Source organism: Bos indicus, chromosome 11 (assembly GCF_029378745.1).
Source record: "Bos indicus isolate NIAB-ARS_2022 breed Sahiwal x Tharparkar chromosome 11, NIAB-ARS_B.indTharparkar_mat_pri_1.0, whole genome shotgun sequence".
Taxonomy (NCBI): Eukaryota; Metazoa; Chordata; class Mammalia; order Artiodactyla; family Bovidae; genus Bos; species Bos indicus.
In genome coordinates this window covers 20,261,533-20,374,263 of record NC_091770.1, presented here as the reverse complement: position 1 = coordinate 20,374,263, position 112,731 = coordinate 20,261,533, and the positions used below count along the sequence as shown (strand labels likewise).

General features: G+C 39.9%; 2 protein-coding genes and 1 long non-coding RNA gene across 10 annotated transcripts; all 3 read right to left on the bottom strand.

Moving 5' to 3' along the window:
* Positions 1–13,897: 13,897 nt before the first annotated feature.
* RMDN2 (regulator of microtubule dynamics 2) lies at positions 13,898–90,559 on the bottom strand. Of its 8 annotated transcripts, none has more exons than XM_070798515.1 (12): positions 90,421–90,559; positions 83,461–83,928; positions 65,341–65,515; positions 63,582–63,684; positions 61,014–61,074; positions 54,667–54,742; positions 52,336–52,413; positions 44,006–44,104; positions 36,289–36,342; positions 36,124–36,204; positions 23,275–23,324; positions 13,898–21,291 (listed from the first exon to the last, which is right to left on the bottom strand). In XM_070798515.1, exons 2-12 carry the CDS (start codon positions 83,910–83,912, stop codon positions 21,273–21,275), a joined length of 1,248 nt encoding a protein of 415 aa, XP_070654616.1. In that variant the 5' UTR covers positions 83,913–83,928; positions 90,421–90,559; the 3' UTR covers positions 13,898–21,272. The 8 variants fall into 8 exon arrangements, with proteins under 8 accessions (XP_070654616.1, XP_070654615.1, XP_070654614.1 ...); XM_070798514.1 differs by lacking the exon at positions 13,898–21,291 and adding an exon at positions 22,160–22,515; XM_070798513.1 differs by lacking the exon at positions 13,898–21,291 and adding an exon at positions 22,945–23,163.
* Positions 68,862–83,454, bottom strand: LOC139185746 (large ribosomal subunit protein eL27-like). The gene is made up of 2 exons (XM_070798517.1): positions 79,444–83,454; positions 68,862–78,541 (listed from the first exon to the last, which is right to left on the bottom strand). Exon 1 carries the CDS (start codon positions 82,109–82,111, stop codon positions 81,779–81,781), a length of 333 nt encoding a protein of 110 aa, XP_070654618.1. The 5' UTR covers positions 82,112–83,454; the 3' UTR covers positions 68,862–78,541; positions 79,444–81,778.
* Positions 90,560–92,262: 1,703 nt separating the features above from the next.
* Positions 92,263–97,490, bottom strand: LOC139185745 (uncharacterized). The gene is made up of 2 exons (XR_011569219.1): positions 97,403–97,490; positions 92,263–92,337 (listed from the first exon to the last, which is right to left on the bottom strand). It is a non-coding gene; the product is annotated as an uncharacterized lncRNA (long non-coding RNA).
* Between the last annotated feature and the right edge of the window lie 15,241 nt (positions 97,491–112,731).

Sequence of the window (112,731 nt, the reverse complement as noted above, 5' to 3'; positions counted from 1 at the left end):
CACCTGTCCATAGTGTACCTACTGGTCCCAACCCTGTGGGCTTATGAGAATTCCAAGTGTAATGAACTGCCCCTCCGTTCCGATTCCAGAGGACTTGAGGTGCCTGCTACATGGCAGGTTTAATTCTAGAGGCTGTGGGTACAAAGACGTGTGGCTTCTGCTTGGCAGCACCACAGCTCAGGAAGATGAAAGGTGGACACAGACCCTGCTCCCAAATGCTGAGGCTCTGACACTAAAGGCACAGGAGGCCCTGCAGCACAGACAGTGGTGACAGCCCTGAACCCGAATTTTCCAGAAAACAGTGTATACCGTGCGGGTATCAGTTTTCTTCTTGGCTCTTTACCCTAGGTACCGAGACCACTGAACCAGCAACACAGAACTGGGCTTACTTGATTGTTGGGAGAAACCAAAAACATCCTGAAGGAGAGAGGGGCAGAGAGCCTCGTGCAAAGAAAGACGCGAATTAGCAGCTGCCCTGCCTTGCCTGATGATCCTGGGGCTGCTGAAGGGCACCCACCCACCACTAAGGCAGACCCGGCTGAGGCAAGTCCCTGAGGTCCTCCCCTGGGCTTGGGGGAAGGGGTTGAGGGAGAGCACAAATGGGAAGAGGGCAGGGAGGCAAAGAGAGTCCTGGGCTATACTTTACTCGGACATGCAAGTAAAGGCACCAACTGCCAGGTTTCAGAGTCTTCTGAAGCTTACAAACGACTGAAGGCAAGTCCATTTTTAACTTTTCTTAAAATTCTCCTTCTCTCATCATCTCCTGAAAGTGCCGGATGTGACTCAGCTTGGGAGAGTCATCTCCCTATAGCCCTGTCAGACTGCCTGGGTTATTGACCCTCAGGGCACTCGTGTCTCATCATCTATAAAATGGGCATAGTGACCCCGTGAGAGGATGATACAAGCCAAGGGCTGTAAAGCATCTCACCCAGCATCTTCTACCAACAGTTTGTAGGATTCCTTCCTTGAGTTTCTGCCAAGCTCTCCAGACCCAACAGGAAATGGAAAACACCATCAGATAAAACAATGTGGATTCAGAAACATCTCACTTGGGTTTGGAACTATCTTTTAAGATCCAGTGAAACCAAGACAACTGGCATGGGTTCACCATCCGGTGTGTGTGCAGCACAGTCCTGGGGCAATAGAACATGTGAAGGAGTGGAAAAACTGCTCTTCTCCCAGGACTCACCAAAAGTCCCCTGTGTGCTGCCATGCACTTATTTGGGGATTATGGGCAGTGTGCTCAGGGCTGGGCCTGTTTCTGGAGACAGTCATTAAACAACCAGAATCCTCAGCCAGCACTTAACCAAATTCTTATCTGTGGGCAGTATCAGTGGTGCCACAGGGATGCAGGGATAAAAAGCAATGTGGAAACATCTAGGGAAGATATAGAGAGCTGGAAGATTCCCTCCAGGAGGGAAGCTGAGAAATATTCTCCATTTCTACACGCTTGTTATTTTATGCACGTTTATTTAAACTTCCTAACAAAATCCTGCATAGTAGGAATTTTTATCACCATTTTACAACAAAGAAACTAAGGCTCAATGAGCCTAAGTTGCTTGCCAAAGTCTGGATTTGAATCTGAGTCTGAACACAGGACTCATTTCTCTCTCCTGCTGCCTTTCCCAAGAAGCCTGTATTTCTGGGAAATAAATGAACTCCAGGGATAAGGCAGCACTTTCCCCATGTTTTGTTTTCTTTTTTGTGCATGACCTCTTCCTACTTTTTCTCTAGAAATAGATAACAAGGCCACCAGGATCCTAGGGGCAGCCCTGGTCATCCTTTCACTTGGGTCAGCACAGTGGATTTTTGGCTGAGTTGCTTTCCCATCAGGCTTTTCCCAGAAAGAGCCCTGCATCTGACAGTTCAGTACAACACATCTCTCAGGCTCTGTTTTCTCCCCACAGGAACCTGAGATTCTATCTCTGTGTGTGTTATCAGACCGCTAAAGAGTTACATATGTCAGCAGAGAAGAAGAGCGTGTGATGTGAGCTTGGCTTCCAGGAAAGCCCTCTCTGCTGCCCTGTTCTGGCTTGAGCTTTGTGTCTTTCATCAAGTTCTGCAGGACACCTCGCTGCCTGCCAAGATCAAGGCAAATGAAGCAGAAGGCTCTCTGGGTAAATGCTCCTTTCCAGGATCTGAATTTGGACAGCAGCAAAAGATGCTGCTTATTCCATGGCTCTGACCCTTCACTTCCTTTGGGAGAGGGTATCTGAATTCTTGCTGGGTCTGATAGTCTGTGGCTCCTTTGGAAATAAAATGTGGACAACAGCAAAGTGATGCAGGTCACAAGTACCAAAGTGAACGATTACCTCCCATCAAAGTTTGCAAACTGTACCCACACTTGTCATTTTACCTCCTTCTTATGTGAACCCTATGAGCTGGGGACAGCAGGCACAAGTGTTCCCTGCAACAGATACTTGGCTTAATCAAGATCAGGTGGGAGTCACACTGGGCTCCTGGCACGGAGGTCCTAAAGGAGATGAATGTCGCCGGATGATAGCAGATCTGTCCGTGATGAAATCTCCATGGTTCTCTAGCATCAGTTCAGTTCAGTCACTCAGTCGTGTCCAACTCTTTGTGACCCCATGAATCGCAGCACACCAGGCCTCCCTGTCTATCACCAACTCCCAGAGTTCACTCAAACTCATGTCCACCAAGTCAGTGATGCCACCCAGCCATCTCATCCTCTGTCGTCCCCTTCTCCTCCTGCCCACAATCCCTCCCAGCATCAGAGTCTTTTCCAGTGAGTCAACTCTTCGCATGAGGTGGCCAAAGTATTGGAGTTTCAGCTTCAGCATCATTCCCTCCAAAGAAATCCCAGGGCTGATCTCCTTCAGAATGGACTGGTTGGATCTCCTTGCAGTCCAAGGGACTCTCAAGAATCTTCTCCAACACCACAGTTCAAAAGCATCAATTCTTCGGCGCTCAGCTTTCTTCTAGCATAGGCACCTCTTTATCTTCAAGTTGGGTGTCTATCAACAAGGGTCCCCTGGGTGTGTGCCCTGCTAGGCTATTCTTTCCCTCCCTTTTCCTCCCATTTTCCATCTATCCTTTTCAATTCAGAGCCTTGGTTTCCTTCCTGGTTGGTATATCTTTCCTGGCTGTGGTATTCAGAGCTAAAGAGCATGTGGACTTTTCACGAAGAGTCACAGTATGTAGCTGCAGATGCAGCTGTGCACACCTGGAAGGTAAGCCTCTGTATAACACAGCTGGTACCCTGAAGAGGCTCTGAGTATCACGCTGCTGTGCGAGGGCAGATCTCAAGATGCTGCTGCCTCCTGCTGGTTAAACCAGTTCTAAACCAGCCGCTTCATTTTACAGTCTATCTTCACATCCTCCCTTTTCTTCCAGGGACTCTTTTTTTTTTTTTTAATTGAGGTAACATGGATTAATAACATAATACCTCTATTTCTGTATACCCTACCATGTGCTTGCCACCCAATGTTTATTTTCCATCCATCACCATGCAGTTGACCCTTTGTACTCAATTTGCTCTCCCTTCCCCTGTCCCTTCCCCTCTGGTCACCGTTGCTCTGTTCTCTGGGTCTACATGTTTTTGTTCGGCTTGTTCATTTATTTTATTTGTTTATTAGTTTTTAAATATTCAACATATTAGTGAGATCAGGTGGTCTTTCTCCATCTGACTGGTTTCACTTAGCATAATATCTTCAAGGTCCATCTGTGCTGTCATGAATGCAAGACTGCATCATTTTTACGGCTGAGTCGTATTCCAGCTTCTTTATCCATTCATCTGTTGATGGCCTGGTGGTCATTTTTGAATGACCCATTTTACACACCACTTTTAGCACATATTAAATTTGAATGTGTATGTGGATGTATTTATGACCTTTCACTTCTGTTTCACTGATCTGTTTACCTATTCATTCACAATACTGCATTAATTATCATTGGTTTATAGTACATTTTTCACATCTGCACGGTATGGTTGCCTTTCCTTGACTGTTTCAGAATTTGCACAAAGATGCTTCTGTTTGTTTTTCCATTTGAATCTTAGAACACAAAAAAGAGTCTTGTTGGTGCTTTAATTGGAATTACACTAAATTCGTAGATTTACTGAGGAACCTTTTTTGACTCTTAGGATGCTGTCTCCTTAGACAAAATACACTATATCTTTCTATTTATTCAAACCCTTGGAATGCTTAGACTTTCGCTTATGTGAAAGTGAAAGTCACTCAGTCATGTCTGACTCTTTGTGACCCCATGACCTCTACAGTCCATAGAATTCTCCAGGACAGTATACTGGAGTGGGTAGATAGCTGGTCCCTTCTCCAGGAGATCTTCTCAACCCAGGGATCGAATCTAGGGCTTCCACACTGCAGGAGGATTCTTTGCTTATGTATCAGGTATGAAACTTATTTATTCCTAGATATTTGATTTACTGTGGTACTGGTAAATGAAATATTACCTTTTATTACATCTTCTATCTGCTTGTTATTTGTATTGGTAATGGCTATTGCCTTCTACACATTAATGTTTTACTGCACTAGCTCAGTAAATTCTATTACCGAAAATAGTTTTGAACTTCATTTTCTCACATTTCTCATGCATAGAAGTTTATTTACCTACATAAAGAATGCTATTTATTATTCCTTGTTAATATATTAAGTTCAAACGTTGTATTGTAATTAAAGTATCTTTTCTAATTAGAGATAGTACTTCCAAAACAATATTAAATAACAGTAGTGGTAATGTCACCCTTATTTTGGTTGTGGCTTCTGTACAAATGCTCCTAAATTCTGTGTTCATAAGCACGATGTGCTGAGATAAATATCTTTCATCCTGTTAAGAAAGTATCCCTTTATTTATGCTTTGCTAAGAATTTCTCTTGTAATCAAGAAAGGGGGTAATCTTACCCTTTAAAATGTCCTGTATGCTATGTGCTTAATCATGAACATTTCAGTAGAGTATATATTACATAATTAGTTAATTACATAATTCAGTTCAGTTCAGTTCAGTCATTTAGTCATGTCCGACTCTTTGTGACCCCATGGACTGCAGCACACCATGCTTCCCTGTCCATCACCAACTCCCAGAGCTTGCTCAAACTCATGTCCACTGAGTCGGTGATGCCATTCAGCCATCTCATTCTCTGTCGTCCCCTTCTCCTCCCGCCTTCAATCTTTCCCAGCATCAGGGTCTTTTCCAAGGAGTCAGTTCTTCACATCAGATGGTGAAAGTATATGAGTTTCAGCTTCAGCATCAGTCCTTCCAATGCATATTCAGGACTGATTTCCTTTAGGATGGACTGGTTGGATCTCTTTGCAGTCCAAGAGACTCTCAAGAGTCTTCTCCAACACCACAGTTCAAAAGCATCAATTCTTCGGTGCTCAGCTTTCTTTAGAGTCCAACTTTCACATCCATACATGACTACTGGCAAAACCATAGCTTTGATTAGCCAGGCCTTTGTTGGCAAAGTAATGTCTCTGCTTTTTAATATGCTGTGTAGGTTGGTCATAGCTTTTCTTCCAAGGAGCAGGCATCTTTTAATTTCATGGCTACAATCACCATCTGCAGTGATTTTAGAGCCCCCAAAAATAAAGTCTGTCACTGTTTCCATTGTTTCCCCATCTATTTGCCATGAAGGGATGGGACCAGATGCCATGATCATAGTTTTCTGAATGTCGAGTTTTAAGCCAAATTTTTCACTCTCCTCTTTCACTTTCATCAAGAGACTCTTTAGTTCTTCACTTTCTGCCATAAGGGTGGTGTCATTTGCATATCTGAGGTTATTGATATTTCTCCCAGAAATCTTGATTTCAGCTTGTGCTTCATCCAGCCCGGTATTTCACATGATGTACTCTGCATAGAAGTTAAATAAGCGGGGTGACAATATGCAGCCTTGACATACTCCTTTCCCAATTTGGAACCATGTCCAGCTCTAACTGTTACTTCTTGACCTGCATACCGATTTCTGAGGAGGCAAGTCAGGTGGTCTGGTATTCCTATCTCTTTAAGAATTTTCCACAGTTTGTTGTGATCTACACAGTCAAAGGCTTTGGCATAGTCAATAAATCAGAAATAGATGTTTTTCTGGAATTCTCTTGCTTTTTCGATGATCCAGTGGATGTTGGCAATTTGATCTCTGGTCCCTCTGCCTTTTCTAAATACAGTTTGAACATCTGGAAGTTCACGGTTCATGTACTGTTGAAGCCTGGCTTGGAAAAGTAGTGTAATTCTTGGAGAATTAATGTAAGTATATTGGGAGATGTCAATTTTTAAAAGTTTCAAACATGATTTTCATTATTCAAGCATTTATATTAAAATATTAACATTTAACACATATGATTTACTCTTTTATTTACTCTTCCCTTTTTTTTTTGGTCTTACCACACAATTTGTGGGATCATAGTTCCCTGACCAGGGATTGAACTTGGACCTTCAGCAGTGAAAGCTCAGAGTTCTAATCACTGGAATGCCATGGAATAAAATATTAACATTTAGCGTATATAATTTACTCTTTTATTTACTTTTTTTTTTTTTTGGCCTCAACACACAAATTGTGGGATCTTATTTCCCTGATCAGGGGTTGAACTTGGGCCCTCAGCAGTGAAACCTCAGAGTCCAAATCACTGGACTGCCAGGGAATTCCCTACTTTTTCCTTTTTAATGCAGAAGGTACTTCAAGATCGTGAAGTCTTTATGGATCATTATGGATACTGATTATCTTATTGGTTGATGGAAAATCAGTTAACTGAGGCTCAGTGTTTGAAAAGCCTTCGTTCTCCTGTGGAAAAGTCTGATTTTTGTGGCCCTCTCAATGTCCTCCTCTATGTCAGACAGTAACACTATGCTCAAAATCCTTCAAGCTAGGCTTCAGTGGTATGTGAACCAAGAAATTCCAGATGTACAAGCTGGGTTTAGAAAAGGCAGAGTAACCAGAGATCAAATTCCAGCATTTGTTGGATCATAGAGAAAGCAAGGAAATTTCAGAAAAATATCTACTTCTGTTTCATTGACTATGCTAAAGCTTTTGACTGTGTGGATCACAACAAACTGTGGAAAATTCTTAAAGAGATGGGAATATCAGACCACCTTACCTGTCTCCTGAGAAATCTATATGTGGGTCAAGAAGTAACAGTTAGAACCGGACATATAACAACAGATTGGTTCAAAATTGGGAAAGGAGTACAAAAAAGCTGTATATTTTCATTCCGTTTATTTAACTTCTATGCAGAGTACATCATGCAAAACGCTGAGCTAGATGAATCATGAGCTGGAATCAATATCGCCAGGGGAAATAGCAACAATCTTCGATATGTAGATGATACCACTCTAATGGTAGAAAGTGAAGAAGAACTAAAGAGCTTCTTGATGAAGGTGAAAGAGGAGAGTGAAAAAGTTGGCTTAAGATTCAACATTCAACAAACGAAGATCATGGCATCCAGTCCCATCACTTCATGGCAAATAGAAGGGGAAAAAGTGGAAACAGTGACAGATTTGCTTTTCTTGGGCTTTGAAATCACTGCAGACCATGACTGCAGCCATGAAATTGAGACACTTGCTCCTTGGAAGGAAAGCTGACAAACCTAGACAGTGTATTAAAAAGCAGAGACATCACTCTGCTGACAAAGGTCCGTATAGTCAAAGCTATGGTTTTTCCAGTGGTCACATATGGTTGTTGAAAGTTGGACCATGAAGAAGGCTGAGGGCCAACGAATTGAGGTTTTTGAACTGTAGTGCTGGAGAAGACTCTTGAGAGTCCCCTGGACAGCAAGGAGATCAATCCAGTCAATCCTAAAAGAAATCAGTCCTGAATATTCTTTGGAAGGACTGATGCTGAAGCTGAAACTCCAATACTTTGGCTACCTGATGCGAAGAGCCAGCTCATTGGAAAAGACCCTGATGTTGGGAAAGATTGAGGGCAAGAGGAGAAGGAGGCGACAGAGGACGAGATGGTTAAATGGCATCACCGACTCAATGGACATGAATTTGAGCAAACTCCAGGAGAGAGTGGAGGACAGAGGAGCCTGGGGTGCTGCAGTCCATGGGGTCACAAAAAGTCAGACATGACTTAGTGACCAAACAACGACAACAAAATGTCAGATGGTGGTAGTGAAGCAGCAGTACACTGGGCCCCCGGACCCACAGCTCCCCATCATGTAGGCACCAGAGAATGACAAAGGCCAGTTTAGAGGGTGAGCTGTGTGTCTAGGCCCGGCCTCTCTGGCTCACGTGTGACACAAGTAATGTTCCAACTGAAAGATGCTCTTTCTGGCAGTGTCTTGGTGGGAGCTGATACACCTATGTGCACACTGAAGAGTGGGAAGGAATCAGGTCTCATAATGACCCGCAGCTTTAGCACAGCGGGACTTCCTGTCGAGTCACTGCCAGAAGTCTTCCTGAGCAGATGATTCTGAAAAGTGAAGAAACACTAGTATTCTCTGTGGTCATAAAAAGGAAAAAGATAGCTGGAGGGATAAACATCTCAACAAACAAATTCTTTTTTATGGGATGTCTGGCTTTCTGCAAATTGTTACTGAACCAAGACATATGTTCTTTTTGAATTAATACATGTGGGGCAAAAACTCAAAACAATATGCTGATTTATTTCATAAAGATAATTTCCAGGCTAACTGGTTTGTTTTACACTGTCAACAAGAGAAGGGAGTGGGTGGGGAGGAATCTCATAAAGTGCTGTAGATAAAAAGCTTGGGTTCACATGAAACCTAGAGTAAGTTCTCGGTCTCACTCTCTCTAACGAAAATCTCTAGGGGATCTTCCTGACCCAGGGATTGAACCTGAGTCTCTCACACTGTAGGTAGATTCTTTACCATCTAAGCCACCAGGGAAGCCCCATGAAAATTTAGTTTACTTTTGAAAGTATTTATTGAGCACCATGGAAACACAAGGGGTTCCCTTGTAGCTCAGTCGGTAAAGAATCTGCCTGCGATGCAGGAGACCTGGGCTTGATTCCAGGGTTGGGAAGATTCCTGGGAGAAGGAAATGGCAACCCACTCCAGTATTCTTGCCTGAAGAATCCCATGGACAGAGGAACCTGGCAGGCTACAGTCCATGGGGTTGCAAGAGTTGGACATGACTTACCAACTAAACCACTACCATGGAAACACAGAAGCAAGATAAGATGTTCATTTCAGTTCAGTCATTAGTTGTGTCTGAATATTTACGACCCCATGGACTGCAGCAAGCCAAGCTTCCTTGTCCATCACCAACTCCCAGAGTTTGCTCAAACCCATGTCCATTCAGTCAGTGATGTCATCCAACCGTCTCATCCTCTGTTGTCCCATTCTCCTTCTGCTTTCAATCTTTCCCAGCATCATGGTCTTTTCCAAGGAGTCAGTTCTTCGTATTAGGTGGCCAAAGTATTGGAGTTTCAGCTTCAACATTAGTCCTTCCAATGAATATTCAGGACTGATTTCCTTTAGGATTGAATGGTTGGATCTCCTTGCAGTCCAAGGGACTCTCAAGAGTCTTCTCCAACACCCAAGTTCAAAAGCATCAATTCTTTGGTGCTCAGCTTTCTTTATAGTCCAACTTTCACATCCGTACATGACTACTGGAAAAACTATAGCTTTGACAATACAGACCTTTGTTGGCAAAGTAATGCCTCTGCTTTTTAGTATGCTGTCTAGGTTGATCATAGCTTTTCTTCCAAGAAGGAAGCATCTTTTAATTTCATGGCTGCAGTCACCATCTGTAGTGATTTTGGAGCTCAAGAAAATAAAGTTTCTCATTGTTTCCATTGTTTCCCCATCTATTTGCCATGAAGTGATGGGACCGAATGCCATGATCTCAGTTTTTTGAATGTTGAGTTTTAAGCCAACTTTTTCACTTTCATCAAGAGGCTCTTTAGTTCTTCTTCACTTTCTGCCATAAAGGTGGTGTCATCTGCATATCTGAGGATATTGATATTTCTCCCAGCAATCTTGATCCCAGCTTGTGCTTCATCCAGCCCAGCATTTTGCATGATGTACTCTGCATATAAGTTAAATAAGCAGGGCAACACTATACAGCCTTGACATACTCCTTTCCCAATTTGGAACCAGTCTGTTGTTCCATGTCCAGTTCTAACTGTTGGTTCTTGACCTGCATACAGATTTTTGAGGAGGCAAGTCAGATGGTCTGGTATTCCCATCTCTTGGAGAATTTTCCACAGTTTGTTGTGATCCACACAGTCAAAGGCTTTGGCATAGTCAGTAAACAGAAATAGATATTTTTCTGGAACTCTCGGTTTTTTAATGACCCCACAGATGTTGGAAATTTGATCTCTGGTTCCCCTGCCTTTTCTAAATCCAGCTTGAACATCTGAAAGTTCATGGTTCAAGTACTGTTGAAGCCTGGCTTGGAAAATTTTGAGCATTACTCTGCTAGCATGTGAGATGACTGCAATTGTGCGGTAGTTTGAGCATTGTTTAGCATTGCCTTTCTTTGGGATTGGAATGAAAACTGACCTTTTCCAGTCCTGTGGCCACTGCTGAGTTTTCCAAATTTGCTGGCATATGGAGTGCAGCACTTTCACAGCATCATCTTTTAGGATTTGAAATAGCTCAACAGGAATTCCATTACCTCCACTAGCTTTGTTTGTAGTGATGCTTCCTAAGGCCCACTTGACTTCACATTCCAGGATGTCTGTCCAAACTCCTTATTGCTAAATTCAGACTTAAATTTAAGAAAGTAGGGAAAACCACTAGACCATTCAGGTATGACTAAATCAAGTCCCTTATGATTATACAAAGTGGAAGTGACAGATTCAACAGATTAGATCTGATAGAGAGAGTGCCTGAGGAACTATGGATGGAGGTTCGTAACATTGTACAAGAGGCAGTGATCAAGACCATCACCAAGAAAAAGAAATGCAAAAAAGGCAAAATGGTTCTCTGAGGAGGCCTTACAAATAGCTGAGAAAAGAAGAGAAGCTAAAGGCAAAGAAGAAAAGGAAAGATATACCCATTTGAATGCAGAGTTTGAAAGAATATCAAGGAGAGATAAGAAAGCCTTTCTCAGTGACCAATGCAAAGAAATAGAGAAAATAATAGAATGGGAAAGACTAGAGATCTCTTCAAGGAAATTAGAGATACCAAGGGGACATTTCATACAAAGATGGGCTCAATAACGGACAGAAACGGTATGGACCTAACAGAAGCAGAAGATATTAAGAAGAGGTGGCAAGAACACACAAAAGATAAGATGAGGTATATTTTAATTTATTTAGGGAATGAATACATGTGCATATGGAGTAGGTAACAATTCAAAAGAATTTTAAATTGAATAACACTATACGCGGCATAGACTGTATTGTGAGAGGTCACAGAAATCAGGAGTAGTCCTGAGTTTGTATCAACAGTGGTTCCTATAAGCAGAGAAGAGCAATGGAGTTAGAGGGACGGACCCATGGTTTATATTTCCCTTTTCCCAGCAATGTTTCAATGCCATAGGCTCAATCTACCTGCTCAGTGTTCAATGCAGGGCATTTCTGAAAGTCTGCTTGGATGGTCTCACCCTGGGAGACAGCTTCTGTCAGATTTATTATGTATTGTCAGCATTAAGGCAAGAAAGAAAAAGTAATAACCTGCCAGCAACTTACAAGGATGCTTTGGCTATGGTATTATTGAATTTAGTATCATGGAGCTAGTCAGAGTGATTGAGTCACAGAAGGAGATACCCAATGAGCACAGAATTTCTGATCAAATCACTAGTCATAATTAAAACCACAATGAGATGTTGCCACACATCTACTAGAACGGCTAAAATGCCAAGTATTGGTGAGGATGTAGATAACTGGAACTTTCAGACATTTTAGTGGAAATGCAGAATGGTGCAAGTGTCTGAAAAACAGCACGGCAGTTTCCTTTAAAGCTAACAGACACTTACCAAATGACACAACGATTCCTATTCTAGGTTTTTACCCCCACCCTCCAATAAAACTTCTCTGGTGGCTCAGACAGTAAAACGTCTGCCTACAATGCGGGAGGCCCAGGTTCGATCCCTGGGTTGGGAAGATCCCCTGGAGAAGGCAATGGCACCCCACTCCAGTACTCTTGCCTGGAGAATCCCATGGATGGAGGAGCCTGGTAGGCTACAGTCCATGGGGTCACAAAGAGTCAGACATGACTGAGCAACTTCACTTTCCAAATAAAAACACATCCTTAGAAGGACTTCTACATGAATATTCAGGTCAGGTTCATTCATACTAACCCCAAATTACAAACAACCCCAGACAGGCTCCCCACTCCAGTACTCTTGGGTTTCCCTTGTGGTTCAGCTGGTAAAGAATCTGCTTGCAATGCAGGAGACCTGGGTTCCATCCCTGGGTTGGGAAGATCCCCTGGAGAAGGGAAAGGCTACCCATTCCAGTATTCAGGCCTGGAGAATTCCATGGACTGTATAGACCATGGGGTCACAAAGAGTTGGACACAATAGAGCGACTTTCACTTTCAGACAGGTGAATTGATAAACAATTTGCTACATATTCAAGCTATGCAATATTACAGCAACAAAATGGAATGAACTGTTGATATACCCACCCAATAAAAATATTATAGATGAATCTCAAAAATGTGCTTGATGGAAGAATGAGCTCATTTATTCATTCATTGTTGAGAATAAGTAACCTATAGTGACAGGAAGAAGATTTGAGGTTCCCTAGTTCTGGGGCAGGTGAGATTGAGTGGGATGGGACACAAGGGAACTTTCCAGAGGGATGCACATATTTTATACCCTGCTTGTGGTAGGAATGACCCTGGCATAAACATCTGTCTAAACGCAGCAAACTGTGCAACTGGAAACGATTGCATCTGGTTGTATGTAACTTATACCTCAATAAAGGACCGCGGCGGAGTCAGAGGCTGGCAGCAGTAGGTCACTGTGTGCTTGGGTAGATGATTCTTCTGAGACCTGACTCCATCCACTGGCTCTTCCCTTGATCTAGAAACTTCAGGTGGGGTCTAGCTAATTACATTCAGCAGAGCATTCTCTCCCAGGGCCTGTACATCCCCAAGAGGGTCCCTGCTCTGAGAGCTCACCTAGCCTGAGGAGGAGGAGGAAGGTCAGGAGGGGATGTGCCACTGTCTCTTCTACATCCCAGCGAGCTGGTCTTTTCATAAAGGAACCCAGTGTTAGTGGTATCTAGCTGAGTTTGGGAAAAATCCAAATAAGCTTACTCCTCATATTGAGATTTCTTGGTCAACTCAGTGAGCCAGATAAAGCAGTCCATGTTTAGGGGGGTTTTGCAACTGTGAGATAGGTCATAATCTCCACTAAGTAAGCTATGAAATGTAAATTATAGTTATGGAACAGTGAAAAATCACATATTGACATCAAAATTAAAAGGGAAACAAATTATGACTATGAGCATCATCTTTTGGAGAAATGACCACAACCAGATGTAAGTAAATTATACTCTAAGGAGAAGAAGGCATCTTTCCTGGCCACTGCCATGAATTTATCTTAGACATATCCTAAACTCCCTATCCAAAGCCCATCTTAAATAACTGTTTTCCCATCCAATGAACCATCTCCTTCACTGTGGGAAATTCGTGTACATTTCTGGCAAGTTAGCAATTATACAAATTTTAAGAAGTCTTATCTTTGTAGACATCTATCTTTTTAGCTGCTTTAATCACTTGGTTGGTAATGAAAACAAAAGGAAATAGAGTTAGTTCCTGAAGGATGTTAAATCTTACGTGGTTTAAGATGGATTGTATGGCTCCAATTATGATGTCTTTCATCACTGCACAGGCCCAGGCTCAGAGTCAGGACACAGGGGTCTGACCACTGCTCACTCTTGAACTCGGTATGTGACCTCCAGCAAATCTAACCTTTGTTCCAGTTTCTTCCATGGTCAGAGGAGGATGGCAGCATTTTCTCAACCCATCTCAGCAAGTAAAAAGCTTTCATTGAAATATTACACATGAGAACACTTATAAAAATTAAAAGTTTAATATGACTATGAAGCATGGCTTGTTTTGCATTTAAAAGAAAACTTTTAAAATGTTATAAACATGATACGTGTGCTATCACTATACATATATGTTGTAAGACCAGGTCTCTCAAGCAATAAAAATAATAGGTCATCTTTTTATTTTTCCAATCCATTAGCAATGAGTCCAGGGGCCAAAGAGTCTCCAAAACAACAGGTACTCCTGCCATGCTGTCGGGGATGGTCCTCTAAATCATTTTAAGCTTCACACTGGGGTACTGCAGGAGTTACTTTATTGCTAAAACAATAGATCAGAAACTAAAGTCTAGAAATAAAATTAAAAAAAAAATAATTGGGTCATAGAAATGCCACAATGCCTAATCCTAGTATGGGGTCTGTATTTCAATGAATGAAGGTTATGGCAACAACAACAACAAAAAAAACCCACTAAAATTTAAAAAAATTCTGTATTGTCTTTAGGGAAGTAAGAGAGCACTTTAAATTTGCAGTAGAAAGGCTGGTCTTGGCGTTGCCTCAGGCTTGCTGCCTCTTCTGTGGTCCTTGACCTGCCTCCTCTCTTTGCTGGCTTCTTCTCTCTTTCTCTGCTCTCTCTCTGTCACTTCATATCTGAAAGCAGACATTTTTTCTCTTTTGGGAGCACTTTCTCAACCCATCTCAGCAAGTGAAAAGCTTTCATTGAAATATCAGGCATGAGAACACTGAGATGGATGTGGTGGGCGGGAGGGTCAATGGGCGACTTCCAGCCTGCACGTCTGTGGCCCCAGGGACAGCTCGCTCCTGGGACCTGCACTGAGCTTTAGACCCTGACTTGGACTCCAAGGAGAAGGACGTGGACAAGGCGCTGCTTGGTCTCCTGCTTAGGGCCCACCATGATCTAGGTTTCAAGGTTTCCTGGGACCCCCTCATGGCTGGGGTGTGATGGGACTGGGAACTGGAGGCACAGAGGCTGGGCGGAGATGGACCAACCATTGCCACAGGGCGCCCCAGGCCAGCTCACAGTGCTCCAGGGGTGGGAGTCCTCCCAAGGCTCACTCACCCTGGGGAAGCTGTGCCGCGGAGGAAGTCATTGCGTGCCATTTGTGATAAGAAAGGAGGCTGAGAGGGGCACTTCTAAACCATCCGAAATGAAAAATATTAATACATGTCAATCAATCATGCTAGGCGAGAGACCAGTGTAACTATCCTATATCCTTTTTATATACAATGACATTAAAAATTAACATCTTATGACAAAAAGAACAAAGTATGTGACAAAGTACAGGAAACAATATCCCAGAGATGTCCCTCAGAGTTAATAAATAATAATGACATGTTATTTTTCTCAATTTTTTTATATTTGTGGCATTTATCAGCTTTTAAAACTTCATATTTGTTGTGATGTCTCTTTCATTCTAAATAAAGTTACTTTCATACCTAATTTTGTATTTTTTTATTCTTTTTCTTGGGCTTCCCAGGTAGCGTTAGAGGTAGACTCCACACTGTGTAAACTTGCACACAAACTTCAATCAGCCCTTGGATAATTCCATGTTAGCTCAATATACATGTGATTAATTATGATTATTGGGTAACTTGAGCTCCTAGGGCTGAAAAACGTTAAGGAAATAAATGCATTTCAGAGAGACAAAATAAACAACTAAATGGTAGGTTGGCTGGAAAATCACTATCTTCATGACTGGTACCTTTTAAAAATGAGAACAGACTGTGTTAGGCACCAGATGATTTCCACACTACACCATGGTCTGCTAGATTGGAAGGGGCTGGTTGTCCAATGAGGGCTCTGCCAGAGGCAGATTTATGTGCCATTAATAATTTCTGATGCCGTTTCTACCTGCCGTTTCAGCAGACTATTTTCCCAATCATGTTTACCAATTTAAATTAGGAAATGTAAATAGAGTATTTAAGAAGGAGGAAAGATACAATTTAATTCTTCATATGCAAACTTTATGACCAAAATGTAACAATGTTATATAAAAACAAAAAAATCTCAGAGTTCTAACCAAAGTCCAATTAATTAATTTCATAGTGCAATTGCTCAATTTGCTTTATTTTATAGAATAGACATATTTGAATGTTATAGAAACTTCTTTAAAAAAATAAAGTCAATATGTTAGAGTCTGGAAAGCACCACAGTTACAACTTGCAAATTAACAATTTCTGTCTTTCAAAACCCAAAACATGGACAATGGATATGAATCAGTTGTTTTCAAGATATTGGTCAGCAGGAAAAAAAGGACAGTGGTTCTCGAGACAGGTAATAAACAAAGTTAAGCCCTACAATTGCCCCAGGTCACTGTCTGGAGAGAGTTTCCAGGCAATGGTGCATAGTGGGTGCATCTCCTTGAGTTGAGGAGACAAATTAATCGACACAATGCCAATCAAAATCCCAGGTAGATTTTTTTTGTGGAAACTAAAAAAAAAAGAATTCCAAAATTCATATGTAAATGTAAAGAACTTAGAGTAGTCAAAAAGAGTTAGCAAAGGAAAAAGCTTGGAGGAATATCTGATTTCAAGACAAGAGAAAACTAAAGTAACTAACCAAGGGAGCTATTGGCATTATTACTGATAATAGATCAGTGGAAAAAACTGGAAAGTACATAAATAGACCCACATATATATGAAAAACTGACTTTTGACAGAGGAGCAAAAGCAATTCAGAGGAGAAACAATAACCTTCTTAGCAGATGGTGATGGAACAATTGCAAATCCATTCACACAACAAATGAACTTCAATCCATAACTCAGATCATATACAAAAATTAACCTAGAACAGGTCACAGATTTAAATGTAAAACCAAATATTAAAAAACTTTTAGAAGAAAATATAGGAGAAAATCTTTATGACCTTGGATTAGGCAAAATATTTAGATATAGCACCAAGAACAAGATACATGAACATATAAATTGTCTTATCAAAATGAAACACTTTTGTTTTGTGAAGGACACTATTAGGGAAGACAAGCCACAGGGAGATAAAACATTGGCAAAATCTGTATCTAATAAAAGACTTCTATCCAGAATACCTAAAGAACTCTCAGAATTCAACAAAAAAGAAAACCAGCAACTCAGTTAAAATAATGGGCAAAAAAATTGAAAGACACTTCACCAAAGAAGATATATAAATGGCAAATAAGCACATGGAAAAAAGCTCAGTATAATTTGTCCTTAGGGAAATGGAAATTAAAATCCCAAGTAGAGGTTACTATGTACCCAAAGTAGCAGCTAAAATGCAAAAGACTGACTCTATTGTACAACACAGGGAACTGTATTCAATATCCTGTAATAATCTATAATGGAAAATATGTAACTGAATTACTGTTGAATACCTGAAACTAATATAATATTGTAAGTCAACTATACTTCAGTAAAAAAAAAAAAAAAAAAGACTGACCATACCAAGTGTCAAGAAGCTAGAAAAAGTGGAACTCTCATACACTGCTGGTGAGACTGTAAAATGATACTTTGGAAAACAGTTTGACAGTTTTTAAAAATGCTAGATATAAATCTACCATATAAATTCAGCCACTCTCTGCCTAAATATTTATCCAAGAGAAACAAAAGCATATGTCCATTTTAATAATTTATATGAAGATTCATAGATGTATTTCTAATAATCAAATACTGGCAACTACCCAAATGTTCATTAACAGGTGATTGGAGAAAAACAACAATACTGTGGCATATGTAACAAAATACCAGTCAGGAATAAAAAGGAATAACTATTATTACACACACCTAGACAGCATATTAAAAAGAAGAGACATTACTTTGCCAACAAAAGTCCATCTAATCAGTTCAGTTCAGTTCAGTTGCTCAGTCGTGTCTGACTCTTTGTGACCCCGTGAACTGCAGCATGCCAGACCTCCCTGTCCATCACCAACTCCCAGAGTCCACCCAAACCCATGTCCATTGTGTTGGTGATGCCATCCAACCATCCTCATCCTCATCTCATCCAACTCTCCGCATCAGGTGGCCAAAGTGTTGGAGTTTCAGCTTCAACATCTAGTCAAGGCTGTGGTTTTTCCAGTGGGCATGTATAGATGTGAGAGTTGGACAATAAAGAAAGCTGAGCACTGAAGAATTGATGCTTTTGAACTGTGGTGTTGGAGAAGACTCTTGAGTTCCTTGGACTGAAAGGAGATCCAACCAGTCCATCCTAAAGGAGATCAGTCCTGAGTGTTCATTGGAAGGACTGATGCTGAGGCTGAAACTCCAATACTTTGGCCACATGATGCAAAGAGCTGATTCATTTGAAAAGACCCTGGTGCTGGGAAAGATTGAGGGCAGGAGGAGAAGGGGATGACAGAGGATGAGATGGTTGGATGGCATCACCGACTCAATTGACATGAGTTTGGGTAAACTCTGGGAGTTTGTGATGGACAGGGATGTGCTGGTGATGGACAGGTGATGGCCTGGTATGCTGCGGTCCATGGGGTTGCAAAGAGTCGGACATGACTGAGTAACTGAACTGAACTGAATGACACAAATGAATCTCAAAATAATTATGTTGAGTAAAAGAAACCAGACAAAAATGAGAGTACATAATATACAATCCAGTTATATAAAAGCCTAGAAAATGCAATTGCTAGTGACAGAAAACAGATATGTGGTTGGGGATTGGGGGGGGTGGTTAGGGAGAGTCGGGAGAGAAGGGTTGCATTGTCTTGCAGTGATGGTTTCATAGTGGTATATATATATATCTCAAAACATATCAAATTACACACTTTGTGCATTTTTTGTATATCAATTATACTTCAACAAAGCTATTTTTAAAACACGATTTGACTTTAGACGTGTAGAGCAAAATATAGGTTTGGGAGCTCTAAAAAAATCATAGAACATCAAGATAGTAACCATATTTGGTTATACAAATGTGACCTTATCTTTAACTGTGAAGTGAAATATTCTTGTTAACTGCCCATTCAGTAGTTCATGCAGTCCATAAGGAGGCTCTCCCCTACACCCAGAGCAAGTGGAATGAGTCATTTAAAATAAGTTTCACCATTCCCCTCCTCTTTCTCTTTCCTTATCTTGTGGGGAGAAGGTGGAAATACAAAAAACAGTTTTAATATAAGTCAGGATGCACAGTGGGCTTCCCAGGTAGCTCAGTGGTAAGGAATCAGCCTGTCCATGCAGAAGATGTGGGTTCAATACTTTGGTCGGGAAGATCCCCTGGAGAAGGGAAATGGCAACCCACTTCAGTATTCTTGCCTGGGAAATCCCACGGACAGAGGAGCCTGGCGGGCTACAGTCCATGTGGTTGCAAAAGAGTCAGACAGGACTGAGCAATTAAACAACCATATGCCCAATAGATTGTTGGGTACTTAACAATGATACCAGAAGGTGGGTATCAATACCCAAAGAGTAAGTACAAGGAAAGATTTTTCCTTGCTCTTTTCTTTTCCTTCTTTTTTTCACTTTTACCATCCCTCTCTACCATCCTTTTTTAAATACCCCCCCCTTTTTTTTTTCTGTTCTCCTTCTACCTTCTTTTATTCCCACATCCCCACGTTTGTCGGCAGGATTCTATGGTGGTTCGGACCACTGCTCAGACTCTGGAGCTGGCTGCCCAGTTCAGATCTAGTACTGTGTCAGGCATGGTGTCTAGAAAAATGGCACGGATGAACCTATCTGTAGGGCAGGAATAGAGACACAGACTTGTGGACACAGTGGGGGAAGGAGAGGGTGGGATGAACTGAGAGAGTAGCATTAGCATATATTCACAACCATGTGTAAAATAGATAGCTAACAGGAAGCAACTATATAGCACAGGGAGCTCAGCTCAGGGCTCTGTGCTGACCTAGAGAGTGGGAGAGAAGTCCAAGAGGGAGGCTATGTCTAGTGGATTCACGCTGTTGTATAGCAGAAACCAACACAACACTGTAAAGCAATTATCCTCCAATAAAAATAAAAATAATACCCCATGCTTCAGATCCCCCATCTGTAAGTGGGCTGTTTTAAAAACTGTTTTTAGTAGGGCTGCTGTGAGGATGAAATGAACTAATACAGGGAAAACACTCAGAATAGGTGAAACCATGCACGTGTTACCATTTTCAGAACTCTTTCCCTCCCTCCCACTTCCCTCTTCCTCGCCATCAACACTAAACACACTGGACTCCACTCAGTTCAGTGGAAAAGGCCCTGACCTCAGAGAAGTGTGCAGAAGGCATGAGATTCCAAGACCTGGAACCTGGTCCTGACTCAGCCACTCACTAATTTTCTGACCCTGTCTGTGTTGCTTATGCATCAGAGCTAAAATTGTTTACTGGTAAAATGAAAAGGCAGGTCTAGAAGATCTATGGTCCCATCCACCTAACACAGCTTTTTATATTTTAAAAGTATGCAAAGATTAAGTGAAAACCTTTTTGACAATTTTCAGGCACAACAGAGATTTTCATTTACCATGAAGGATATCCAATACTTAGTAAGAAAGATAACATGGCAGATTACCCAGACATGACAATTGTTAAAATTTTAGCAGAACACTGAGTTACATGAATGTTTTACGAGAAATGATAACATGCCCCTTACTATATGCAGAAATTGAACACATTCAAACGTTCTGGACTGGAACTCCCCCTTTCCAAAGCTGTATATGAAGTCTCTTGAAAGTATAGGAGTTCGTGTACTTTGTGGTGGGGGGTATACCATGGCCTTGGCCTCAGGGACCTACCAGGAGAATTCATTTCAAAAACTCTCTGCCGCTAGTCTGTCTACTCCAAGGTCAGTAGAATGAGTGGTGAGTGAGCAACTACAGAGAGGAAAGAGTTCATAATGGTTCACTTTGTATGAAAGTGACTGGAGTTTAAGTGTAATAATCTACATATAATGCCGCCATCCAAAAATACCACTCAGCTTTTAAAAGTGGGGGGAGGGTGGATTTAATGTGGAAAGTGTCCTTAGCTGGCTTCACACATACATGCTTTGATTATAAACCTGATGAAGACTAGCTATGATCAGGCAGCAGGGCTCTGATGTTAATTGGAAGAGGATATGGTATTACCACAATGAGGAGAGAGATTTCCTCTATCAACATCTTACTGAGAAATCTGTCAAATGTGGCAGAAATTCACAATATTTTCAAGATTCAAATAACTTTCAGAAAAGTTACACTCCTGTTGGGTCAAGTCCTTATTCAGAAACTTATCACTCAATCGAGACATCAATTTGTCCAATGAAGGCATTATGGACTACAGGGACCAAATAGGACTTTTGTTAAAACAAGTGAGATTGATTAGGCCTTATGTTTCAATTACGATCCCAAGTCCCGCCGTTACCAAAGAGTGTTCTTGTAGTTTCTCATAATTCTTAGCCGAAGCCTCTGTACCACTTTCTGCTGGCTTCCCAGGTGGCGCTAGTGGTAAAGATCCCACCTGCCAATGCAGGAGACATAAGAGACACGAGTTCAATCCCTGGGTCAGGAAGAGCCCCTGGAGGAGGGTATGACAACCCACTCCAGTATTCTTGCCTGGGAAATCCCATGGACAGTGGAGCCTGGAAGGCTACAGTCTGTAGGGTCGCAGAGTCGGACATGACTAAAGCAACTTAGCACGCACACACTGCTTGAATGAGCTGCTCCAGAAAAGCTTACAATGTGACTGATTCTACATTATTTTCTGCTGCTAGAATCAATCACCTGTCTCAACTTGTGCATTCTCCTAGCAGTATAGGGATAGCCAGAGGTAGGCTTTGTGAACACAAGTGTACCTGCAAAACTCTTGTCTCTTCAGCTAGTACTTTCAGTGTTAAACTAGTTGTCAGAGTTTGGGCACGAATCAGTTGGACTGATTTAGGTATCTTGATGGGCTGTTATAAAAGATGAAAGGGAGAAACTGGCTGAGTTTGATGAACTGGTATCACTAGAACAAGGCTTGAAATTTAGGTAACAAGTGTGCATGTGTGTCCATGCATTTGGGATAGCAAACCAGCAATTTTTGACCTGATTTCCAGGATAAAGATGGTTAAAGGGTAGTGGGAAATCTATTGATCACTGCTAGTTAAGTTCAACTGAAAAATCCTTTTAACTATTAAAAATTGGGGAATATTAGAAATAAAACACAACTCTACAGAAATATGAACATTTTTAATAGATGAACTTCTATGCACATTTTCATAGAGTTGAGATCATGTGCATATATTATTTTGTCTTGTACCTGAACTTAAGATGCTCTGTGCATTTCCCTATGTCATTTTTGAAATTATTTTTAATGTCAAAAATATTCTATTGTAGTTGTATTCTAATATGGTTAACTGCTTTATTACTGTTCTGTTCAGTTCAGTTGCTCAGTTGTGTCCGACTCTTTGTGACTCCATGGACTCCAGCACACCAGGCTTCCCTGTCCATCACCAACCCTTGGAGCTTGCTCAAACTCAGGTTCATCAAGTCGGTGATGCCATCCAACCACCTCATCCTCTGTCATCCCCTTCTCTTCCTGCCTTCAATCCTTCCCTGCATCAGTCTTTTCCAGTGAGTCAGTTCTTCGCATCAAGTGGCCAAAGTATTGGAGTTTCAGCTTCAGCATCAGTCCTTCAGTGAATATTCAGGACTGATTTCCTTTAGGATTGACTGGATTATTACTGTTTCACATAGGGTTTTACTGTAAAAAATAATGCTATTGTGAACATTTGTGCATAAGTGTACTTTTTCACTTTAAGATTTTTTCTATAAAATAAAATTATGAGATAAAGAGTTTACATATTTTTAAGGCTCTGGTTAAATTTTACCAAATGTTTGGTCAAAATGCTCTCCCAGCAGCAGTGCATGAGAATGGTCCACCTCAAGGCATCACTGTCAGTACTGAATGTTTCTTTAAGGAAAAAAAGTCCTTGCTATTTTGATGGTAAAACAGTATTCTATTATAATTTTCTTCACGTTTTTAAAATTACTAGTTATAGTTTCCCTTTTGTTTTCTCTTATCAACAACTTATGTCCTTTGCCTTTTCCCCCTTTTTCTACCACATTAGTAAAATTATTTTGTTTTATAAAGTCGCCATTGAAGCAGCAATAAAACACTCACTAGAGTTCATTTTGTTGAATTGATTTAAATATTTTATTTAAGGAAATATTCTGAAGACTATAGTTCATTATTTATAGGAAAAATATAAAGCATACATGTTTAAAGATCATTTTGTAGTGACATTATAGGAAATAGATTTCTCCAAATAACATAATTAGTTTTGTAGTGCTACCAGTGGAATGCATTCTGCAGAAACATGGTTTTACCTTCAGATCTGAGCACACTGCCCTTACATCAAAAAAGAAAAAAGGATAATAAAAAAAAAAAACACAACTTTGATTAGTTTAAATTTTTAGTAGACCACATCTGATTTGTTGAAGAGCAAGTTCTTTTATTTACCTCTTCAAGGAAGTGCTTATTTTTTTCACCTCTTTCTGAGCATCTTTATCCTATAAAGAAAATACAAATACACAATAAAATTTCACACTTCACCCTGATACTCTAGGTACTTTGAAACAGACTTGTTGAACAAGGGGGTATTTTTTGAAAGACCATCACAAAGAAACTGTGCATGTCTTAGCACCAGGCATGATTTGGATCTCTGAGAATGTAAGTGATACAGAAAGCTATTTCCAGGCTCTTTCTCCAGCTGGTCTGGGGTGGTAGATACAGGAAGCAGAGCCCCTTCTGAGTAAGCTGACACACTGGGATCCATCACCGTGTTAATGATAACATTGTTTTCTTCTTCAACTATAACATGTGGAAAAGGTCTGAGTCCTAGCAGCAGAATTTGAACAACTCTGAGATTACTCTGTAAGATCCAGACAAGATTTCATGGTAAGATCCAAACTACCTATTTTTTTATCAGGTAATTTAAGATTTAAAATCTGGAGATCCAACCAGTCCATCCTAAAGGAGCCCAGTCCTGGGTGTTCATTGGAAGGACTGATGCTGATGCTGAAACTCCAATACTTTGGCCACCTCATGCAAAGAGTTGACTCATTGGAAAAGACTCTGATGCTGGGAGGAATTGGGGGCAGGAGGAGAAGGGGACAACAGAGGATGAGATGGCCGGATGGCATCACTGACTCAATGCACATGAGTTTAAGTGAACTCCGGGAGTTGGTGATGGACAGGGAGGCCTGGCATGCTGTGATTCATGGGGTCACAAAGAGTCAGACATGACTGAGCGACTGAACTGAACTGAATGTGTTTTATAGGACTCTATGTGTGTTATTATTTCCTTAAAACAAATGTGGAAGTTATGAAGAGTGGAAATAAATTCAGATGGTAGGGTGCTCCTATGAATTTTTTGTGTTTAACAGATACTTACCAACCACCTATCAGAAAAGGTTTAAGGTGTTTAACATATTTAAAGAAAACAGAGGAGGAAAAACTGGACAAAGTTTTTGGAAGCAGTCGTTGGCTATATTTTAAAAAAAAAAAACTGGAAGTTCTTCAATAGTTTTAATCATAAGCTTTAATACAGTGATTCTACTGCAGTGACTGATAAACTAGAAGTCTGCCTACCTGCTAAGTCTACCTTCTATGAAATCAGTATTTTTGAAGACTCAGAAAATATGACTAATGAATCTAGGTAAGTGATGCATTATTGAAAAGAACTTACAGAAAAGCCACAATTCAAGGTTAACTTTGTAATCCTAGGGCTAGCTCAGTGCCTGGCACCTAGAAGATTTTAAATAAGTGCCTATTAAATAGGCAGTTGGCTACCAGAGCTCAGTAACATTTTCTCAAATCTAGGAACCAATTTCTTACAGACAAATGATGTAGATGAAAGAACTGTTTCCATTAAATGCCTAAAGAAATAAATATACTCAAACTACAATAAAAGGTTTAAAATTAAGCTCATGGCTTAGCAATATCTGCCCTCTGGAGGCACCACAAAGAATTTCTCTAATTCCTACCCAACCCAACTGGTAACACCACACACACACACACACACACACACACACATCCCTTCCTTTTTTTACCTTCTTCCCAGGGATTCCACCCCAGTCTTTTAATTAATTTACCTCTTTTTTTTTTTTTTTTTTTATAGAAAGGACACTGGCAGTGCCTTTCAGCTAAAACAAACAAAAAAACAAAACAAAACACCACCTAAAACCACCACCTCCAGTCACGCTTTCTTGTCACTGCCTAAAATGCACCCCATGCAGACCATTAATCCTCTTTGGTACTCACCCCAATACTGCTCTTCTCTGCTCTCTCTTCCCTGACTCAACCTCTCACTTCTCCCCCTTTTCCCAGACAGAGTTCCCTGGAACTCCTGTTAGAAGACTTGTTTTGAAGTCATATTTGCATAACCAGTAAAGTATTTGCTAAGAGAATATTTTTGAGGGGGGCTCAGGAAGAGAATGAGGGAGTGGTTAGGGCCAATGGTAGAGGGTAATTGCCCTCGACCGTTTCTCATATTTGTTAACAAACTCCTGATCACTCTCTTTCTATTTTTGATGACTTTGGCGCCTTGGTCACTCTCTCCGAGTTCTACCACCACTGATGGAGACTCCACTGTTCCCATGGATTGTGTATCCCAGCCTTGCAGAAGGGTGCCTCTTCATCTTTTCTTCCTCCACAATGAGCACACCCTGGGATGTGTCAGACCTAAAACTGCTCCATGTCTGAGACAGGGATCTTGTTCTCTAAAGACTGCTTATCCTTGAGGGTCATTTACCTATCCATTTCTCCTCTCTCAAGAATTCAACATTTCAGCCATACTGAACTGTGGTGTTGGAGAAGACTCTTGAGAGTCCCTTGGACTGCAAGGAGATCCAACCAGTCCATTCTAAAGGAGATCAGCCCTGGGTGTTCTTTGGAAGGAATGATGCTAAAGCTGAAACTCCAGTTCTTTGGCCACCTCATGTGAAGAGTTGACTCATTGGAAAAGACTCTGATGCTGGGAGGGATTGGGGGCGGAAGGAAAAGGGGACGACAGAGGATGAGATGGCTGGATGGCATCACCAACTCGGTGGACGTGAGTTTGAGTGAACTCCAGGAGTTGGTGATGGACAGGGAGGCCTGGCATGCTGCAGTTCATGGAGTTGCAAAGAGTCGGACATGACTGAGCAACTGAACTGAACTGATACTTGCAGAAGCTGAAGTTCCAATACTTTGGCCACCTGATGTGAAGAGCCAACTCACTGAAAAAGACCCTGATGCTGAGAAAGACTGAGGACAGGAGGAGAAGGGCATGACAGAGGATGAGATGGTTGGATGGCATCACCGACTCAATGGACATGAGTTTGAGCAAACTCTGGGAGATGGTGAAGGAAGGACAGGGAAGCCTGGTGTGCTGTAGTCCATGGGGTTGCAAACAGTCAGACACGAATGAGTGACTGAAAAACAACAATACACTCGATAGAGTGCTTTTCCACATCATATTTATCAGTTCCAAGCCTTTGTTAGTTCTCTAGTATTTCATAAAATATGGTGTGTATACCACTAACATTGGTATCACCTGGGATATTTGAATTACTTATAAAGTATGCATATTTGTCCATGTTTTCATTCACCCTTGCCAAGTAGGTATGTATTTCAATAGAGTGATGAGAACACATTTTTTATATGTTTCATTTTTCAGTCACATTAAAAGGTGTTGTCTGATTAAACAAAGACTTTGTAAATACGTTTAGAGCTGTGTAAAAAAATGGAAACTGACCAATCGATTAACAGTGATGTAATAAAGGAATACACCTCCATTACTCAGCATAACGTTTCACGACTTTTTAAACATTTATTTATTATTTGTTTTTTGGCTGTGCTGGGTCTTCGTTGCTGCACAGGCTCTTCTCTAGTTGCAGTGAGCAGGGGTTACTCTCTAGTGGTGGTGCGTGGGCTTCTCACTGCAGTGGCTTCTCTGGTAGCAGAGCTTGGGCTCTAGGGAGCAGGGACTTCAGTAGTTGAGGCTCCAGGATTCAGGAGCACAGGCTCAGTAATTGTGGAGCACAGGATTAATTGTTCCATGGTATGTGAGACTTTCCCCAACCAGGGATCAAACCGATGTCTCCTGCACTGGCAGATGGATTCTTTATCACTGAGCCACCAGGGAAGCCCCATTTCATGATTTTTTAAAGACAAATACCCATGTATTAGATTTTTCATCAACAACTCTTTCTCATTGTTTATTACGTCTCACCAGAATCTGTATTCAGCGTTTCTAAGAATGCATCATAGTTTACATCTTTACATGGCATTATTTTCAGTAATATATTTGGCAAAAGTCTAATTATATGTTGAATTTTGTACCAAAGGGTTCTTGATAGGTCCCCCCCCTCCCAAGTATGAAGTTTCTTATATAAAATCCAGATGAAGGCATTTCTACATTGACTTGAGGCCTGAGGAATTCTCAAGTGTAAGAACTTGAAGGCTGACTAAAGCATGATCACTTCATTCATAACACGGAGAGTGTCTGATACGGTGAAAATCTTCGCATGTCCTGGAGCGTTGCTTTATGAGCAATGGGTTTCCCATGTTTATTTCACTTAATTGCTTCTCCGATATGAACTATCTTGTAGTTTCCAAATGTCTTTCTCCTGGTAAAGACTTGCTGCTTCCCTTCCTGTTTGAGTTTTCTGTAAGGCTTGTGCGTTGGCTGACGGCTGCAGGGTTTCTCCCCTCTATGAGGTCTCTGCTGTTTATAAAGGTTGGTGCTGAGACTGAAGATTCCTCCATACTCTCTAGAGTTCCTCTCCGGTGTAAGTTGTTTCATAATAACTAAGGTTACAGCATCAACTAAAGGCTTTACCACATAGATGATATTCATAGTTTCTCTGTAGTATGAATTCACTCATATCATTTCAAAGAAGAATTATTACTGGAGGCATTTCCATAATGATCACAAAGGGTTTCTCTCTGATGTGAGTTCTCTGTTATGAAGAAAAGGTAACTCTCTGGCCAAAGTGTTCTCCACGTTTGTTATAGGGTTTCTCTTCAGTGTGAGCTAACATGTGTTAAGTTACTGCTGAGCTGTGAGTGAATACTTCCCCATTCTCAGTATGTTCAAAGAACTCCTTTCCAGTGTGAAATTTCTGCTACTGATGAGAGGCTGTAAAAGGCTGGCCCACATCCATTCATCAACTCATTCATTTACATATGAATTCTATGCTGATCATTCAGTGATAACCTTTAGTTAAAAGTCTTTGCCACATTGGTTACATTCAAAAGGTGTGTTGAAGCATGTTCACTGCACAGCTATCTGATTAATTTTGAGGCCTTCATTATGCTTCAAGCACTTGATATTTGCCCATGTTTATGCAAATGTCCTCTTATAAGAACCCAGGTTATTGTTTTGAGTTCAGATTACTCCTTTCTTCCTCAAATACAAACTATTTACTCTGACAGGAGAGGTGAAAAATATCTTTAAGGGACTAGATCTGATAGACTGCCTGAAGAACTAAGGACGGATTCCTGACATTGTACAGGAGACAGGGATCAAGACCATCCCCAAGAAAAAGAAAAGCAAAAAAGCAAAATGGCTGTCTGAGGAGGCCTTACAAATAGCTGAGAAAAGAAGAGAAGTGAAAAGCAAAGGAGAAAAGGAAGATATAGCCATTTGAATGCAGAGTTCCAAAGAACAGCAAGAAAGATAAGAAAACCTTCTTCAGTGATCAGTGCAAAGAAATAGAGAAAAACAATAGAAGGGGAAAGACTAGCGATCTCTTCAGGAAAATTAGAGATACCAAGGGAACATTTCATGCAAAGATGGGCTCGATAAAGGACAAAAATGGTATGGACCTAATAGAAGTAGAAGATATTAAGAAGAGGTGGCAAGAATACATGAAAAAACTGTACAAAAAAGATCTTCATGACCCAGATAATCATGATGGTGTGATCACTGACCTAGAGCCAGACATCCTGGAATGTGAAGTCAAGTGGGCCTTAGGGAGCATCTCTACAAACAAAGCTAGTGGAGGTGATGGAATCCCAGCTGAGCGATTTCAAATCCTAAAAGATGATGCTGTGAAAGTGCTGCACTCAATATGCCAGCAAATTTGGAAAACTCAGCAGTGGCCACAGGACTGGAAAAGGTCAGTTTTCATTCCAATCCCAAAGAAAGGCAATGCCAAAGAATGCTCAAACTACCACACAATTGCACTCATCTCATACGCTAGTAAAGTAATGCTCAAAATTCTCCAAGCCAGGCTTCAGTAATACATGAACCGTGAACTTCCAGATGTTCAAGCTGGTTTTTAAAAAGGCAGAGGAACCAGAGATCAAGTTGCCAACATCCGCTAGATCATCAAAAAAGCAAGAGAGTTTCAGAAAAACATCTATTTTTGCTTTATTAACTATGTCAAAGCCTTTGACTGTGTGGATCACAATAAACTGTGGAAAATTCTTCAAGAGATGGGAATACCAGACCACCTGACCTGCCTCCTGAGAAATCTGTATGCAGGTCAGGAAGCAACAGTTAGAACTGGACATGGAACAACAGACTGGTTCCAAATAGGAAAAGGAGTACATCAAGGCTGTATATTGTCACCCTGCTTATTTAACTTCTATGCAGAGTACATCATGAGAAACGCTGGGCTGGAGGAAGCACAAGCTGGGATTAAGATTGCCGGGAGAAATATCAATAACCTCAGATATGCAGATGACACTGCCTTTATGGCAGAAAGTGAAGAAAAACTAAAGAGCCTCTTGATGAAAGTGAAAGAGGAGAGTGAAAAAGTTGTCTTAAAGCTCAACATTCAGAAAACTAAGATCATGGCATCTGGTCTCATCATTTCATGGCAAATAGATGGAGAAACAGTGGAAACTGTGGCAGACGTTATTTTTTTGGGCTCCAAAATCACTGCAGATGGTGACTGCAGCCATGAAATTAAAAGACTCTTGTTCCTTGGAAGGAAAGCTATGACCAACCTAGATAGCATATTCAAGAGCAGAGACATTACTTTGCCAACAAAGGTCCGTCTAGTCAAGGCTATGGTTTTTCCAGCAGTCATGTATGGATGTGAGAGTTGGACTATAAAGAAAGCTGAGTGCTGAAGAATTGATGCTTTTGAACTGTGATGTTGGAGAAGACTCTTGAGAGTCCCTTGGACTGCAAGGAGATCCAATCAGTCCATCCTAAAAGAGATCAGTCCTGAGAGTTCATTGGAAGGCATGATGTTGAAGCTGAAACTCTAATACTTTGGCCACCTGATGGAAAGAACTGACTCATTTGAAAAGACCCTGATGTTGGGAAAGATTGAAGGCGGGAGAAGAAGGGGACGACAGAGGATGAGATGGTTGGATGGCATCACTGACTCAATGGACATGAGTTTATGTAAACTCTGGCAGTTGGTGATGGACAGGGAGGCCTGGCATGCTGCAGGTCATGGGGTGGCAAAGAGTCGGATACAACTGAGCAATTGAACTGAACTGAACCCTGACACTATATGGCTCCTTCCTACAGATATTCTGCATGGAAGTTAGGTCCTAGCTTTTAAGAGTTTTCAGCCTAGACTCTGGCCTTGGGCAAGTCCTCTCCCTCCCGTACTCCAGCTCTTCCCCTTGAACCAAGTGGGCAGGCACATCTGATTTTCAGAGCTCATCCCCCAGGCAGATCCAACGACTAATGTTTTCCATCAGTCGTGTCTCTGTATGGCTTCCTCTGAGATGGGTCCAGCAGACCCACTCTCCCTAAGTCCACAGCCATGTCCTCAAAGGTCCTCATCTCCTGGGGCTGCGATGCCAAGAACTCAGCCACCACGTGCCTTCCTCTGTTCTCTCACCCAGGGACCATCGGAGCACAAGGCCCACAGAGCAGACCTCAATGGACAGAGTGAGTCACATTGACAGTGAGGTTGTTGTCACCACCCTCTGCAGCTCGGCACTTCTTTCTCTCTATAAAAAGGCCAGGAATTCATATTTTTAACAAGCCTCCCACCCCCAAGAAAGTCTTAAAGATTCAAACGACTGGGTTTAAATTCTAATTTCCTTAGAAGCTCAGTTACCTGTCAGAACCTCAAGAAGGCTTTTCTTAGCCCTAGTTCAGGTTGCAGTCCCAGTTTTATTTTCTCATAAACTCTGTGCTTTCATCTCTATTACCCTCATCATACTTTATTGCTATTACTTGTTCAGTGCCTGCCTTCAGACTATAGAATTCATGGTGGCAAAGACAGGATCTGCTTTATTTCTCACTGTGTCCCAAGCCTCTGACAGAGCAGCACCATATTTTTAATATAAATGAGTAAAGGTAATTTTTTTCACTTACTCAAGCACACACATTTAAAAATACAGATTTTTTTGATCTGAAAATGTCAGAAAATATTACGTTTTGAGAAAATACATCAATACTGTCTACTAAAGACTTTGGATAAATAAGAGAGAGACATATTAAGCCATTATACTCTGGGCATTTGAATAATGATTTATCAGACATCAACTTTACTAGACTGCATACTGGTTAAGAATGACTGATCCCAAACTGATGCTATATCAACAGTTATTTTAAGAAAATCACAGTTAAGTTCAGTTGCTCAGTTGTGCAAAGCTGACTCTTTGCAACCCCATGGATGGCAGCACGCCAGGCTTCCCTGTCCATCACCAACTCCCGGAGCTTACTCAAACTCATGTCTATCAAGTCACGAGTTTCTTTTTTTTTTTTTAGACAGCATATTAAAAAAATTCATTACAAGGAAGGCTAAAAAACTTCTTTAAGGTGTTTTTTACATAGAAAGCTTAAGAAATAATATATATATGTATATTTTAGAAATAATATATTTTGAATGCAGATAAACATAAGGTAAGAGACAAAAGAGTGCAAATTGGAGTATGTAAACAGAGTAACACTTCCTACCTACATTCAGGAAATGTCTGTTCAGATAGTGGGAAAGTATCCACTCCAAAATGGCTTTATCAAAAAAAATTTCTTAACGTACAAGGAAGGATATATTCCCCAGGCAAGAACAGCACAGAAGATAATGTACAAGAAATACATTTAACTGAGAAAAAAATAGGCAAATACAAATTTCTAACAAATGAGACTCTGGACAACATTGCTGGATTCCTTACAACAGGAAGATAGATTAAGAGTTGGGGACTGACTACACTTTCTAAACTTATCTGAAAAACTGACAGTCTTAACTAAGACAATCAAATATGAGATCTTAATTAAAACAGAACTTAGAACTGAAGATATTGAAAGTAGATTTAGGATTTTAGGGAATTCTCTGATGGCTTAGTGGTTAGAATCCGTGCTTTCACGGCCAGGGCTCTGGGTTCAATCCCTGGTTGGGGAACTAAGATCCCACAGGCTGAGTGGTGCAGCCAAAACCAAAAAAAATTTAGGATTTTTTTTTTTTTTTTACTAAGAGTGGTTACTAAGCAAAGTGATGATTATCAATCTGTAGAACAGGTTGTAAATAAAGCCCAGGACTTTAAACTACAAGTAATTTCAAAGACAACTATATCACTTGCTTTAATTTCTACACTCCCAGAGGCATACTCTTTCTGTAGTCGTTTCTGGTATATTGTATTTATTGTCCAAAAAGAGTTTGTCTTAGAGGAGCAATGAATGTCATTTCAAAGTTTTATAACATTTTTAAAGTAGTTTTTTTTTCTTTACTGAATTAGCACATCCCTCACTAAAACTCAAAATCTTACACAATGTTTTTTTACATTTGAGCCTTCTCAGGTTGCTCTGAGCCAGTAACTTGGACACTTCCTCTGGGCAAACAACTTTCAGGCCACTGAGGTCATCATTATTTCACTCAGTGATCACTCTCTCACATTGTCTCAGACACAGGAATCCCTTTTATTTTAAAAGAAGGAATGCTTCCCAGGACCTGACATTACCTTTCTAGGGTCAAGAAAAGTTCACATGAATAATAAAATACCGTAATTTCAGATTCTGGAAACATAAAGCCGCTTATGCACGAATCTGGGCTCTAGAGGCCCAAGGGCTGACAGTCCCAATATTAAGTGCTGTGTGACGAGCTCCAGGCTCCTTGATAAGGACAGAGTCATTTCACGAATAACTGTGATGCCAAGAAGAGGGTACGAGTGCCATACAAAGAAGCACAGATGCTTTGCAAGTTCACAAAAGAGAGAGAGAACTGATGGCTGAGCTGCCTTTGTTGTAACGAATGCCAAAGCTAGATATGTTGGAAATAAATAACTGGGTCAGCAAAATCACTGATGTGATATACTTCAACTTAGAAACCCTTTACAGAAAGTGGATACTACAGATAATTTGCCTCATTCTAGTTTCTAACTGAAAAAGAAACTGAGATATTCCTGACAGTATCTGAACCACGTTAAAAAAAAAAAAAACTAGGAATATAAATTATTGGAAAAATAAGTAATGTGGGAAATATTTGCTAATGCTGTTTTGCTTATTACATAAATAGTTCCACATGGCCCAGCTTTCTTAGCTACATTTATTACTAGCTCAGCTGGTAAAGAGTCTACCTGCAATGCAGGAGACCCTGGTTTGATTCCTGGATGGAGAAGATCCCCTGGAGAAGGAATAGGCCACCCACTCCAGTATTCTTGGGCTTCCCTGGTGGCTTAGACGGTAAAGAATCTGCTTGCGATGTGGAAGACCTGGGTTCGATTCCTGGGTAGGTAAGCTCCCCTGGAGAAGGGATATGCTACCTACTCCAGTATTCTTGGACTTCTCTGGTAGCTCAGACAGTAAAGAATCCGCCTGCAATGAGAAAGACTTGGGTTTGATCCCTGGCTTGGGAAGATCCCCTGGAGGAGGGCATGGCAACCCACTCCAGTATTCTTGCCTGGAGAATCCCCATGGACAGAGGAGCCTGGGGGGCTACAGTCCATAGGGTCGCAAAGAGTCGGACAAAACTGAGTGACTCAGCACAGCGTAGCTATTTAGTATTACTTATTAGCGCTATTCTTTTTCTTTTGTACGGCATTAGTCTTTGGAGCCTTCCTACCGATACTTACGGAGTCCTTGTTATATGCCAGGCACTATATTTGGCACCAGGAAGAGAGTGATGAATGAAAAACACCTAGTTGCTACTTTCATGGAACAACCACACAAATAACTATAGAATCACAACTGTGCTAAATGACAAGAAGGAAAAGCATGAGGTGCCTTCTTGCCTGAGAGTGCCAAGGGAATCTTTCCTGAAGAAATGCCGTTTATGGTGAGGCTTGAAGGATGAAGGGAGTGGGGGGTAGTTCGTAAGGGAATGTTTCAGAAAGAGGGAACGCCATATGCCAAGGGTGCAAGGCAGGAGGAGCACAGCGCAGAGGAGGAGAGAGGGGCACCAGCCCTGAAAGGCATGCTAAAAATTCTGAACTGCATCCTAAAAGCAAAGGGTGTTCAAGCAAGGAAGTGACATGTGAGGTTTATGTTTAATCTATGGCTTTGGCTGACACTGGGAGCCAGCAATGACTGAGCAGGGGCAAGAGGCTATGAGACCAGCTGGGAGGTTGACATGATTGTAGCTCGGGTGAAAGAGGATGGTGCCCTGCTTGGAGGGCTGGCTGGAGAGTGAGACAGGTAGAGAGAGAGAGAGGGAGCACGCACGCAGCTGGATGACTCAAGGCATGTTTTAGAACACCTCTGAGAACTTGGTGACTGGGCTGAGAGACAAGGAAGAGTCAAGGAGCATTCCCAGCTTTCCTAGTTATGGGGGTGGAGGTGCCATTTACTAAGAAGGGCAGATGGAGGAAGAGTGGATGCAAAGGCCTAATGATGAGTTGAGTCTGAGATGTCTGTGAGTCATCCAAGCGGAGGTGTCAAGCAGGACACTGGATAATCAGGTCTAGACTCAGAGGCGGGGTCTAGAGACACACATCTGAGGATCCCTGGTAGTTATGTAGCATTTGAAGCCATGGAGGATAGGTTTGGCTGGCAGGGAGGAGGAAAGGGAGAGAAGACTTAGCAACCAAGGATCAAACCCTGAAGCTCATCAATTTGGCCCTCTTATGAGAGCTCTAAATGTCAGGCATAGATACTTGCATTTCATACCAGGTAGTATACCTCATTATCATATTGCATTTTAATCTTGTATTCTAATAAGAATGCATGGGCTTCCCTGGTGGCTCAGCTGGTAAAGAATCGCCTGAGTGTGGAGGACTTGGGTTTGATCCCTGGGTTGGGAAGATCCCTGGAGAAGGGAATGGCTACCCACTCTAGTATTCTGGCCTGGAGAATTCCATGGACTGTATAATCCATGGGGTTGCAAAGAGTTGGACATGATTGAGCAACTTTCACTTTAACTTTCTAATAAGAATGCATAGACACTTAGTTTAAAATGACTGCATGTAACCCAAACTGGCATTGCTCAGGAGAGACATGAAAGACAGTAGGGTCCCAACCACTAAAAAGGAGCAAGCAACCTAGGGGTACAAAATCTGTTTTCTGCAGAAAAAGTTACACAAACTATCTTCTGGAGAAGGCGGGCTGTTTTCTTTCCAGGTGGCTCAGTGGTAAAGAATCCGCCTGCCCATGCAGGAGACACAAAAGGCGTGAGTTTGATCCCTGGGTTGGGAAGATTCCCCTAGGGAAGGAAATGGCAACCCACACAAGTATTCTTGCCTGAAAAATCCCACGGACAGAGGAGCCTGGCCAAAGGGTCACAAAGAGTTGAATGAGCCCAGCACAGCACATGAGATGGGAACAGGAAAACATTTATCTATTTCTTTTGGTTCCCACAATACCTGTACACAGGAACACAGACCGAGCTGTTAATGCTATGAAATTCCTAAAACTTACAGCACATCCAGAATTCTGAATTAGTGGGAAAAAAGGCAAGAAGTAATATGACTGCTTCTTTTTCATTAACGGGGTTCAAAGACCGAGAAAACGTTAGTACGTATTTTTAGTCCTCTCCACGGCCTTGGACAGGCACAGCCTGCTGTGCACTGGGGGCTGATGGTGGCCACTGCATGGACCCTCCTCCTGCTGTCACGGGGGTGGCCTGTCTAGCTTGCTTGCTGCCTCCCCCAGTGTAATCACCAGCTCTGCAGAATTACACCTTCCTCCATCCTTCCTCTGGGGCTTGTCTTACTCCCTGCTGTGTAACACCCAAAGAGCATCACCACATCTTAACTGCTAGCCCACAACTGATTTTCATGTCTATTCAAGATACAAGGGGTCTCCTGGTGAAGGGTTAGCTATAGCAGTTTTTAAAACTTCACAGTACACGTTAAATCCAAGTTAAAATCTTTTAGGATAGAAAAAAACTCCAGATGTATCTGAGCCACTCACTCATGGTTGAGGCTGGAATTGTACTAATAAAATAAATAGTGCTCTTTGTTACTGTGTGGACTTACCTCTTTGGTAATACAAGGAAGCAACACCGCCAAATTACAGAACTTCATAGCACTGTCGATTTGATTAAGATCGGCATAACACTAGAAATGAGAACAATAATGTGAAGGGCAGCACATTTTTGTGCAATGGATTCAAAGTGATCTTAGAACAGTGGTCTTCATTACCTTGGCCATGAACATGTAATTGGACTTAGAAAACCCAGGCTGTAGTTCTTCAACCTGATTTTAAGAGAAAACAGAAAAGAGACTATCAGGGAAATATTAGAACCCTAAGTAAAGGAGATATATTTCAATAAATCAGACATTAACCAAGTTACCCTAAGAATTTAGGTTGGCTGTGTCACATCAGAATCATTTTATCAGCTCAAGTATCTTTTGAGTGGAAATACAGCTTTTGAGCTTACCCATCAAAATGGGATTATTACTGTGGTCATAAAGCTTGCAAAGCAATGAGATACTTTAAGATTTGGGGATCACCTTGTATAACCATCTTCCTCACTTCCCCTTCTCTATCCTTTCTTTTTTTTTTTTCCAGGGACAAAACAACCGGTGGTCCAGTCTCCTCAGGACAAGTCCCTGCAATCTCCTTAGGAAGCAGGAGTGGAGTGTGACTGGCATTCCAGGGCAAGCATCTTCTGCTACATTAATATTTGATTTCTGATGATTTCAACACATTCTGTACGAGCCGAATAATAGCTGAGGCCCATGACATCAAGTTCTTTTAAATAAAAGGCAGATGCTTAAAATAACTAGTCGAAGTGGCGAACCACCTCGCAGATCTCAGTTAGTGGGTATGATAAAGTTCCTTACGCCTCATCTGCTAGTGTCTCATGTACCAGTTCCTTTTCTTTATCTCTGGTAAATAAGAATTTCGCCAGATATGTGGTGTTGCTACTAGAGAACTCTTCTTAGAACCTAGGTCTGTCTTTGCATTGGAGCCAGATTTTGTTCTTATGAAAGTCGATGCAGGAAGCTCCCAGGTTGGGACCCCGACCCCCGACACAGAAGAAGGCAGAAGCCAAAAGGAGGATGCTTTAAAAAAATTTACAAATATATGCTTGTTTTACGACTTATCAGACATATTCAAAATTAAAAAGTGAAAGCTTCTCTGTTCCAATTTTATTCTCAATTACGATCTATTTCCCCAGGGGCAACCACTCTCAACAGTGTGACAAATGCATCCTACAGACCTTTAGCAGAGGAACTCCCTGCCTCCCACCTCCCACCTCCCCACTACTCAAGATGACTCATTTCTGAAAAAAAATTTAAATAGGACCATTTCCTACTTATTGGTCCCAAACTTTTTTTTCCCTCAATGTATCACAGACACGTTTTTGTGTTCACATACGCAGATCTACCTCATTGTTTCTACGAGCTGTATTTCATACTACGTATACACTATGACTGGGGCTTCCCTGGTAGCTCAGAGATTAAAGCGTCTGCCTCTAATGTGGGAGACCCGGGAGACCTGGGTCGGGAAGATCCCCTGGAGAAGGAAATGGTAAACCACTCCAGTATTCTTGCCTTGAGAATCCCATGGATGGAGAAGCCTTGTAGGCTACAGTCCATGGGGTTGCAGAGAGTTGGACACGACTGAGTGACTTCACCTTCACCTTCACCTTCATACACTATGATTAAATCAAGCATTGCCATTAGACATTTAGACTTATTTTTCACTATTACTAACAACGATCAATGTATATACTTGCTCCTATATGCCTGTGTGCATGTGATTATGTGTGCAAGAGAGAGTCCCAGAAGTTGGATTTCGGAGTCAAAAGATACATACATTTTAAGTATTGATAGAGGGGAAAGCAAGAGCTAGGGTTCTGAGGAGTATTCCAATACCTTATGAGAGCACATCCCTTACAAAGGCCACTTATTCTCTGCAGAATCCAAGAGAAGGGTCTTGGGAGGAGGAGAAGGAGGACAAAGTCTCTTGGGCTAGGAAGCCAGACTCGGTGTAACTCTTTAAGACTGAATGGATGAATAGCGTGTGGATCTGGCCTAGAGCCTGTTAGTGAAACACCGGAGCTGCCGACGGACTGAAGGAAGTTGTTCAGTCCTGGCCAAAGCCCTGAAAGCCCAACAGAGCCATCCATGGTGCCAGTGGGTTCTGGTTCTCCCGCTTCTTCTCTCTTGTCCAATTATTTCCATTTTAACTCTTTGAGTTAAAAATTTTTTTTTAAATTTCTTTAATGTTGTTCCTACATGGAGATGATGAATGTTCACTAAACTTATTGTGATAATCATTTCGTGATGTATATAAGTCAAATCATTATTCTGTACACTTTAAACTTATACAGTGCTACACGTCCATTAGACTTCAATAAAAGCAGAAGAAAAAAAGAGAAGGACCTAGATTAAACTATATTTGACTGATGTCCAGTAGTTGTCCCAGTTCTGTCCAAATCCTATCTAGATAACTTGCCCCAACATAGGCACATCAGCAGCTTATTTCTTTAATGTTAGCATTTTAATTTCACATATATACTTTAATGCTATGCTATGCTAAGTCACTTCAGTCGTGTCCGACTCTGTGTGACCCCATAGACGGCAGCCCACCAGGCTCCGCCGTCCCTGGGATTCTCCAGGCAAGAACACTGGAGTGGGTTGCCATTTCCTTCTCCAGTGTATGAAAGTGAAAAGTGAAAGTGAAGTCACTCAGTCATGTCCGACTCTTCGCGACCCCATGGACTGCAGCCTACCAGGCTCCTCCATCCATGGGATTTTCCAGGCAAGAGTACTGATGTCTAATTAACCAGAATGATCATAAGTCAGAGCACCTCTTTTTGTGCTTATGGTTAAAAAAAGAAATCCAAAGAACAAAATCACTGAGGACAGTGCAGCCATGAAATTAAAAGACGCTTGCTCCTCGGAAGGAAAACTACGACAAACCTAGACAGTGTATTAAAAAGCAGAGACATCACTGCTGACAAAGGTCCGTATAGTCAAAGCTATTTGGTTTTGCCATCTGAGCCACCCTCTGGCTGATTCATGTTGATGTTTAGCAGAAAACAACAAAATTATGTAAAGCATTTATCCTTCAATTAAAAAAAAATAAATTTTTTTAAAAGCTATGGTTTTTCCAGTAGTCATGCATGGATGTGAGAGCTGGACCACAAGGAAGGCTGAGCGCTGAAGAATTGATGTTTTTGAATTGTAGTGCTGGAGAAGACTCTTGAGAGTCTCTTGGACAGTAAGGAGATCAAACCAGTCAATCCCAAAGGAAATCAACCCTGATATTCATTGGAAGGACTGATGCTGAAGCTGAAGCTCCAATACTTAGGCCACCTGAAGGGAAGAGCCGACTCACTGAAAAGACCCTGATGCTGGGAAAGATTGAAAGCAGGACGAGAGGGTGAGGGACAGGGAAGCCTGGTCTGCTGCAGCCATGGGGTCGCAAAGAGTTGGACACGACTTAGTGACTGAACAACAACAAAGGAACATAGGCAGGCCACTAACAATACTTACATCCTAAAATGGAGCAGATTCTGACCTCTGCCAAAGGCATTAGCAGCATAACAAGGAAGGCTGGGTCATTCGATAGAATGTTTTAATTAACAGGCAGTTTCTATGATGTTCTTCAAACTATGCCGTAACATCTGGCAGAAAATACTGTACTTGCTTACTTCATCTTGGTCATCCCAGTCCCCCAAAGGCAGGAGCTGTTAAGGTCATTTCTGTGTTCCCTTCATTTGGTATTAGGTATATGCTTAAAAAACATTGCTGAATAAATCAGCTTTGTTTTAAAACATCTCATGAACTCATGCAGCAGCCCTCTGTCATATCAAGTCACAGAAGACAGCTTGGCAGCTGGTGAAACCACTAAGGAAGATTCGGGGATCCTGTGACTGCTAACAGTGAGTGACATCAGGATGGCCAAAACTGCCACACCCGTCTTCTACTGCACACACCCATCCAGGAGTGCTCCAACATGCCATGGCCTGCACGTGAAGGACCTTGAGATCTTTAAAAACAGGTCAAGCTTTAAAACAGCGTTGTACCACAATTCCAATCATAGGTATTTACCTAAGAAAATTTAAAACATGTCTACATAAAAGCTTGTCTATGAATGTTCATAAACACTTTATTCATAATAGCCCCAAGCTGGGAACAACTCAAACGTCCATCAATAGGTAAGTCCATAAGTAAATTGTTGTAAATCCATGTGATGGAATATTATGAGTTAATCACAAATACATTCAATAAATTGACTGCATCTCAAAACATGCAGAGCAAAGGAAGCCAGATATACAAATTACCAAAGCTATGATTCTATTTATATAAAATTTTAAAACAGGCAAAGTGGTGGTAGTTACATAAGTATACAAACTTGTCAAATTTCACAGAACTGTACACATAAAATGGGTGTATCTAATTGTATATAAACTATATCTTAATAAATTCAGATATTCTGAAATAATTAGTCTGGGTTGTAGCCCGGGTTAGCATTTTTTAAAGCTCTCCAGACAATTCAAATGTATCAGTTCTGTTCAGTTCGCATAGACAAGGTTAAAAACCACTGACTGAGGGAATCAGGCCAGAATTTTGGATGAAGTGGGAAGCATGCTATATCTTAAAAGAATCCCAACATGGAATTTGCAGATGACTCTTGGTCTCAAACTACCTCCCTAGATGTTTTGAGGCTGTGGAGAACCAGGTTTCACCAGTTATATGAAAAATAACAGCAATATCAGCAATATTTGTTTTTAGTTAGAGCACTTTGTGTGTGAGACCATGGGCCAAGTAAATGACATGTATTATTTCATGTAATTTTCACAAAAACAAAATTAGGTATTATTATGCCTACCTTACTGATAAAGAATTTAAGGTTAGGAGAAATAAACAAACAGGTCCATGTCATATTAACAGTAAAAGTCTCAGGTCTTAAACTGTCTGATTCCAAAACTAGAGCTCTCTCTCTACACAAGTGAACGGCATGGCTCTGGAGCTGTATTCCTGTGAACCTCTTTGGAGGCATGGAGCGGGGCGGGACTTCCACAGTCTGGGTTCTGACGGCATGACTTCCTGTTGGGATTAGAGGGGGTGCAGAATCACGGAGTGTGGGAGCCATGGTATGCGCTGTTTCTTCTTCCCCACTTTTCCCCCCAGGTTTCTCAGCTCCTCCACAGCCCTCAGCCCTCTAGGCTCCTCGGTACCCTCGTGTGCTGCAGTAAATATGGGGTGAAGCACCCCTGATGCCTTCTCACCCTCTTGACAAACACTGTGGAACACATTTCAGACAGTATCTAAGTCATAACTGAATGGTGAGGTCCTCAAGATGGTTTGATGAGGTGTTTACAATGAGGGCTTCCCTGATGGCTCAGACGGTAAAGAATCTGCCTGCAATGTGGGAGACGTGGGTTCAGTCCCTGGGTGGGGAAGATCCCCTGGAGAAGGGAATGGCTACCCACCCCAGTATTCCTTCCTGGAGAATTCCATGGACAGAGGAGCCTGGTGGGCTAGAGTCCATGGGATCTCAAACAGACGGACACAACTGAGCGACTAACTTTCTTTCTTTCCTTTTACATTTTAATGAAGTTAAAATTCTTTGAGTCTTTATTGAGCACTTGTGAGGTCCTGGGCACTCTCTAAGCAATTTTCTTGGATTAACTTATTTAACCTTCACAACAATACCATCACCTCCATGTTATTGATTAAACTGAGACAGAGAGATATTAAGTAACTTGCCCAATGTCAGTCAGCCAGTAAAAAGCAGAACTGGGATTTAACCAGGTGGTCTGGTTTCAGAGTTGTACCTCTACATCCTTATGCTTCTTACTTACTTTTGATTTTATCTGTGTAATACTTCCGGAAAAGGCAGTGGCACCCCACTCCAGTACTCTTGCCTGGAAAATCCCATGGGCGGAAGGGCCTGGTAGGCTGCATTCCATGGGGTCTCGAAGAGTCGGACATGACTGAGTGACCTCACTTTCACTTTTCACTTCCATGCATTGGAGAAGGAAATGGCAACCCACTCCAGTGTTCTTGCCTGGAGAATCCCAGGGACAGGGGAGCCTGGTGGGCTGCCGTCTATGGGGTTGCACAGAGTCGGACACGACTGAAGCGACTTAGCAGCAGTGTAATACTTCAGGCGCAGAAGCACCTTAAGAACTTGTGTTTCATGTCCTGAAAACCTGACCCTCTAATTATAAATTTGATACCATCAAAAATAGGTTCAAATGAAATTTTTGCTAATGAACATGTGACTAGTCACTTAGTTGTGTCTGACTCTTTGTGACCCCATGGACAGTTCTGTAGCCCGCCAGGCTCCTCAGTCCATGGGGATTCTCCAGGCAAGAATACTGGAGTGGGTGGCCTATCCCTTCTCCAGGGAATCTTCCCAACCCAGGGATTGAACCCACGTCTCCCACATTGCAGGCAGATTCTTTACCAGCTGGGCCACCAGGGAAGCCCAATAATACTGGAGTGGGTAGCCTATCCCTTCTCCAGGGAAACTTCCCAACCCAGGAATTGAACCAGGGTCTCCTGCATTGCAGGCTGATTCTTTACCTACCAGGGAAGCCCCATGAACATAGCAACTTTTATAAATCATTTTAAATGCATGATGATCTATATCCTTATAAAATTTAACAAGGGAGAACTAATTCTTGATGTTAGAAAGAAGGTGAAGTGATAATACAGTATTAGACTTCATTCACGTCTTTGACCTGCCATTGTGTGACACTGGAAAAAGTTACATTCCTGATGTCTTGATTCCCTTTCTTATAAAACAAAAAAGATCACACTAAATAAAAAAGAAGAAACATACAGCCCTTGTACTTGTATATTCATACTTTATCCCACAGGGTACAGGCTTGATTTCAGAATACTTATTTTTTCAAAAAGCCACTAGCCATTGTTCAGAGAAGTGCAGTATATTTGCTATCTTAGAATATATCATTTTTAAACTCCCTCTCGGTTCTACAAAATCGAGCCCTAAAATATACCAAAAAATACTAGGCTTTAAAATATATTTGACAATACTGTTCAGAGCCTGATTTTCTCTATATTGTTACAAATCTGAAGGAAGCAGGAGGGAAAAGAAAAATCAGTATCTATAAGATTCCATAAACGGTTCCAGAGAAAAATGAAGAGATTAGCCCAACAGCAAGTTGGTTAAATGCGTGGATATATTACACATTCTCATGTGTGCACACACACATATTACTATTTAGAGTTTATCAGCAGAGCAATCGTACATTTTAGGATGGTAATGAAAATCCTGGTTTGGTCTGATGCCCCACAAATGTTCCATAGAACTGTCTGCAATTCATAGAGTAACTTTTAAAATGACTCATCTTCTTGGCAACTTTTAGTTCTTTAAGATTAAACTGGTTCTATGTTAGGATAATCAGGAGTATTTTGGACCAAGTCTAGTAATCAGGAGGGCTTCCCAGGTGGGCCCAGTGGTAAAGAATCCATCTGCCAATGCAGGAGATGCAGGAGACACGGGTTCGATCCCTGGGACGGGAAGATCCCCTGGAGGAGGAAATGGAAACCTACGCCAGTATTCTTGATGGGAAACCCATGGACAGAGGAGCCTGGCAGGCTACAGCCCATGGGGTGCCAAAGAGTTGGACGCGACTGAGCAACTGAGCATGCATGCTTTCTACAAATTAGGACATGAATGCTTTTGTACATAAACAGTATGGAGAGCTATACTGGATTTGGCAGTAAGGGCTGCCACAGCTAGGACTTAGCACATAACTATCCTCTAAGAAGTAGTCTGAACATGCCAAAATGAGGACACAATCTGGGGCTCCAGTTAGAGGTCTACACATGGACAAGAGGAAGATTTCCTTGACAGCAATAGTAGGAGGGCCTGATGAAGACAGGAGCCAGACTGACACTGAAAAAACGGATAGGCAAAACATACCTTAAGGAAATTTTGCAAAGCTTCTTGTACAGTTGAGGATGGTATATTTCCAAACAGAGTAGCAGCCATTTTTCTCTCAATCCAGCTCAGTTTTGAGACCTGCAAATATACAGCAACAACACTCAGACAGTTGACCACCTTTTGAATGAATAATCTCTCCTCAGATGCATGTGTGTGTGCACAGACGTAGGGTATGCATACAGTATCAGGCTGTCAGTTTCAGTTCATTCAGTCGTGTCTGACTCTTTGTGACCCCATGAACTGCAGCATGCCAGGCTTCCCTGTCCTTCACCACCTCCTGGAGCTTGCTCAAACTCATGTCCATAGAGTTGGTGAAGCCATCCAAACATCTTATCCTTTGTTGTCCCCTTCTCCTGCCTTCAGTCTTGCCCAGCATCAGGGTCTTTTCAAATGAGTCAGTTTTTCGCATCAGGTAGCCAAAGTATTGGAGTTTGAGCTTTTTTTAGCTTCAGCATCAGTCCTTCCAATGAATATTCAGGACTGATTTCCTTTAGGATTGACTGGTTGGATCTCCTTGCAGTCCAAGGGACTCTCAAGAGTCTTCTCCAAAACCACAGTTCAAAAGCATCAGTTCTTCAGTGCTCAGCTTTCTTTGTAGTCCAATTCTCACATCCATACATGACTACTGGAAAAACCATTGCTTTGACTAGACAAACCCTTGTTGGCAAAGTACCATCTCTGCTCTTTAATATGCTGTCTAGGTTGGCCACAGCCTTTTTTCCAAGGAGCAAGCATCTTTTAATTTCATGGCTGAAGTTACCATCTGCAGTGATTTTGGAGACCCCCCCAACATAAAGTCTCTTACTGTTTGCATTGTTTCCCCATCTATTTGCCAAGAAGTGATGGGACCAGATGCCATGATCTCAGATTTTTGAATGTTGAGTTTTAAGTCAACTTTTTCACTCTCCTCTTTGACTTTCATCAAGAGGCTCTTTAGTTCTTCACTTTCTGCCATATGGGTGGTGTCATCTGCATATCTGAAGATATTGATATTTCTCCCAGCAATCTTGATTCCAGCTTGTACTTCATCCAGTCTGGCACTTCGCATGATGTACTCTGCATGTAAGTTAAATAAGCAGGGTGACAATATACAGCCTTGACGTACTCCTTTCCTGATTTGGAACCAGTCTGTTGCTCCATGTCCAGTTCTAACTGTTGCTTCCTGACCTGCATACAGATTTCTCAGGAGGCAGGTCAGGTTGTCTGGTATTCCCATCTCTTTCAGAATTTTCCACAGTTTGTTGTGATCCACACAGTCAAAGGCTTTGGCATAGTCAATAAACAGAAGTAGATGTTTTTCTGGAACTCTCTTTCTTTTTTGATGATCCAGCAGATGTTGGCAACTTGATCTCTGGTTCCTCTGCCTTTTTAAAATCCAGCTTGAACATCTGGAAGTTCACAGTTCACATACTGTTGAAGCCTGGCTTGGAGAATTTTGAGCATTACTTTGCTAGCATGTGAGATTGTGTGGTAGTTTGAGCATTCTTTGGCACTGCCTTTCTTTGGGATTGGAATGAAAACTGACCTTTTCCAGTCCTGTGGCCACTGCTGAGTTTTCCAAATTTGCTGGCATATTGAGTGCAGCACTTTCACAGCATCATCCTTTAGGATTTGAAATAGCTCAGCTGGGATTCCATCACCTCCACTAGCTTTGCTCGTAATGATGCTTCCTAAGGCCCACTTGATTTCACATTCCAGGATGTCTGGCTCTAGGTGAGTGATCACACCATCATGATTATCTGGGTCATGAAGATCTTTTTTGTACAGTTTCTCTGTGTGTTCTTGCCACTTCTTCTTAATATCTTCTGCTTCTGTTAGGTCCATACCATTTCTGTCCTTTATTGAGCCCAACTTTGCATGAAATGTTACCTTAGTATCTCTAATTTTCTTGAAGAGATCTCTAGTCTTTCTCCTTCTATTGTTTTCCTCTATTTCTTTGCACTGATCACTGAAGAAGGCTCTCTTATCTCTCCTTGCTATTCTTTGGAACTTTGCGTTCAAATGGGTATATCTTTCCTTTTCTCCTTTGCCTTTCACTTCTCTTTTCTCAGCTATCTGTAAGGCCTCCTCAGACAACTATTTGGCCTTTTTGCATTTCTTCTTCTTGGGGATGGTCTTGATCACTGCCTTCTGTACAATGTCACAAACCTCCATCCATAGTTCTTCAGGTACTCTGTCTATCAGATCTAATCCCTTGAATCTATTTCTCACTTCCACTGTATAATCATAAGGGATTTGATTCAGATCATGCCTGAATGGTCTAGTGGTTTCCCCTACTTTCTTCGATTTAAGTCTGATTTTGGCAAGAAGGAGTTCATGATCTGAGCCACAGTCAGCTCCCAGTCTTGTTTTTGCTGACTGTATAGAGCTTCTCCATCTTTGGCTGAAAAAAATATAATCAATCTGATTTCGGTATTGACCATCTGGTGATATCCATGTGTAGAGTCTTCTCTTGTGTTATTGGAAGAAGGTGTTTGCTATGATCAGTGCCTTCTCTTGGCAAAACTCTGTTGGCCTTTGCCCTGATCCATTTTGTACTCCAAGGCCAAATTTGCCTGTTACTCCAGGTATCTCTTGACTTCCTACTTTTGCATTCCTGTCCCCTATAATGAACAGACATCTTTTTTGGGTGTTCTAGAAGGTCTTATAGGTCTTCAAAGAAATATTCAACTTCAGCTTCTTCAGCATTACTAGTTAGGGCATAGACTTGGATTACTGTGATATTGAATGGTTTGCCTTGGAAATGAATAGAGATCATTCTGTTCATAAATCAAGGTAAATGGGAAGTGGTCAAGCAGCAGATGGCAAGAGTGAACATCAATATTTTAGGAATCAGGGAAGTAAAATGGACTAGAATGGCGAATTTAATTCAGATGACCATTATATCTAGTACTGTGGGCAAGAATCCCTTAGAAGAAATGGAGTAGCCCTCATAGTCAACAAAAGAGTCCGAAATGCATACAATATAATATATATAAATATATATCCATGTTATATACACGAGAGATATAACCTTATGGTATTAGTATCTTGCCTTCCTTTTTCATAATTCTAACAAACCATGAGCTCTAAAAGCACTGGTTACCAAACCAATCTGAAATACTCTTAAGCAGGCTTGTGTCCAAAGAAAGGCAGAGCGGGTAGGGGTGGGGAATGATGCTGGTCCTGTTTGTTCACGTGATTCTTGATTGTGAGATGATGAACAGCATTTCCTTGTACAGAATACAGCAGCTACAGGACTCTGCCTTTGCCATGCTCCCAACCTGACCAGATCACAGCAGCTCAGAAATGTAAACAGGCCAAGGTTCCTCAATCCAGAAGGAGTGTGCTGTGAGGGCCCGGTGTATGCATTTGTAATTCAGGGGAATTTTTTAAAAAGCAACAACCACCAAAATTAAATCTCATATTGTCATTTGTTTTTTGCTTCTTTTTAAATTTTTTCACTTTTAACAAACATGAATAGTAAATATATAATATAAAAGATTAAAGGGATTCAGAAATGAGTACTTAAAAGGAGAACTATGCTCTCCATAACCCCATCGAGTGCCTTCCTTCTCAATGCCATTTCCAAGGGTTCTAGGTAGCTGTTGTTTTGTTGCCCAGTCGTGTCCGGCTCTTTGCAACCCTATGGAATGTAGCATGCCAGGCCTCTGAGGTAGCCATTCAATTCAGTTCAGTTCAGTCACTCAGTCGTGTCTGACTCTTTGCAACCCCATGGACTGCAGCACGCCAGGCCTCCCCGTCCATCACCAACTCCCGGAGTTTACTCAAACTCATGTCCATTGAGTTGGTGATGCCATCCAACCATCTCATCCCCTGTCGGCCCCTTCTCCTCCTGCCTTCAATCTTCCCAGCATCAGGGTCTTTTCCAATGAGTCAGCTCTTCGCATCAGGTGGCCAAAGTATTGGAGTTTCACCTTCAGCATCAGTCCTTCCAATGAATATTCAGGACTGACTTCCTTTAAGAAGGTAGCCATTTTTAAAAATTATTCTATAAATATTTTAAAATAACTTCAAATGGAATGTAACCTTTAAGCAGTGTGAAATACTATGTTGTACATCTGAAGCTTACATAATACTGTATGTCAACTATAGCTCAGTTTAAAAAATGAGGTATGAACTATTGATATTATGTAACTATTAACATACGTAAGCTATAAGGATACACCATATAGCACAGGGGATACAGTCAATATTTTATAACTTTAAATGTAGTATAATCCATACCAGCAGCTTCCCAGGTAGCGCTAGTGGTAAAGAACTTGTCTACCAATGCAGGAGATGTAAGAGACTCTGGCTAAATCCCCAGGTCAGGAAGATCCCCTGGAGGAGGGCATGATAACCCACTCCAGAATTCTTGCCTGGGAAATCCTATGGACAGAAGACCCTGGTGGGCCACAGTCCATGGCATCACAAGGAGTCTGACACGAACCAACTGAGCACACACGCACAATCTATAAAAACTGCATTCACCACGTTCTACTCCTGAAACTAAGATAATAACTGTAAGTCGACCATACTTCAAAAGTAATACTATCCCCCCAGAATTATTCCCTGGCTTTCCTACATAATGTTACTTTATTGCTATGCTTCTTTTTTCTTTTTTGAACAAGAAAAAGAAGATATCTTGTTCATCTCCTTCTTTGACTTGTTGTTTTCTCTTAACATTATAGGTTTTAAGAGTTCATCTAGAGTAATTGAAGTTCAGTCATTTAAACAACTCCAAGACAGTCCATCATTTAAACGTACATCAGTGATTTTTCACGCACTCTTTTTTTCAGTGGACATTTGGGTCTTTTTCCATTTTTTCGCTCTCAGAAACAAGGCTGCTACAGTAACCATTCTTATATATCCTTCTAATGCACATTTGCAAGAGTTTCTATAGGGTAGGTACCAGTGTCATATAGTAAACAAGCAATCAAATTCAAGAGATAATACCCAATTGTTTCTAAGATGGTTCTATCAATTTGTGCCCCCACAACAGTGTAAGAATTTCTGTTACTCCATATTTTTGAAACATCTCATATTAATAAAGTTTTATCAAATGGGAATAAAATGGCATCTCCTTATTTATCATTTCCTATTATTTCTAATTCAAAATTAATGGTTTTTAAGATTAATGTTTTGCTTCTGAATTTCTAATACTGATATAATTGCTTTATGATCAGAAAAGCTATATGATATCAATTCTGACTTGTTTCATGATCTCATGTATGGTCAATTTTGTAAACATCCTGCATATGCTTGAAAAATGTATGTCCTCTTTGGCTAGATACATGTTTTCATCTATGTTTATTAGATCAAAATTATTAAATGTGAGGCTCCAATCAATGTTTCAGATACTTACTAGCACTTTTTTTGTCTCTTGTTCTATTATCATGAGAGGGGGTGGAAATCCACCACTATGTAGTGTCCTTACGTCCCTTCCGTGTCTTTTGATTTTCCCTTCATATTTTGTCTGTTCCTCTGTGCTGCTTCCTGGCAATGTTTTCAGATTTATCCTAAAGGTCGTTAATTCTCTCTTTAGCAGTGCCTGCTGCTGCTAAGTCGCTTCAGTCGTGTCTGGCTCTGTGCGACCTCATAGACGGCAGCCTACCAGGCTCCCCCGTCCCTGGGATTCTCCAGGCAAGAACACTGGAGTGGGTTGCCATTTCCTTCTTCAGAGGATCTTCCAGACCCAGGGATGGAACCCGCGTCTCTTGTGTCTTCTGCATTGGCAGGCGAGTTCTTTACCAGCTGAGCCACCAGGGAAGCCCCAAGTATACGATATATACCAAGAATATGATTTGAAAATATGTTCTTCCATTCCATCCGTTGCCTTTTCACTGCTTTTTCACTGTTTCAACTCCTCAGACCCCAGGGGTCGCCATCCCTGAATCAGCCAGAAGAGGGCGCATCATTGCAAGAGCAGAGCTAGGGGAGGATGTCAGGATCTACTGGGTTATGCTGCTGCTAAGTCGCTTCAGTCGTGTCCGGCTCTATGCGACCCCATAGACGGCAGCCTACCAGGCTCCCCCGTCCCTGGGATTCTCCAGGCAAGAACACTGGAGTGGGTTGCCATTTCCTTCTCCAATCTACTACTATATCCTTCCACTGAATTTTCTTTTAATCACAAATAATATACTTCTTTTTAAAATCTATTTTTTAATTGGAGGATAATTGCTTTACAATGTTGTATTGGTTTTTGCCTTTCAACAATGTGAATCAGCCATATGTATACATGTATCCACTCCCTCTTGAACCTCCCTCCCACTCCCTCACCCCCATCCCACCCATCTGGCTCACAGAGCACTGGATTGAGCTGCCTGTTCTATACAGCAATTTCCCACTAGCTATCTATTTTACATATGGTAATGTATATAAAAAACTGTATATACAATTATATATAAAAATGTTATATACAAAAATATACATAAGAATTGTTTCTTTTTTTCATATCTACCTGATCATTTTTGTAGTCTCATGTTCTTTATCCATTTTCCCCTGATTCATTTTATTTTTAGGAACACATTATATGGGGCTTCCCTGGTAGCTCAGCTGGTAAAGAATCCTCCTGCAATGCAGGAGACCCTGGTTTGACTCCTGGGTTGGGAAGATCCTCTGGAGAAAGGGTAGGCTACCCACTCCAGTACTCTTGGGCTTCCCTCGTGGCTCAGATGGTAAGGAATCCACCTGCAGTGCAAGAGACCTGGATCTGATCCCTGGGTTGGGAAGATCCCCTAGAGAAAGGGACAGCTACTCACTCTAGTATTTTTGATATACATAGATATATAAAAAATTGTTCCATCTTTTTCATATCTACCTGATCACTTTTGTAATCTCATGCTCCTTATCCATTTTCCCCTAATTCATTTTATTTTTAGGAACACAATACATAGATAGCTGTTTAAAACTCTGTATTCCATGTTTGCAAAATCTGAAGTCCTTTCAGATGTACCTCTATTCTTTCTGTTTGTCTGTTCTGTTGACTGCCATTTATGATGGCTTGTTTCCTTGTATGTACTCTGTTATTTTTGAGTATGATATGAGCTCAACTCTGTAAGAATGTTCTAAGGTTTGTGTGTGAAGGTACAGTCCTCCAGGGAGGATTAGCATTAGCTTCTGCCATTTGTCTGTGGCATGAAGATCAGGTTCCATTTGGAATTAAATTTTCCTTCTTGGGTTTTTGGTTTTTTTTTTTTTTTTTTTAAGCCTAATCCAATAGTGTACATTCTAGCTCCAGGCTCCTATGAGTCTGGGTCACCGATTTTTAAGTCAGGGGAGTCCCTTACCGTCATGACACTATTTTTTTTAAATATTTAAAACTGGCATAATAGAAACTCCTTACTCTTAAAAGGATGAAATGTGATAAGAAATATAAAGTATAAAATGCACACGTGACATACACAGCAGGTGCTGATTAAAAGTAAAACCTCCTGCCTTATCTCTAATCCTCTATAAGCCACAATTAAAAAAAGCTGCTTCTTCTGCCTACCCCAATTTTCTCATTCAGAAATAGCATTTCTCTTTGGGGCAATTTTTAATGCAGCTGTTAAGATATACTTTCACATTTTGTTAACTTTCTGTAGATGAGTGTCATTTAACACACTGGGTCTCAGGCTTACCAGCTGCTTTGATTTTGTTTCTATACATATTAGGTCCCCGTCTAAATTAAGTTCCTTGAAGATAAGGATGGTTTTTTATGTACCTTCTGGCCAGTGAGCACATAATTTATGCTCAGTAAATTCGGATATGTGAAAAAATCCTCTCACAAAACAGAGAGCAGTGCATCAATCTAGGGTACACGGGTGTAGGTGGCTGATCACCATCTGAGAAAGCACATATAAAGGGAAGCACTGTGACTACTTCTAGGGAAAAGGGAAAGGCAGTAAAGAAAAAGGACATATACATTGATAAAATCAAACAGCGTATGTGGCCCTTCCTACTGGCTCAGCAGTTTAGAATCGCCAGCAATGCAGGTGATTCAGGAGATGTGGGTTCAATTCCTGAGTCAGGAAGATCTCCTGGAGGAGGGCATGGCAACCCACTCCAGTATTCTTGCCTTGAGAATCCCATGGACAAAGGAGCCTGATGGGCTACAGGGCATGGTGTCGAAAAGAGTCAGACACAACTAAAGCAACCGAGCATATTGTATGTAATGCAACATATATTTATATAACATGTTAAATTTATAAACTCATAAAATATGTACTGATTTCACAATTTTCTCCATAGCAGGCACTACATAAAACAAGAGTAAGCCACTGAAAATCTATCATATAATCATAGTATATTCAAATAAGATTTACAGATAGAAGCATTCAACTTACAGCGTAACAGTATCTTCCTTTGAGGTAATACAAAAAGGGTTCTTCAGGTAAAAATTCGATTGCTTTATCTAGATGTTCCTGAAAGAAAATTTTAAAAAAAAATTTCATCTCCCAAGTTTCAGGCAGTGCTGAATGGAACTCTGCCTAACAATTTCAAAGGGACTTTATGATGTTGCTTCTTCCTTTATCATTAATAGAACTAAGCTTATCAATAATCCAATCATCAAAATGCTCACAACTAGAAGTGTGATTATGATTTAATAAGGCTACAGAGGATGTCACTTTAAAAAGAGAAAACATCCAAGTCGCATTTTTGTCTGCCCATGACTTGCCTACCTAATACTTACTGATTGTCAAATGATGTGGGTATAATGGAGAAAAAGAAGAGCAGAACTAGGTGATAGAGGAATCTACCCACTTAACATTGTCAAATGGTTATAGGGAGCTGGAAAACAAAGAACTCTTTGCCCATCCTTACAATTATTGACCCTGAGGGGTTATTTACTGAGTGACTATAACTATTTACTGTTGCTGTTCAGTTGCTAAGTCATATCTATGCTTTGTGACCCATGGACTATAGCGTGCCAGGCTCCTCTGTCCTACACCGTCTCCTGGAGTTTGCTCAAATTCATGTCCATTGAGTTAGTGACGCTATCTAACCATCTTATCCTGGGCTGCCCTCTTCTCCTTTTCCCTTCAATCTTGCCAGGCATCAGAGGCTTTTCCAGTGAGTCAGTTCTTCGCATCAGGTAGCCAAAGTACTGGAGCTTCAGCTCCAGCATCAGCCCTTCCAGTGAATAGTCAGGTTTGATCTCATTTAGGATTGGCCGGCTGGATCTCCTTGCAGTTCAAGAGACTCTCAAGAGTCTTTTCCAACACCGCAATTCAAAAGTATCAGTTCTTCAGCACTCAGCCTTCTTTATGGTCCAATTCTCACAACCACACATGACTACTGGAAAAACCACAGCTTTGCCTATACAGACCTTTGCTGGCAGTGTGGTGTCTGCTTTTTAATATGCTGTCTGGGTTTGTCTTAGCTTTTCTTCCAAGAAGCAAGCATCTTTTCATTTCATGGCTGCAGTCACCATCTGCAGTGAGCCCATTTAGAGCCAATCTAGAGCCCATCTGCATTTAGAGCCCAAGAAAATAAAATCTGTCACTGTTTCCATTTTTTCCCCATCTATTTGCCATGAAGTAATGAGATCGGATGCCATGATCTTAGTTTTTCGAATGGTGAGTTTCAAGCCAGCTTTTTCACTCTCCTATTTCACCCTTATCAAGAGGCTCTTTAGATTCTCTTCACTTTCATTAGAGCAGTATCATCATATCTGAGCTTGTGGATATTTCTCCCAGAAATCTTGATTCCAGCTTGTGATTCATCCAGTCCAGTATTACACATGATGACTTTACAAAGAAGTTAAATAAACAGGGTGACAATATACAGTCTTGATGTACTCCTTTCCCAATTTTGAACCAGTTAGTTATTCCATGTCCAATTCTAACTGTTGCTTCTTGACCCACAAACAGGTTTCTCAGGAGACAGGTAAGGTGGTCTGGCACTCCCATCTCTTTGAAAACTTTCCAGTTGCTGAACCACACAGTCAAAGCTTTTAGCACAGTCAATGAAGCAGAAGTAGATATTTTTCTGGATCTCCCTTGCTTTCTCCAAAACGTAACAAATGTTGGCAATTCGGTCTCTGGTTCCTCTGCCTCTTTGAAACCCAGCTTGTACATCTGGGAGTTCTCGGTTCACGTACTGCTGAAGCCTAAATTGAAGGAGTCTAAACATAACTTTGCTAGCATGTGAAATGAGTGCAACTGTATGGTAGCTTGAACATTCTTTGGCATTGCACTTCTTGGATTGGAATGAAAATTGATCTTTTCCAGTCCTGTAACCACTGTGACTATAACTATAGGCAAATTATAAATAACGAGTATGCTTATTACTCATTTTACTCATCTATCATGGCAAATTTAAGCCCTACATTGAATTCTACCCCTCCTAACAAATTAATTTGTAGAAAATGTTAATGAATTAATTCCAGCCATGTTTATGATGTAGGTGAGCTCATGACCAAAAGGCTAAGACTTTGCCTTTAGAAAAACAATACTCATCTACTTTGTGACTTCTTTCAGGTTCTATAATAATAATAATAATTTTTAATCAACCAAAGAGCTTGATTCTTTTTGGCACAGTACTTTTAAAAACTGACATTTCATTTAAGTAAAAAAGATGAATTCCTAGAGATAAATTTGTTGAATAATTTGATTTATACTTTTTAATGGAACATTAACAAGCTACATTAGAACATTTTTAATATCAAGAAATACCTTGAAGCGATATCCATAGTTAATTTTGTTTTGTAAGCCCTCAAACTCAGATACATAGCCACACAAAACTGCATACCTGAAAAGGATAAAAACAGTGGATACTGTGTAAACTTTTAATTAAATATCATGAAATTTAACATTTAAAAAATATATCTAAACTATTCATTAATATTTAACAAAAGTATTCATATAGATGCAAGGACCCTAAAAATAATAAATACTTGACATAAACATGAAGCCAGTTTCCTCATCTATAACTTGGGATACTAACACCTTTTATCTTGTATAAGTGCTGAGGGTAAAATATCTAAAATGTAATTGCTTAGAATAGTGCCCGGCACGAGTGAGTTTCAAGAAAGATGAGCTGCTGCTATTACAATCAACATCAAAGTCACTAAGAGACTCTCAGGAAAGTCTAATCAAATTAAAAGTATTAAACTGAAAAATATACTGTGTCAACGGATTCCTATTTCTTTTTCATAAAAATAAAAAGTTCACGGTTCCCTTTAATATCATTTGAAAATTAAAATAAATATCATCACTAAAAACAAAAACTAATAAAAATTTTTAAAAAATACTAAAATCAAAGATAATTTTAGACTATGTTTTTTCAAAAATTCCCCATGCCCTTCAATCCTTCGTTGGAAACACACTACTACAATATTGCATCTCATGAATTCTTTACTTTTTTTCCATTAGGAATATAAAATTTACATCAATAATTACTTGACTGTAAATTGGATACAATATTTGTTCAGCAAACTGCTTCCTCTAAAAATTGGGCATATATTACTTTTTACATTCAGACTATTTCTGTACAAAAGTATTTAGAGTTTTTCTGTCTGAGGCAAAATATTCATTTACCTAAATATCAGTATTTCAAAAGTAGGTCCTAGTTTTCACTTACATTGTCATAACTGAAGTGGAAAATGCAATTTTGGGTGTTATTTAGCTTATTGGTTCTGTGAATATGCATATGAACGTTCAAATAAGAAGTTGAAGAGAACAATTTTCTTAATTTGGAATAGTCAGACCATTCCTAGACACAGAAGATCACACAATTCACAAAAACTTATGCACAACCAATAAAATGGCCACTTTTCAGTTATAACTTTTTTGACCTCTTAATTTTCACTGGAAAATCAATAATGTCCTAACAGTAAAAGCAAGAGTTATGACAAAAGCAACCTATTAAAGGTGAGCTGAGAACTTACCTATATTAGGAGATATTATTTAAATTACTATATTTAAATAGTATCTTAAATTGCTATAATACATTTATCATAAGTGTTGTTATTTAGTCACTCAGTCATGCCTGACTCTTTTGTGACCACATGGACTGTAGTCCATCAAGCTCCTCTGTCCATGGGATTTCCCAGGCAAGAACACCGGATTGGGTTACCATTTCCTTCTCCAGGGGATCTTCCCAACCTAGGGATTGAACCTGCATCTCCTGCATTGGCAGGCACATTCTTTACCACTAAGCCACCTGGGAAGCCCATCACAACTGTAGCAATATTGATATACGATATTGAAAAATTTTATAATGAACCAATATTAATACATTATTGTTAACTACACTCATGCTCCCTTCTAATTTCCATCTGTTTTTCCCTCATGTCCTTGAATTTTGACATTTTTCTCTCCATCCCTCCTTTCATATTTATCCCTGTTAATTCACATCTTTTTTAGTATCTCTTTTCCATATGTGAAAAGCTTTTAATTACTCCTGTCATCCATCATCCATCCTGTTTCTCCTAATTTTGTGCCAGCTGCAACCTTTATAAGAATACCTTCCACATCTTCACTCACTGAAACAAATGACTGAACACACTAGTGTCTAAGATTCAGATCTGGAATGATAGGATAATGATAGTCAACAGATATTCTGTTGAATAATTGAGGCTCAAACCATTCTCACAGCACAGGTAACCCAGAATCTTGCCTGTATTTTAACATCGTCTCCAAGAAGATTACAGGTGAACTTGTCTTCATGCTTTCCTTAAATCCAGATAATTAGCTTAATTTCCCTACTCTATTCATTAGCAAAGAAAAAACAGATGATGTCACATTTTTAGAAAAATCTATGTTGGATCTACTTGAACTTCATCATTCACAGAAAACCAAATCAACTATTCATGCTGGAGTCAAAGGAAAAGATTCTATGTTCATTAATCTATAGTGGTGGAATAAATCATCTGTTTTCTGAAATATCAGAAAAGCTTATGCACATCTGATCTAGCTTTTACAGAGTTCTTTCAGCACATTCTTTACAAGTTACTCTAAGTGAAGGGGAAAAAAGGAAAAAACATGACTTATGAAAACCATAATATGAAATATGTGCATTTTCCCTTATAAAATAATCTGTCACCAGAGTCTCAATTTTTTTAAAGTCTGTTTCTTTAAAGTATTATTTATCTTCTTACAAACCATAAATTCAAAGTTCACCTGACCACTTTTCCCAAAAGAATCATCATTTCTTTTCTGGCAATCAATCTCACCTCTATCTACATGTATGTGGTATATATGCTGTTCTTTTTGATACTGTTTGTCTTGAAAAATGTAATTTAAAATTTTACTTTGTAAACTCTTAGGTTGATGGGAACAAGTAAGAAACTATATACAATATGGTCTATGACCTCCATCTAGAGGTTGTTCTAACTATATTTGCTTTAACAAAAATTCTGTATTTTCTTTGCATGTATGGCAAATATTTTAATAATTGACAAGCAGCCCTGTCTCAACAACTAGTAAGCAACTATTAAATCAACTCCAAGAAGCACTTTTGATTTAGTGCCAATGCTATTTATACTGTGAAAAAGCAGAGGAAAAGTAATGTAAAAGATGAAATACTGAGTATATACAAATATAAGATCTGGCTTTTATTTTCCCCAGTTATCGTGTGACTCTTGGTTACTAATCACAACACCACATGGCACACACATATACCAGCCCCCACACACAAACACGACACACACAGACTGCCTTGCTTACACTTTCCATAAAACGGAAACAGGTTGTTCTGCGAAACATGCATGTGGATATCATTTGTGAACAGTAGAGCAAAATGAATATGTAAGGCATTATTTATAATTAAGGTCAGGCCTGATTGCTAACAAACTGTGAATCCATTGGTAATTTTGCTCTCTTGATTCTAGAAGTGTTTTAGACTGGTACAACAAAAACAATTAGCTTTAGAGATACAAGGCAATTTCACTTGGAAAATATGAGGATGAAAAATAAGTTTTTAAAATAACATTTATTTTTCAATTATTCCCTTGATATCAGTGAAATTATTTCTAATGATTGCTCTTTTATTTCAGATTGAAGGCTTATAAAGCATCACAGCACCCTGTAAGCCGTGGGTCAACAAACTTTCGCTTCAGGGTTAGGTAGTAAACATTTTAGGTTGTGGGATCAGAGTCTGTTACAACTATTCAACATCAGTGCTATGTACAAATGCACAGGGATGGCTGTGCTCCAATAAAATTTTATTTACAAAAGCAGGCAGTTGCATTTGGCCTGGAGGCCATTGTCTGTCATTTATGCTCAATGAATGAGAAAAAGTCTTAACATATTGAGAAAAATTCCAGCACAATAAGACATTTTCATGATATTTTATTACAATTGACTATGGAATCAGTCAACCTAAATTTCACCCATTGCTTCTCAAATCAAAGTTTTAATTTTTCTTTTCCATCAGCCTAAACCTCTATTACTAAATTTAATTGAATGAGAATTCTTAAATCTAGTAGGTACATCATAATAAATTCTAAAAATTAAGATAAAATTGACTTTTGAATTTATTAAATTTTATTAACTTACCAGATTTGAACTGTTTTTTAATTAAAAAGTTATACGGAATAAAAAAACAATGTGAAACACAAATCGATCAGTACTCTGTGTGTTTCTGTGTGCATATGGACAAGATTTCCCTCATGGTCAAACATCACGGTTATAAATAAGGCAGTTGCATGCGAGCTAAGTCGCTTTAGTCATGTTCAACTCTTTGTGACCCCATGGGCTGTAGCCTGCCAGGCTCCTTTGTCTATGGGGATTCTCCAGGCAAGAATACTGGAGTGAGTCACCTCCAGGGGATCTTCCCGACCCAGGGATCCAACCTGTGTGTCCTGTAGCTCCTGCTTTGTAGGCAGATTCTTTACCACTGAGCCACTGCTGCTGCTGCTAAGTCACGTCAGTTGTGTCAGACTCTGTGCAACCCCATAGATGGCAGCCCACCAGGCTCCCCTGTCCCTGGGATTCTCCAGGCAAGAACACTGGAGTGGGTTGCCATTTCCTTCTCCAATGCATGAAAGTGAAAAGTGAAAGTGAAGTCACTCAGTCATGTCCGACTCTTCGAAACCCCATGGACTGCAGCCTACCAGGCTCCTCTGTCCATGGGATTTTCCAGGCAAGAGTACTGGAGTGGGGTGCCATTGCCTTCTCCGCTGAGCCACTGGGGAAGCCCAAATAAGGCAGTGAGTACACAACAAAAGGGCTTCCCTAGTGGCTCAGTGGTAAAAAATCCACCTGCAATGCAGGAGCTGCAGGAGGCATGGGTTTGATTCCTGGCTCAGAAAGATCCTCTGGAAGAGGACATGGCAACCCACTGCAGTATCCTTGCCTGGAGAATCCCATGGACAGAGGAGCCTGGTGGCCTACAATCCATAGGGTGGCAAAGAGTTGGCCATGACTAAAGCGACTTTGCACACATGCACACACACAGCAAAAGTGAAAATAGATGAACAAAGAAGAAGTTGCCAGATTAGTGGAAGACAGGCTGGGAAATACACTAAGGAAGAGTTAAGCATAATGTGTCCTCACACAGTGAATTTTGAAGTGTTTATGATGCCTTCAGGGAAGATTCAGGATGGTTCTTGTATGGAAATTTGGAAGTTCACACTGATAAGTGTCCTCAAGTTGAGGATTAACATCAAATGTACCTTTTTTAATGTGATTCTTCACTGACACAGATGCATGTATGGGAGAAGGAGGGCTTCCCTGGTGGTTCAGACAGTAAAGAATCTACCCCCAGTGCGGGAGACCTGGGTTCGATCCCTGGGTTGGGAAGATGTTCTGGAGGAGGGCATGGCAACCCACTCTAGTGTTCTTGCCTGGAGAATCCCCATGGACAGAGGAGCCTGGTGGGCTACAGTCCATGGGGTTGCAAACAGTCAGACACGACTGAGCGAATAAGCACACACAACACATAGGACAAGGCAGAGGACACCAGAGAAAGAGGAAGCTAAGAGAAGGCAAAGAATTCTCTGTAGCAGAAGAGAGCTGGATGGCGGGGGGCGGGGGGTGGCGGGGTGGCGATTTCTGCAAATAGAATTGCTAGGGTACTTGGAGTCTTGTCCCACCTTCTCATGGGAGAGGGAATGCGGTAGACTTGTATCTCATTTTAAGCCATGTGATGGCAGCTTCAAAAGATTTGCTCTTATTTTGGCATGTCCCTTAGAGTTTGTCCTTTAGTGTTTGGGGGACATAAAAAATGTTGATTCCTGCCCAGGGAATTTTCAAATCAGAGTTTGTGAGTGGTGCTCCCTCTGCTGGTGGCAATATAAAGAAACAGGTCTGCTTTGAGAAAATGGATTGCAATTTTGAATCGGAGGAAATACGAATTTCCTGGAGAATAAACGTGGACCTGCAGAAGAGAAGCCATTTTAAGAGAGATTTTGCCTAAAGCATCTCAGAATAATAAAATAATCCCAAAGAGGTGTGGATTTCTGAAAACCTAGGTCTGAGAGAAGGGTCATAGATAAATTTATTACTAGCACCTAACATACCTATATTGCTGGGGAGAAAAAATAATTAAGGAACTGAGAAATGTTGCAAAAATGCAACTGTGAGTAAAATGAAGTATTAATTAAAAGCAATATATTTATTCTTGTGTTTTATAATTCTAAATATATAAAGGATCCAAAACAAAACAATACTCTCAAGAATAAATTTTTTTGTCCCAAGGATGCCCACCTACAACCATCTAACTAATTAAATTTTCTTTGTTTGAGTTTTCTTATATTAGAAATGGCTTTTCTTTCACTTATGGAATGTATATACCTTGTCATCAAGGTATAATGGCTGATGTGCTTTTATTCTTTGAAGCATTCTCCTTACATTTCATTTAGAAACATGGCACCATTTTAGCATTTGTTTCCAAATAAAATCTTAAACAAATATAATTTAATTAGAATTTGTCATATTCAAAGTTATTGGACTTGGTAGATTCAGTTATGAAATATTCAATGCAAGTTTACCTTAAAAACATTTAAAATATACGTACTGAAAAATACATGAGAATAAACAGAACAAGAACAATTACTGCATAAATTTTATGTACTTACCATAGATGACAATATCCATTCTTGGGTGCTCTCATAATAGCTTTTTCACCTAATGTCTTTCCTGAAAGATAAACGTACTTACAGTTTGGTACCTTCATGTGAGTTGGCCGGAGGTAAATTATTGAATTAAGTCAGTAGTTCCCAAAAGTATGGTCCCAATACCAGAAGGCATTACCTAGAATCTTGTTAGAAAAGCAAATTTGGGGCCACATGGAAGACTTGCTTGATCATAACCTCTGAGACACAGCTATCTGCATTAACCGGCCTTTAGCGGTTCTGATGCACATTCAAGCCTAGACTCACTGGACTAAGTGAGTTAACCAAACGCAAAAGAAGTCATTCTATCATTATTAATAGACATTGCTTTATAATTAACTCAACCAACATTTACTGAGTATTTTCTAAATGACATATTGTGTGGGCCCCTGGGAATAAAAAGTCAAATAAAACACAATTCTTGACCTCTAAGAATTCACTGTTCAGTAGGCAGCAGGTATATAAACAAAAAAATTATGTATAAAGATAAATACAAGGTTAAAAAGAGCATAGCAGAGAATGGAGAGAGCAACTCTATCTAAAGGGGTAAGGGAAGGTGTCCCAGAGAAGCTCTTATCTAATCATTCATGATAGTGAACACACTCAGTGCATAAATAATTCCCTTAAATAATTTTACTTCATTTTAGAATAACTTTTAATAATCTGTTAATTTCTGGATAGAGGTTTGTCTAAACCACATTCTCAAAATCTTTCTCAAAAAGCTGCTGTTTTATTTTATACACTCTCCTTTTCTCTGCTCTAATTTTCTTTTGCTTGAAGAGCAATGATGTGATCCAATGATCTGAAAAATGCTCTTCTAAATAAGTAGTTTAGATAATCTTTATAAATAAAGATCTTTTATTCTAAAATCATTCTCCTATTTGTTAAGGTGGTATTCTATAGCTCTCTCCATTAAGAGAACTACGCAGTGTAGAAATCTACATAAATTGGAAAAAATTAAAAAGCAGTCTTTTAAAATGACAACTGATATTACATTGTGGGCATATATTAGAAGAGTTAATAATTTGATAATGAGTGCTTGAAAACGTAAATATTTTTAATGTAAAAACATTAAAAACGAAATCAACATCTTACCTACATTACCAAGTGAACAAAAATAGCTTTGAGGGCACTGCCGTAAGCCTAAAATAGAGGCGATTCCATCGCTCTGAGAATGTAAAAGGGAGCCGGGTAGTATACATACTGGTTTTGTACCCGCACTGATGCAGCTTCAGCCTGAAAAGAAACCTATTTCCCTTAAAAAAATTATTTTGTGGTCTATTTGTGTCCATCATTTAATCCTGAAAGTTACAAATATGTTCTTTTAGATATGATTCATATTTGATTTGCAAGACAAGTGTGATCAGTCATAGGACTTCAACAGATGTACTGCAGAAATGGGACACCACAGTTAGCAGGTTAGGAAAGAATTTTGTACTCTCTAGGGATCCAATCTTCCCTCCACATAACAAGTTCAAATATACTGTCATGAGGAGGAAGAGTCTGCAAACTCTTCCTCTTTCATACTGAGTGCCCATGCCCTTCAACTCCAAGTCTCCAATTTCCTGGCTCCTGGATTCTCTGCCAGGCGGTTATTACCTATGCACTGAATTACAATTGCCTGTCTCTGTATTGATCTTGTCAAATCATTTGCATTCTGGCTGTTATTCTTTTGTTGTTACTTTAGAAAACAGGATGATATAATGAACAATCATGGACTCATCACTCTGCTTAAACAATTGTCAACTCAAGGCTTATCTTGTTTTACTGAGATAAATTTTGAAAAAAACATTAAAGTCTGAGTAGTTATTTCTTTGTGGTACCTGGAGTTCTATGTTATAGGAAGTAAGAAGGGTTATTTTAATTTTGGTGAAAGACTACTATTATTATTGCTTCTCAAATTATTACCACTTAATGTATCATCTTCCTATGATTTTATAAATTTTGAAAGCTGGAATTTGAGTTTTTCAGTTGCCTATTCTAATATGCTCAAATATTTTTAGAGACCATATGCTGCTGCTGCTGCTGCTGCTAAGTGGCTTCAGTGGTGTCCGACTCTGTGCGACCCCACAGATGGCAGCCCAGACAGGCTCCCTCATCTCTGAAATTCTCCCGGCAAGAACACTGGAGTGGGTTGCCATTTCCTTCTTCAATGCATGAAAGTGAAAAGTGAAAGTGAAGTTGCTCAGTCGTGTCCAACTCGTTGCGACCCCATGGACTGCAGCCTACCAGGATCCTCTGTCCATGGGATTTTCCAGGCAAGAACACTGGAGTGGGGTGCCACTGCCTTCTCCAGTGCACGAAAGTGGAAAGTGAAAGTGAAGTCGCTCAGTTGTGTCCGACTCCTAGCGACCCCATGGACTGCAGCCTACCAGGCTCCTCCGTCCATGGGATTTTCCAGGCAAGAGTACTGGAGTGGGGTGCCATTGCCTTCTCCGTTAGAGACCATATACTGTTATCTAAAAATTCATTCATGGTTTACTATAATAATGATTACTACCTGAGAATAATTAATATTCACAAAATACTTACCAATATTAGCATAATGCTTCTTTTCTTGTGTATTTGTAGATAGCTCATACATGTCACCATAAGCACGAGCAAATCGCCAAATAAACTCTATTTCATCTCTAAACTGAACACACAGAACTGCCCATTAGATAAACTTAGTAATGTGACTAAACTACTGCAACATTTTAAAAAATTAGGTAGCTAAACTGGTACTTAGAAATGACTGTATTCATGTGCATATCACACTTTAAATTCAAATATTCATGGCTATAAAATGTGATCTAAGGTAGTTTACATTTGGGTCTTAGAAACCAATGAATATTATGCAGACACCAGCTCCACACCTATGAAGAGAAAACTGACGGGTGTTAGAACTTATAAATTCTCTCTGGGTGGTAGCATCCTCTCCTTGCTTTCCTTTCTAACTTATCTACTATCAATATGATGCCTCAATGGGCATTTCAGATAATATCTGTAAGTTATTAGAGAGCATATATATTCAAAAGAGCAATCACATTTTTTTTTACCTAAATTACCTAAAGCACAACTCTAGAAATTTAAAAACTTTGAGTTCGTGTGTTTAGAGTTTCTAAATCCTCAAAAGTCAGCCTTAAATTTCTCATGGGAAAGAAGATTTACTGATCTTTGTGATACTGCAAAATCCTTTTTTTCCCTTTGGTGGTGGTGGTGGTGGGAAGGATGAGCTTTGTCAATTCAGTCCAACATTAAACACTGAAAAATGATTACCAGTAGAAATACAGTAAAATACTAATGGCTGTTATATTAATAACTGAAAGATAGTGAGACTAAAGTGTAGCTTTTCCTCCCTCGAGAAGCAGTATGTCTTGTCCTTTATCTGTTATACAATATTTAAGAAATACATCAAATTGATAAAATCAATGTCAATCTGTATAATCAACCAGATCTCTGGTTCTCATTTTTATGACCTTTGAGCCTAATAAACCCTTTGTTGTTGTTGCTGTGTCTGACTCCAGGTTAACCCTTTGCTACTCCACGGGACTGCAGCACGCCAGGTTCCTCTGTTCTCTACTATCTCCAGGAATTTGCACAAATTCATGTCCATTGTGTCGATGATGCCATCCAACCATCTCATCCTCTGTTGCCCTCTTCTCCTCCTTCCTTCAATCTTTTCCAATATCAGGGTTTTTTCCAATGAGTCAGCTTTTCCCATTAGGTAGCCAAAATACATATTGGAGCCTCAGCTTCAGCATCAGTCCCTCCAATGAATATTCAGGGTTGATTTACTTTAGGATTGACTGATTTGATCTCCTTGCTGTCCAAGGGACTCTCAAGAGTTTTCTTGAGCACCACAAGTTTGAAAGCATCAGTTCCTCGATGTTCAGTTTTCTTTATAGCCCAACTCTCACATCTATACATGACTACTGTAAAAACAATAGCTTTGACTGTATGGACTTTTGTCAGCAAAGTGATGTCTCAGCTTTTTAATATGCTGGCTAGGTTTATCATACCTTTTCTTCCAAGGAGCAAGCGTCTTTCATTTTCATGATCTATCACTGTTTCCACTTTTTCCCCATCTATATGCCACGAAGGGATGGGACTGAATGCCATGATCTTAGTTTTTTGAATAAACTTTTTTATTTACTTTCAAAAAAATTTTAGTAATATTATAAAAAAATTTACACCAGTCATTTAGCTTTTGTAAACTGTGACACAATTGCTGTGGTCATAACATGAATGGAAAAGTAGATTAAATAAAAATTAAAACTATACAAACAGGTTATTATCACATATATCTTACCTTTTCTTTGTGGTCACAAAGCAGCTCAAAACTCTCCACTTTTCTGGACTCATTCACTCGTAAATTATCAGCCCTCTGAATAAGGGCATCTAAATTTAATTCCTCCACATGAGTGTTAAACTCCTTAGGGACTGGAAAACTCTGTTCTTCGGTGTCAGTATTAGCTGTAACATACCTAAAATTGCAGAAATAATCATCAACTCTCTGGAAAGTTATACTCTAATGGCCAGAGAGATCCTTTTAAAATGTAAGTCAAATCATTCTACTCTTAGGCTTGAAATCCTGCAATGGTACCTTTCACTCAGAGAAAGCTCATGTACTAATCCTTGGAGGAGGGCATGGCAACCCACCCCAGTATTCTTGCCTGGAAAATCCTCATGGACAGAGCAGCCCATACAGGCTGTGGGGGCACAAAGAGTCAGACACGACTGAGCGACTAAGCACATTGCCTAATAACCATCTGCAAAACTAGATGAGATTTGCCTCCCACCTCAATCGACTCTCTGACCTTGTTTCCCAGCATGTTTCTCATTCAGTCAATTGCATGCTGGCTGCCCAGCTACTCCTTAAACAAGCCAGGACACTCCTACATCAAGACCTTTGCTTTCTGTTCCCCCTAATGGGATGGCTCTTCCTTCAGTGCTGTGCTGCACTTAGTCACTCGGTGGTGTCCAACTCTTCGCAACCCCATGGACAGTAGCCCACCAGGCTCCTCTGTCCAAGGGGATTCTCCAGGCAAGAATACTGGAGTGGGTTAGCATGACCTTCTCCGGGGAATCTCCTAACCCAGGGATCAAACCCAGGCCTCCCGCATTGCAGGCGGATTCTTTACCATCTGAGCCATAACTCACACCCTCACCTCCTTCAAGTCTCTGTTGAACGTCGTCATCTCAATATAGCCCATCCAGACCCCTTTATTTAATGTTGCAACCACCACTTCCCAACACACATGCATTTCCTTCACCAATCTCCCTTATCCTGCTTGACTTTGTTTTTTCTGCAGTACATACTGTCTTCTGATACACTGTATATTCTACTAACCTACTACATGCTTATTTTTTTCAGGATCTCTCCACTAGAATGCATGCTCCCTCAGAACATGATCCCTAAAACAATTCTTTGTTTTATTAACTGTTGTCATCAAGTGCCTAGAACAGCACCTGACACATAGTGGATACTCACTGGATACTGCTGAACAAATTATATAGAGTTGTAGGAACTCGGAGGCAGTCAGGTATATATATAAATTAAATATATATATACTCATGTATTTATATATACATATGTATATACGCACATATATTCACACACACACACACATATATATATAAATTTGTGGTTCAAGATGATATTTTAACCCTTAGCTTAGTTGTTAAAAATTCATGCTACCTCCCACATTTCCTTTTTGGTGGCATATAATGCAACAATTAATTTTCATTTATTCACACATTCACATTTGTTCTAAAAAAGATCTTAAGGAAGTATATAAGGATATATAACACAGAAGAGAATGAGTTAGAAGTGGTGAGAAAAGATAAAAACAAAGTCAAATGTGAATAAGGCCAATAAAAAAGTACATATACTTTAGATACCTTTACCCTTGCTAAAAGGCACATAAATGTGATTTTACATCTAATAGCTGAAGCAGTCACAGTCTCCAGCAGATACTAACAAAGGGAAAGGAAGCAAGTTCTTGAGAGAAGTACACCTATTTTCAATACTGACAAATAAATTTCCTTCAAAGTCCTTATAAAGAAGACACTACCTGTGGCGGATTCATTTTGATATTTGGCAAAACTAATACAATTATGTAAAGTTTAAAAATAAAATAAAATTAAAAAAAGAAGACACTATATAAATGATACTCAACTTCTTTAACAACATTATTAATGGCAACTTCATTCTTCTAATTGCTCAAACCAAAAATTTAGAATCATCCTTGACTTGTCTCTCCTAAGCAACATTCAGAAACGTCTGTTGTTTCCATCTTCAAAATATATCTAGGATCCAGCTACCTCTCACCACCTTTGCCCACTACTCCCCTGTCTAGACCACCACCAGGTTACCTGTATTAATGCAAACCTATCATGTCTCCCTGCTTTAGTCCTTGACCATTATAGTTTATTCTCAACATAGGAGCCAGAATGGTCCTCTAAAAAGCTGAATCAGATCATGTAACCCTTTCCTCAAAACCCTCCAATGTATGACAAAATCACAGTAAGAATGTTAAGTCCTTAGAGTTATCTATAGGATCCTTTATAATTGAGTCCAATACCTCTGACCTCATCCCCTATCACTCTCCTGCTTGATCAGCACTCCAGGAACAATGGCTTCCTTCCTGCTTTAATATCTTTGTGTTTGCTGGTCTTTCTGCCTGGTATGTTCTCCACTGAGTATCTATGTTAATTTACCTCCTCACCTGTTTCACAACCTTTTATCAAACATAATCTTTACATTATGGCAGATGCTGTGGTTACCTACATAGTATACATTAAGAAACCTACAAATTGTGGGACTAACAGAGTTTAGCAAGTTGGCTGCATATAATACTAAAATATGAGTCAGTTTCATTTCTAATATATTAGCAGCAAAAGCCTAAAAAACAAAATTAAATAAAATATTTCACTTATGATGATCTCAGAGAATGTCAGACACCCAGGAATAAACTTAATAAAACATGTGAAAATTCTATGGAGAAGATTATAAAAGATATATAAAAAACTGTTTATAAAAGAACCTAAATTCATGAAAATATCATGTTCATGGCTACAAACAACTGATATTATAAATGAATGAATTCTCTCTAGATTACAGATTCAGTGTAACTCCAATTTATAAACCTAAGAAGAAATTTCATACAATTTAATGAAATGATTCTAAAAGTTACAAGAAAAGGCAAACAGCCTAGAATAGTCAAAGCACTATTAAGAAAGAGAACAGGAAGAGAAGACTTACCTCGCCAGATATTAGACCTATCTTGCAGCTACAATAATTAAAGACAGATTGCAACTGGTAAAAGGATGGATGAGTAACTGAAAACAGAACAGAGTCAAGAAACAACCCCATACGCAAATGAAAAGTGTGCTACGAGACAGACACGGCATGTCAGATTAGTCTTGCTTCAGCAGGTGGTTTCGCAGATGCTTATTATATTGTTTACAATAGCAAACTAAATAAATGAGTAAAAGGGGCACATGCATGGACATTAATCAGAGTTTGCATAAACTAAAGACAGTTTTTAGTACAATTCTATGCACCTGAGATACAGTAGGAAAATAATGACCAAAATAAAGTAACTAGTTTAATATCAGACACTATTATTTAAACTAAAACCCACCAAACAGTACCCTTTAGAAGGGTGAATTTTATGTTATATGAATAATATCTCAATAGAGATGCTTTTTTTATAAGAAAAAATTGAATATTCTATAGCCATTAAATCAATTAAATCAGAACTTGTATGTCTATTCTAATAGAGAGAGAGGGAAAACACAGAATAGCTATATAGAGAGTTCCATCAATATATGCAAAGAATTAAATTTATTCAAATTCTAAGGAATTAAAAAAGAGGAAACATTACTTACATCATTTATGAAGCTAGTAAAATTAATGCCAAAACCAAATAAGTATAGTAAAATAAGAAATAAAAATTATAGGCCAATTTCACATATAAATTTTGATACAAAAATGCTCCAGAATATCAACCAAAAAATTTCAACACATGTGAGAGAATGCATCATAACCAAATTGAGTTTATCTCATGAATTACAAGCACAGTTAACATTAGAAAATTTCTCTAGTATAACAGATAAAATGAGGAAAACTATATGATCTTTATAGTGGTCACCAAAATTTTTTTTTTCAATAAATTCAAGACCATTTCAAGATTTCAAGACAAAAGAAATACCAAACCCATAAACAAGGAACAGAACTTCTTATAACAGAATATAAACCCCAAACCATGATACAGTTCACATATAATGATGAAACTTTATAAGCATTATCTTTAAAATCAGAAATAGAGAAGGATATCCAATATTGTTGCTTCTATTTAACAGAGCACTGCAGGTTCTGTTAGCACAATATTAAAAGAAAAACAAAAAATATATAAGAATTGGGAAATAAGAAACAGAACTGGTATTATTTGAAGATTGTTCAATAAAAAGAAAACCTAGCTCCCTTCACCCAGCAAGAACACCGCAAGAAGCTGTCTGTGAACCAGAAAGTAGGTTTCCACCAGATACTGAATCTGCCGTAACCTTGATCATGAGCTTTCCAGCCTCCAGAACTGTGAAAAAGAAATGTATGTTGTTTATAAGCCACCCATTCTATGGTACTTGTAGCAGCTCAAACAGACAGACAGTATTCAGTATTTAAATTGAAAGAAAATCTAACAGAATTTATAGATGAGTAAATAAAACTAACATATATGATCAATTATCCCCATGGACAGAGGAGCCTAGCAAGCTACAGTCCATGGGATAGCAAAGAATCAGACAAGACTGAGTGACTAAGCACACAGATTCCTATAGAACAAGTTACAAAATGTAATTTTATAAAATATAGCCTTTATATACTATAGGACTATATACAGGAAAAATATACAGTAGCCAGAAAAAAATTCCACAAGAAGTTTGTAAGATTTTTCTATAGAAAATTATAAAATATCATCAGAGAACATTAAAATGTGTTTAAATAGATGGGAAAAGATGTCATATCCACTGACAGAAAAACTTAACTTTAAGCCAATTTCATATGGTACCAAATTAATCTATAGTTTTAATATAATTCCAGTCAAAACCACAATGGTATTTTCCTATGGAACTTACCTGACTCTAAACTTAATATGGAAGCACAAGTGTAAAAAGAACCAAACCATTACTCAAGGAAATAGACAGACTCAATGCAATCCCTATCAAATTACCAATGACACTTTTTACAGAATCAGAAAAAAAAAATTATAAAATTTGCATATAAACACAAAAAACTCCCAATAGCTCAACCAATCTTGAGAAAGAAGAATGAAGCTAGAGGGATCAGGCATCCTGACTTCAGAGTACACTACAAAGCTACAGTAATCAAAACAGTGTGTTACTGGCACAGAAATAGACATACAAATCAATGGAAAAGAACAGAAAGCCCAAAAATAAGCCACGCACTTATGGCCAATTAATTTACAATGGAGGCAAGAATATAAAATGGACAATAACCAGTCTCTTTAATAAGTAGTGCTAGGAAAACTGGACAGTTACATGTAAAAGAGTGAAGTTAGAACATTCTCTAACACCACATACAAAAATTAACTCAGAATGGATTAAAGACTTAAATGTAAGACCAGATACTATAAAACTCCTAAAAGAAAACATAGGCAGAACACTCTTTGACATAAATTGCAGCAATATTTTTGGGGGGGATGTATCTCCTAAAGTAATGGAAACAAAAACAAAAATAAACAAATGGAACCTAATTAAACTTAAAAGCATTTGCACATCAAAGGAAACCATAAAGAAAAATGAAAAGACAACTGATGGACTGCGAGAAAAATGTTTGCAAACAGTGCTACTGACAAGGGATTAATTTCCAAAATATACAGATAGTTCATACAGCTTAACATAAAAAAATAATAAATGGGCAGAAGACCTAAGTAGACATTTCTCCAAAGAAGATATAGAGATGACCAACAGACACATGAAAAAATGCTCAATATCACTAATTATTAGAGAAATGCAAACCAAAACCACAATGGGATATCACCTCACACCAGTCAGAATAGCTATCATTAAAGAGTCTACAAGTAATAAATGCTGGAGAAAGTATGGAGAAAAATAAATCCTGTTGGTGGGAATGTAAATTTGTACAGCCACTATGGAGAACAGTATGGAAGTTCCTTAAAAAATTAAAAATTGAGTTACCATATGATCCTGCAATCCCACTCTTGAGCATATATATCCAGAGAAAACTCTACAGCAAAAAATCATTTTACTGTACACTTGAAACAACCACAAAATTGTAAATTGACTGTACCTCAAAAAATTTTTTTAAAGAGAAAAAAATAAGAAGAGCCAAGACAATTTTAAAGAACAGGTATCAGGACTATAATATAGAGAATAAAGCAATGATAAATCAGTCTGGTACTGGCATGACAAGAGACGAACTGGCCAAAAAAACTAAGAAAGAGAACAACTAGCCTGGTCTCTTCTCCACATTAAAAAATACCCAAGTGCAAAAAAATTGTTTTCCTACTGTGAAAAGGAATCTTCTACTTATAATTGGGCATTATTAAAAATTATAAGAAAGTTTTAAAAGCAAACTTTAAAAATGCTGCTGCTGCTGCCACTAAGTCGCTTCAGTCATGTCCGACTCTGTGCGACCCCAGAGATGCCACCCCACCAGGCTCCGCTGTCCCTGGGATTCTCCAGGCAAGAACACTGGAGTGGATTGCCGTTTCCTTCTCCAATGCATGAAAGAGAAAAGTGAAAGTGAAGTCGCTTAGTCGTGTCCGACACTTCGTGACCTCATGGACTGCAGCCTACCAGGCTCCTCCATCCATGGATTTTCCAGGCAAGAGTACTGGAGTGTGGTGCCATTCCTTCTCCAACTTTAAAAATAGGGCCCGGGAAATAAATATGCCTGGGAAAATATACAACATACATACTGACTTTGTGTTAGAGCTTAGATTTCTACTGGGGGCAAAAAAAAAAAAAAGAAAAAGCATTTCATAGGTTATCTAATGTCTAACAGTCTTCCAACACTCTTTCAGCAGGCCTGGAAAAGTCTGCCCCCTAGTGTCAAATTTACTTATATCTTCTAAACATTCATCTTTTAATAGGACTTTTCTGGCTTATTTTCTGCTCCAAATTTGACTAAGAATTGTGCCATTTTATGTATCTCACTATTGTTGAACAATTGATTCCTTGCTTTAACAGCAACAATAGCATATTTGCAGGCATAGTTGTATTATTTAAAGAGAAAATGACATTATTTGCTGTGAAAATAGTGTATTTATAGAAATATATCAGTAGTGAGTTGCATCAGAATATGCAAAAACATGCCTGCCTTCAGTACTGTGGCCTCTCTCCATATCAGGCATTCTGATTTAGTTCCCTTTGCCTAACCTTACCCACACACACCTCACTGCTCCCACATTTTTTTAAAAAATACATACTAACAGAGACAGATGTCAGCAAGATGATAAACTAGGAAACTCTAGGCCCTTAGTCCACCATGGAAACACTAAACAAACAGCAACAGACAGATTGAAACAGCTTTGTGGGAGATCTAAAAAGTACGCAAGGATTTGCAGCAATCAAGAAAAACCCATATTCAAACAGCAGAAAACTTCACAGTGTTTTCACTCACCCTTGCTTCACCCTTCCCTGGTATGGCACAGCATGGCTGGGAAAAAGTCATGCAATTCTCAGCTCCTCCCTTAGGACAGAAGGAAGTGAATGCATCCTGTTTGTAATGTTCTGGCATGTTGAGGGGCTTCCTAGAAAACTAGTTTCTGTTTAGCTTTCCTTAAAGTTCAGGCAGAAATGAAGGCATAATATGGGCATCATATTAGAGGCCAGTGAAAGCTGCGGCAATCACTGTGACATGTGAGAGCTACAGAGGGACCATGGATACCTGGGCACAAGAGATTATGGGGAGAGGAATATTATAAGACACCTAAGGTGCCAAGAAGAACAGAATGAGATTCTTATTGAAAAGATATTTTTAAATAGTTATGTATTTGGGAGAAAGCATATACTCAGGCCCATAGAAAACTGATGCCTAGGAAAGACCTGAGAAGCCCATAAGCCTTTGTGTTGGGCTAATTAGTGGGTCTTCCCTGTATACAGCCAATCTGCAAATCTAGAATAGATGGCTATTTTTTCAAAAAGTACAATTTTCAACAAAAGATCACAAAGAATACAAAGTTCAGGGAAAGACTGCCTTTCAAATGAACAAAATAAATTTCCAGAACCGGACTCTAAAGAAATACAGCCTTTGTGCTTATTGAGACAACAATTTTTAAAACAACAGCCTTAAATATGTTCAAAGAGGTAAAGGGAAAAAATGGAGAAAGAACAAAAGGAAATTGGAAAAATAAATGAACAAAAAGAGAATAAAAAGAGAGAGCTAGAAATTATTAAAAAGAGGATCAACAGAAATTCTGGAACATAAAAAGCAATAAGAAGAAAAATCCACTAGAAAGGATCAAGAAAATACTGGAACAAGCAGAAGAAAGAAGCAGCAAATTTGAAGACAAAACACTTAAAACTATTGAGTCTGAAGAGTCAAAAAAAAAAAAAAAAAAGAATGAAGAAATAGAGCCTAAGAGACTTTATGGAACATCAAAAATCAGGCCAATATATATAAGAGTCACAGAAGGAGAAGAAAGATGCAGAGACCTTATTTTGAAGAATAACTGCCAAAAACTCCCCAAATTTGAGGAAAGACATGGATATATAAATACAAGAAGTTCGATTAACTCCAAATAGGATGAACTCAAAGAGACTCACACCAAGACACATACTCAAACTGAAGGACATTATGACAAATCATAAAAATCTCGAAATCAGCAAAAGAAAAGCAAATCATTACAAAAAAAGTGAAGTAAAGAAGTCAAGTTGCCTAGTCATGTCCGACTCTTTGTGACCCCATGGACTGTAGCCTACCAGGCTCCTCCCATGGGATTTTCCAGGCAAGAGTACAGGAGTGGGTTGCCATTTCCAAAGTGATCCTCAATAAAATTACCACCAGGTTCTCAGAAGAAACCTTGTAGACCTAAAGACAGCAGGATGATATATTTAGAGTGCTGAAAGAAAAAAACTATCAGCCAAGAAGTATATATCCTTAAAGGAAAACTGTTCTTGAAAACATGATAGAGAAATTAAGGCATTCCCAAATAAACAAAAAAAATGAGGATGCTCATTACCTCTAGACCTGCCTTACAAGAAATGGTAAAGGGAGTTCTTCAAGTTGAAACAAAGGATATTAGGCAGTACTAACTTGGAGTCATATGATAATACAGTTTTCTGGTAACAGTAAATAAAAATGTTGTTAAATATAAAAATTAGCATTATTGTAATTCTGGTTCATAACTCCATTTTTATTCTTGTACAGTATTTAAAAAAGAAAAGCATTAATATAAAAAAAGAAAAGTATAAAAATAATGATAAATCTAGCTAACAGCTATACAACTATATAGACGTAATATGTGATATCAATAACATAAATAGGGGAGTAAAGTTGTAAAGGAGAAAGCTTTTATATACAGTTGAAGTTAAGTTGGTATCAGTTTAAAATAGATTGCTATTACTTTAGGATGTTATTCATAATGCCCATGCTAAACATACAAAAATATCTATAGAATATACACAAAAGTAAATGAGAAAGGAATAAAAAATGTATCACTATAAAAAAATTAAGTCAACACAAAAGAAGGGAGTAAGGGGGGGAATGAAGGACAACAGGGTATAAGACACATGGAAAACAAATAACAAAAAGGCAACTACTAGTAATTACTTTAAATGTAAATGGATTAAATTCTCCAGTCAAAAGACTCAGGCTGGTAGTATGGATGAAAAATCAGGATCAACTGTATGGAGTCTATAAAAGACTCATTTTAGAACTGAGGACACATATAGATAGAAAGTAAAAGGATGAGTTCTAATGAGGTGGATGAAACTGGAGCCTATTATACAGAGTGAAGTAAACCAGAAAGAAAAACACCAGTACAGTATACTAACGCATATATGTGGAATTTAGAAAGATGGTAACAATAACCTTGTATGCGAGACAGCAAAAGAGACACGGATGAATAGAACAATCTTTTGGACTCTGTGGGAGAGGGAGGGGGGGATGATTTGGGAGAATGGCATTGAAACATGTATAATAGCATATAAGAAATGAATCGCCAGTCCAGGTTTGATGCATGATACTGGATGCTTGGGGCTGGTGCACTGGGATGACCCAGAGGGATGGTACGGGGAGGGAGGTGGGAGAGGGGTTCAGGATGGGGAGCATGTGTACACCCGTTGTGGATTCGTGTTGATGTATGGCAAAAGCAATACAATATTGTAAAGTAATTAACCTCCAATTAAAATAAATTTAAATTAAAAAAAAAGAAAGTAAAAGGATGAAAAAAGATATATAATGTAAAATAATATCCAAGAGAGAACAGGGGTGGCTATATTAATATCAGATAAAATCAACTAAGTCTAAAACTTATGAGACAAAGAACAGCATTTTATAATTATAAAAGATTCAATTTAACAAGCATATATAACAACAATAAACATATATGTAATAATTAGAGCTTCTAAATATATGAAGCAAACACTGGCATAATTGAAACGAGACATAGCAACATAAAAATATAAAACTCTTTAGAGAAAACATAGAGGCAAAGCTTCATGGCATTGTATTTGGCAATGATTTCTTGGATATGACATAAAAAGCACAAACAAAATAAAAAATAGATAAACAACTTCAAAATGTGTCAAAGGACACAATCAACAGTGAAAGGCAATGCACACAATGGGAGAAAATGCAAATCAAAACCATAAAGAGATACCACCTCACTCTCATTAGGATAGTTATTGTCAAAAACCAAAATAACAAGTATTGACAGGGATGTGAAGAAACTTGAGTCCTTTTGCATTCTTAGAGAAATATAAAATGGTGCAGTTACTATGGAAAAAAGTATGCTAGTTCTTTAGAAAATTAAAATAGATTTATCATATGATCTAGTAATTCCATTTCTAGGTATAAATCAAAAGAACTGAAAGTAGGGCCTGGAGGAGATAATTTATACACCCATGTTCATAGCAGCATTATTCATTATTCAAAAGGTAGAAGCAACCAAAGTAAGCGTCAACAGAGAGTGAATAAGCAAAATGTAATATATACATACAATGGAATACTATTCAGCCTTAAAAAAGGAAATGCTGACACATGCTTCAATATAGATGAAACTTGAGAACGTTACGCTAAGTGAAACAAGCCAATCACAAAAAGACAAATACTGTATAATTCCACTTATAGGAGGTACCTAGAGGAATCAAATTTACAGAGGCAGAGAGTTGAATAGCAGCTGTCAAGAGGCTAGGGGAAGAGAGGATTGGGGAGCTATTGCTTAATGGGTATAGAATTCCACTTTTGCAACATGACAGATAATGGTGGTTGCACAACAGTATGAATGTACTTAATGCCACCAAACTTAAAAATGGCTACAATAATGAATTCTTTTGTGTGCATTTCACACAACAAAAAAATTAAAATAGAAAAAGTATGATACATTAAAAGGAAAAAACATAAGAGTAAAATTATCTTAGTACAAATGATATTAACTTAGGGGGCATTTTATTATGACAAATAATTGAAAATAACTCAAATTTGTTCCATCTACAAAAACCAATTATTTTCTAAATATTTTTAATTCTTATATGACTTTCCATTTGTTATTCTGATAAACATATTTATAAACTTTATTAATAGATGGAAAAAAACTAAATATTCACTTCAAAAATAAAATTTTGGAGACATGTTTTAAAATAAAAATTTTATTAAAATTTTTTTTAAAATAAAAATTTTGGAAAAAATCTAAAAATTTTCACTTTAAAAAAGTCATAAAAATCTCTGGTTTCAGAGTTTTCTGAATTCTCATATACATACACAAATGTGTATTAAAACTATTTAATTAAAATATCTGGTTTCAATAGATTCTATTTCTGACAGTATGTTTTTATTTATGATTTGATCCTTGTGCAGTATAAAAACACTGTCTATCAGTGGGATGTCTGGCATGAGACATAGGGCTAGCAAGGCTGATATAAATAGGAATTAGTAAACTAATATAGATCTATAGGTTATATAGGAATACTATTTTAATGACTAGAGTAGAATAAAAGAAGATGTTAAACTCTCTAAGAATGTAATACATTTAGAAGACCTATTTATCAAAACCTGATGTTATTTTCAGACCACAAAAGCATTACAGCAGTAACTCAGAAATCTGGGACTAGGCAATTGGTAAGCAGTAAATCTGTTAAAAGCCTGAAACAGATGAATAATCTTTGACTTCCATATTCCAATGTTAATAAACTATCTTTAAAAAATACAGAAATTAACATTAAATTTAGACTGTAATGTAGAAATCTTTTTCAGAAAATGCAGTGATTTCTACAGCCTCTATACTATGCCTGCAGGGAGAGCTTCTGGTTTGAGCTGCCCTTCCAAGAGAGGGTAAAGTCTAAGGTGACCTTATTTTAGGAATTTCATGTGTGAAGATTTGTCTTCATCTTTAAACGAGAGAGCATTGTTTCCGTCTTCAAAGGGATCTGAGGTAACTTCATTTTGAGGTAGGGCAAAGCCACTAGCATTTTTACAAAATGAAGTAAATTCAGTGTTATGGAGAACAGGGAAAGTTACACGTCGAGAGGGACGCTGTCAAACCATAGCTGGAGAAGTGTTTCTACTGTGACTTTGAGAAGTGGGATAAACAGAATTGCTCCTTAACTGGTCTCTTTCTTGAATATCATTGTCAATTCCATGTTGTTCAGAGGAATAGGAAATAATACTTGGAAGAGTAAGCATGGTTGCTGTGCTTTGATACAAGGTGGCAACAGTGTCCCGACAGGCAGAGGAATTCGCTTTTGATTTAGATTTCATAAAATATGTAGTGTCATATTCAGGAGAATAAGAGTGTATATATTTTTCAGCACCAGTAATATTCGAGTTTTTGGAAATGACTTCAACTTCGTTTGGATTAAATATGCATGAACTACTGGCATCAAAAGTACCAGCATTCTCGTAACAGGAAATTATACTTAGTTTTGGGGCAGAGAAAACACTTCTGGATCTAAAGCGAAAATGTTCTGAGGCTGACTTTAAATCACTGAAGCTTCTTTTTTCTTCAGAATCAAAGTTAGCTCTACTTTGTACAGTATGAAGGGACGCACTGCTTTTCTGAAATTTAGGAAATAAAGAATGCCTTCTTTCAAGGAAAGTTGCGTAAAAAGACACATTTGATGACGGCGAGGAAATTTTACTTCCTTTATGTGAACTGCCTTTAAGCATCGGAGTAGGACGAGCTGCTTTAAAATCAAGAAATTTTGTTGGCTGAATAACAGAAGAGGCTCCACGATGCAGGAGGTCTGAAGGAAGTTGATCTGCTGGACATTTTGGTTGGCAGTTCTGCTCCTCTTTGTAGCAACTGGAGTGAGAAAAGTGTCAAATGAGGAAAAAAGAACACGGAGCACAGGCGGAAACCTGCCAAGCGTCCTGAAGAATAATAGCTACCTTATCAATATGGAAACAGGGAATAAGAAATTAAGACAGGTGAAGTTGATGGTTACCCAGATGTACCCCCCAGAGAAGGCAATGGCACCCCACTCCAGTACTTTTGCCTGGAAAATCCCGTGGATGGAGGAGCCTGGTGGGCTGCAGTCCATGGGGTCACTAGAGTCGGACACGACTGAGCGACTTCACTTTCACTTTTCACTTTCAGGCATTGAGAAGGAAATGGCAACCCACTCCAGTGCTCTTGCCTGGAGAATCCCAGGGACGGGGAAGCCTGGTGGGCTGCCGTCTCTGGGGTCGCACAGAGTCGGACACGACTGAAGCGACTTAGCAGCAGATGTACCCCCAAAGAATGCCTAAGTCTAAAAGATTATTTCTAACCACCTACACTGTACCTGCCCACTCTACTAAACCTTGGGAAGATAAACTGAAAGACTCAGGGTGGTAGGCAGAAAGAAAGGTCAGGGGAAAACATAACAGAGGGCACCAAAACAAAAGGGTTCCCTGTAGGTAAAGGGGGAACTTCCTGTTTTGAAAATAATTAAGTCATAATATCTGTTTGAGAGTACTGAACTAATAGTTTTGAAGGAGTTGATAAGTACAGTAAACTTATACCCCACTGGCTAATGCTATTTTAAAATATTAATCACGGATAAAGCAGAAGCTCTCTGGAGAGAATATTTCAGATAAATATCCAGATATTCAGTTACTGTGGGAATCTAAAGGAAGCATTAAAGCTTGGTTTATGAATATTTCAATGTTCTTTAGCACATGAAACATATGGAGACGTGTTTTGTTTTCTTTTTAAAGGCTTACCTTAAGCATTTTCCCATATTGAATTTAATACAAAGCAAATCTTTCCCTTCCTTTCTAAGCCATCATCTTTAGCCACAAAAATGTCCTATGTAGGTGGAACAGGTTAGATGCCGAATGCTTAAGCTGCATATAGAATTAACATGGCAATAACATAGAGTATGATGATAGCAGATTCTAGAATCTAATGACATCAGTTTAAAATAAAATTGTTCTATGGCTCATCTTTCTGAAAAACTGCAATTCATGTGACTGCGGAATGTGTATTCTAACTTCAAAGCTAAATTTATCTTGGCAATAAAGCATGGCATCCGATTACATGGGCCACATGCACAGATTATGGAGATTTGCTGTTATATTATAACCCACTTAAAGGCAAGAATAAAAAAATTATTAGAATACCGTCCTCTTCCTTTTCCACCTATGACATAAAACACTCCCTCAACAAGCTTCTCCATATCCTGTATACTGTAATATTACATCTTGTTTTTGTTCCCTTTCTAACAACTTTCTTTGGGAAACCCTTGAATAAATCTCTTTCAAAGCTCTCTAATTCTCACCATACCACTGTCAGTTTATAATCCAATTTTACCCAACATTCAAATGAATTTATCTGTTCCTGTTTCATAGTTGCTGGCAGAAGACATAGGATTCTTGCATAAGAGACAGAGGACTTTGTTACTCACAGCAAATTAAGCAATGTGATCACCCGCTTATTTATGTTGGTTCTCCTTGACCTCAGGACCCACAAGGGCAATGCGGAGAGCCCAGAGACTCTTAATATCAAGTGAACTGCCTTTCAAAGAAGGCACACCAAGCTCAGGGAATCCCCTACTTTTAGAGCAAGCAGTAACCAAATCTGTTCAATCTGCTGTTAGTCCAGAGGGGAAACACTGCCTCATTCTTCAGAGTTTCTCATCACAAACCAGAGAATGGCCTGGAGAGAGAGGCCACACCGACCTTACACCTGTCACAAAAATGAACTCAAAATGGGCCACAAACTTACATATAAAATGTAAAACTATGAAGCTCCTAGAAGATAACATGGGAGAAAACCTAGATAAATTTGGCAATGACTTTTTAAATACAATACCAAAGCCATGATCCATGAAAGAAATAGCTGATAAGCTTCTGCGCTGAGAAAGATAATGTCAAGAGAATGAGAAGCTACTTTGCAAAATCCTTGCAAAGAATATTTCCCTTGAAAAGGGACTGTTATCCAAAATATACAATGACCTCTTAAAACTCAGCAATATAAAAATGAACAATCTCATTTAAAAAATGGGCCAAAGACCTTAACAGATAGCTCACCAAAGATGCACAAAGGGTAAATAAGCATATGAAATGATGTTCCACATGGTGTGTCATTAGAGGAATATAAACTAAAACAACAATGTGATGTCATTACATACCTATTGGAATGGACAAACTCCAGAACACTGACAACACCAAATGCTTGTGAGGATGCAGAGCAGCAGGAATTCATTGCTTATGGGAATCGAAAACGGGAGAGCCACTTTGGAAGACAGCTGGAGGCTTTCTACATAACTAAACATATACTTACCATACAGTCCAGCAATCATGCTCCTTGGGATTCCCCCAAATGAGATGAAAATTTATGTCTACTCAAAAACCTGTATATGAATGGTTATTGCAGCAGTTTTTATAATTACTAAAACTTGGACGCAACCAAGATGTCCTTCAGTAGGCGAATGGATAAATTGTGGTATATCCAGACAATGGAACATTATTCAGTGCTAAAAAGAAATGTGCTATTAAAGCACTATGAAAAAGTATAGAGGAAACGTAAATCCACATTACCAAGTAAAAGACGTCAAACTGACCACATACTATATGACTCCAACAATATGACATTCTAGAAAAGGCAAAACAGTAGACAAAGTATAAAGATCAGAGGTTGCCAGGGGAGAGAGGGGAGAGAGGGATAAACTGGCAGAGCACAGAGGATTTTTAGGGCAGTGTAAGACCAGCAAGAACAAATGGTTCTTCTAGAATACATGACTTGGAAAACTAGATAATTCTATTAAGTGAGCAAGGCTGTATGGCCCATGTAGTCTCTTAAAGCCCAAATGAAACGGACAAACAATGAATTTTATTATGGGGTATTACTTTAACCTAAACGGAAATAAAACCTAATTTTTGAAAGGGAGATTTCTAAAGCTTTATATAACACTGTGATACAAATGATACCTTTTTTGTGGCCTGGGGTGGGGTGGGGTTTAATGACTGAACAAGACAGACAAAACTGAAGCTTCTAGAAAAACTATCTGTTCTTGCTGGTCTTGTATCTCTCCTCGAACTTGACCTTGGCCTCTCGTCAGGCTTTGCATTCGGCAGCAGGGTCTCTGAAGATATCCTTTTTGGCAACAGTTTCGTCCAAGGGGATACCCATAGAGATCGTGGTGGGCCTGAGGTGATTATAATGATAAACTTTCACCAAAGACTTGCTCTTTGACCTCTTGGTGATTTTCTTCTTGGCCATGGCAGCTGTCGCTTTGCAGGGACAGTGATTAGTTCCAGCCACCACAGCATGGCTGTGGGGTGTGTCGGAGGCGCCATCATCAGCGTTCTTCACGATGACCTCTTTGTCTCCTTTGTAGTGACTGGCCAGGGACAGCATCGCATTCCTGGGTTTCATGAACTTGCTCATTTCGGCAGCTACCACTCAGGACAACAGCAGAAAACTAAAATAATTATTTTAAACCCATGGTTTGATAGAGCAATACAAGTAAAAGATTGACAGCCTGGCATATTGCAGTCCAGGGGGGTCACAAAGAGACGGACGTGACTCGGGAATTGAACAACAAGCACTGATCTCAAAGGACTTGATCAATCATTTACGTTTCTTCATGTATGAAATCACCTTTAAATTCCTTCTCTTTGTTTCCTTTCTCTAGATCCCTCCTCCTTCTCCCAATTCTATATTCAGCAGATCACCTATTAATTTAAGTAACAGTTATTGTCATCTACTCGGCTTTCCCAGAGGCTCAGCAATAAAGCATCTGCCTGTAATACAGGAGCCACAGAAGACGGAGGGTTCGATTCCTGGGTTGGGAAGATTCCCTGGAGAAGAGAATGGCAATCCATTCCAGTATTCTTGCCTGGAGAATCCAATGGACAGAGGAGCCTGATGGGCTGCAGTCCATAGGGTCACAGAGTCAGACATGACTGAAGTGCCTTAGCACATACACACGGTGGGAGGCATAAGAACAGGTGTTAGGAATACGATGATGAAAACATCCTTGCCCTGATGAATTTCAGGCTATGTTACATTCACTAGTGCATCTTTATTTACTTTCCTATCTTACTCCTTAGAAACACTAGTCAGGCACAATTCCTTTTTTTTTCATAAATCATTTGTTTTTCCCCCAAAGGATATTATTCATGCCTTGATTTTAGAATCCAATGAATTAATCCCATGCAAGGATGAAACTGAGTCACTTGTACATTCTCAACTCTTTTTAGGTCTGTACTGCCCAATTCAGTAGCCACTGGTGCCATGTGACTGTTTAATTTTAAATTAATTGAGATTAAAACTTTTCAATTCCTCCGTTGCACAAGCTACACTTCAAGCTTAAGAGTTACACATGGCTTGTGGCTACCATACTGGGCAGACAGATTTAGATCATTTCTATGATCACAGAAAGTTTTATTAGACCATTTATTGGACAGTTCTTAACTACATAAGGGGTCAGAGACTGGCCACATTTAAAAACAGGTTACACGTTTTGGCAAATGATCACTGTCTTCCTCATACTCACGTGACGCCACCAGCACTAGCAAGTATTCTCTTTGTCAATGAGCTCTAAACTAAAGTACTGACCTCCACTGAATATGGTTTTAATTATAACATAAGCAAAAATAATCACTCCTTTTTATGCCTTATTATTAAATAGTAACAGCATATTTGACTGGGAATGTATAATGAAAATACCTAAATAATAGCAATGCTGCAATAAAGAATCAATTTAACATAAAAAACATCTTAAAGAAACTTACCCTCCCTCACTTTCCGCTTCCTCTGAACTATTACTTGTTGCTGAACTTTGAACTGTGGCAAGCCTTCTTTTTCTAGCTCTGTGCTGAGGACTTATCTTGTGAACAGTTACCTTCCCTCCAAGTTCACCTTGTATATACTCCTCCAGCTTTGGAATGGCTTCTTTAAGAACTCTGATTTCCTCTTTGAGTTCTTCCATATGTGTCAGTAATTCATTTAACTTCTCCAGTATTTGAAGCTGCCTTCCTTGAAAGATCGCTGTTGTTCCTTGGCCACTGGGCATTTCATCTTGCAAAGTCATCAAATCAAGTGAATTACCCAGAGAAAGAAATTTAGGTAAAGACATTGCTGTCCTTGGTTTACGAACCTTGTGATACCACAAAAGCAGCAAGCTGATTCCGGCAGTTCCCACCACAATGCCAAGTATCATTTCTCTATTTGTGGAATGAGGCATTTCTTAGGTTTTGTTTCTAAAATTAAAAAAAAAAAAACAAAAAAAAAAACAGTAAATGAACATTATTTCTGTCTTTGCCCAGGACAAAAATACTGGAGTTTTTTTCCCATCAACAAAAATCACGTTTGCATCATCACAAAAAATTTAATAACACTTGATAAATCACAAACTAAAATAAATTATGAGTAATGGCCTCTATATGGCAATTACTATCTGAGTTTCCCCAATGGCTCAGCAGTAAAGAATCCACTTATAATGCAGGAGATGTGGCAGAAACCACGGGTTCAATCCCTGGGTCAGAAAGATCCCCTGGAAAAGGAAATGGCAACTCACTCTAGTGTTCCTGCCTGGAAACTCCCATGGATAGAGAAGCCTGGCAGGCTACAGTCCATGGGGTCGCAAAAGAGCCGGACACGACTTAGTGACTAAACGACAACAAAAAACCAAATTGCCTCTATGATGTATGTGGGTGAGTGGAAATACTACCTTTAAGGATATTACTGACAACCAGAATCGGTATTCTATACATCTGATCTGAAATTTACTCTTTTTCATGTATTTTTAAAGGGTATGATAGAGGTAAAAGCATCATTATAAATTTCTGAAAAAAACTGTTTCAGAATTCAAATTATGCTTAACTGTATCTGAACCTCTTGTTTGTATATAATTAACTTTGCAACGCTATGGACTGTAGCTAGAGTGCTAATGTCTGGGTTTTACTTTATCTTTCAGGAAAGCCCAAGAGAAAGCTTTTCCTTAGCATCTGGTTCACATTTCGTACTCCAATTTAGAGTGATGAACATTTTAAAATGGGATTTGGGATATATAATATAGAGAAAGTTTTGGCTTGTGTGTGCCCACTTCATCTTCTGCTTTATTCAATGCGGAAAGCAGAGACACTACCGTATGTGCAGGCTTCACCTCATTTCTTCCCACCAGGAATTCTGCTTCTTACTCATAGTTCTACTTCTGTCTGAGGCCTTAATGCTTTCATTTTCTTTCAAATGTTCACTTACTTTTAAAGTAACAAAAAACTAATTTCTTTGACTCCTTCCTCCTCCTGAACTTTCACCATTTGCATCAAAGACCTAAGCTCTGGCCCATCTAATTCCACATAACCTCAGCTACTTTGACAAAATGCACCATAATCTTTCTTTACTTTATCCCCTCTTCACTAGTTTTATTGCTTATCACTGTTTTTAAAGTCAGAAGGCCACTAAAGGAAAACAATAGTATAAATCTTTCCGCCACATAAAGTTACAGCAAGAAGTTGTCATCTCTAAACCAGGAAGCAGGCCCTCACAAGATACTGAATCTGCCAGTGCCTTGATCTTGGATTTCTTAGACTATAAAATAATGAGAAATAAATTTTTGCTGTATATAAGCCACCCAATCTACAGGATTTTGTTATAGCAGTCTAAATGGCCTAAGCCATCATCCAGAAAGCACGCAGATTAAAAAAAAAGACTAAACAAAGAAACCAAGTAGAGCCTATAGGGTAGTATCAAGCAGTCTAAAACATATATAGTTAAAAGGAAGAAGGGGTACAAAAAAAAAACCTTAAAAGGAAAAATGGCCAAAAAAAATTCCAAGTTGGACAAAGCCTAAAAACCCAAAGATCCAAGAAGATCAACATAATCCAAGAAAAATAAAATCAAACCAAGGTCAAACACTATTAAAATGCTGAAAGCTAGTAAGAAATCTTAAAAGTAGCCAGTGATGGGGGAAAAAAAAGACATTACTTACAGAGAAAGAAGATAAGATTACAGCAGACAGTGTCTCAGAGATGTCACCTTAGAAACTAATCAAGCAAGAAAACAACGGAGTGACACCTTGAAACGGCTGAAAGAAACTTTCAACTTGCATTTCTATACCCAGTAAAATAGTTTTCAAAAATCAGGGTATTTTAAACAAAGAAGTATTTAAAATACTATTTATTTTAAATATTGAACTATTTTAATATTTTAAAGACTATTTTAAAAAAAGAAAAGTTGAGAGAATCCATTACCAGCAGCCATTCACTACAAAAAATGCTACTGGGGTTCATCAGGCAGAAGTAAAATGATAACCACAGAAATTCGGGTCTATGCACAGGATGAAGAGCGCCAGTGGTGGCAAACATATGGCAAAATACGAAAGTCACTTTTTTCTCATTTTAAGATTGATTCATTAAATACTTGCTTATTACAGCAAAAAATGACAGTAACATCATGAGGTTTTTTATCAGATGTCAAAGTAATAAAGTAGGATAACAACAGCACAAAGGATAAGGGAAAAAGAAAATCTGCTGTTGTAAGGGTCCTGGGTTATAAAGCAGTGTTATAGTAAGTTAAAGATCCCAGTTGTAAGCCCCAGGGCAACCACTCAAAAGACAAAAACAATAACACCAAAAAAAACGAACAAACTTCCATAAAAATGTAAATAATCAGCCAAAAGTGGTAATAGTAATGGGAAAACTGAAGCTATTTCAATTAGTCCAGAAGTCAGGAAAAGAGGAAAAAAGAACAAATGGGCAACCAGAAAACTAGAAGAAAAGAAATATCATGACTATACTGGAAAACAGCACCAAAAGATGGAGAAATAACATTTTTGTTTGTCAGTGGAAAAGATCCAGCTTTTTTTAAAGGAAGATTAGATAAATGACAGTAAAAGAGAGATTAGAGAATCGCTGCAATTAACATGAGAAGGAAAGGAGGGTGGATGGTCTCCAGTGCACAAGTACAGAGGCCGACCTCTGATGGAAACACAAACCACTGGAGTAATGAAAGAGAAGACAGATTACGTAAGCAGGTTCAGGAAGGCGGGGAGGTGCGATGGTGGGACCTTATGAAAGTTCTCTTTGATTGCTTCACTATTCTAAGTGAAATGGGAACAAAATAAACCACTGAGGAGGAGAAAGAGGGGAAGTAGTATTGTAAAGATGCAAATTCTGAATTCAGTTGTATACCTGAAATATGCTTTCCTATGGTTCACAGCCTATGATCTCACATACTGAAGCGAAGCATTACTGGGATTACCTGGTGGTCCAGTGGGTTAGGACTGGGTGCTTCCAACTGCAGTGGTCTGGGTTCAGTCCCTGGCTGGGTAACTAAGATACCACAAATCATAAAGTGTGGCCAAAAATCGTTTTAATTAAAAAAAAAAAAAAAAGGCATTACTCATACTCTAAACAGTCAAATATGTTTCAATGATGCCCCATGGAAGAGAAAGACTAAGACTCTATTACCAAGAAGTCTTCCTAAAAGAAACTTTATTATTTATTTATTTTTATTTGGCTATGCCGCACAGCACACAGAATCCTAGTTCCCTGCTGCTGCTGCTGCTGCTGCTAAGTCGCTTCAGTCGTGTCCGACTCTGTGCTCCCTGCAGTGAAACCACAGAGTCCTAACCACTGGACTGCCAAGGAAGTCCCAAGAATATCTCTTTAGACTCCTCCGTAATATACTAGACTACAAGCGTTGAACACATGGATTACCCTATTTGGATGTATTCCTGCATCACAGGTTTAAGTATAAAAGAACTAATGCTTTTTAAATAATAATTTTCCAGAAACTATCTTGCGTGTTGGTGAATATTATATCCAAGAGACTTAAGAATTCCTTCTCCTGAAGCCAAAGGTTCCAGTAGCAAGCCTGTGTGCTTAACCTGGCCTACCTGAATTCAGGACATAGTTTGTGCTGTGCTTTGTCGCTCAGTCACGTTGGACTCTTTGAGAATCCATGGACTGTAGCCTGTCAGGTTCCTCTGTCTATGGGATTCTCCAGGCAAGAATACTACAGTAAGCTGCTATGCCCTCTTCCAGGGGATCTTCCCAACCCAGGGGATCGAACCCAGGTCTCCTGCATTGCAGGCCATCTGAGCCACCAGGGAAGCCCATCACTATTTTTTTAAGCAAAAAGTATTTTTGCCTAACCATTATAAATATGAACTCTAAGTCTAACCATCTGTCCACTCCCATCCTGTGTAGGAGACATGCCAGCAGCAGATTCAGACCAGTTTGTAACTTTACCTAAAGTTGGAGGTAATTATTATCAGCCAGTCAATTTTATTTCTACAAAAAAATATATCATAAACTATTTCAAAAGAGTACTACAAAAAGGCAACAGATACAAGAAAAGTCACTATATGTTCATGATTTAATATTTACAGCACATCTAATAATCACTGAGCGTCAAGCTCGACCATCTTGGCTCTTTCTTGTCAATACAAAGATTAATGCAGGATGTTCACATGCTGACCTTGAGGTCTATCAGAAGAACTCTTCCTATTGATTGCTTTCTTGGCTCATTCCTGTTGGGCCTTCTTTGAACTTTACATTAAAAAAACATAGCCTAGTTTGAATTATTTTTTAATTTAATCGGTAAATAAATGGAAGTCAAGATCTACTAAGGAAGATCTTATTCCTGAGATGGTACCAGGTTTAAACAGGTGAGAAAGAGTTATCAAATTTTGTTTGACCCTTTCTTTAGAAATTATAACTTTCCTGGTGGTTCAGACGGTAAAGCATCTGCCTACAATGTGGAAGACCTGGGTTCAGTCCCTGGGTCGGGGAGATCTCCTGGAGAAGGACATGGCAACCCACTCCAGTATTCTTGCCACCACCCCATACCAATCCCAAGTTATCTCTTTGAGGCAGGTCTTGCTATTATCTCTACTGGGCAGATAAGGAAACTGAGGCACACAGCTGTCAAGTTATTTATCCAGAGGTCACCCAACTAGGAATAAGAACTGTTACCCTTGATAACTCCTGGTACTGTTGCATGATGAAGATTCAGAAAGCATCAACAAGGACATAAAGGAGAATGCTGAGTGGGTAGAGATGTTCAGAACTGAAATACAACTTCAGAACTTTAAAATCAACTGGGAAAAAAGCTAGAGTCAACGCAGCAGGTATTGGTTTCAAATAACCACAACTAAACAATAACAGCTCAAACTATGAGTTTTATATCAGTATAAAATGAATGTTCTAAGTCAATTAATTTGAAAAAAGGAGCTCATTAAAAAGAGTAACAGGAGAGTAATAGAACACTTGCTTGCCTGCAGTATAATTTCAAAGTTAATATTATATCATTTATATAATAACTTTGATATTTAATTATCACATTAGTAGTAGACACTTGCAGTTTATTATAAAAACAGTAACTTAAAAACATGTTGACTAGGGCATTTCCTAGTTGTCCAGTGGTTAGGACTCAGTACTTTTGGTCCAGTGGTGAGGACTCAGTGCTTTCACTGCTGGGGCCTCCAGCAATCCCTGGTCAGGGAACTAAGATCGCACAGTAGAAAGAAAGATAAAAAGATAGAGAGAAAAAAAGAATAAATCTTGGTTTATATTATAGATACACATATATAGAGAGAAATCAGACAGGTTAATCAGATGCTAGGTATTATTCCTGCCACGTTTCAATTTGTAAGGTGCTAATAATAATGTACAATAAGATATAATTTTATTACAAATTATTGGTATCTAAAATTAATATGTAATACATAATTAAAAGATTATTTGCAGAGATGAGAATTAAGAATTCTGCTGAAATAGTAAATCATCAAAATGTTGACTCTACAGAAACTTCTACATTAAAATTCCTTTGTAGAACATGTCATAAAAAATTAACTTCAGAAAACATTTAATTGTCATGTTCTAGTTTCAATTAAAATTAATTTTCAGATATGGAAAGTATGCTTTACCAAGTTATTTACAATGCTTTCAAACAATATTTAGCATATACATTCACTTAGTTCATCAGCAGATTCTTAGCGGGGAAATACATAAAATACAGAACTCTGATAAACTCGAAGAAGGATGAAAACTTGTGCAAATCAGGTAAAAGTACACAGTACGGGTTACAAGTGACCATGAGTTGTAAGCATAAGGGAATTCTCTGAGACCTTGAATTAGCGATTAGATTCCCCACAGCGACCTGGATAACTCGATACTTTCTAAGTGAATTCTAATACTCCTATTTCATTCGGTTTTCACTTTTTCCCTCCTATTTAATAATTCTTTATTTCGGCCTCCCTGATGTTTGGCTTATCTGCAAATGTTTGTCCAACTAAAAATCTAGCATTCATTTTCTGTAAAACAAGTAGAGAATCCGAGTTTGCCAAAACAAAACAAAAAACGTTTGCCGAAGGCTGAAAGGTAAGAAAGCCCCAGGGCGCTCAAGCGAGAGGAAGGCAAGTGTCTCCGGCGGAAACTGAGCTGGGTCTGCTGCCCGCTCCCCACGCACCCCAAGCCGGGGGCCCGCGCGGAAATACTGGCGACCTCTGGGGTCGAAGGCGGCGCTGGAGGAAGCCGCTGTTAACCCGCTCTGCTGCCCCCAAAATACACAGCACCGCGGGCCTGCGGGAGGATGCCCAGCAGCAATGCGGCGGCCGAGAGGACGCCTGCACGACCCGGAAGTGCGGTGGCCGCCGCCGGAAGTGCCGCCTGGGCCCTCGGCTCTCGGCCCTTGCCCGCGTCCCACCCCGGGCCGCAGAGACGCACGCTGCCAACCGGCTGACGCACCTGTTTTCGCGGCGCTGGTGTCTCTGCCGTCGGAGACCTGGGACCTGCTGGCGGGGTGATCTGGAGCGAAGCGGCAGGCGGACAGTAGTCCGGGAGCTTCCGAGTCCCAAGGTCCAGCGCCGCGGCCGCGGTGTCCTGCCCAGCTACCGGAGGCGCCGGGGGAGGGGCCGGCTCCACTTGCCCTGCGGGCTCCCGCCTCTTCCCGCTGGCGGTCAACTCTCCGGGGCGGGGGCCCCGCGCATCTTTTACAAAAGGAGACAAGTGCGCCCTACCTGGCGCCTCGACTCGCTTCGGACTTTGCCGCCCGGTTGTCGCCTCCCCCAAAGCTCATCTCCACGCCCTGACCACCGCGCCCTGGCTCAGGGCCACAAGCGGAGGTTCGGCGCGTTCTTGCTGCCTCCGGCGCGCTTTCGTCCATCACTGAGGCTCCCCAAATCCTTCTCCTTGCCTTAGTATCATCCTTTTTCTCTACCGTTTTCTAGATAATAATCTTGAACCTTCCACGTGACAGAGTCAAACGTGATGTCTTGCACGAATTACTGATCAAATTATCCCAACTTTAACTCACTTTTTATTTTTTTTTTAATTGGGGGTAATTGTTTTGCAATACTGTGTTGATTTCTGCCATACATCACCATGAATCAGTCACAGGTATGCATATATATTCTGGGTCCTGAACACCCGCCCTCCCCCGCCCGGCCCATCTCCCTCCCCATCCTTCCTGTCTAGGTTGTCACAGAGCACTGGGTTGAGCTCCCTGTGTCACACAGAAAATTCCCTCTTGCTATCTATTTTACATACGGTAATTATATATTTCCAGTTAATTCTCTCAGTTCTTCCCACCTTCTTCTTTGTTCTTACCCCAACCCCCACTATGGTCCTGAGTTGCCTTTAGGTAAAAACCTTTTTCTTCTCAGATGCTTAACAAAATAGAGATTTTATCCAGCTTCACCTTGTGTGGTTTGTGTCAATATAAGGAAAATAAAATTCTGTCAAATGAACTAGTAAAAAAACTGCACACTCACTCTTTCTGTGTTGTCCTTGCTTTGAGCTTTAAATTTAGGCTTGCAGGAAACTTGGTCTTGAGTGGTAGTTTCCTACCAATGTGTTGAATGGAATTAAAAATAGATGCACTCCTATTTATCAAAACCCTCCACAAAAACCACCAAAAAGCTGCTCTGTAGAGTCAGAAGACTAATTTCACAATCCATATGAAGCTGTTTACTAATGGAGCTTCTATAGGACCTTTAAGACTACAAAATGTTTTTTGAGCTTTAGGAAAGCTATATTCAAGAGTAAGTAAGCCTAGCCAAGTCATTTTATTAAAACTAAGTTATATTTTGGAAGACAGCAAACCAATGTGTGTATATGCTCAGTCTCTAAGTTGTGTCTGACTCTGTAACCCCAGGGACTGTAACCCGCTGGACTCTTTCCATGGGTTATTCTAGGCATGAATACTGGAGTGGGTTGCTATTTCCTCCTCCAGGGGATCTTCCCAACCCAGGGACGGAACCAGCTTCTCCTCTTGAGTCGCCTGCATTGGCAAGTGGATTCTTTACCACTGAGCCACCTGGGAAGCCCCAAAGTCATTTTATTAAAGCAATGTTATATTTTGGAAGACAGCAGACTAATACTTAGCATCTAAGATTTGAAACTGTGAGAACCCTTCTAAGAACCACTTTTGTTTACATCTTGTGGTTTGCAAGGATATTACAATACAATGCTAATACTTGCTTTATGTAAACAGAATATAATGTAAACCTGTCTATCAGGTTTACATAGGTTTCTTTTCCTAAAGAAATTCAGCTGTTTCTTCGGTAACACTTAAATGGTTTGAAGTACCTTGAGATTTAAGCTTTTCCGGGAGTCCATTCAGTTGTTCACCGCTGTTTCCCCAGCATACATCACAGAAGAGGTCTGCAACAAAAATGTGGAATACGGGCTGAGAACAGTGCCTTACCAACCCCCTGCTCCAAAAGACAGTGCTGACTTGTTCTTCACGTTCAGGGAGTAGGGTCAAATAGCCAGATTCTTTCATATGCCTGTGTGGCACCTGTTTCCCCTTGATTATGTTTCTTGAGCAGTAAAAATTATCTGAGACGTAGAAACTCACATAGTGGTAGCCATTGATCTTTGGCAAAGTTAAAACTAAAAAGTAAAACAAGAGGAGCTGTATTTGCCAGGCATTGTAGGAATGCTATGGAAGAGAAGGAATGATTCCACCTGCCTCTACTAGGAATGAGGTCTAAAAGAAATGTCTTAAGGGAAAAAGAAAATCACTAGGAATCTCAGTCGACTCAATGGACATGAGTTTGAACAAACTCTAGGAGACAGTGAAGGACGGGGAAGCCTGGTGTGCTACAGTCCGTGGGGTCACAAAGAGTGGAACAGGACTGAGCAACTGAACAGCAACAACAAAGGAATCTCAGAGACTTTGTCTGTCATGAACTGAATGTTTATTTTCCTCCAAAATTCATTATATTTAATCCCTAATCCCCAATGTGGTGGTATTTGGAGGTGAGGCCTTTGGGAAATAATTAGGTTGTGAGACTGGACCTCTCTAGAATGTGATTAATGCCCTCATAAGGAGACATGGGGGCTGTTTCTTATTCTACCATGTGAGGATACAAAGAGAAGCCAGCAATGTGCAACCTAGAAGAGGACCTTCACCAGAAACCAATGTTTCTGGTGCTATGATCTCTGATATCCCACCTCCAGGATCATGAGAAATAAATCTTGGCTATTTAAGCTGCCCAGTCTATGGTAATTTGTTACAGCAGCCCAAACTAAAGACATTTTGATTCGTCACCACCAGCACGGTATCACAGTCAGCTAACACCTCTGCTCTATGGGCCTTCACAATTTGTCCCCGTCTACTTTTCCAGCTTTTCTGTACCATTTTCACCAGACATCAGTTCTTCACTTAAGCTGTAGGCAAACTACCTTATTTTCTTTCCATCAGTCACACATTTCCCCAGTCTCTGTGTCCTTTTTAGGCTGCTCTCTGTAATACCCTCCTCTTTGCCACCTGTCAAAAACCAGTTCATCCAATTTAATCTGCTTCCCTTGAGAAGCTACTTCACACATCCTCCTCCTCCCCCAAAGAAGTACTCCTCCACGCCCTGCCAAAACTGTGTGGAAGGGTAAGGAGTTCCCGTGAGCACAAACCCACTCCGGGCTGACTTCCTGCTCCCAGGTACACTGGATTATTGTTACCGCTTGCTCAGTGACTGCTGCATCCTGGGGTCCCAACATATTCAAGGCAAGGATGTATTCATCTTTGTATCCCCAGCGCCTGGCACAGTGCTCGTATTCTATATTGATAAATATTTGAAAAGCTTTCTTTGAAAGTATTATTTACTCTCAAGAGAAAAGCGTTAACGAAATTTGTAGTCTTTTGGATGGTGGAAACATGAGAAGTGTCAAGGGTATGTGGTGCAGGAGGGAGTGTTTCATTTTTATTTCTTGGGTTTTACCTACATGGTTTTATTTCCAGCAAGAAATTGAATGACAAAGTTGGTGGATGAAGGAGCCATCCAGACATAGCTGAAGCTCCAAGTTCCCCAGCTTAGGTCTGTAAACTGGAAGGAGATCTAATAGCAACTACAGCCACAACAGAAAGGTTGATTGACTCCTAGACTCAGGTCTTGCTTTATTCTGTATATGAATTATCTTGGTTCATCTTCCCAACAGTCTTGTGAGGTAGGTTATATTATAGATGAGGCTTGCTGCCTGTGATGGAACGTTGGCAGGGGACTCTTCATAACACCTTTGGTGAGCACATCATAGCACTTCTCAAGTAATACTGTTCTGTCTGCATGCCCTACTTCAGTTACTTGGCGTTCAGCCTTCTCTGCTCCCTCTATGGGGATTGAACCTCCAAATCAGAGCACTTATCCCATGGAAGGCTTCCTCATTAGGGCTCTGCCACTATCTCTAAACCACAGGGTTTAAAATTATGGCAGGTCTATCATATTCAGTGTAAGCTAGGAATAGAATTTGGGAGAAATTAATCCTGTGTCTAATATAAACAGTTTGGGGCTTTTTTTTGATATATATATCAGGGATCTATGCTATGCTATGCTATGCTATGCTAAGTCATTTCAGTCGTGTCCGACTCTGTGCAACCCCATAGACGGCAGCCCACCAGGCTCCCCTGTCCCTGGGATTCTCCAGGCAAGAACACTGGAGTGGGTTGCCATTTCCTTCTCCAATGCATGAAAAGTGAAAAGTGAAAGTGAAGTCACTCAGTCGTGTCCGACTCTTAGCAATCCCATGGATTGCAGCCTAACAGGCTCCTCCATCCATGGGATTTTCCAGGCAAGAGTACTGGAGTGGGGTGCCATTGCCTTCTCCTCAGGGATCTATAGAACACAAGAAAATTATTCCCAAAATTTCTGGAAAAATACCTATGACTAAATTGGACCTGCCAAGGGAAAAATGCTTTCATTGAGAAAGGTATAAGGATAAGTTTATTAACTACTTCCATAAGACTAAGCAATTAATATAATAAATTATCAGTCACATCATACAATAAAATAGTTAGCCCAATATTTTGGTACTGAATGAATATTAAATGGTATTTTTAAAAGACATGTATAAAAAAGAAGCTAGCAACAATATTTATGTAATGCTGCTGCCAAGTCGCTTCAGTCGTGTCCGACTCTGTGCGACCCCATGGACTGCAGCCTACCAGGCTCCTCCATCCATGGGATTTTCCAGGCAAGAGTACTGGAGTGGGTTGCCATTGCCTTCTCCATTTATGTAATACAATGTAGCAATTCAATATTAATCAATTTGTTAAAAATATAACTGCCTCGTTAAAGTATAGAATTCTTATAAGAAAATTTTTGTTGTGTGAGAAAAATTAAGTTTTTTTCAATGTCATATAAGTTGCCTGATTGATGCTAACCTTGGTCAATGATTATCAGCAGTTTTTCCATGACAGATAAAGATAGGGATGAAGATTCTTCAGATATTGCAGGAGTTTTGTAAGTCACATTCTTAACACTGAGTTTCTGAGTACAGCCTGTTCAAACAACCGCTTTGGATATACTCTAAAATGGAATTCAACCAACGCAGAGCAAAAAGTCAATTTGTCCCTCCCTTCTGCATTCTTTCTTCATCTTGAGAGCAAGTGTTATGGGACATCTTTGACAGTATGTACGTCAACTTTAGACGTCAAGGTCAGTTTCATTGTTTGTGGCAGATTGCAAAGAAGTCAAATGTTCATCAATTAGACAAAATATTGTTACAATATATGTATGTGTAAATTAGGCAAAATAACTGAATACTTTTAATTATATATAAAACTAGAACAAACAATTTCATTTAGGATATGGATGGTAAGTCAATTTTGTGTATGGTTCTCCTGGGAAAAATTGGGGTTAGCAATTTTCCAGACCTACTGTCCTCAGGCAATCCAAATAAAACTTATTTTCCCTTTAGGAACAATATCTCATTCAGGAAATCGTTCAGTAGACAGCGGCAGCCTCTTGGTGTGCAAATCAGCTTATAGAGACAGTTACTCTCCTAATGCAATAGAGACACATTAACTAGTCTTCCACTGTTAAAACTTTTTCCATTTTATAAAAGTTGTGTTCCTATCTTTATAATTAAGGTGTGTATTTAGACTCTCATACAAAGAAGTGAATCTAGAAAAAGAAGGAAATTCACCACTGTAATGATTTTAGAAGAAAGCTTGTCTCATTAAGCAAGTGACCAAGTCATTTGTATTGTAATCAAAAATAATTGTAGTTTGACTGCTTAGAACTGGAAACATATCATAAAAGTCATGCTATAGAAATTGTGGTTTGTTACTTAAGTAACCTCATAAAATCCTTTTAATCCATACGATAATATGCTCAATGGTTTTCAGCTGAATTCTAACAGAACTGCTGATGTCAGGAAATCATCTTCTGTACTATGGCCTTGGCTGCTTCCATTTAAAAAAAAAAAAAAGTACCCTTGACTTTACCAGCTGCAGCAGCTAATAACTGTCCAATGAAAGAAACACCCATCCTCTAGCTATGACGTCTGTCAGCCTCTGCCAGGTTTTTAGCAATGAAAGAACCACCTATTCAGTAATAGGGCTCTTTGACTTTCTCGCATGAAGCAAAGCAACCCTTCTGATCCTCCCTAAAATAAAAAAAATTCTGACAGTAATAACATTTACTCTCTCTCTTACTAATGGAAACCTCCCGTTTCTCAAAACAAACAAAAAGGTGCTAAGAGGAGCTTCTCTTCCAGAAGTAATGACATCATACCAGAGACACAACTCAGAAGGCACAACTCATTTATATATTTCATAAATGAAAGACTGTTGACAAAACTAACTTGAATAATTTAGTTATTTGCATACAGACATTTTGCAGAGTGAAAATAGCTTCAAAAATTTTCATAAAGCATTTAATTATGAGAACCCGACTTTAAATGTAAAGGCACTTCCCTTATTTTCCTCTGCTAAATGTTTGCTGTTATGGAGACGTGACCATAATTATGTACCACGATTTTCTCCTCTTTTTAGGAGGTAGAATCTATAAAGATCTTTCATCAAAATAATTTACTGCTACATGCGAAGAGTTGACTCATTGGAAAAGACTCTGATGCTGGGAGGGATTAGGGACAGGAGGAGAAGGGGACGACAGAGGATGAGATGGCTGGATGGCATCACTGACTCGATGGACGTGAGTCTGGGTGAACTCTGGGAGTTGGTGATGGACAGGGAGGCCTGGCGTGCTGTGATTCATGGGGTCTCAGAGAGTTGGACACGACTGAACGACTGAACTGAACTGTGGCTTAAGTCATGGCTTTAAAGGCATCAAACATCTAAATAAAAAATGAAAATTTCAGTTGATCCAAATACTTTTAAATATTTTGGTACCACCTATTATCTTTCCTAAAACCCTGCCTCTCCTCTGTGTCAGTACCATATCTCACAGCTATCGCTATCAAAAACTTCAAGAGAAAAATTTCCACTCACAGCCTTCACTTCCGGGCTTCTTACTCACATATCAGCTTGCTGCAGAAACCACTAAAGCTGCACTGATGCTGCTCTCACAAGAAGGACAAGTTCTCCTCATTTCCCCTAGATAGTGGTTTCGGTCTCTTTAGAGAGTTTCTCAATTTCAGTACTATTGATTTCTGTTGTTGTTTTTGGACTGGAGAATTATTTGGTGTAGGGAGAATTCTCTGTTTTGGGATATTTAGCAGCATCCTTGGCCTTGACCCATGAGTTAGTATGAGTGTGATCATGCTCAGTCGTGTCTGACTCTTTGCGACCCCGTGGACTGCACCCCACCAGCCTCCTCTGTCCATGGGATTTTCCAGGCAAGTATACTGAACTGGGTTGCCATTTCTTCCTCCAGGGGATCTTCCTGACCCAGGGATCAAACCCATGTCTCTTGCATCTCCTGCATTGGCAGGTGGGTTCTTTACCACTGCGCCACCTAGGAAGCTGCCAAGTGAATATAGTAAGTACGTTTTCCTAGTGAGATAAACAAAACTTGCTAAGCAATGCCCCAGCATTGAAAGAGGATTCTATAAATTCTTAATTTCTAAGTTTTGGATAACTTTTTCTTAAAAGCATGGAGCATACCTTTTTTCTTTTTCTACCCTCAGTACCTGATGTTCAGTGATATAGATTGCAAATGAATAAATAGATTGATGGGTAAATGAAAATATCTAGGTATCTAAAATTTTCACTTTTCAACCAGAAATTTTGGCAAGTTTGAACTTCTGTGATCAGCCTATGTGATTGCTTTTAAAAAATTATTTTAATTGGCTAATTCCAAGTAAGGTAACATAAAGAAAGAAAGTCCCCTTGGCCATGGAACATGGACATGTAAGGAAGCTGAAAAAGGAAATTTCCAAAATTAAATAGAAATTTTTGATTTTACCTCAGATACCTAAATCTTGCCTAAAGTCAGCTCTGTATATCAAAAAGGCTTTTCTCATCAGAATTATAGTATCGAGAGTTTGGAATTCTTTCAAAATATACGTACTCTTTGAAATGTTTTAGTGTCACTGGTTTCTGCTTTGCAAAGTCTTTTAGCTAGCATTTATAACTAAGAAGACAAACTGAAAGACTGGGATATGTAGGTGCATACAAATCAACTAACTGCTGCTGATTATGTACAGTCTCTGAGTACCAAAGCTTCCGATTCTTATTTCCGAGATGGGGTCCAGGAATTGGTATTTCAAAATATTATCCTGAGTTGATGTTGCGTAGACTATCCCTCAAGAAACATAGAGTGTACTTTTTCTAAAGTAAAAACAGGATCAGGCAGCCTTATTCTAGAGGAACAACTGTTGAATCTGGTTTTTATTCACTTTTGCTCTTTTATGCAAAAAAAGGGGTTCAAAGACCATATTGAAAGGAACCAAATGAAATTCTGGTTTTGGAAACTAAGTATTTCATTAGGAGTTTTCTTTACTATTTCTCCTGCCAGAGGGACAGTGGTAAGAAAATAGTCCTCTTTCATTCAGCCGGAGACTAAATGGTCCCTGCTTCTCCAGCCTCTTCTGACAGGCGCACACCCTTGGCGTCGGGCCTGCGGGGCAGCTCTCAGCCATGTGTCCTAGCATGCCCACAGGAGATGAGATAAGGCAACCCTCATGTGAGCAGCACCTGCTCTTTCATTCTTGGCCAGCAGGTTTAGACCTATCATCCAGATCAATCATTTATGTCACAATCGTTCTCTGCTCACCAAATTCCTTTGCTCCCACCGTTTAATTCCCAGAATGTGTATAACCTGTGAACACAGTCAAAGATTTCATACAAGAGGTATGAGAATGCTTTCTGCCTCCTTTATCAGACACAGGATGCTTCACAATCGTGAGGCACTTGGGAGCATTCAAAGCTTCTACATGTTAGTGTTTGATGGTCATCCCAACCTCTGAGATGGACAGAGCAGGGATTTTCATTTTCACTTCACAGATGAGGAATCAGCTTCTCCGCGATTAAGTCACACAGTGGAAAACAACAGGCATTTCTTTAGAATAAGGCTGCCCGATCTCATCTTTACTTTAGAAATTCGGCTACATGTGATGTTTCTAAAAGGGTGGCCCATGCAACATCAACTCACTACCTTATTCTGAAATGCAAACTCCTGGACCCCATCTCAGAACTAAGAATCTGAAGGTTTGGCTCTAAGAGAACCTACGTAATCAGCAAGTAACCTCATTGATTTATATGCACATAAATTTATGACATTACTTTGCCAACAAAGGTCCGTCTAGTCAAGGCTATGATTTTTCCTGTGGTCATGTATGGATGTGAGAGTTGGATTGTAAAGAAGGCTGAGTGCCGAAGAATTGATGTTTTTGAACTGTGGTGTTGGAGAAGACTCTTGAGAGTCCCTTGGACTGCAAGGAGATCCAACCAGTCCATTCTGAAGGAGATCAGCCCTGGGATTTCTTTGGAAGGAACGATGCTAAAGCTGAAACTCTAGTACTTTGGCCACCTCATGTGAAGAGTTGACTCATTGGAAAAGACTCTGATACTGGGAGGGATTGGGGGCGACAGAGGATGAGATGGCTGGATGGCATCACTGACTCGATGGACGTGAGTCTGAGTGAACTCCGGGAGTTGGTGATGGACAGGGAGGCCTGTCGTGCTGCGATTCATGGGGTTGCAAAAAGTCGAACACAACTGAGCAACTGAACTGAACTGAAATTTAAAAAGCTCAGTACTCTTGACTTACTATGAAGGGCGCTTTCTTGCTTCTCCTGCTGAAGCCTAGCTGCTAGTGTGCATTTCTGCTCCTTGTTGGCTGAATTGTGAGAGCAAGTTTAAGCCCAGATGATGGCTGAGCAGAAAGGTAAAGCAGCAGTAGTTAATTTTTCATGCACAAAATCTGAAGTTCATTAACGTTTCCCACTTGTGCATTACTTATTTTAATCAGCAGGAAAAGAAAACTTTAAAGTGTTAAAGAGTATAAATAGTACCCTTTATTGCTGAGAGACTAGCAATATACAATTTGTTGTTTCATAAAGTTTTTATGAAATGTTTTTCAAGTCTTGATCTTAGAGATGATAAAGCATGTTCATTATCTTCATCACCCCACTCCAGTACTCTTGCCTGGAAAATCCCATGGATGGGGGAGTCTGGTAGGCTGCAGTCCATGGGGTCGCAAAGAGTCGGATACGACTGAGCCACTTCACTTTCATTTTTCACTTTCATGCATTGGAGAAGGAAATGGCAACCCACTCCACTGTTCTTGCCTGGAGAATCCCAGGGATGGGGGAGCCTGGTGGGCTGCTGTCTATGGGGTCACACAGAGTCGGACACGACTGAAGCGACTTAGCAGCAGCAGCACTGATTTCCCATTTCTTTAAGATTATTTCCAGTCCAGTGCTTTTGTGGAAAACATGACTTGTTCAGATCTTTGCTACAAGGTTCCATAGTGTGTTTGTAAATTCCTAGACTCAGAATTAGAAGGGACTTAGGGAGGTCACTTAGGTGACATCTAAAGGAATATTTCTAGGGTTCTACATATAAAATCAGAGGCCTTGTTGGGGATGACACAAGGTCTTGTGACCTTTACTAGCACAGCATGTGCATGTAAACAGGGGGAAAATCTGTTCCACTTTACTCAGAAGGAGTAAGCAAGTAAACACACTTTCAAATGAAAGCTTGGAATAACTGACAAGGACAACTTAAATTTGCAGGTTCAAAACACTTGAGCAGTTGGAAATTTACTTTTCCAAATAGTGCCTCAGTTTCTAACAACCATTGTCACAAAAAGTAAGAGCCTCCTGAAGTATATCTCAGGAATAAAAGAGTGATAAAATTTGGCAGCTTTTGAACTCACTCAGTAACCAGCAAAGATAACACAGGCTCTCATTCATTACATGCATTGCTGAAAAATCAGTCTTGTGATTCCAGGGAAAGGGTGTCTCTCAGTACTTCTGGTTAATCCTAAACATCCTGCTTTTATGAGACTTACTAGATTGGGTTCTAGGGATCATCACTTAGATCATGGAAAGTAAACAGGAACTAAGTTCATGAAGAGTTGTGGTAGGAAGAGGGAAAACGTAAAGAATGAAAATCCAGAAGAAGATGGGGTCACAAAATAACAGTACAGAGGCTACATCCTCTGTCCATGTGTATACTTACTTACAATATCTAAATATTCATGGTAGTGAGTCTTATTTGATCTGTCATGGCATTATGCAAAAGCCACCTGAAACACTGAAGACAGAAACCCATATCAGGAGCAGAACTAGAATTAGAAGCAAGGCACTAAGAGGGTGGTTCCGAGAGGACACAGCCTCCTCCTGTTGGATGCAAACATCTCACGGAACATCCAACTCAGACCAAGATACACGACAAAGAGGCCAAACACATGCCTCTCTTGCTAAATGAGTAACTTCGGATTCTTCACTGGTTACAGTTTTCTCTTACCTCTAGTCTGCTCTCCTTATACATAAGATTTATTGATACCCTTCAGGAAGCTCCCCTGGAGAAGGAAATGGCAACCCACTCCAGTATTCTTGCCTGGAGAAGCCCATGGACAGAGGAGCCCGGCGGGCTACAGTCCATGGGGTCACAAAGAGTCGGACCCGACTGAGCACCTTCACTTCCTAGAATTGCTCCCTGTTTCTGACAACACACACTTTAGAGCATCCCTTATATCCACCCCAAAACTACCCAACCCAAACTCAAATCCTGTAGGTGCATTCTAATACTCTTTATGAAACATCTTGCTGTCAATTGCAAGTGTGCTCCTGGTGGTCTTTGGCTGGAGAGTATTGACAGTTAAAGTATTCCTTAAATAGGTAGGTAAATTTTTTTGAATTGGAACTCTGAGATCAAAGGGACTAATGTTTGAAACTGTGATCAATATTGCCTAATTTCCCTCAAAATAATATTCATTTCAAATGCTCATCAGCAGTTTTTCTATTGGTTATTAGTCTTTTCTTATGGTTGTGAAAGATTTTCTTTGTTATAATGGTAACATCAGTTACAATAAAGCAGACACTGTTCTAAGTGTTTTCTATGCTACAAACTCTTATTAATCCTCGTACCAAATCTGTGATGTAAGTTCTATTATTCCCATCGTACAAATTAGAAAACTGCAGTAATTAGAGGTTATGCAGTTTGTACATGGTCACGTGGCTGGGAAGCGCTGGAGCTGGGATTTGGATCCAGAGCCTCTGCCTATAGCCACAATATCAGGGTGCTTTATTGCAACAGTGGAAAATAAGCAGCGTTCACATGAAGAAGTTAAAGCCTTAGGGAGAGACATAAAAATAGGCTGGAATAAATGAAAAGCCATGCTACATTCCTAAAGATTTTCTATTTTAAGAATGTTATGTATTCTCACTTTAATCCACACAATTTCATCTCAAAACAGGCCATTCTGGGGTGCTTTACAAAAGCATTATTTTAATGTTCAACTGGAAAAATAAACTGTATGAATAATAAAAAAAAAAACTCTGAACAATAATAATGAAATTAGACCAGCTCTACCAAATATTAACATTTACTATAAAATAGAAACTATAGCACAGAACTGGTACAGGAATAACGTAATTAGTCCTGACTGTGGGCTTTTCACCTTAGTAAGTCCTAGTGACAATTTGACCTCTGGAGGAAATTTGGCTATTTCTGGAGACACTTTGGTTGTCACCACCAGGGAGAAGCTATTAATATCTAGGAGACACAGGGCAGGGAATCTGTCAAATGTCTTTCAATGTCCAAGACAGCCCCGTATAGCGAACAGTGATCAATTCCAAGTGCCATAGTGCTGAGGAAGGAATTCTGCCTGAGATGAACTTTGGAGAAGGAGGTATCATAATCTCTTAAGTCACATCATTTCAGTTCAGTTCAGTTCAGTTCAGTCGCTCAGTCGTGTCCGACTCTTTGTGACCCCATGAATCGCAGCACGCCAGGCCTTCCTGCCCATCACCATCTCCTGGAGTTCACTCAAACTCACATCCATCAAGTTGGTGATGCCATCCAGCTATCTCATCCTCTGTCGTCCCCTTTTCCTCCTGCCCCCAATCCCTCCCACCATCAGAGTCTTTTCCAATGAGTCAACTCTTCGCATGATGTGGCCAAAGTACTGGAGTTTCAGCTTTAGCATAATTCCTTTCAAGGAAAACCCAGGGCTGATCTCCTTTAGGATGGACTGGTTGGATCTTGCAGTCCATGGGACTCTCAGGAGTCTTCTCCAACACCACAGTTCAAAAGCATCACTTCTTAACCTCTTAAGTCACATCATTTAGGCACCTTTAAAATTTTTTTTAATTTTACTTCTAGAGTGACTTACTATTGGATCTTTTTCATGAAAATAATTTCCTGATTTTTTGTGAAGACCTAAACACATTGGAATAAAATTTATGACCAACCTAGACAGCACATTAAAAAGCAGAGACATTACTTTGCCAACAAAGGTCCATCTAGTTAAAGCTATGGTTTTCCCAGTAGTCATGTATGGGTGTGAGAGTTGGACTATAAAGAAAGCTGAGTGCCAAAGAGTTGATGCTTTTGAACTGCGATGTTGAAGAAGACTCTTGAGAGTCCCTTGGACTGCAAGGAGATCCAACCAGTCCATCCTAAAGGAGATCAATCCGGAGTGTTCACTGGAAGGACTGATGCTGAAGCTGAAACTCCAATACTTTGGCCACCTGATGCGAAGAACTTACTCATTTGAAAAGACCCTGATGCTGGGAAAGATTGAAGGTGGGAGGAGAAGGGGACAACAGAGGATGAGATGTTTGGATGGCATCACTGACTCGATGGACATGAGTTTGAGTAAGCTCCGGGAGTTGGTGATGGACAGGGAGGCCTGGTGTGCTGCAGTCCATGGGGTTGCAAAGAGTGAGTGACTGAACTGAACTGCAACACATTCCATAGTATGCATTTTGGAGCTTTGAAAGGAAAAGGTCTATACGAATAAAAGGGTTTTTCTCCAAGTCTATAACTAAGGCTGTGTATTTACAACCCAGGCTATGTCCAAGGGTCCACCATGCACCTGCTATCTGCCTGGCGTGGTCGGGACCCTGAGAACGCAGCGAACAAGATAGTCAGGGTGACACAGGGTGGAGAGACAACAGACAAATCACCAGCTCTAAAGCATGTTGGCAGAGCTAAGGGCTATGGTAAGTTGAAACAGGGGAACACGGACTTCCCTGCTTGTCTGGTGCTTAAGACTCCATGCTCTTAGTGCGGGGGGGGGGGGGGCATGGGTTTGATCCCCTTTGGGGGAAAATCTCACACGCCACATGCACTAAGTTGCTTCAGTCATATCCGACTCTTTGCAACCCTATGGGCTGTAGCCCACCAGGCTCCTCTGTCCATGGGATTCTCCAGGCAAGAGTACTGGAGTGTGTTGTCATGCCCTCCTCCAGGGGATCTTCTCCACCCAGGGATGGAATCCATGTCTCTTACGTCTCTTGCATTGGCAGGCGGGTCCTTTACCACTAGTGCCACCTGGGAAGCCCTTTGGCGGTGGCCAAAAAAAAAAAAGAAAGAAAGAAAGAAACAGGGGAACATGACAGAGGGGCAAGTTTAGACTGGACGGTCAGAGAAAATCTTGTGGAGAAGAGTGCTCTAAGCCTCTAAGCTGAGATTCAAGTGAAGGACAATACAAACAGAGGGAAGAGCTGGGCAAAAGCGTTAAGCTAGGGGTGAGCTTGGCCACTAGATGAATGAGAAGACGGCTGGTATAGCTGCACCATAGTGATGGAGAGACAGTGGGTACCGGATGAGACTGGAGGCGTAGGCAGGACCACATGACGGACATCATGTAAGAAGTATGGATTTCATTCTAAGTAAAATAGGGAGTGGGAGGGTGTAAGGATTTGGTTTTCGTTTTTAAAGGATTGGCCTGAATACTCTGAGCATGAAGTAGAGGACAAATGTAGAAGCAGAGAGTCCAGCTGGGAGGGATGTTAGTTCATCCAGTGGAGAGGCAGTGGGGGTGTGGTCAGGGGAAATAACAGGTGACATGGAGAGAGAGTGTCTTGGGATTTGGGTGTGGCTTGGCTCATTTTGTGAACTCATAGGGCAGTTCCTATGGAACTGAACCCTATTCAGTTCCTGAATAGCTTACTTATATTGATACTAAAATTCTGTTCATATAAAGTAGGAGTGATGAGGTTAGGGACCTAGAGAAAGAAAGCAAGATGGAGAGCATGACCTGATGTCCCGATAAGATCTCTCTAGTGGAGGGCTTCATATGAGAGGTGTAAGCAACATTGTTTTGTCCTGGGTGACATGCAAGATGCAGGATGAAGGATATGAAGGTTCCTTTACCACTGGGAAGACTCTAACGTGTGTAATGTAAGGTCTGGAAGACCAGGGCTGAGTCCTGGGGAAGCCATGGTGTCCTCTGGGAAACAGCAGATGGTCAGTGGATACAGTCATACACAGAGGAGGATTTTTTCTAAAAGCAGAACAGATGTGTTTGTGAGGACATATAAGAGGCTTGCTGGGGACTTCTGAAAATGCATGAGGCATCCTCATTTTTGGGAATCAAGATCCTATATCAGTGATTGGGGACAGTGAGTCATCAAATATGAGCTAATATTAATGTGATGTTACATATACTCACCCTCTGGGGCATCTTGGTGAAATGTGGGTTATATTTAGGCTATTAGGTTGAGTCAACAGATCTACTTCATTGTCTGTATGGAACAACCAGCTCTGCCAAGTGTCTTAAAATTCAGATAATGATGTGTTTTCCCCAGCATATGGAACTTACTGCTTCTAAGTGCAGCAGTTAAAGTACTTTTTCTTCCACCTTTGAATTTTATGTATGCAGAAAATATCACTAGTTAAAGTCACATACTCACCATTAGCAGTTGTAAATCTCTAGATAAAGGATGATGAGACTAGAAGGAAAATGGTGCATAGGAAGGGGTGCATAAAGTGAAAGGAATATATTTGATACTTTTGTGTGTTTGATTGGCCACATGCTCTAAATGTGATGAGCTCTAAGAATTTTTGCCTAAAGGAGAAAAGTGGAAAATACATATCACTTGGGAATGCCTTTTAAAAAAATAATTTTGTTTATTTTTGGCAGTGTTGGGTCTTTGTTGCTGCGCAGGTTTTTCTCTAGTTGTGGAGAGCGGGGGCTACTTTCTAGTTGTGATGCTCAGGCTTCTCTTGTTGCAAAGCACAGACTCTAGGGCATAAGGGCTTCAGTAGTTGCAGCACATGGGCTCAGTAGTTGTGGCTCCGGGGCTCTAGAGCACAGGCTCAATAGTTGTGGCGCATGGGCTTAGCTGTTCCATGGCATGTGGGGTCTTCCTGGATCAGGGATAGAACCCATGTCTCTCCTGCATTGGCAGGCGGATTCTTTACCACTGAGCCAGTGGGGAAATCCCACTCAGGAATGCTTTTAACCACAAGTAACAATAACAAAATAATCCAACTAACAATAGCTTAAAAAAAGGCAAGTGCTTTCTGGCTTTGATTCACCAGTCAATGATGCCATCAAAGGCCAGGCTCAATCTTTCTGCACAGTCATCTACAGCATTGGCTCTTGGTCCTAAGGCTTGTCTTGCTCATGGTGGGAAGAATGGAGAGAGAGAGACATGTTACTGGTTGTCAGGAAAGAGAAGCTGTCTCAGAAATCCTTGTGAAACTTACGCTTGTAACTCCTTGGCCAGGAATGGAACATGTAGCCATTTCTAGTTGCAAGAGAAGCTGGGCAAGGGGTTTTCTGACCTCCAGAGTTGAAGAATGAAAGAGTAAAGGATATTGCAAATGGTTTTTGGTTAATCAGCCAACAGGGTCTGCTATTCTGATTGAGTGGGAGGTAGAGTGTCTAACTGAGATCCAGACGCTGATCTCTGCAGCACACAGCAGGGGATCTCAGCCTACTGTGTACACTGGCTGTCTTCTCAGTCTCTCCCTTGTCTTGATACAATACTGTCTCAGTACTTAACATCATGTGGTAACATATTAATGCAAATATTGAGAGATCTCTTGCACTGAAGAGTTTTTAAGCAAAATCATTGTCTCATCACCTAATTTTTAGTTGCCATTCAATGCTCTATTTTCACACACTATGGATTCTAAGAATATTTTTATACAAACTGCCAATTTCTGGCAGACTCAGGCAAGATTTCTTTCTGAAATAAGAATTCTTATGTATTCAGTGGTCTATGTAACAGCCTATGGTTTGAGATCTCTTCAGCAGAATGGAGGAAGTGAACTGGAAGAAAAAGAACAAAAGATAGTAACCAGGTGGTAAGGACTTTGAAAGAAGGGAGTTCTCAAAAATACTGTCTTAAGAATATTATAGAGGTAGCTACAATAAAGCTGTAAGGAAAGACATTGGGCCTGGAAAGTATGGTTTTTGCAAAAGAGGAGAAATATAAATTTTAAAACTAGAAAGTTAAAGAATTAGGAATCATTAAAGGTAAACTAAAATTTATTTTTTATCTTTTATCTTTAAATATTTAAAATGACCGAAATGAATGTCTAATCAGAGTGTCTGGATTCTAATCTGCCTGATTTTCCCTGTCTAATTTTTCTAGATCCAAAGAATCACAGCAGGAAAATTAGAATACAAACTAAAACAGTTTTATTGCATCTTCACAGCTTATGGGAAGTAGTTCTGCCTTCTATGACTTTTAATATACTGCTTGGACATCTCTGGTTGCAAGTAACAAAAAACCAACTTGAAGTGCCTTAAACACTCAAGATTTTTCTTATCCCGCATCTTAAGAAGTCTAGAGGTTAGACTGATTCGGCATCTCAACACTGTCGTTAGAAGCCCAGACACTTTCCATATGTCCACGCTTCCAGCCACAGCATACTGACTTTCAGCCAAGGCTTGTATTCTCATGATTGCAAGATGGCTGCGCGTCTCTAGGAATCATGCCCTCTCACAACTGCTTCCAAAGGTAAGAATGAAGACAGAGGCTCTCCTCATGCATTGCTTTCTCTCTGAGAGTGAAAAAGATTTCCCTAGGTGCTCCTTATGTCTCAGTGGCCTTAATGGATCATCCCTGTGCCATAGCCGTTTTAGAAAAGTATGTGACTGTTATCTTGCACCCCTTTTGTGGGAGGGTGTGGCACCCCACTCCAGTACTCTTGCCTGGAAAATCCCATGGATGGAGGATCCTGGTGGGCTTCAGTCCATGGTGTCGCTAAGAGTCGGACACGACCGAGTGACTTCACTTTCACTTTTCACTTTCATGCATTGGAGAAGGAAATGGCAACCCGCTCCAGTGTTCTCGCCTGGAGAATCCCAGGGATGGGGGAGCCTGGTGGGTTGCTGTCTCTGGGGTCGCACAGAGTCGGACACGACTGAAGTGACTTAGCAGCAGTAGCAGCAGTCTCTGTCAAACAGCAGGAACAGGGAGGTGAATGGCTATTGTGCAGGGAGCCTTGTGAGTAAGGAAACAAAATGATAAATACTTCATTAACAGATTTGGTATCTTTCCTAAGACATTTCAATAAAAGTGAGTCTGATTTTAAACCTGACTTCAAATCAGAATAGTTCAGTCTTGAGTGTTTCCTATCTCCTGAGAGTAATTCTAGTTAACTAACCACCTTCAGAAAATAGAATGCTGATCATGAACCTAAGCTAGCCCCCTGCTAATACTTATGCACTTTAAGGAGTAATGCCTGCATGAAAAAGGATGTGTTCCAGCAACATATTACATTGCCAGAAGCATCATTAACAGAGACCTAAATAATATAGGAAGTCAAGAATCTTTAATCACTTAATCCTGGCTAGCAATGAGATAGGAGAAATCAAAATTGCCTATTCAAGGCAACTCCGTTATTTTCAGGTTTTAAGTCTGGGATTCTCCCTGTTCCCGCTCCCTTTCTCTTTCTGGGTTCACGCTCAGGCTTCAGCTGCTGAGTCATGTCTATGGCCTTCAGTGTCAAGGTCTAGCATTTGGTTTCTTTTGTGGCTTGATCATAAGCATTTTCTGGTCTCTGGCCCTCTCAGCACTCAGCTCCCCTCTCCTACTCCATCCCTTGAGGTTTCAGAAACCCTTGCCTGCTTTCCTACCTCAGCTGGGTAGCAGAACTTTCGGAGACAAACTGGCCCATTCATAAAAAATAATGGTGACAACAGTTAAGCATTGATATCTAAAGAGACGCTTCTTGACCATGAGATTCTACAAAACCTCTGGTTTCCTTTTACATATGTGCTTGCAAGTTGCGATTATGATAGAGGAAAATAAGAAATAAGCATTGTTTCACAAGAGCTGCTCTGGGAAAGCAGGCAGAATTCAATCCTTTCTTCTTCAATAATGGAACATAGTCAGAGATAAGATAGTGTTGCCTTGGGAGAAAATGTTTGCTTTCGGTGGTTTTCCTCCTGGGACCCTGACTGGCATTTGGGGATTCAGTACTCAGAACTGTGTGGGTTTTTGTGCCAGTGACCTTCACGTATAAAGTATTCACCTTCTGGAATGAAAAGCTGTGAGATGCTAAGTACTCCCATACCGAATCAGTGCCTCAGGACCTGAGTGGCATGGGGGCTGTGGAATGAAACTGACATGTTTTTGTTTTTTTAAAAAAAGAAAACATGGAAAGAAAGATGACTGATGCAGTTTTACCACCATCTTTGAATGTTACACGCAGCTTAAAGGAAGAGTTTTGAATGACGACAATCTACATGTTTCACTACATACCATTTTGCAAGTTAACATTTAAGCGAAGTTCCACACAAATTTAAATCTATCAAGGATTTTTCTGTGGGTGGTGGTGGCTGGGGATTTTAGCCTTGGGCTGTCTTGATGAAATAAACCTTCCAGGGAGAACTGGGCTGTTGTTTTGACCTCTGAAATTGATTTATTTTGTGACCTCAAGCAAGTCACTTCAAAGGATTTTTGTCATAGTGAGTCAAGGACAAAATCATACACTGGAGAAGGGAATGGCAAACCAGTTCACTGTTCTTCCCTTGAGAACGCCATGAACAGTATGAAAAGGAAAAAAGATTGGACACTGAGAGAGGAACTCCCCAGGTCAGTAGGTGCCCAATATGCTACTGGAGATCACAGGAGAAATAACTCCAGAAAGAATGAAGAGATGGAGCCAAAGCAAAAACAACACCCAGGTGTGGATGTGACTAGTGATGGAAGTAAAGTCTGATGCTGTAAAGAGCAATATTGCATAGGAACCTGGAATGTCAGGTCCATGAATCAAGGTAAATTGGAAGTGGTCAAACAAGAGATGGCAAGACTGAATGTCGACATTCTAGGAATCAGTGAACTAAAATGGACTGGAATGGGTGAATTTAACTCAGATGGCTATTATATATACTACTGTGGGCAGGAATTCCTTAGAAGAAATGGAGTAGCCCTCATAGTCAACAAAAGAGTCTGAAATGCAGTACTTGGAAACAATCTCAAAAATGACAGAATGGTCTCTTTGTTATTGAAAGGCAAACCATTCAGTATCACAGTAATCCAAGTCTATGCCCTAACCAGTAACGCTGAAGAAACTGAAGTTGAACGGTCCTATGAAGACCTATGAGACCTTCTAGAATTAACACCCAAAAAAGATGTCCATGTCCTTTTCATTATAGTGGACTGGAATGCAAAAGTAGGAAGTCAAGAGATACCTGGAGTAACAGGCAATTTGGCCTTGGAGTACAGAATGAAGCAGGGCAAAGGCTAACAGAGTTTTGCCAAGAGAATGCACTGGTCATAGCAAACACCCTCTTCCAACAACACAAGAGAAGACTCTACACATGGATATCACCAGATGGTCAACACCGAAATCAGATTGATTATATTCTTTGCAGCCAAAGATGGAGAAGCGCTATACAGTCAGCAAAAACAAGACCGGGAGCTGATTGTGGCTCAGATCAAGAACTCCTTATTGCCAAATTCAGACTTAAATTGAAGAAAGTAGGGAAAACCACTAGACCATTCAGGCATGATCTAAATCATATCCCTTATGGTTATACAGTAGAAGTGACAAATATATTCAAGGGGTTAGATCTGATAGAGTGCCTGAAAAACTATGGATGGAGGTTTGTGACAGTTTACAGAAGGAACTAATCAAGACCACCCCCAAGAAAAAGAAATGCAAGAAGGCAAAATGGTTGTCTGAGGAGGACTTACAAAAGAAGAGTTCAGTTCAGTTCAGTAGCTCAGTCATGTCTCATTATTTGTGACCCCATGAATCACAGCACACCAGGCCTCCCTGTCCATCACCAACTCCCAGAGTTCACTCAAACTCACGTCCATCGAGTTGGTGATGCCATCCAGCCATCTCATCCTCTGTCATCCCCTTCTCTTCCTGCCCCCAATCCCTCCCAGCATCAGGGTCTTTTCCAATGAGTCAACTCTTTGCACGAGGTGGCCAAAGTATTGGAGTTTCAGCTTCAACATCAGTCCTTCCAATGAACACCCAGGACTGATCTCCTTTAGGATGGACTGGTTGGACCTCCTTGCAGTCCAAGGGACTCTCAAGAGTCTTCTCCAACACCACAGTTCAAAAGCATTAATTCTTCAGCACTCAGCTTTCTTCACAGTCCAACTCTCACATCCATACATGACTATTGGAAAAACCATAGCCTTGACTAGACGGACCTTTGTGGGCAAAGTAATGTCTCTGCTTTTGAATATGCTATCTAGGTTGGTCATAACTTTCCTTCCAAGGAGTAAGCGTCTTTTAATTTCACGGCTGCAGTTACCATCTGCAGTGATTTTGGAGCCCAAAAAAATAAAGTCTGACACTGTTTCCACTGTTTCCCCATCTATTTCCCATGAAGTGGTGGGACCTGATGCCGTGATCTTCATTTTCTGAATGTTGAGCTTTAAGCCAACTTTTTCACTCTCCTCTTTCACTTTCATCAAGAAGCTTTTGAGTTCCTCTTCACTTTCTGCCATAAGGGTGGTGTCATCTGCATATCTGACGTTGTTGATATTTTTCCCGGCAATCTTGATTCCAGCTTGTGCTTCTTCCAGCCCAGCATTTCTCATGATGTCTCTGCATAGAAGTTAAATAAGCAGGGTGACAATATACAGCCTTGATGTACTCCTTTTCCTATTTGGAACCAGTCTGTTGTTCCATATCCAGTTCTAACTGTTGCTTCCAGACCTGCATATGGGTTTCTCAAGAGGTAGGTCAGGTGGTCTGGTATTTCCATCTCTTTCAGAATTTTCCACAGTTTATTGTGATCCACACAGTCAAAGGCTTTGGCATAGTCAATCAAGCAGAAATAGATGCTTTTCTGGAACTCTCTTGCTTTTTCCATGATCCAGCGGATGTTGGCAATTTGATCTCTGGTTCCTCTGCCTTTTCTAAAAACAGCTTGAACATCAGGAAGTTCAAGGTTCACGTATTGCTGAAGCCTGGCTTGGAGAATTTTGAGCATT

Excerpts from the sequence above, each read along its gene's own strand:
- LOC139185746 (XM_070798517.1), bottom strand. The coding sequence starts at position 82,111 with ATGAGCAAGTTCATGAAACCCAGGAATGCGATGCTGTCCCTGGCCAGT.
- RMDN2 (XM_070798511.1), bottom strand. The coding sequence starts at position 83,912 with ATGCCTCATTCCACAAATAGAGAAATGATACTTGGCATTGTGGTGGGA. Across the intron at positions 44,105-52,335 it reads AAGGAAGATACTGTTACGCT|GTCTCAAAACTGAGCTGGAT; the intron begins GTAAGTTGAATG and ends GTATATTTGCAG. Across the intron at positions 36,205-36,288 it reads ATTACATGTTCATGGCCAAG|TGTTATGCCGATCTTAATCA; the intron begins GTAATGAAGACC and ends TCTCATTTCTAG.